This window comes from Pristiophorus japonicus, chromosome 16, assembly GCF_044704955.1.
Source record: "Pristiophorus japonicus isolate sPriJap1 chromosome 16, sPriJap1.hap1, whole genome shotgun sequence".
Lineage (NCBI taxonomy): Eukaryota > Metazoa > Chordata > Chondrichthyes > Pristiophoridae > Pristiophorus > Pristiophorus japonicus.
The window spans coordinates 114,522,645-114,661,855 of NC_091992.1; the positions used below are offsets into that span (position 1 = coordinate 114,522,645).

General features: G+C 43.9%; 1 protein-coding gene and 1 pseudogene across 1 annotated transcript; one reads left to right on the plus strand and one right to left on the minus strand.

Moving 5' to 3' along the window:
* The first annotated feature begins 52,029 nt into the window (after positions 1 to 52,029).
* On the plus strand, positions 52,030 to 121,532 carry card14 (caspase recruitment domain family, member 14). The gene is made up of 20 exons (XM_070858217.1): positions 52,030 to 52,240; positions 55,366 to 55,503; positions 60,858 to 61,183; positions 64,927 to 65,097; positions 65,574 to 65,693; positions 67,757 to 67,882; positions 72,422 to 72,574; positions 74,552 to 74,671; positions 77,286 to 77,416; positions 83,181 to 83,269; positions 86,756 to 86,834; positions 88,890 to 89,079; positions 90,724 to 90,844; positions 94,001 to 94,244; positions 98,692 to 98,755; positions 99,872 to 99,992; positions 110,511 to 110,672; positions 111,571 to 111,695; positions 114,549 to 114,664; positions 121,328 to 121,532. Exons 1-20 carry the CDS (start codon positions 52,030 to 52,032, stop codon positions 121,530 to 121,532), a joined length of 3,012 nt encoding a protein of 1,003 aa, XP_070714318.1.
* A 14,893-nt stretch (positions 121,533 to 136,425) lies between these two features.
* Positions 136,426 to 137,432, minus strand: LOC139227151 (anaphase-promoting complex subunit 11 pseudogene; annotated as a pseudogene).
* Between the last annotated feature and the right edge of the window lie 1,779 nt (positions 137,433 to 139,211).

Here is a 139,211-nt window from a genome sequence, read left to right on the forward strand (position 1 = left end):
AAAAAACAGCATGGTGCTGCATGCTAATGATGCAATTACACTATGTTAAATCATTAATTGTTTCAAACAAATCTCATGCTAACATCTTTGCTTTAGTGTCTTTATCTAATCGTAGGATGGTTCATTGAGATTCTTCTATCTTTGGATTTTGTTTGATTTTAAACATTCCTAGTTGAATGGGACTGAGGATTGGAATTTGCTATTTTTCTCATTACAATTATTTATTCCCCAGTATTGATTTCTAAATTAAAGGAAGATGTTAGCTTTGTACAAAGATCTTGTGAAATTATTACCAAATATAGGTATCCTTAATTCAAGAATGAGCTCTAGTGGTCATGTCTCACCATTCAAGGGCATCAACACAGACTGGGGTGAGCTGTTCAGGAGGGGCGTGGGGTGGAGATGAGAATCATTTTCATTTCTATATTTATTTATGTAGAGCCTTTCATGTCCTCAAGATGTCCCAACATGCTTCAGAATCATTTAATTCCTTTTGAAGAGTAGTCACTTGTTATGTAGGCAGAATTCATCTTCATCAAAAGCACTTCCTCAAGAAACTGGTTGAAGATGAATTGTTTACAGCTCAATTCGAAATACAAAAAATTGATAAATATCATTGTAGTTAGGATGAAACTGACTTAAGCATCTGTTTGGCTGTTGCATTTCAATTCTCTCAATCCCAGGTGTCTTGTGTAAGGGTAGGATAATGAGATGGAGCATATCTTTGATCCATTTACCAAAGAATCACTTTTACTTTTCTCTCTCAAGTCCTTTCTGGTACATAGTTTTTCTATGCAGCCTGTTTACTAAGCCATTGATTTTGTGACATGAAAAGGATATTACTTTCTTTAGAGCTTTGGTTTCATTGTTTACCTCAGCAAACCAGTTATCTTGGCCATCGATCCTTTTTTTTCCGTAGTCCTCCAGTCAGCTGTCTACCATAGTAACCTGTGCACTGATTTTTAGCTATGGTTTGTAGAACAAAAGTGGATTGCACAGTATTAAATATTTCTGATTTAATTGAAACATTCCAGGGAATATACTTGAGAGGCAGAAGACTTCCTTTGTCTTTCCAGTGCTCCTAAAGGCATTGCAATTTATTATCAGTGAGCACTGTAGCACTCTTGATTTAAGCTTTCAGTGAGAAAATGCTGGTAGATGTGGCTGAAAACAGAAATGGATCAGGAACTCAATAATCCTGTTACATACTGTCAGACCCATCAAATGAGTCACCAAAGGGTCCTTTTTTCTTTGCTTCTCGTGAATATCACTGCTGTGAGAGGAAATCTCATCAGTTGGCTTATTTTCATTACAACTATATCCTGTACATCCTGTACAAAACGAGATTTGAATCATGCAAGTAAAAGTTTGGCTTTTTGATTTTTTAAAAACTGAAAGCTTCAGAATAACCTCAACCAGACATTAGTGGGGTTAAAGAGGAAGCTGAAGCAACTTGGGATGTGAATTGAATGTAACTTCACTTTGTGAGACAGTTGCTTGGTAACCATTTAATGCACAGACTTCTAGAGTCTTGTAAATTAAAATCCTCTTTTATATTATTTATAGCGTATTATGACTAGCATAACTGCATAGTTTGTAGTAATTACAAATCTAGAGTGAGCTTTTTGAGGAGAATGTATCTGAAAATGTAAATTAAAATTACCTTTTGTTCCTGGCGTGCCTGTGAGCTTAAATATTTACAAAATCTTTGAAATCACGAATATTATGACTAAATTGAAGTACAAGATAATATTCATAAACTCACTGGTTGAATTTATGGTTGAATTTTCTTTTGGTACAACAATGTTAGCACATCTAATACTCTCATACTAAGGGTGTTTTGTAGTTATGTACAAAGTTTACTTTTCTTTTTGACTGACTGATGTTTACACAGAATGACATAGAATAGGCAGCACAGAAACAGGCCATTCAGCCCAACCAGTCTGTGCTGATGTTTATATTACACACGAGTCAACTCCCATTTCACCCTTTCAGCATTTCTTTCTGTTCCCTTTTCACTTGTGTACTCATCTAGTTTCATTTTGAAAGCATTTAAGCTATGTGCCTCAACCACTTCCCGTGGAAGAGTTGACATTCTAACCCTAACCCTAACTCTCTGAGTAAAGACATTCTCCTTGTTCCCTATTGGATTTATTAGTAGCTTGTATTTAAGTCCCCCCAGTTTTGGATTCTTCCACAAGTGGAAATATTTTCTGAACATCTACCCTACCCAATCTATTCACAAATTTAAAGACCTCGAGTTCTTTATTTGTTGTATACTGTGTGGCCAATAATGCGATATTAGTTACCCTTTGCGCTGCTATGCATTGGAGTCCTGCTCAGCACCTGTTACAAATAGTGCCTAATAATGTGAATTATAATGTATATATTGTGCGCTGGGAATCACAAAGACCCTGGAAAAGGTGCAAATAAAGGCAAATTGCACAACACAGTCAAAAGCCTAGAAATTGGGTCATATAGTGCCCATTTTTTTCAAGCACTACACATCCTCCTAAATCACCAAAATGGCAGAATGGAAGTGCACCTCCCACCATATTGGATATCAAACAATAGACATCCTGCACCTACACCTCAAGCAGGCGTTAAGCCTTTTGCGTATACAAATAAGGGGCCTAACCCTAATGCAACTCCCTGCCACGCCCACCCACCCCCCCCTTGAGGCCATCACTTAGTTGTGCACTAGCAGCGGCTCGAACTTCCTGCATTTACCTGCTTGGGCCTCTTTTCACAGTGCTGTCCGTATGGACATGGTGGCTGAGGTCCAATATACACACCTCACCATTTGTGTGTAGAGTCGGTTCCTTGCATGGGGGGAGCACCCAAGATGGGCCTTTCCAAATTGCGAGACAATTGTGTCTGTACAAGACTGCAGATTTAGTGCCCACATGGAGTGGCTGTTGCATGTGTACGACAGTCACCAGTTGGTCTTTTACTTCTGATTACTGTGTTTCTTTCTGTCAACTCAGCTGCCTTTTTTGATAACCCCATAGCCTCTCCACCACCAAGACTGCCTACTTCCACCTCCGTAACATTGCCCATTTCCATCCCTGCCTCAGCTCATCTGCTGCTGAAGCCCTCATTCATGCTATTATTACCTCCAGACTCAACTATTCCAATGCTCTCGTGGCTGGCCTCTCATCTTCCACTCTCCATAAACTTGAGCTTACCCAAAACTCTGCTGCCCATATCCTAACTCGTGCCAAGTCCCATTCATCTATCATTCCTGTGCTCACTGAACTACATTGGCTCCCGATCTGGCAACACCTCAATCTTAAAATTCTCATCCTTGATTTTAAATCCCTCCATGGCCTTGCCCTCTCCTTAATTCTGAAACCTCCTCCAGCCCTACATATAAAAAATAGCAGCAGTCGGCCATACGGCCCCTCAAGCCTGTTCTACCATTCAATAAGATCATGGCTGAACTTCTACATCAACTCCATTTTCCTGCCCAATCCCTATACCTCTTGATTCTCTTTGTGCCCAAAAATCTATCGATTTCAGTCTTGAATATACTCATCTACTGAGTAACCACAGCCCTCTGGGGTAGAGAATTCCACAGATTCATAATCCTCTGAGTGAAGACATTTCTCCTCATCTCAGTCCTAAATGGCCGACTCCTTATCCTGAGTCTATGCCTCCTAGTTCTAGACTCTCCAGTCAGGGGAAACAACCTCTTAGCATCTACCCTATAAAGCCCTCTAAGAATTTTATACGTTTCAATGAGATCACACCTCATTCTTCTAAATTCCAGAGAACGTAGGCCCATTTTACTCAATCTCTCCTCATACGGCAGCCCTCTCAACCCAGGAATCAATCAAGTGAACCTTTGTTGCACATTTAAAAAGTACTTGGATATGCACTTGAAGTACCGTAACCTACAGGGCTGCAGACCGAGAGCTGGAAAGTGGGATTGGGCTGGATAGCTCTTTGTTGACCAGCATGGATACACAGAAACGTAGACATTTTCAGCACAGGAGGCCATTCCGGCCATTCATGTCCGCGTCGGCCGACAAAGAGCCACATGGCCCTTGGTCAGCAGCCCGTAAGGTTACATGCAAACCTATGAACAATGACGGAAAGGCAAAGAGTACCCAGCCCAACCAATCAGCCTCACCACAATTGCAACATCCCTTAAAACATTCAACACTCCATCCCGGAGCCATGTGATCTCTTGGGAGAGGCAAAAAACAAATAAAAACCCAGGCCAATTTAGGGAGAAAAAATCTGGGAAAATTCCTCTCCGACCCATCGAGGTGATCGAAACTAGTCCAGGAAATCACCCTGGCTGTATTCTATTCCTTGCAGTACTTACCATTATATCTGCTCCGTCCAACAAAAGGTCATCTGGTCTAATCCCAATTACCAGCTCTAGGTCCGTAACCCTGCAGGTTACTGCACTTTAAGTGCCCATCCAACCATGTCTTAAAAGTGGTGAGGGTTTCTGCATCCACCACTCTTCCAGGCAGCGAGTTCCAGATCTTCATAACCCTCTGCGTAAAGAAGCTCCCCACTCAAATCCCCTCTAAGCCTTCCACCAACCACCTTAAAAATATGCCTCTTCATAATAGACCCCTCCACCAATGGAAATAGACCCATACTATCTACTGTGTACATCATCATCATAGGCAGTCCCTCGGAATCAAGGAGGACTTGCTTCCACTCCCAAAGTGAGTTCTTTGATGGCTGAACAGTCCGATATGAGAGCCACAGACCCTGTTACAGGTGGGACAGACATTCGTCGAGGGAAGGGGTTGGTGGGGCTGGATTGCCGCGCGCTCCTTCCACTGCCTGCGCTTGGCCTCTTCATGCTCTTTGCGTTGAGACTCGAAGAGCTCAATGCCCTCCCGGATGGACTTTCTCCACCTCGGGTGGTCTGCGGCCATGGTTCCCAGGTGTCAGTGGTGTACACCTCAATGAGGTCTCCTCTCAACCTCCTCTGTTCCAATGAGAACAAACCCAGCCTATCCAATCTATCCTCATAACTAAAATCCTCCATTCCAGGCAGCACCCTAGTAAATCTCCTCTGCATCCTCTCTAGTGCAATCACGTCCTTCCTATAATACAGCAACCAGAACTGCAAGCAATACTCCAGCTGTGGCCTAACCAAAATATTATACAATTTAAGCATAATCTCCCTGTTCTTATATTCTATGCCTTGGCCAATAAAGGCAAGTATTCCATATGCCTTCTCAACCACCTTATCCACCTGGCCTGCTAATTTCAGGGATCTGTGGATAAGCATTTTATGGTCCCTTTGTTCATCTACACTATTAAGTGGCCTACCACTTAATGTGTATACCCTTTCCTTATTAGCCTTCCCAAAGTGCATCACCTCACACTTCTCTGAATTAAATTCCATTTGCCACTACTCTGCCCACCTGACCAGTAGATTGACATCCTCCTGCAGCCCATGACTTTCCTCTTCATTATCAAAGGCCAAAATGGCCTTCTTTCGTGTCATAAATTTCTATGATTCTATGTTGCAACCCCTCTTGGGTAAGGAAGCTAAAACTGCACATAGTACTCCAGGTGTGATCTCACCAAAATCCTATATAATTGCAGCAAGACTTCCTTACTCTTATAGTCCAACCCTCTTACAATAAAGGCTAACATACTATTTGCCTTCCTAATTGCTGGATGTACCTGAATGTTAACTTTCTATGATTTGTGGAGAAGGACACCCAAATCCCTCTGAATAGCAACATTTACTAGTCTCTCACCTTTTAAAAATATTCTGTTCTTGCATTATTCTTACCAAAGTGAATAATTTCACACTTCCTCACATTATATTCCATCTGCCACCTTCTTTCCCAATCTCTCTGAGATCCCTGCGCTCCTCCAATTCTGGCCTCTTGCACGTCCCCGATTTTCATTCCTCTACCATCGGTGGCCATGCCTTCAGCTGCCTAGGCCCCAAGCTCTGGAATTCCCGCCCTGAACGTCTCCACCTCTCTACCTCCCTCTCCTCATTTAAAAAGCTCCTTAAAACATATCTCTTTGATCAAGCTTTTTGCAACCTGTCCTAATATCTCCCTCAGTGGCGCGTTGTCTATTATTGTTTGATAATTTTCCTGTGAAGCACCGTAGGACGTTTTATTAGGTTAAAGGTGCTATATAAATGCAATTTGTTGTTTCACACGTTTATAGTGATTCTGGCCACTGCTTCAGGCTGAAGCAGACTGTCCTACTTATCTGCAAGCTGAACTTCTAACTCCATATCCTCTCCAACACAGGGATCACCTACTTCCTCTACAAATTGTTACTGTATAGCTCAGGTTAAAAATAACTTAAAGACTATTTTACTCAATAACAAGATAATCTTGTTCAAATACTGCTTATGATAACTGATTAAGAAAATAATCTAATGTTTGCCAAGTCTATTGCCTGAATAAAGTGCATGTTATTCCAGAAGCTCTATGCGGTCTCTGAGGTCTAAGTACAGCAGAATGCCTTCACAATAGTCTGTCAACTTAGCAATAGGGAAATTCCATCCAGTAAAGCCTTGGATTCTTTCACTTAACTTCCCATTTTCAAATATAAAATTGCAGACTCGACTACTGTACCATAGAAACGAAACAAAATACTTCTTAAAGGTTTTTTTTCCATTTCCCATTTTACTCAAGTTCCACCAATTGCACAATAAGAAAGTTAATAAAAAAGTACCTATGCTCTAAGGGATATAAACGCAAATTTAAAGCCAATGGCCTAGAAATTCAGTGGAGTCACGCCCATTTTACTGGCGTAAAATTGGCGCCTAAGTATCCAATATGGCGGTTGGGCATGCACGCTCATCACGCGCTGGAAGTGTGCCATCCGCCACATTGATAAAGGCAGAAAAAAGAGGCAACCCGGGATTGCACCTATGAATGAGCAGATAGGGGGCCTAATGCTTATTTGAGGCCCCCGTTGCAAATTTGGGCAGCCCTGAATGTAGACAATGCTGGGCCAGCTGGGTTCAGGAAAACATGACCTACTTGTAGCCTAACCAGCAGTTGATAAAGGGAGACCACCACCAATAAGATAGGTTTATTTAAAGAATATTTAGCTGAATGTGGAGCTGGGAGGAGCCGGAATGCTCCCCCGGATCACTACAGTGCCGATGTCTGTGACAGGCCCCTGCTCGGTCCCTTTCCGATCACTTTCCTCCTTCTGATTGCCCCCTCCCTTCTTGATTTCTACCCCGTCTTTTCTAAATGCTTCCTATCCTCTCTCAGGACCTACTTGAGGACTGCTGCCAGCAACACGGCAGCATTCCTTCCAGGTGAAAGAGCGATTTACTTGTACTTCTTTCAATTTAGTATACTGTATTCGCTGCTCACGATGTGGTCTCCTATACATTGGGGAGACCAAACACAGATTGGGTGACTGCTTTGCGGAACACCTCCTTTCAGTCCGTAAGCATGACCCTGAGCTTCCGGTTGTCTGTCACTTTAATTCTCCGCTCCACTCCCACTCTGACCTCTCCGTCCTCGGCCTCCTCCACTGTTCCAATGAAGCTCAATACAAGCTCGAGGAACAGCTTTCATTGAGGCACTTCCCAGCCTTTTGGACTCAACATCGAGTTCAACAATTTCAGACCATAACCTCTGCCCATATTTTGTTCCCTTTCCTCCCTTTTTTTTACAAATCACCCTCCCCCTTTTTATTTTTTATTTTTTTTCTGTTTCCAATGGCAGCTGGTAATTATTTTGCCATTCACACACTATCTAGACTCAGCTTGTGTTCCCTGTCTTGTGCCATTACCATGATAATTTGGCCCATCATCCCTTTTGTCTCTCTAATCTCTCCTGCCTTCCACCCTAACACAGACCTTCCCTTTTATCCTTTCCTCCCCTCCCCCTTTCCCTGCCCCTTGCACTTCCTTGAGAATCTGTTACATTTCGAACTTTTGCCAGTTCTGATGAAGCGTCATCGACTTGAAACGTTAACTCTGTTTCTTTCCACAGATGCTATCTGACCCGCTGAGATTTCCAGCGTTTTCTGCTTTTATTTTAGATTCCAGCATCCACAGTGTTTTGCTTTTGTATTGGCCTAAAATTTAAATCCTCTTCACTGGTGGGTTGCTTAGGGATGCACAGCAGGGGTCTTCAGCTCGACAGTCGCATGTAATTGAGTGTGCCTTCACTAAGAACTGAAATTTTGCTGTCTCTTAGTTTGAATAAAGCCAGTGTCGAGGTAATCCTGTCTACAGGTTAGTAAAATGCATTTTTCATTAAACACAAAGTGTTGTTAGATTGAAGTATGATCATTTTAGAAGATGTTTAAAACAAGATAATTCAAGACATTTCCTTTTGTCATCATTGTATAGAACCTTCTTGCTAGAATGGAATTGAATATCAAGTGTGCCTTGGGCCACGAGGCAGGTCAAGCCATGCATTTGGAATGAAAAGAAAGGACTTGCATTTATATAGCACCTTTCACAACCTCAGGACATCCCCAAAGCATTTTACAACCAATTAAGTATTTTTTCTAAAGTGTATTTACTATTGTAGGAAACATGGCGGCTGAGTTGTGCACAGCATGGTCCCACAAACAGCAAGTAAATAAACGAGCAGATCATCTATCAGTTCTGATGAAAAATCATTGATCTGAAACGTTAACTCTGGTTTGCTCCACAGATGCTGTCTGATCTGCTAAGTGTTTCCAGCATTCTGTTTTTATTTCAGATTTCCAGCATCTGTAGTATTTTGCTTTTGTTTTATCTGTATTAAACGTTTTGAGGGATAAATATTGGCCAGAACACCAGAGATAATTCCCCTGCTTTTCTTCAAAATAATGCAGTCGGATCTTTTATGTCCACCTGAAACAGCAGACGGCACCTCGGTTTAAGGTCTCATCCGAAAGACAGCATCTCCGACTGTGCGTCACTCCCTCAGTACCTCCGACTGTGCGTCACTCCCTCAGTACCTCCGACTGTGCGTCACTCCCTCAGTACTGCACTGGTGTGCCAGCCTAGATTATGTGCTGAAGTCTCTGGATTGGGACTTGAATCCATTACTTTCTGACTCACAGGGAAGAGTGCTACTCACTAAGCCATGGCCGACATTCCAGAGAATGTCGTTAAACCCTAAAATCCCCTCAGGAGGTCTTACTCATCCAAACTATCCATACTCATGATGGTAATTGGTGCGTTCAACAGCTGAAAGAAAGAACAGGTAGTCCAGAACCAGGGACACAGTCTAAGGATAAGGGGTAGACCATTTAGGACTGAGATGAGGTGAAACTTCTTCACTCAGAGAGTTGTTAACCTGTGGAATTCCCTGCCGCAGAGAGTTGTTGATGCCAGTTCATTGGATATATTCAAGAGGGAGTTAGATATGGCCCTTACGGCTAAAGGGGTCAAGGGGTATGGAGAGAAAGCAGGAAAGGGGTGCTGAGGGAATGATCAGCCATGATCTTATTGAATGGTGGTGTAGGCTCGAAGGGCCGAATGGTCTACTCCTGCATCTATTTTCTATGTTTCTATGTAGTACCAGAAGATGTATTTGTGTTTCATCTACTAATCTAAACAGTACACATAGCATATCACTCATTGTTGTACTCTTTTCACAATCTGTGTCGTTTTTTTCCCCTTCCTTATTTAGGTTCCTTAAAGCATTCTTGGCAAACCAGTTTATCTACTTTCCATATCTTCTGACTGTGCCTTCCCTAAGAACTGAAATTTTGCTGTCTCTTGGTTTGAAGAAAGCCAGTGTCGATGTAATCCTGTCCACAGGTTAGTAAAATGCATTTTTCATTAAACGCAAAGTGTTGTTAGATTGAACTATGATCATTTTAGAAGATGTTTAAAACAAGCTAATTCGAGACATTTCCTTTTGTCATCATTGTATAGAACCTCCTTGCTAGAATGGAATTAAATCTATTCATTCACTTCAGCAGCTTACTGGTATTTCACCTTTCATGCTGGTCTATTTTCAATAAGCCTCTTCAAAAGCATGTATAAGTTCACAATCATTTTTCTGTAATTGGGGTGTTTGCCAGCATTTCATGTTTGCCTGCTTGAGTTTCTGTCAAGATTAACTTACAATGAATTGGATTTATGCAAGTTGCTTAAAGGGCACAAGTGCCTTATTGATTTACACTTTAAAATTTATGTTCTATGTATTTCCATCACTTCTGAGGATACTATTCAAATTTAATTCAATTTGCTTATGAATAATTGCACCTATAACTCCAACCAGCCTTATTTTTCTCCGCACTGTCTCTGTGTCAAACTCAATGACAGGCAATAGCAGCTTGTCGCTTTTTCTACCAGGTTGATGCAATAAAGACATTGGAATAAACATAGAAAATAATTAGAAATATTTGAAAAGATTGGGAGGATTGGAATTGTCACAAAAGGCAACTGAGGATAGGTAAAGAAAGTATTGTAAAGGCAGAGACAAATCACAAGGGCAGCTATTTTACAGCTGTGTTAATACTAGAAGGAAGATTGGCCTGTTAAAGGTTAAATTGCATAAAAGTATAACATATGATCAATGCGTGGCAAATATATTGATCAGTTCTTCACATCCATTTTCAGAAAGGAGGACTGCAGACAAATTCCATGAATAATAAATAGAATGGAATGATCCGTCACATACAGGTGCAGCGCCTAAAATCCGGAACCAAGGCGGTTCTGGATTCTGGGCTTTTCCGGACTTTCAATTTGCTTTCTGACGTCACAAATCTGGAAACACCCGAGCCCAGGTTTGGGTATTTCCGGATTTTGGAACGTCAGAAAGGGGGGGGCGGGACGGGATTCCCACCGAGGAGCTGCCAAGGTGGCCGTCGGGCGGGCCCCGCTGAGGAGGTTGTCGGGCGGGCCCCGCCGAGGTGTTTGGGTGGGCCAGCGAGTAGGCCCCGAGGTAAGGGCAGCAGCGGCAAGGCCCGAGGTCAGGCAGTGGCGGGGCCTCGAGGTTGGGCAGCGTTTTACAGATTCCGGATTCCAGAACATTCCGGATTCCAGAACTCCGGATTTTCGACGCTGCACCTGTCCATATAAGTTGATAAAGATTGTGTCATGCAGAAGCTATAAGAATTAAATTCTCCTGGGTGAGATGGAATATATCCTAGAATCTTCACAGAAATAAAGGAGGAAAATGGTGATATTTTTCAGTGTTCTATAAATGCTGGAATAGTACCCGAGGACCGGAGGATAGAAATGTAGTTCCAGTATTCAAAACCTGATAATTACAGGCCAGTTAATTTACAATACACTGTAAAAATAAAAGTGTTTGAGGGTATTCTACAGGATGGTCCAGGATATCAAACCCGGCACCAAGCTCATGGTCAATAGAGCAGTAGTGATTCCCGTAAAGTCCTTACTCTGCAGCATGAAACCACACGAGGCACATTCCAGGGACAAGGCCACTCTGTGACCTTAACTCTTTATTACAGGACTCCAGAAGTGATGACCCTGCGGGGAACCTCCCTTTATATACCTGTGTGATCAGGTAAGGAGTGTCTCCCACAAGTTCACCCCCTGTGGTCAAGGTGTGCATCTGAGTTGAGTGTATACAGTAATACAGTGGTGTTACATTGTAGTTACAAACATGACAATTCCATCCCTCCTATATGCCTCAGAGACATGGACTATGTACAGCAGGCGCCTCAAAGCACTGGAGAAGTACCACCAATGCTGCCTCTGCAAGATCCTGCAAATCCATTTTAAGGACAGGTGCACTCAGGCCAACATCCCCAGCCTCGAAGCACTGACCATGCTCGATCAGCTCCGTTGGACGGGCCACGTCGTCCGCATGCCCGACACGAGACTCCCAAAACAAGCGCTCTACATGGAGCTTCGACATGACAAGCGAGCCCCAGATGGGCAGAGGAAACGCTTCCAAGGACACCCTCAAAGCCTCCTTGAAAAAGTGCCATATCCCCACCGACACCTGGGAATCCCCAGCCCAAGACCGCACAAAGTGGAGAAAAACATCTGGGAATGCGCCGAACACCTTGAGTCTCTATGCCGAGAGCAAGCTGAAACCAAACATAAACAGCGGAAGGGGCGCATGTCATCCCAAGCACCCCACCCACCCATTCCTTCAACCACTGTCTGCCCCACTTTTGACAGAGACTGTAGGTCCCGCATCGGACTCATCAGTTACCGGAGAACTCATTTTTAGCGTGGAAGCAAGTCATCCTCGATTCCGAGGAACTGCCCAAGAAGAATAAATAAACATTTAAAGTACATGTATCATCATGTTGTGGAGTATTAAAAATATAACATTCTACACAAAGGTCTGTATATAGAGAAAAGAATTGTTTATTAAAACCTGATTGCATCAGTACCCCTACTGAGTGCTCTAATCGCCGGTCTCGACAGGCTGCGCAATTACATTTTATACAGTCAAAATGGTGAAACTACGCGGGGAAGTGGTTATTTGTCATTTGTTATTGGTTATTTGTCACCAGTCCCCGCCTACCTGCTACTAATACATTGGTTCATACAATTACAGCAATATCATTGATTACCACAGTTACATTAATTTCATTGGTTACAGTAATTTCTAATGATTTCATTGGTACATTCAGTTATGGCCATTGTTGCAAGAGAAAACCCCCCCTATAGGTTATGTGTTACATTTCTGTGAATGTGTTCTCAGGCTAGCTCTCAGACTGTGTCCTTGACAGATCCATCTGGCTATTTCATTTCAAAGGGGCCTTGTTTCTCTTATCTCGTGTGACTGGAACACGAAAGCCTCAAGCTCATTATTTCTGTGAGCTGTCTACATAAATCTTGTGGGTGCTCATAGAAGTGTTACCTCCTCAGAGAATTTCTCTGACCTTAGTCCTAGCCCTTGTGAAACCCGTTGTTCTGTGTATCAGCCTAATTGCTGGAATGTGGGATTCAGCTATTCTACCATGAACGCATTAAACCTTTCTCTCAGCCTTTCTTGTTTTATGTTTTAATTTTACCAAATTACTTTTCCCCTGATTAAGGTTTTCGCTCCTACACATCAAAACAGACATAATTTTAAAAGTAATAGATCATGCCTTAAAAACCTATTTGAATTCTTTGAATAACTAAGCTTGAGTACGAAGGGAATCCAGTAGTTCGAGTTTCAAAAGGAATTTGAACAATGTTCTGCAGGTGAGACTAGGAGGGAAGACAATGGGCCCAAGTTTCGGCCTCAGTTGCTCCTGATTTTTTGGAGCAACTGGTGTAGAACGGAGTATCTTAGAAATTCAAATTCTCGCCATTTAGTTTGCTCCAGTTCTAGTCAGTTAGAACAGTTTCACTTTGGAACAGAATTTTTTTTTCAAAAGGGGGCGTGTCCGGCCACTTACGCCTGTTTTCAAAGTTTCAGCAGTGAAAACTTACTCCAAACTAACTTAGAATGGAGTAAGTGAAGATTTTTGTACGCTCGAAAAAACCTTGTCTACACTTTAGAAAATCAGGCGTAGGTTACAAATCAGGTGTAGGGAATGGGGGGGGGGGGTTTAAAGGGAAGTTTACAAACATTAAACACTTCAGTTTTACAAATAAAGAGCCATCATCAATAATAAATGATAAAAACATCAACAAATCAAAAAAAATTAATAAGAAATATTTTTTTTTTAAATCAATAAATAAAACACTTACTACTTACCGACTGCAGCACCGGGAGCTCTCCAACAGCGTGCTGGGATGCCCCCCCCCCTACCAGTGTGTCTCTGTCAGTGTCTCTATCTCTCTGTCTGTCTGTCTGTGTGTGTCTCTCACTCTCTGTCTGTCAGTGTCTGTGTTTCTGACAGCGAGGGGAGGGGGAGGAGGGGGGTTAGAGGGAGAGAGGGCGGCAGGGGGAGGGGAGGGAGGGATGGGGAGGAGAAGGGGAAGGGGGGAGGAGAAGGGGAAGGGGGGAGGAGAAGGGGAAGGGGGGAGGAGGAGAAGGGGGAGGAGGAGAAGGAGAAGGGGGAAAAGGAGAAGGTGCGGGGGAAAGGAGAAGGGGTGGGGGGGGGAAAGGAGAAGGGGTGGGAGGGAAAGGAAATGAGGGGGGTGGAAAGGAGAAGGGGGGGGGAGGCTGAACGGACCGGGCCCAAGACTTCGGGCAGGGCCCGTCCCCAGCACCAGATTTACAGGTAGATGGCGTTGGGTCGGGTCGGGTCCGGGGTCGGGAGCGCGGGTCGGGTCGGGTCCGGGGGGGGGGGGGGGCAGTCGGGAGCCTGGGTCGGGGGGGTGTAGGAGGGAGGTCGGGTTGGTTCGGGTAGGGGTGGGGAGGGAGCGAGCGCGGGTCGGGTCGGTTCGGTTCGGGTCGGGGGCGGGGGGAGGGAGGTCAGGTTGGGTCCGGGTTGGGGGGGGGGGGGGGTCGGGAGCGCGGGTCGGGTCGGGTCGGGGGGGTGGTGGGAGGGAGGTCGGTTCGCGTCAGGTGGGGGGGGAGGGAGGGAGAGGGAGGTCAGGTCGGGTGGGGGGAGGGGGGGGAGCGCGGGTCGAGTCCAGTCCGGGGGATCGGGTCCGGTCCGGGGGCGGGTGGGGGAAGCGGGAGTCGAGTTGGGTCGGGAGGAAGCAGGAGCTGGGCGTGGGAGGTCTAGCCTTATGCACGCAGCCCCAGTGAGGCCATTCGGCCAGGGCTAGGGGCTGCGTGCTTCGGGCCCCTCCCACACAGTTTTGGGCGCCTGGAGCTACTGCACATGCGCGCCCACTGTAACGTGGGCACGCATGTGCAGTGTTTTCAGCGCAGGGACCTGGCTCCGCCCCCTACAGCTTGTGCTGCGCCACGCCCGACTCCAGAGGACCTGCAGGGAGCCGGAGAATCTGTAAGTTTTTTTTAGGCGCACTTTGTGGCGCGAAAAACGGGCGTCCAGGTCAGGGCTGCGCCGTTCTAGGCGCGGCCCAAAACTTGGGCCCAATGACTCTGATAGATGGTCTTGCTGGATTTATTTGCATTGAAAGAATGTCTGGTCGATTCAGCTGAATATGGGAATCTTGAATCTTGTTTGAAGTAGTTTGTGTATTTTTAGCTGATTACTGGCTGTAATCAATAATCAAAGTTTAAAGCTACAACCAATTTGCTCTACATTGATATTGAAAATATGCAAACTTTTGATTTGGATTGTGACTTGACATTTCATATTCATCATACCCTGTTGTGTGTTGAATAATCTGATCTCGATCAAGATGGCAAAACAATTGGAATCTGTTTTTTCAGGTTAGACAAGTAACACTTCGCCAGGGTTTCTTCTCCTGACCACTGCACATTTATTATCAGGGCTACCCCTCCTCCTTTTCCATTTTACCTATCTCTTCTAAAAAATTAAGTATCCTGGAATATTTACTTCCCAACCTTGGTCACTTTGCAACTACCTCTCCGTAATGGCCATTAGATCAAACCTATTAATTTCTATCTGCATTATTAATTAATCTATTTTGTTGAGAATACATCACACATTCAGATATAGTGTCTTTAGCTTTGACTTTTTTTTATTTTTCCTTGATGTCACCTTAGTCAGTGATGCCCTATTCATCAATCCCCAATCTTCAACAACTTGCATTTATATAGCACCTACAATGTAAATAAAATCTCAGTGATTGACAGATGTGTAATCAAAATAAAATCGCATTATTCAGCAAGACTGTAACCAATGGATGGTTACAATCCTTCATAAGATACAATCTACTTGTATTTCTCTACAGCTGGCTCTCCAAAAGCTGAAAAAGAAAATCCTTAGTTACAGCATTATATTTAAGTTTTAACTGCATACATTGCATTTTCTACCCCAGTTGTATTCAACACCGTGGAAGACGCTGAGTATGATCACTGGTTAATGGAATCATTTGGATTTAATTGTGTGAGCACTTTCAAATAGGGTTGCCCTCCAGTCTCCAGGGATTGAAAATGCATTTCCTGCACACTGATGCAAGCAACCCGGGAGCAAAATCATAGGGATGTTTGGGCTAGATTTTCGGCTTTGTTCATTTCGGGACGGTAATGGCGGTGGGGCGGTAAAGTTTGTGTTGGGAACAATTTGCATCTCAGTCATCAAAATTGGGCAGCTGGGCCCTGAGTGTGGGGCGGAGCGCTAAGGGAGGCGTTACACACCTCTCTTAGGGCGCTAGACCGGCTGAGCATGCGAAAATCCCAAGCTAAACAGCCAGCCCAAGAGCGCTCTAAGAGAGGTCTGGGGAGAAAAAAAACCTGAAAATAAAACACTAAAATCATTCCCAATACATAGCCCACGCCACCACAACATAAATCGCAAAAAAAAAGAAAAAGCAATCACACTTACCCGAGATGGACGTTACTTACCTCTCTGCAGCCGATATAGGTCGGACCGCCCTATTTTTACAGGCTGTCACAGCAGGGCGCGCTGCGGGTCGGGCAGGTGTCAAAAGGTGAGCTGGTGTCGCAACCAGGAGCATTGGCACACTGGCTCGCCTGTTCCAGGCAGTAATGCTCCAAACCCTGTCGAAACCGGCACCGAAAGTCCCGGCGGAGCACTGGAAGCCCGAAAGAGCTCACTGCCGCCATTGCTGCCCCTCAGGGGCGAAAACAGAGGCAGACAGCATCGGAAAATCCAACACATTTATTTTTACATTTCTTTATAAATATTTTTATTTATGAGCTTAAAAAATATAAGAGATGGTAAAAAGGCTGTTTGACCGGGCGGGGCAATTGTAGGCAGGAGGTCATGTGACCAACCCACCCGGAATATGTCCAAGCAGAGTTGGTAACCCTATTTTCAAAAGGATTGCTTTATTTTCAAGATAATGTCTACATGTGAATCCACTTTGCCTGATCAGCCCAGAAGCCATACATCAAGGTTTCCAGTGGTACATGGTTGCATACAGAGTGTGTGTCAGTGAATGAGTCAGCGGGTCACTGAGCTGTGGCAGTAAATTTCGGAAACATTTATAGATGAGTCATTTTCCATTTTCGTCTCTTTATAGGTTAGTCATAGTGATGCTAGAAGCCCAGAAAGCAAATATGCAAATTATCTGCTTCAGTTATAGCTGTCAATTGGTCAGTGTTATTAACTCAGGAATTCCTGAAGCCACTAAATGGGCTTCTTGTATTCGGGAACCTGACAATTGTAAACCGGCTCTATGCATGTTAGTATATTGAAGTTAATAGACTAAGCCAATAAAACTACCCTTATTGGAATATAGTTTGAGGCTAATTTGCAGTTGCCATGTTCAAACAATGGTGCACGGTATTAACAATTAAGTGAGCAATTGAAATCAATGTAAGTAGCAAATAAAGTTATGTGTTTAGCAGGTTTAGGTGTTATCAAGGACAGTGCAAAGGGCATTAGACACTAATAATAAATAGCATTATACAGAAACGTTGATCAATGATTTATCCATTTTATTTCCTTATGGCTGTCCTTAATTTCTGGTAAATAAATAACTTGTTAAAATGCATTTAAAAAAAATAAACCTTCACTAAAAAGTAATTCAATGTGGACTTTATCTAAATAGCACCCTCGTTTCTGAGCCACAAAATTGTGTGTGGGTTCAAGCCACACGGTAGGCTATGAGCACATGAACTAAGTTGGCACTCCGGCGCAGTACTGAAGGAGCGCAGCACTGTTGGAGTTACTGTTGTCAAGGTGAGAGATTAAGCCAGGCACTATTTGGCTGCTCTGATGGATGTTAGAAACACCACAACTGAAGAGTAGGAAGTTCTCTTGGTGCCCTGGCCAACATCCCCCCTCAAACAACAAATGATCCCATTGCTGTTTTATGTGATTATGCCAGTGCAAAATAGCTGCCATGTTTGCCTACAACAATGATTCAACTTCAACAACAATTCACCACGCAAAGTGGTTGAAACATTTCTACCATGTGTTAACGTATTTTATAAATGCAAATATTTCAACATTTAAAAATAATTTAAATGTTTATTTATTAAGGATATTAGCAGGTTTTACAATGATTCTCACCCATTTGAATTCTCCTTTTACATCTGACTAATGTTAAAATCAGGTCACTCCTGAAAAATATCTCGCTTGTCAAAACTAGAATTTTAATTTCTGGTTATTTTTTTATTGTTCATTCACAGGATGTGGGCATCACCAGCATTTATTGCCTGTTCCTAATTGCCCTCGAGAACGTGATGGCAAATGGCCTGCTAGGCCATTTCAGAGGGTAGTTAAGACTGAACCACATTTCTTTGGGTGGCAGATTTACTTCTCTAAAGGGCATTAGTGAACCAGATGAGGTAGTTTCATGGTCACTATTACTGATGCTAGTTTTTTATTCTGAATTTAATTAATTGAATTTAAATTCCTCAGCTGCCATGGTGGGATTTGAACTCATGTCTCCGGATAATGAGTCCAGGCTTCTGAATTATTAGTCCAGTAACATAACCACTATATCACTGTACAAGGATGATACCAGAACTGAGAGGTTATATCTATCAGGAAAGATTGAACAGACTGAGGCTCATTTCTCAAGAAAAGAGAAGGATGAGGGGTGACCCATCAAAGGTCTTTAAAATTATGAAGGGGTTTAATAGGGTAGACGTGGAGAAAATGTTTTCGTTTGTGGGGAATTCCAAAACTAGGAGTCATAAATATAAGATAGTCACTAATGTATCCAGTACAGAATTCAGGAGACACTTCTTTACCCAGAGAGTGGTGAGAATGTGAAGCTTTCTATCACAAGGAGTATTTGAAGCGAATGGCATTGATGCATTTGCAGGGAAGCTAGAAAGGTACATGAGGGAGAAAGGAATATAAGGATATGCTGAAAAGATTTAGATGAAGTAGGGTGGGAGGAAGCTGGTGGAGCATAAACACTGTTATTGACAAGTTGGGCTGAATGGTTTGTTTCTATGCTGTAAATTCTATGTAATTATTACACAAGGCACGACGTTGGCAATTCACAGCAGGTGAGTAAGCATCTAAAAGGGTAAAAGACAGTAACATTTAGGGTGGGACGTTGTATTACAATGCACACTAAATCATTTCCCAAAAGAGAGGGAGGGAAGGGCAATTTATAAATAAAATGAACAAAAATCATGAAATGCGAATACGTCACTAAATGCTACTCAGGAAAAAAATGACTAATAATAAATATGAAAGGTTCCACGATGATCAGGGTTCTATCATTTTTGCAATGGTCGTGAAGATGCTCAGCACCATACAAAAAAAAATCTCCTTCCCGAGTCAGATATATTTGCCACGAGATCCAATGCCCAGGCACTCGGGACGCACCAATATTTATTTTGTGTATCACTTCAAATACCAACAATAGGATTTTCTTTTTTATCAGGTGCTGCACAGGCCAGTGGCAGGTTACTGGAAGCAAAGCATCAAAATATTTTCTGCAATTAACTAGAAAAACAAAGTAATTAGAGATCAACAGACTTCTGTTCCCAACTGGATAGAAGTCCAAAATCCTACATCTCATTTTTTAATGTAATAAAGCAACTTGTGACATTTACATGAGGCCTGGGGGAATCGGGTTTGGCTTCCAAATTACTGGCAATTATTTGCAGCTTTCCTTCCCTTGTGCTACAGGCAAGAGAAAGGTTCTATTTTGATCGTGGCAATGCATAACACTGCTGGAAGTGCTTGTAAGTTGCAGTTCACCTATGCATTCAGAGATGCTTTTGATTGTGAAAATACTTTTTGCACCATGACGTGAGATCACTTCTCGTGTCAGCGCCAACAGTAATTACAGATGTAGAAAATCAGATTCATTATTTTGCATTCACGTCAATGCCTGTTATAGATAATTAAGGTATGTTAAATGCAAGAATACTTTCCCACGAGTCATGTGAGACAGGTTTACGTGGGCGACAGGGCAACAGAATTAACTTTACATTCCTTGCATTCTCATACTTTCAATATTCTCTCCTTCCTCCTCTGGTGCTGAGCCCAGTGAGCCGGAGCAGTTTTTCTCTCACCTGTCTGTTATTTTCATGATGCCACTTATCTCTCTCGCTTTATCCAAAATGTGTCTGACCTTGCAGGACACCAACAGCTCAGATTTGCCCTCGACCTTTTCCCCTCCAAAGGAGGAGCAGCTGCCCGGAATTTGCGGTTAGCAGCGAAGCGAAGGTGTTTGCTGCTGGCCCCGAAGTATAAGAACGTAAGAACATAAGAAATAGGAGCAGGAGTAGGCCATATGGTCCCTCGAGCCTGCTCCGCCATTCAATACGATCATGGCTGATCTGATCATGGACTTAGTTCCACTTCCCTGCCCGCTCCCCATAACCCCTTATCCCCTTATCATTTAAGAAACTGTCTATTTCTGTCTTAAATTTATTTAGTGTCCCAGCTTCCACAGCTCTCTGAGGCAGCGAATTCCACAGATTCACAACCTTCTGAGAGAAGAAATTTCTCATCTCAGTTCTAAATGGGCAGCCCCTTATTCTAAGATCATGCCCTCTAGTTCTAGTCTCCCCTATCAGTGGAAACATCCTCTGCATCCACCTTGTCAAGCCCCCTCATAATCTTACACGTTTCGATAAGATCACCTCTCATTCTTCTGAAGTATGCTTCGCACAAGGATCTCGCAATCCCCATGATGAGAACGTTGGGTTTTCCGACTTTGAATTCAATAGAACTTAATGGGAATCCCCTTGTGCGAACTGCTGTGAGATCAACAGGCTGCCTACGCGGCCAATCAAAAGGAAGAATTCTCTCAGTCAGTGAACAAGGAAATGAGAAAGCCCTTAAAAAGAGCAAAAGAAAGATTGGGGTACTCACATGGGGGAAAAAGCAAACATAGGAATTAAGAGCAGGAGTAGGCCATTCGGTCCCTCTGCCATTCAATAAGATCTTGGCTGATCATCTACTTCAACTCCACTGTCCTGCACTATCCCCATATCCCTTGATTCCTTTAATATCCAAAAATCTATCAATCTCTGTCTTAAATATACTCAAAAACTGAGCCTCCACAGCCCTCTGGGGTAGAGAATTCCAAAGATTGAGTGAAGAAGTTTCTCCTCATCTCAGTCCTAAATGGCCAACCCCTTATTCTGAGACTGTGACCTCTGGTTCTAGATTCCCCAGCCAGAGGAAACATCCTCCCTGCATCTACCCTGTCAAGCCCTGTGTTTCAAAGAGATCGCCTTTCACTCTTCTAAACTCTAGAGAATATAGGCCTAGTCTAATCAAGCTCTCCTCATACGACAATTTCCCTTCCCAGGAATCAGTTTGGTGAACTTTCGTTGCACTCCCTCAATGGCAAGTATATCCTTCCTTAGGTAAGGAGACCAAAACTGTACACAATACTCCAGGTGCGGTCTCACCAGGGTCCTATATAATTGCAGTAAGACATCTTCACTGTTATACTCAAACCTGAAATAAATATGCACAATCTTAAAAAAACAACAAAACATTTTTTTGAAAAGTTTCTTAACATTTTTTATTTCCATTAGAATGGACAAATTTCACACTGCAAAATTAATATTAGTTTTCCAGGCCCTTAACATTTGTTTAGCAGTCAATACTCTGTTAAAACCCCAGTTACGCCTAATCCCTTTGAATCTAACCGTTAGTGATTTTAACAGCGTTTTTACTGCAGAAGAGCCGAAGTTTTCGCCAGTTTCAATGATTTACGAGATTTCACTGATTGCCAGCTCTGGTGATGAGGATGTGGGGTCGGCGGGGCACAAGGCAGCCAGCTTTGGATAGACCGCAGCTTTGGGATTTCCGCACGGGCTTGCGCATGCGCCAAATCCTGAAGTTGCGGTCAGTTTCAAAGGTGGATTGACGGCAAACACAGTCAAGTACCAACAGTTGTCGGTCACTCAGTGGTACAGGAAATGTGAAATCTTAATTCGTTTTTGTCACAATCAAATCTTTTGCTGGAATATCCTATTTTGTCTTTTGCGGAACTGAATGAAATGGTACTGCTTTTATCTGTCCCTTTACCCATTTGCTCAGGTATTACATCTGTGCTCAGTCCCTGCACATTCGCTATGCCTCAAGGTGCAGACTGATTTGTAACTGTCAGGTCCTATTGGCTACTAGATTAATAACCCTTAGGGGTAAATGATAATTGAGCAATAAAAGAAGTGCATGTGTGTTGTTCTACCAAATTCAGGATAGATTGAATGATTATGGTTCATTATATCTACCTTCGAGCCTTTTTCAGAACCTTGGAGACAATTCATACTGTTATTCAGTCACACCAAATAGATTTTTACATGTATTTTCATTCTCCTATCATGTTCCTCAAGGAGAAGTTATTGTAGTGGTGGTCCTAACTACCTGTTTATATCCGATATTGCTAACTGGCTTCACAGGCCAGCACCCAATATTAAAGTGTAGCGGTGGGTACATTAGAGACTTTTTATTTTTTGGAGATCACATTTTGGCAGTGTGAAGTGGAAGATGCTGAATGTATCCTACCCTGTAATAAGTCCCATTTGCCCATCCTGTCCTGACCTTCATTGGTTCCCCATTCCCTAGTGCATCAAATTTAAAATCCTTGTCCTCATCTTTAAATCCCTCCATTGCTTGCATAGTTATCTCTGCAACCTGCTTCAGCTTTGAATTTTCCCTCACCCCAAATACTTTGTTCCTCCAATGCTGGCTTCTTGTGCATATTCCCTCCCTTTGTCTTACCAGGGCAGTGCCTTCAGCCGCCTGGGTCCTATGCTCTGGAATTCCCTGCCAAAACACCTCTGCTTCTCCATCTTTAAGAACCTTCTCAAAGCTTTTAATCGCTCCTCTTAATCTCTATTTTCTTGATCCAGTGTACTTTTCCCATATGCTTATTCCATGGAGCAGCTTAGGACATTGTGAAAGCTGAGTCCAGCTTTGGCCACCAAGAAACAAGGGAAACCGGCAAGAGTTGGAGTCCGTACAAATAAAAGTCACAAGACTGATCCCTAGGGTTAGAGTTATAAGGATAGATTAAAAAGATGGGATTTTCCACCTTGAAAAGAGGCTGAAGGATTATCTTATTGAGGTTTATGAAATAGTGAACAGTATGGAAATCATTAATCTGAATAATTATTTTAAATTAAATTGCAAGACTAGAATAAGGGGCCACATGTTTAAAAGGGAAATTTAAGACTAATATCAGGAGGTTTTTCATACGACGTCTGATCAACACTTGGAATAGACTCCCAGATAGAGCAATGGGAAGACTTTAGTGTCATTCTGGATAGATGAACTAAGATGGGTCGAATGACCTTCCCCATGCATGATTATCTTGTGGTGTTGTGAATTAAGAAATGAGAAATTATGAAAGTTTGTAACAAGAAACATTCTCCTAATAAATATTTTATGGGACAGGAGAATAAAGATCAATCTTCAGGAGTCAAAAGAAATAAGAAAGCCAATTATTATCTGTTGGGATGCTCTATGTCTGCGAGGCTTTCATATCATTAAATAAATTAAGAGCGTCGAAGCACTATTACTGACTTGAACAGGATTTAAAATTTGGGAGCTTGGCCGTATGTAAGTGAAGTTTTGCATGAATAATAATTGTATATTAATTATAAGATTCCTTCGCAAAGCAGCCACCTTGATTGAAGTAATATATTATCTTGTCAAGGGAGATGATCTGAAGGTTATTTTGATTTTGAAACAGTGGAAGTGTTGAAGTAATTCCGGAAAGCTTTAGTTGCTCTGTTATTTTCAACTCATTAGTAGAGTGAATCACCAGTGGATTCATTTTTGATTGCATTTTGCTTCTTTTGCTTGAAGGAAAATGATGCAAATTAATGGTACCCCTCCACATTGTGCTGTAAAGAGGAAGGGGCGGTGGCTTGATGTGCCAGTGAGCTGCCATCTTTAAAGTTAGTGGGGTCTAAATTCAGTATTGTTGCGCCCGTTTTATGAGCTTAGAATGGGCACAGTGATGACATTTAGCAATGGGAATGCGTGCACCCGGGCCACTTCTATAACCAGCTGTGCCTTTTTGTAGGCAGTCACGGAGGCTTTATGAATATTGAAATGAGACGCCTGCTCCCATTTACAAACCCGTGCCCGAAATTTATAAAATGAAGTGAGAGCTTGGATGGCCACCAGCTCCGACTATTTTTTCAAGCTTTACATTCGGCCTGACCAGCAGCCCTTAAAGAGATCGTGAGAGACTGCGCAGGAAGCCTGCAGGTAATTTCTTCTTAATTTGTTTTAATGTGGAGCCAGGAGAAGCAGGAGTGCTGCTGCCAGCCCACGCTTTCCCCTTCCCCTTCCCCTTCCCGATTGTCTTCCTGCCCCCCAACTCAACTGTGTGCCTTGGTCAGCGTTTGTGCCAGCTGAAATTTAAAGGACTCAGATCGGCAAGATGCATCAAGGTGCCTGGGTGCTGCCCGCAGTTCCCCGCAATTATGATGCCGATATGAATGCAGAAATTTCAGGATGTTTCTTGGGCTTCTCTGTCCTTGCACATCTTGGCTGCATGTTGTATGGATCACAGGGGGTTTCTGGCACTAATGAATTTAGGCCCCAATGTCTTTGACACAACGGCCTCACTACTCCTCTCACTCATGATATACGTGCGTTGCACAAGTAATCATTCCAAATTTCTAAACATATGTAAATGACATTCAGGGGAAGATCTTCTGACCCATCTAGCCTGTCCCATATAGTTGTGATGTCCACGGTGCATCATGATACAGACACCTCCAGTGCACTCGGAGTTATGTAATCTCCTGGGATTGGCAGAAAACAGTTTTTAAAAAAACAGGCTCCAATGGATCAAGAATCAAAGTAATTTTGCAATTTTCTTTCCGATTTTCTCCTCTTACTCTTCCTCTCCTGAAGACACGAACTCATGCAGTGGTATAGGTGCCAGCTACCCTCTCTAATTGGCCATTTTTGATGTGTAAACCTACATACTGAGGCTTTAGGCCTTTACCCACCTTGATTAGGTTGCATTCTGGCAGGGCAAGACATCTGGCCATTCTGGAGATAGCTTAATGACCCTGGGCATATTCCCAGCCCTCGGGTCATTCACATGTGTGAGGGAGGCTCCCCAACCTCTTCTGGGGAGTCACGCCAATATGGGGGCATAAATTTGCTGTAGCAGGCCTGCTACAGTGGGAGAAAGCAGTGCCAAGCTGTCTGTTTTTCATTGAACTTATTGCACCAGTGCATTGCTGCACTTTGAGAGTGCTTGCAAAGACCCATTTTTAGTTTTTCTGCCAACTTACTAACGCTTTTTGATTATGTGGGATATCACGGCTAAAACCAACTCTCTTCTCCACCAATATGTACTTTCAGCAGATCCGCTAGATAACAACCAAGGGAGGTAACCTAAGCTGAATCTTCCCTTTTGTAGTTTAAGATTATTGAAGCCAGTTAGAGACACCCTCGCTGCCACTCTTGCTGAGATCAGCTATCTCCGCACTAACCAGGGATTGAATTATAGTTGTCTGGTCTGTATAGGTCAGCACTACATTACACAGTTCCTTTACTTGTAGAGTTAGAGATACCAATTTTCTTTTCGTTTGGAAACATAATTACTCCAAGAAGAAATAGCCACATTCTTTGCATTGCGTTTCTCAATGTAATTCCATTCTCAGTCCAGAATTGTAGTTAGCCTCAGCAGAAGGGTGTGCTGGATGTCCATTCAAATTGCCATCTATTCAGCTCAATTCTACCTATTCAGTGGCATTTGCAGTGTTATTTAGAATAATTCAACCCCAGAAACACCAGTGCACCATTAAGGGGCGTAAGTCACAGTTTTGCACGTGAACACTGTACTTTCTTTGACATCACGGTAATTCCTGCATGACCTGACAATGAAGTTGAATGGCTTCAGTCCGGAAACCTTTACACAGAACCAAAAGTCAAAAGCATCACTTTTGCCTAACGTCTAGGTAGCAGTGGAGCCCATGAAAGGCTTGGAGATAAAGTTCTGCAAAATGCAACAATCAAGTTTCACACCCTAAAAGAAATAGATACATCTTCAAACAGCTGCATTGCTCCAGGCAGCAGAGAAATTGTGAACAGGGTTGTTGCTCATTATGTAAGAATGACTGTACATTAAATACCTCAGTTTAACAAGTTTTGAGACCAGGACACAAATCATTTACAGAGTGCAATCATCTTCAGAAAATCAATTTGTGTTTGTTCGGTCTCCTTTGGGCCAGTTTGGATCATTTAACATGACAAAGTAGGAATTCTATTCATTGTAACTGAAAGAAATGTCAAAGATAATGACTTAGTTACTACCACAGCACATGAAGGTCACGCCTCCTTTTTAATGTGCTTGTCAACTATAAAAACAAACAAACATAGGGCTCAATTTTCCCCAGTGATTCGCGCCATGTTTTTGGCATGCACCACTTTTTTTAGCCTAAATTTAAAAATCCAAGTTTCCTCAATCTTTGTACTCTAGCGTAACTCTGTTAGTTACGATTTTTTTAGGGTAGTTTTTTTTTTGCGTCATAGGAGGCTTAACCTGGTGTCTGCGCCAGTTTTTCACAATTATACAAGTTTGGCCAATTAAAATTTCTCCTAGAACGATGTATGTGACCACTCCCGAAAAACCTTCTGGGCACTTAAGAGAAACCAGCGCACATTAAAAAATCAGGGCAGAAAGACGCCATTGTTTTTATGCAAAGTTTTGGAGGGAGTCAAGAACACATAAATATCCATAATCAACATTAAATTTTTAACGCTTAAAACGTAGGAAATGGAAGTTTAATGGAATTCTTTAAGTTTTCTTTTTTTTTAAACTGACACGCCACCATCGAACGTCTCCAAACCAGGCTCGAGGGTCGGAGTGTCGGCCAGCAGAATCAGTCCTTCGTCTGGACACAGGCTCGGCGAACGGAAGACATGAGAAGCCTACAACATGCATCAAATGAAGCCTGGGGGTGGGGGGGCGGAGGGGGAAGGTTCCCGATCATTGTGCCTGTTCAGACCTGGGTGTAGTCCATACGAGGGCGTCGACCTTGGGGAGAGAGAACAAAGAACCTTGTCCTGCCTGCCGTTTTGAGCTTCTTGCAAATGTAGAATTTAACTATGGAGGCAATACTGTCAATGACATACCTCGTGCAAGCCTTCTGCATGATGATGCTGCGGAAGAGACAATTGATTCAACGTCATCGCATGAGGAACCTCAGAGCACATAGGTTGATGGGCAGGAGGTCTTACTCACATCGGGTATATCGAGACTGGTGTTCATACCTGCACCTGAGTGATGCAGACTAGGTCAGAAGGCGCATTTCCGCAAAGAAGTTGTAACTGAGATCTGTGAGTTAGTAAAAGCAGACCTGCTGCCTAGAAGCGTCAGGAGGACTGCTTTGTCAGTTGAAGTGAATATTACAGCTGCACTTTCATTCTATGCATCTGGATCATTGCAGGCTACAACTGGGGATGTGTGCGCCATTTCTCAACATGCAACACCTATATGCATTCGGCAGGTGACTGCTGCACTATATGCCCGGAGGAATGACTACATAAAGTTCCCCATGACCACCCAGGCAATGCGTGAAAGGGCTGTGGGCTTCTCCAGGATAGCTGGTTTCCTAAAGGTATTGATTGTACCCACATCGCCTTGCAAGCACCTATGGAGGATTTACAGGAACAGAAAAGGCTTCCACTCCGTTAATGTGCAGCTCGTGTGTGACGACATGCATCGCATCATGTCAGTTGATGGAGAGAACAGCTCCGCAGGTCGGGAAGTAAAAGAGCTGGAGCAGCCGCCCCGGAATATCGTGGCTCCCCGACCTGCGAGAGAACAGCTCCGCAGGTCGGCAAGTATAAGAGCTGGAGCAGCGTACCACTTCAACCTCCAGTGCGAGCTGCTCCAAGTGTGCGACAATTTTGAGATGGGCGACTGGGTGACGTCATCAAAACCCTGGTCGTCGTTTTGGAGTGTGGGCAGGAACATCGGGAGGACCCAGGTACAGAGCAGTGGGAAGGTCGAGGCAGATGAGCCGTGAGTGTTCGTGGCGAGATGCGGTGAATGTTTATGGCGGAGGAGTGGCGAGAGATCGTGGCGGAGGTGCGACAGATGAGGGTATGGGGCCCAGAAGAGCCGAGGGCCCAGGGGCAGCACGAGCCAGTCCACACTGCGATATGTGTGCACGCAAGGACCGTGCAGCAGAGCAGGTCTCCAGTCGTCTTGGGTAATCCTTGCCACTGGACCAAGACCTAGCTCTGTCAAGCCCGTGTGGTGACTGCTGTGCAATGGTCAACACACGGTAAAAAAATTCACGCACAGGCATCTTCCACCCCCTCAATTGGAGTTCAGGACTGGAACATCGGGTCCTTCATCGAAACACCTGTGAACTCATGGAAGCACGTCATCCTCTTTCGAGGGACTGTCTATGATGATACCCTGGGAACACCTATGATGCGTTCATCCTACGTGAGAGCATTATATCTGCCATGTTTCAGCAGCAGCCAGAAGGGCAGAGTTGGCTACTGCAAGATGAAGGGTACGCCCTCGCCACCTGGCTCATGATGTCTCTACGCATAACCCGGACGGAGGCTGACCGGGAATACAATATGTCGCACATTGCAACGCGCAGCATAATAGAGAGGACCATTGGCAACTTGAAACAGCATTTCCGCTGCCTGCACCATTCTGGAGGCTACTTGCAATACTCCCTGTGATTGTCGGTCAGTTCACTGTTGTGTGCTGCATGCTGCCATCACGAGGCAGCAACGGCTGGTCGTAGAAGACCCACCTGAGGTGAGGGTGGCTGAAGACGATGATGATGAAGATGCAGATGATGAGGAGGACGAGGACGAGGAAGCCATGCAACTACCTGAACCCAGAGCATGACAGCGGAGGAGGGCGGGCCATTGGGCCCCTTTAACGATTGCTCGAACCTTGCGCCAGCAGCTCATCTGTGAACGCTTTGCTGCCTGAAGGCTCAGCGGCAACTATTCCACATGGACCATGTTTACTGTTTGGACCTGTTCCGTAATGTTGTGTTATGTTAATGGAACAAATAATGGAAATGATTCTTCTTTACTTCAAAACGTTGTGTTAATAATGGAACAAATAATGGAAATGATTCAGTTGTAATGTAAAATATATTTTATTAGAAGTTTAACAAACATTTGTTTGTACTTAACTTAACTTTAATAAAAATATTCTTGTATCAAACTTTAAAGTTTTCAGTTAAGATCACTTACAAACTCTAAGATCACTTACAAACTTTAAGATCACTTACAAACTTGTAAACTTGTAAATTTACATAACCTACAAAAAACTTTTAATTTGGGAACAGTGACAACAGTAACAACAATAATAATAACAACAACAACCCATCTCTCCACCACCTTATTCTAACACCGCCCGCTGCGCTTGGTCTTGGTGACTCCATCCCTGCCCGCAGGCGGTGGCGCAGGGTTTCTTGGGTTGGTACCAAGCTCATTCTTTCGAACATCTCAGGTAATGCGCACTTCTTGAGGGTTGGGGGGGGTGGGGGGAGGGGCAGGCGGTAATGTGGAGGACCCAGCTTAGGCCTCTTCAGAGGCTGGTGTGGGGATTGGAGTGGGAGTGGAAGTTGATTCTATCAATGGACACAGGGTCTGGGCATGTTCCCTTATTGCAGCAGCTAACTCCGACAATCCCTCCCTCATGTGCTCTGACAGTGTGTCAACTACCTGCAACATGCCCTCCCTCATGTTCGCCGACAGGGTCTCAGCTACCTGTGACATGCCCTCCCTCATGTTGAGCAACAATGTGTCAACTATCTGTGACATTCCCTCCCTCATGTTCACTGATGTGCAAATAGATGTTAATAAATATGATGTGATTGGGATTACGGAGACGTGGCTCCAGGATGATCAGGGCTGGGAACTCAACATTCAGGAGTATTCAACATTCAGGAAGGATAGAATAAAAGGAAAAGGAGGTGGGGTAGCATTGTTGGTTAAAGAGGAGATTAATGCAATAGTTAGGAAAGACATTAGCTTGGATGATGTGGAATCTATATGGGTAGAGCTGCAGAACACCAAAGGGCAAAAAACGTTAGTAGGAGTTGTGTACAGACCTCCAAACAGTAATAGGGATGTTGGGGAGGGCATCAAACAGGAAATTAGGGGTGCATGCAATAAAGGTGTAGCAGTTATAATGGGTGACTTTAATATGCACATAGATTGGGCTAGCCAAACTGGAAGCAATACAGTGGAGGAGGATTTCCTGGAGTGCATAAGGGATGGTTTTCTAGACCAATATGTTGAGGAACCAACTAGGGGGGAGGCCATCTTAGACTGGGTGTTGTGTAATGAGAGAGGATTAATTAGCAATCTCATTGTGCGAGGCCCCTTGGGGAAGAGTGACCATAATATGGTGGATTTCTACATTAGGATGGAGAATGAAACAGTAAATTCAGAGACCATGGTCCAGAACTTAAAGAAGGGTAACTTTGAAGGTATGAGGCGTGAATTGGCTAGGATAGATTGGCAAATGATACTTAGGGGGTTGACTGTGGATGGGCAATGGCAGACATTTAGAGACCGCATGGATGAATTACAACAATTGTACATTCCTGTCTGGCGTAAAAATAAAAAAGGGAAGGTGGCTCAACCGTGGCTATCTAGGGAAATCAGGGATAGTATTAAAGCCAAGGAAGTGGCATACAAATTGGCCAGAAATAGCAGCGAACCTGGGGACTGGGAGAAATTTAGAACTCAGCAGAGGAGGACAAAGGGTTTGATTAGGGCAGGGAAAATGGAGTACGAGAAGAAGCTTGCAGGGAACATTAAGGTGGATTGCAAAAGTTTCTATAGGTATGTAAAGAGAAAAAGGTTAGTAAAGACAAACGTAGGTCCCCTGCAGTCAGAATCAGGGGAAGTCATAACGGGGAACAAAGAAATGGCAGACCAATTGAACAAGTACTTTGGTTCGGTATTCACTAAGGAGGTTACAAACAACCTTCCGGATATAAAAGGGGTCAGAGGGTCTAGTAAGGAGGGGGAACTGAGGGAAATCTTTATTAGTCGGGAAATTGTGTTGGGGAAATTGATGGGATTGAAGGCCGATAAATCCCCAGGGCCTGATGGACTGCATCCCAGAGTACTTAAGGAGGTGGCCTTGGAAATAGCGGATGCATTGACAGTCATTTTCCAACATTCCATTGACTCTGGATCAGTTCCTATGGAGTGGAGGGTAGCCAATGTAACCCCACTTTTTAAAAAAGGAGGGAGAGAGAAAACAGGGAATTATAGACCGGTCAATCTGACCTCAGTAGTGGGTAAAATGATGGAATCAATTATTAAGGATGTCATAGCAGTGCATCTGGAAAATGGTGACATGATAGGTCCAAGTCAGCATGGATTTGTGAAAGGGAAATCATGCTTGACAAATCTTCTGGAATTTTTTGAGGATGTTTCCAGTAAAGTGGACAAAGGAGAACCAGTTGATGTGGTATATTTGGACTTTCAGAAGGCTTTCGACAAGGTCCCACACAAGAGATTAATGTGCAAAGTTAAAGCACATGGGATTGGGGGTAGTGTGCTGACGTGGATTGAGTACTGGTTGTCAGACAGGAAGCAAAGAGTAGGAGTAAACGGGTACTTTTCAGAATGGCAGGCAGTGACTAGTGGGGTGCCGCAAGGTTCTGTGCTGGGGCCCCAGCTGTTTACATTGTACATTAATGATTTAGACGAGGGGATTAAATGCAGTATCTCCAAATTTGCGGATGACACTAAGTTGGGTGGCAGTGTGAGCTGCGAGGAGGATGCTATTAGGCTGCAGAGTGACTTGGATAGGTTAGGTGAGTGGGCAAATGCATGGCAGATGAAGTATAATGTGGATAAATGTGAGGTATCCACTTTGGTGGTAAAAACAGAGAGACAGACTATTATCTGAATGGTGACAGATTAGGAAAAGGGAAGGTGCAACGAGACCTGGGTGTCATGGTACATCAGTCATTGAAGGTTAGCATGCAGGTACAGCAGGGGGTTAAGAAAGCAAATGGCATGTTGGCCTTCATAGCGAGGGGATTTGAATACAGGGGCAGGGAGGTGTTGCTACAGTTGTACAGGGCCTTGGTGAGGCCACACCTGGAGTATTGTGTACAGTTTTGGTCTCCTAACTTGAGGAAGGACATTCTTGCTATTGAGGGAGTGCAGCGAAGATTCACCAGACTGATTCCCGGGATGGCGGGACTGACCTATCAAGAAAGACTGGATCAACTGGGCTTGTATTCACTGGAGTTCAGAAGAATGAGATGGGACCTCATAGAAACGTTTAAAATTCTGACGGGTTTAGACAGGTTAGATGCAGGAAGAATGTTCCCAATGTTGGGGAAGTCCAGAACCAGGGGTCACAGTCTGAGGATAAGGGGTAAGCCATTTAGGACCGAGATGAGGAGAAACTTCTTCACCCAGAGAGTGGTGAACCTGTGGAATTCTCTACCACAGAAAGTAGTTGAGGCCAATTCACTAAATATATTCAAAAGGGAGTTAGATGAAGTCCTTACTACTCGGGGGATCAAGGGTTATGGCGAGAAAGCAGGAAGGGGGTACTGAAGTTTCATGTTCAGCCATGAACTCATTGAATGGCGGTGCAGGCTAGAAGGGCTGAATGGCCTGCTCCTGCACCTATTTTCTATGTTTCTATGTTTCTATGACAGCGCATCAGCTACCTGCGACATTCCCTCCCTCATGTGCACCGACATTGTTTCAGCTGACTGAGATACTCCCTCCCATCTTGTTCCCGGACAGTGTCCCCATTTCTCATTAGAGTGTTGTTACTTCTCCTGACAGTCCCGATATCTCATCACCCACCCCACTGATGGTGTCCAGGAGTGGTCGGGTAAGGTCAATGCTCTCCGCACTCATTGCCATCATCTGAACCACATCTGTTAGATCCTGCACCTCAGGAGAGCGCTGTCGAGCTCTCCTTCCCCTCCTCACCCTAGGTGTGGCTCACTGCATCCCAGTGGGACCCGCAGCCTCGAACGGTGGGGCCCTGGGTATGCCTTGCTGCACCCCACTGGAATCCTCAGCCTCGGACAGTGGGAAACCATGGAATGTCCTACCAACATGCAAACCACTCGGAAGGGGCTGTCAACTCAATGGGCGGCACCTGCACCTCCTCCAGAGTGAATACAACAATGGGGAATTCATCACTTCCCCCTCCCCCTCAGCCCCATGCTCTTGGTCTGGAAGTTGGGATTGAAAGATGTTCTCCTCTTCAGGCTCGTCCACGTCTAAATCTTCTGCATCGTCGGGGTTAGCCTCAAGTTCTGCAAAATATAACAGAACAGACAAATGGTTTGCAGCAGAGGAGGGGGCAGGGTGGGTGGCATGAGTAGGCTCACAGTGCAGGCAGCAGGCTGATTTGAAGGACTATGATGAATGATAGCACATTGCATCAACCGAAGCGTAGCTGACGGAGATATCCCCATGAACTGAAGCATGGCTAGCCCACGCATTTAGCAAAGCCAGACTGTGCAATTTGCAGGACTTACCCTCTCCCTCGGGTGTGGGCCCAGCTTGTGCAGTGCTGGTTGCTTTCCTCCAGGCAGGACCCATCAAAGCAGTGACCCTCTCTTGCAATGATGTCAGTGGGTGCAGATTTGTCGGGCCTCCTCCTATTCGAAATTCTTTCTCATTTGTTGTGTGCCACTTTCCTCTGTAAAGATGAAAACATAACTTTTTAGAGAGGGTGGCTTTCTGCTGGGTGCGACATATACAGCTGGTCATATTTACAATTGCAATTTAATTGAATGAATGAAAATTTTACTTACACTAACTACTTGACCAAGGTCCTGCCACTTTTTGCACTGGCCTCCAGGCCTCGGGGTGGTCACCATTGCACAGTAATCTTCTGCAAGTTGGTTCCAGCGTTTCTTCATTTCTTTTGGTGAAACTTTTATGTGACCTCTGCTGGTGTCCAGCTCGTGCCATCTGCCCTCAATCTTGTATTGCAGCTCCGATTTTTCCAATGAGAATTAAAGTTCTCACACACAACTGGCTCTTTAAAAATGGCCGAATGCAGACCAGGAGCTGTACTGGGCATGCGCGCCCATAGGAATCACGTCAAAAACTTCCTTTTTTTCCTGCGCGTGCACAGAAGGGGCGGCACCGTTTTTTTCGGTGCAGACATTTGGCTCCACCCCCCGAGGCTACATAACAGGCTGCGCGGCACCAATTTCAATAAATAGAACAGGGAAACTTGCTACTTTTTTTTTGAATAAAACAGGCGTAACTCTGGCAATACGGCAAAAAATAGGATTGGGGAAAATTGAACCCATAGAAACTACAGCATAGGATGAGGCCATTTGACAGCACATCTGTACCAGTGCTACCTTTTAACTGGGGCTCTGTACTCTACTAGAATATATCTGCTCTTTCCCCATATCTACAGATCAAAGAACATAATGCTATAGTATTTTAAGATTTGTGCATTTTGAAAGGCAAAAATAAGCAGCAGTAAATGTGAAAATAAGAAAATAACTTTTGCAATTTAAGATACGTTATCTCCAGAGTCATGTCTTACTTCTTGATTACAGAAGATAAACTTCTGTGTTTGGGAATCTCTTGCGAATATTGGCACACTCCCAGGGATCCCATGACTGTACCTCTGAAAGACAGTGCCAGCTACCCAAAGAAAGCCAACGTTATCATAATTTTTACTTGTATTATTTGGTTCAAATATGGGTCATTAATAGACTTTGAGCAACAGAAATGAGGTGCCTGTAAGCAAACAAATACAGGAAAATATAGCCTCAGAAAACGGATGGCCTTGCAAGCCTCCTGGGACCCACAGATCTTAATTTGAGAACCTTTGCTGTTGAAGAACAGGATCAAGTTCCAGTAAACAGACATGAAATTGTTGGCTTATAAAATTGAGTTGTTACCGTGGACAGCAAATCATACTCGACTTACTGTCATTAACAGTTTGCTTTTCAATCCAAGCCTTCAAACGCTGCCAAACAATAGTGAAAAAAACACCTTTTGGCTGGTTGTTACTTTAATTATTAACTTGTGTTTATCCCCACCATTTTCAACATGGTGTCAGTACTCTGACGTAATGTTAGCTTACGGTTCAATAATGAGATTGAGGCATTAATGATCTGCAATTGAGACAAAGATACTCTAAAGATTGCAAAAACTGGCATAAAGATCTTATTAATTTACTGGAAAATTTTATTTTATTTAAATTAAAACTCAACCATTCCATTTCTCTGACACTGGCCTCTTGTGCAGCCCCCCCCCCCCCCCCCAACCTCATCCCACCTTTGACAACCTGTCTTGGCCCCATACTATAGACTTATGCTAAAGATCTCCACCTCCTTTTTCTCCTTTAAGGCCGACCTTAAAACCTGGCTCTTTTACCAAGCTTTTAGTCATCTCTCCTAATATGTCCTTCTTTGTCTCACTAGCCATTATTGTGTGATAGTGCCTTTGTGAAGTGCTTTGGGATGTTTTATCCATATTAAAGCTGCTATATTAATGCAAGTTATTGTTATTTCAAATATACCTGCTCATATGAAAGGATTGCCCACACAAGTAAAACTCATATCCCAATATCAATCATAACTTCTAGGAAAGAGCAGATTTGCTGAACCAAATCTCATGAGGCTCTCAAAAGCTGCTAGTTTCAGGAAATTCCATGAGTTACAAGTTAGTAAAAATCAGTAAAACCTGATTAGTAATGATTTTTTAAATCTAGGGGAAAGAAGCTCTGTGGGTATTCTCCTTATCTGCCCTAACCTTGGCGGAAGGGGACACCCTTAAGCAACGTCTGATTACCCCATTTCTTTGAAAAGTTATGGCGGGAGAGTGGGAAAATCCCCAAGAATTCTATTCCCTGGTATTTAATGGGGGGAAAATCAATAGAATCAAAAATGAAAATACTGATAGACACTATTTTTGGATACAGATGGCATGTGATTACATTTCAGTGGCAAGAAAAAATAATTTTATAAATGTATCTATTTCAAGCAGAATGAGACAAATCATTGTGATTTTCTTTCCGTTTAAAAATACATTATTTCACCCATTTGCCCCGCAGCTCTGCATTAAAAGGTGACTAAAAGTTCAGCCAATATAGGCAATCTCGAGCAAGATCTGACCCACCATATAATTATAGGAGCTGCACTGAAACGCAACAGATAGACTGACAGCACTGTGTGGCTGCTGCAGTTTCTCAACAGGGTTTACAGCAGGGCTTTGAATTTGGGCATTATTCTGCACGATTAGCTTTGGTAAGGAGGATTATTATTTAAAAGATAAAAATCAGATGTATCTTTGTGTATCCGTACGTGCAAATGGTTTGAATTAAGACAGATATGAAAATACTTGGGTTTTGAAAAATGTCTTAAAAATGAAATGTATTGTTTTGGCTGCACCGTGTTGTTTTTCCTCTGCGATTTGTCACAGAGGAGAATGTTGTGGTGTTGTAAGAGGATTTAGCAGGGCTTTGGTTCCTGGTGTTAGTCATTTGTGCAAGATCTTGTTTTGTTCCGGTAGGATTTAAAAAAAAATTATCACTATAAAATTGAAGTAGATGTATGTATGTGTCTCCGTGTGCGTGGTAAGTATTCTGTATATGTGTACCTTCCATGTGGTAGAATCAATGTGTGAACATGTGTGCATGTATCTGTGTGCGAGTTTGGTATTAAAAAAAAGTCATGTGAATGCATATATAATGCATACATACTGATGCCATATTTCAAACTGTAGTGGCAATGTGAAATTGATTGATACACACGGTATGCATAAATGATTGAAATACTTGACTGAAGGGAAATACTAGACCGAAGGGAGGTACAAGAATGTTAAGAGGTTTTCAGAATTGAATGTATTATTCCGCTCGTGCACTGTTTTTTCCCACAATGATTTTAAACTATAAAAGTAGTCAGTGGACATTGCATGATTAGGATCAAAAGTCATGGAATCAATTATCGCACCCAATAACAACGCCACTCACTGGTCAATAAGTCAGTAACTTAAATTATTAAGCATAAGGGGAGAGGTTAGGAGTGTTGTTTTATGAAGACAGTTGTTAGGATTTGGAATGCCCTCCCTGAAACAGTGGTGGAAGTAGTGGTTAGCTTTTAAAAGGGAAGTGGATAAATATTTGAAAATGAAAAACTTAAGGTGCTGTGTATCTGTAAAGCATGCACTCCCATGTTCCGCCACCAGGGAGTGCATCCCCCAAAGTCCCAAGGGATCCCAGCATCCCTTGGGAGCACTGTATATAAGTCGGCCCCTAAGGCCTGTTCCCGACTCTGGAATGTCTTAATAAAGACTGAGGTCACTGTTACTTCAACCTCCCTGTGTGCAGTCTCATCTGTGTTAGGAACACAGTATAAGGGATATGAGAAAAGGGCTGGGGAATGGCTCTGTGGATAGCTTTCAGGCTCTGATGTCATTTTAACGAGTTTTCGGTGCAGTTGGTGCCTGGTGCCAGCCTCACCAGGGAAACCCAGTGCCAAGAAGCAGAAGACGAGTGAACAGGTGAGGTTATTTATTTTGTTTTCTTTGTGGCTTGCTCCTCTGGGCCCCAGAAGGAAACGATAGGCTACCCATGCCTGGGTTTCCCACTCCCCCAACTGCAATCGCTTCTGTTTCTCCTTCCCCCACCCCTAACCCCAGATCCACTTACATTGATACCGACTGTTCGCACATGTCCGAGAGCGACTTCCTGCCGTGCTCACCCTGCCATGTCAGCAACTGTGAAACACAGAGTATATTCTCTTTGTTTGTGGATCTGACTCCTCAAATCCATATCCTTGTTTCACAGTTCTCTTTTTGATCCTGTTCTATCCGGTTAACTTCGGAGGTATTTTATTATTGATCATATTATTGATAGTGGGTACAAGCGGGAGTCGGACTTGGTGTATTGAAACGAGTTCCAGGAGTTAAAATGACCAGGACCTCACGTTAGTGAGTCAAGGCAAGCCTGATACATGGCCTGCCATCCCCATGCTTGTTCCTTACCTCCAGTTAAAATCGGGACTTATAATTCTAACTATAGTAATTTTGGCTGTAAAGCGCTTTGAGACGTCCAGTGGTTGTGAAAGCCGCTATATAAATGCAAGTCTTTCTAACTGCAAAATGTCTGCTTCATCCTAATCTCCTGCTTAATGAACTATTTCATAGTTTAACTGGGAAAGCAATTGCAGGATTTTAACCACACTAATTTTGCATCATTTGTAATATACCATTTCTCAGTCTTAATATTTAAAATTTTTTCTAATACATTACAAAAACAAAAAAACCCATCAATTTCCACAACATTCAATAGGAACTAATTACCTGCTTTGAAAAGCAAAGGAAAAGCAAGTATGTCGAAAGTCTCTTTATAGTGTAGGCTCTTGAAGAGTTAATGTAAATCGGATCACTGGTTTTCTTTTATTTCCTGAAGACATTTACTTCCTTGTTTCCTTCTCACTCTGTCTCTGCAGCGGTGTTCTGCAATCTGTGCCTCTTGTCTCAGTAAAGTAGTTGAAAACATTTGCCCTGCAGTAGAATACCTTACCAGGAATATTCAAACAGTGTGAAGGTCCTTTTACAGTAAGTGGAACGCTTTGTGCGAATTTTAGAAAAAAATGAGCAAGGTAGTTAAGTAAGTAATCAGTGATTCTACAAAACATGAAGGTTTTATAAAGCAGATTTGATATTCTTAGCTTGGGTGATACTCAAAGTTCGCAGACACCTAGAGTACTGTATTTGATGCTCATCTGCTTAACCACTAAGCACCTATGTTTGCAATCAACACCTGCTCCTATCAAAAAAGACAATGGTTTACATAAGAGACTGTGTTATTCTATTGAGCTACTCAATTATTAAAATTGTAACTTCAGTGGTAAGCAATATTGGTACACCAACGTACTGTGCCGTGAGTGGCAGAATGCGGGTTTACACCTGTAATTCGTCGCAAGACGATTTCCTAACCTCAGCTTCGGGGTCATCGGGGCTTGGTGCAGAGTGACAGTTTGCTGCTCCCCAAGGGAAAAACAAAGGGAAGGTTCCTTGCCCCAGCTGAATTCTTGTGTACGCTGTCGGTTATGGGGAGGAATTAACAGGATGTCAAGGAGATGGTTGGTCAGTTACACACTCTCTCAACTGAGGAAATGTGGGTGGTGCCGGGAAACGGTTAAAACCTGGTTTAGAGAGTTGCTGTATTTAGAAAATGATTTTCAGAATGGAGATTTTTTACGTGTCAATCAGACAAAATATCCGCAATATTATTGTACTAACCAGTTGTTAGTGGTTGATGCAGTTGAATGAAATGGAACATTAGTTCACCCCAATCACATCAGTTTTTGATAAGAAATCTGATAACCATTCTAATGTGCTAATACTGTATTTATTCATCTGTGGTACACAGTTATCTGACAGATAACATGTCATGTATTGGGATTTGCTTTGTTGTTCAATTGGTAAATTACACTTTGTAATGAATACTCATTACTGCTCAGGATAACACATTGGGGCCGAAATTGGTCGTCCATCCATTTCTCGGCGGTATGCCGGTGGTATGTCATTTCATAACGCCGGGTATCGCTGGGGCAGAGTGTGCGCAATTTTCATCAATTTTTCTCCGCTGGTAAGCCGAGCGGAGTGTAGCCGGCGTGTGCGGGCGATGAGTCCTTTTCACTCGGGAATCTTCGGGTCCCGAGTTCTGTGCAGGCGCATGCTGCTGCAAAGCTCCAACCCCCAACAGACACAGACCAGAATCGACAGAGACTACCAGCCTGAGAGCGCTGTGCAGATATGTGGGGTGGGGGGGTGGGGAAGGGGAGATTGCTTTTTGGGGAGGGGGGGGAGAGATTGCTTTTTGGGGAGGTGGGGGGAGATTGCTACTGGGCGGGGGGGAGAGATTTCTACTTGCAGAGGGGGGGGGGAAATTGCTATTTGTGGGGGGGGAGAGATTGCTACTTGCGGGGTCTGGGGGAGAGATTGCTACTTGGGGAGGGAGATTGCTACTTGGGGGGGATCGTTACTTGGGGGGGAGATTGCTGCTTGTAGGGGTGGGGGCGATTGCTACTTGGGGGGGCAGAGATTGCTACTTGTAGGGGTGGGGGAGATTGCTACTTGGGACGGGCGGGAGATTGCTACTTGTGGGGGGAGATTGCTACTTGAGGGGGAGATCGCTGTGGGGATTAACAGATCGCTGTGGGGGGGTGGGGGAGGGGGTGAAGAGACTGTGGGATGGAAGTAACTGGGGGTTGACAGATAAAAAAAGATTTCACAGGTGAAGATGCATACCGCCGACTGAAGATCAACTTAAAACCATCTTTTCCAGGGCGGTCTGCAGGGTCAGCGGTAAGTCGGTGGTAAGTCATCAATTTGGCAATTTTGAGCGGTATGTCGGTGGTAAGTCATCGATTTGGCAATTTTGGGCGGTATGTCGGTGGTGTGCAGGGGCCGACGGTATGCATACTGCCCGGCGGTATGTCGCTCATGAATTTTCCGCCGGGAGGTATGTTGGTATTTTTCAATCAATTTTGTGATTTTGAGCAGTATGTCCATCAATTCTGGGCCCATTGATGTCTACTGAAAACAAAGTATTCCAAGGGCTGGGGCAAGGTCGGCCAGATACAATGCAATATTGCACACCTAAAAATTATACTACTCAACCCCTACAGAGTGGTTTCTGTCTATCATGATCTGTGTCCTTGTAGCCTTTTAGAGTAAGACTGCAGGACTATATTTGGAAAGTGTAGAGCACCATTACACAACTTTTAAAATAATGATTACCTTAAGCTTAGTAAAATAAGAATCACAATAAACCGAACTGTGAAACACTGTCAATGATAAATGGTAAATGATTGTTCTGCTGTTGAAAGGAAAAACAATAAAACAAACCAGCCGTACGAAATAACTCACAACTTGGCCACTGCTGTCGGAGTAAGTTGATGAGATTGATCAGTCTGCTGCTTCCCTCTTACCCTCACGGGAGACATTGACTGACTAAGGATACGTTCTATTGCAATATTGCAAACTCCACAGTTTAGTTTTGAAAATCTGATGAAGGAAGAACTACATTTATATAGTAGTTCTTAAAAAGTATTGAATTTATTATGTAACAATCAGTTCATATCTACAGTCTGCTTGCTTTGCCACCATTCTGTGCATTCCTGCCCTCAAATAAGTCATTTTTACCCTGAGCAAATGCCAGATGCTTGGTTGTCCTTCCATCATTTGTACTGACAAATTAGAATGGAACTCCAACATCATTGCCAACCCAGACTGTCATGGGTTTTGGAAGCTGCCATCAGATTGGACACCTACTGGCACACAGACGTGCATATTGATACAAGTATTAAAACCTTGGACATGTTATCTTATTTAACGATTGAGGAATTACCCCAAAGAATCATCTCAACATAGAAACCAGACGCTATTTAGAAAATATTATTTTAAAGGCAAATTTGAATGTTTGAAATGTTTTCGTGACATCAGACTGAATCCTCAAGTCCTCCTTGGCAAAGCAGAGGCCCACGTGGAAAAAAATCTCCTCCATCGGGCGTTGATTTGAAGCGGCAGCACCGGCTTAGAAAGAAAGAGCTTGCATTTCTAACTGAGTTCGATGGGGAGCAGCACAGAGGGCACAGGTATTGGTTTGGGTATTGTTCTACCAGGACCCCAACTTAATTGTAGCAGTGTCAACAGTCTACTATTAAATATACGTTGCTTCATTCAAATTACCTGAGAAGTCCATTTTGGTAAGTACCAAGTTCTCACTTTACCATGTTATTTATGTTGCTTACTTCAAATTATTGGATCATTCACATTTTTTGGACAAAAAGTGACTTCAAATTATCAGGAGTCGATTGGACAGCTTGGAGCTGATTTTTTTCCAGTGTTCAGTTACATTTGCAAAATAAACATTGCATAATCATTATCCTATAACTAAAGACCGTAGGGCTAGAATTTCCAAACAATCCGCCAGCGCCCGATTGCCGCCCAAAAGGCCGCTAAGATTCCCAAGATTATCGCCGGCGAAAAATTTCTCCGAAAGAAGAAAATAATCCACCCAGCGGAAAAAATGGGCGTTGCACCCCGATTCTCGGCGAAAGAGTGGAGTTTTGGGCCGATTGGGCGGTTCTTAAAGAAAATAGACCATCATTAATAAATTTACTAAACATTTATACCAAGGCTGCGGGTTGGGCCTGGGAGGAGAAAAACACAAAAAATATTTTTTCAAAAAATATAAAATAAAAAAAAAATCATCATAGCACTCTCAGGACCCTTTTCACTTAAATCACCACGAGAATTTAAAAATAATTAGTAAAAAATCAATTACTTACCTTTTTCTTGCAGGGCTAATTACCTACCGCCCAGCTCCACTGATTCTCGTGGGCGTTTTTTTTATACTTACCTACGAGTTAACTGCTGAGCCAAAAATCACGCCAGGGCGATCTGTGGACAGTGCACGCCAGCGGTCCGTCCCCAGCAGTACTTCGAAAGCTCCGGTGGAACTCAAGCTGGGCAATTTCTTGCCGACCCGGTTCTCGCACAAAACGGCCAATACCACCGAGAAACCACTGGAAATTCTAGCCCTATTTTAAAGTAACCTTTATCTAGTATATATTTATGTCTGCATTACAGGGCATAAAAAGTAACCATTACTATGCATCTGATACATTGATACATTGACCCTGAATTTGCGGTCGGAGGCTTCCCTCAGATCCGCAAATAAAATGCCCGAGTATCTGGTGGTCCGGGAGGTAGGGAGATTCGCGGTCCTGGGTCTCTCCAGGTACCCGCAGGTGGAGGCCCTTGTACCCTGGGACGCTCGAGGTTCGCGAGCGTCCCTGGAATCACGTGTGTCGGCCCAACGAATGATAGAAGGGGGTCCCTGTTCATGCTTATGGGGGTTCCGTAAATTACCTCTACACTTCAAATAAATTTAAAAAACAATGTATATTTAAAATTAATTAAAATGGCATTTAATTAAATATGTAAAACAAAAATTTAATATTTTGAAAAATAAATGTTCATGTTTAAAGGGGCTAAAAATAAACTTACCTTATTTTACAGGTTTTTAAATGTATAAATTATTGATAAAATTTTATTTTTCTGTTTTTTAAAACTCTTACGTTAGCTAGAGCAGGCCTTACGCCTGCTTTTACCAGGGTAAGGATTTCACGGGCATTCGCTTGGCAGACATTGGGAAAATAGCCCAACTCTGCGCCAGTGAATGCCCTTTTCTAGTGGATGCGTTGGATCTGTCAAGGGAATTCTTGACAGATCATAAGTTCCGGGTTTTCACGTATGCGCAGCGCATGCCTAAACCCAGAACTTGCACCGCAAATTACAGCCCATTAACTGTAAAATGTTGATGACACCTTAGCCAGTAACCTGTACAGAGTGTACCAAAGGTCAGTGTCATTAATAAATATCAAACAAGCTAGCAGATAGAGATACTAATGAAAAGACAACTAGCGCTGGCAGCTGCTTCTATTTACCAGTTACGGCTTTGATTGTTGGAGCCTTGGCAGGCAGGGGGGTGGGTGGACCTGCCTCTTGAAATGGTTTTTTATCTCCTGAGGCAGCCAGAGAACTCTGGACCTGAGCCCATTACTTCTACCACCTTTTTTTCTCTTTTACCCTCTTGGGTCCTTCAGTCCTGTCTCCTCCCCTTTCTGTTACCCAGTCATGCCCCCTTTCATTTCTCCCCTTTCAGGTAATTTGCCCCCCCCGCACAAATCCCTACCCCAACACTTCCTATTCCCCTGCTGCCGTCCGAGGTTTGACTCCCTCGGATAAGCCCACAGCTTGCCTATGTGCCTCTCTCAGCATTCTAATGAGCAGCAACTCCAACTGTCCAATCCTCCTCTCTCGCCAGCTTTCCCACCCAGCATATCCTGGAGGCAGCATGGGCCAGCCCACACTGCGATATGTGTGCGCATTAGGTCCATGCAGCAGAGCTGATCTTCAGTTGTCTTGGGTAATCCTTGCCAGTGGACCAAGACCGAGCTCTGTTAAGCCGTGTGATTGCTGGTGTGCAACGGCCACCACACGTTAAAAAAATCCACGCACAGGCATCTTCCATCGTTCGGGTCCTTCATTGAAACACTTGTGAACTCATCCATTTTTGGCGTGGAAGCAAGTCATCCTTGTTTTGAGGGACCGCCTATGATGATGATCCGCTAAGGGCTGGTCTTGCTAACCTCTTTTCCATCTGGATCACCCACTCCCACCGCTGACCCCGGAGACTCTACTAGCAGATTAACAATCAACGCCCTTATCCATATCTCTCTCCAGAATGTCCGTTCACTTTCGAACTAAGCCCTTGCCTCCCTGCATGGTTATACCTTCCACCATTTGCCTCGCCCAAAACCTCCGGTGGTGATGTGACCCTTATCACCAAATCTTACCTTAATGCGTCCCTTTGCTTCTCTGGCACCTTCTCCCCCATGGAGCACCTCCCCTTGCTTCACCCTTCTCCCTTAAAATCCTTGTTCTCGACTGACCACCCAAGCACCACCTGAGTTTCTCACTGAGATACGGTCACTCCTTTTCATCCTCAGCCTCTGCATTTAGCAACAGTTTACCCTCTGTCCTCTGAGTCCACTACCCTCCAATTCTCCTTTAACCCCTCCCTCCACATAAACTGTCCTCTGCCAAAACTGCTCACTACTCCAGGATTATTCCAAAATTTAAAGATAACCCCGGCTTCTTTTCTCCTCCACCAAATGTCTCCTTCAACCCATCTCCCCTCCATCCTCACCTCCAAAAATAAATGCAAGGAGCTTATGGACTTATCCATCACTAAGATTGAGACCATCCATTCCGCTGCCTCTGCCGTATCCCTCCTTTGCCCTTGTCCTTCTCGCATCTTCTCTAGTTTCCTATCTCTCCTCATGCCCTCTCCAAGCTCACCTGGGCCATGAGACCCCACCTCCTGCTCTCTCGACCCTATTCCCACTAAACAGCTGACAACCCAATGTCCTTTTCTGACCCCCATGTTAGCTGATATTGTAAATGGTTCCCTTTCCTCAGGTACTGCCTCGCTCCCTTTCAAATCTGCTGTCATCACCCCTTCTACAAAAGATCCAGCCTTGACCTTTCTGCCACCCTAGACCCTTCTGTCTTTGCAAACCAGTGACCTACCTCCTACCTCGCTTTCCTCTCCAGAAGCTTTGAACATGTCGTCGCCTCCCAAATCCATGTCCATCTTTCCTGAAAGCTATGTTTGAACTTCTCCTATCAGGTTTCCATCCATGAAACAGCTCTGAAATGGCCCTAATCAAAGTCATAAATTATATCCTTTGTAACTTTGACGGTGGTGCACTATGCCTCATCATCCTTCTCGACCGCTATATAGTCTTTGACACAGTTGACCACACAATCCTTCTCCAACGTCTCTCCTCTGTTGTCCAATTGAGTGGCACTCATCTGGTTCCATTCCTATCAATCCAGTCATAGCTAGAGAACCTCGAGCAATGGTTTGCCTTCTCTTTCTGCACCGTTACCTCTGGAGTCCCCCAAGGATCTATCCTTGGCCCGCTCCTATTTCTCATCCACATGCTGCCCCTCAGCAACATCATCTGAAGATGTGATGTCAGGTTTCACATATGCACTGATGATTGAAGCAGTCCATGCCCGCATGCAGCAAGATCTGGACGACATTCAGGCTTAGGCTGATAAGTGGAAAGAAACATTCGCGCTACGCAAGTGCCAGGCAATGACCACCCCAACAAGCGAGAGTCAAACCATCTCCCCTTGATATTCAATAGCATTACCATCGCCGAATCCCCCACCATCAACATCCTGGGCGTCACCATTGGCCAGAAACTTAACTGGACCAGTCACATAACTACTGTGGCAACAAGAGCGGGTCAGAGGCTGGGTATTCTGTGGTGAGTGTCTCACCTCCTGACTCCCCAAAGCCTTCCCACCATCTACAAGGCACAAGTCAGGAGTGTGATGGAATAGAAAGATAGAAAATAGGTGCAGGAGTAGGCCATTTGGCCCTTCAAGCACCACCATTCAATATGATCATGACTGATCATGCAACTTCAGTACCCCATTCCTGCTTTCTCTCCATACCTCTTGATCCCTTTAGCTGTAAGGGCCACATCTAACTCCCTTTTGAATATAGCTAACGAACTGGCCTCAACAACTTTCTGTGGTAGAGAATTCCACAGGTTTACAATTCTCTGAGTGAAGAAGTTTCTCCTCATCTCGGTCCTAAATGGCTTACCCCTTATCCTTAGACTGTGACCCCTGGTTCTGGACTTCCCCAACATCGGGAACATTCTTCCTGCATCTAACCTGTCTAATCCCGCCAGAATTTTATATGTTTCTATGAGATCCCCTCTCATTCTTCTAAATTCCATTGAATATAAGCCTAGTCGATCCAATCTTTCTTCATATGTCAGTCCTGCCGTCCCGGGAATCAGTCTGGTGAATCTTCGCTGCACTCCCTCAATAGCAAGAATGTCCTTCCTCAGATTAGGAGACCAAAACTGCACACAATACTCAAGATGTGGTCTCACCAAGGCCCTGTACAACTGCTGTAAGACCTCCCTGCTCCGATACTCAAATCCCCATGCTATGAAGGCCAGCATGCCATTTGCTTTCTTTACTGCCTGCTGTACCTGCATGCCTACCTTTAATGACTGATGCACCATGACACCCATGTCTTGTTGCACCTCCCCTTTTACTAATCTGTCACCATTCAGATAATAATATGCCTTCCTGTTTTTGCCACCAAAGTGGATAACCTCACACTTATCCACATTATACTGCATCTGCCCTGCATTTGCCCATTCACCTAACCTGTCCAAGTCCCCCTGAAGCCTCCTAGCATCCTCCTCGCAGCTCGCACTGCCACCTAGCTTAGTGTCATCTGCAAACTTGGAGATATTACACAGAAATCCTTCATCTAAATCATTAATGTATATTGTAAATAGCTGGTGCCCCAGCACTGAACCCTGCGGTATCCCACTAATCACTGCCTGCCATTCTGAAAAGGACCTGTTTATTCCCACTCTTTGCTTCCTGTCTGCCAACCAGTTCTCTATCCATGTTAATACATTACCCCCAATACCATGTGCCTTAATTTTGCACACCAATCTCTTGTGTGGGACCTTGTCAAAAGCCTTTTGAAAGTCCAAATGCACCACATCCACTGGTTCTCCCTTGGCCACTCTACTAGTTACATCCTCAAAAAACTCAAGAAGATTTGTCAAGCATGATTTCCCTTTCATAAATCCATGCTGACTTGGACCGATCCTGTTACTGCTTTCCAAATGCGTTGCTATTACATCTTTAATAATTGATTCCAGCATTTTCCCCACCACCGATGTCAGGCTCCTTTTTAAAAAAGTGGTGTTACAGTAGCGACCCTCCAATCCACAGGAACTGAACCAGAGTCCATGGAATGTTGGAAAATGACTACCAATGCATCTACTATTTCTAGGGCCACTTCCTTAAGTACTCTGGGATGCAGACTATCAGGCCCTGGGGATTTATCGGCCTTCAGTCCCTTCAATTTCCCTCACACCATTTCCTGACTAATAAGGATTTCCCTCAATTCCCCCTTCTCGCTAGACCCTCGGTCCCCTGGTATTTTCGGGAGGTTATTCGTGTCTTCCTTAGTGAAGACAGAACCAAAGTATTTGTTCAATTGGTCTGCCAATGGTATCTTGGCCTTTATTGAAAAGGGGATGGAGTATAAAAGCAGGTGAGTCTTGCTACAGCTATATAAGATATTGGTGAGGCCACAACTGGAATACTGCATGCAGTTTTGGGTTCCATATTTACGAAAGGATATACTTGCTTTGGAGGCAGGTCAGAGAAGGTTCACTAGGTTGATTCCAGCAATGAGGGGGTTGACTTATGAGGAAAGGTTGAGTAGGTTGGGCCTCTACTCATTGGAATTCAGAAGAATGAGAGGTGATCTTAATCGAAATGTATAAGATTACGAGGGGGCTTGACAGGGTGGATGCAGAGAGGATGTTTCCACTGATGGGGGAGTTTAGAACTAGAGGGCATGATCTTAGAATAAGGGGCAGCCCATTTAAAACAGAGATGAAAAGAAATTTCTTCTCTAAGAGGGTTGTAAATCTATGAAATTCGCTGCCTCAGAGAGCTGTGGAAGCTGGGACATTGAATAAATTTAAGACAGAAATAGACAGTTTCTTAAACGATAAGGGGATAAGGGGTTATGGGGAGCCGGCGGGGAAGTGGAGCTGAGTCCATGATCAGATCAGTCATGATCTTATTGAATGGCGAAGCAGGCTCGAGGGGCCGTATGGCATACTCCTGTTCCTATTTATTATGTTCTTATGCAACACTCAAGAAACTCGACACCATCTAGGACAAAGCAGCACGCTTGATTGGCACCCCTACCACCACCTTCAACATTCACTCCCTCCACCACTGGCACACTGTGGCTGCAGTGTGTACCATCTATAAGATGCACTGCAGCAACTCACCACAGCTTCTTCGGCAGCACTTCCCAAATCCGCAACTTTTACCATCTAGAAGGATAAGGGCAGCAGGCACATGGCAGCACAATCACCTGCAAGTTCCCCTCCAAGTTACACACCATCCTAACTTGGAAATATATCGTGGTTCCTTCATCTTCACTGGGTCAAAATCCTGGAATTCCCTCCCTAACAGCACTGTGGGAGTACCATCACCACAAGGACTGCAGCAGTTCAAGAAGGTGGCTCACCACCACTTTCTCAAGGACAATTAGGGATAGGCAATAAATGCTGGCCTTCCCGGCGAAGCCCACATCCCGAACGAATTTTAAAAAATACCTAGCACGATAACACCACTACTTCTCTCGACCTCCCCCACTGTCTTTGTGTTATCAGACTGCTTGTTCGACATCCAATTCTGGATGAGCCTCAATTTCCTCCAGTTAAACATTGGAAAGATTGAAGTTATTGTCTTTGGCCTTCACTACAAACTCTGTTCCCTCGCTATCGATTCCATCGGCACCATCACCCTCCCTGGCCACTGTTCACAACCCCAGCATCCTATTTGACCGAGAGCTGAGCTGCTGACCCCATATCCTCCTCATCACAAAAATACCTATTTCCAACTCTGTCGCATTGTCTCCACCCCTTCCTCAGCCCATTTGCTGCTGAATCCTCACCCATGCTTTTGTTGCCTCCAGATTCAAATAATCCAAAGCTCTCCTGGCAGGCCTCCCAACCACCACCTTGATAAATTTGAGCTCATCCAAAACTGTGCTGCCCGTATCCTAACCCACACCCGCTCACCCATCACCTTTGTGCTCGCTGATCTACATTGGCTCCTGGTCCACCAAAGCCTTGACTTTACTGTGATTTACTCACATCCTGCCACTACCCCACATTAGAATTTCAGAGCACTGTGCCACAACAGCATTTAATGGCTTTCTATCAGTGTTCTTGTTATAGGAATAACTCCTTGATGTAACACGCCCTTTAGGCAGCAGCTCTCGTGGTGAGCACATTGCAGGAAATTGCAGGTGTGAAGTTTAGGATTTTCCATCCATAATAGATGCAAAATCACTCATTCCTGTGATGCACACCCTATAAGCACTGTTCCTTGCTGGAATGCCAGATCAGTGAGAAGCAGTACCGTAATCCCCTAATACTTCCTGTAAGACCCAATGCAGTGGCCTCTGCCCCAATTACATTGCGTAGGTTCCACTGCACCAGAACAAGCGCAAACAACCGTGCACATGCAAACTTCGAATCCTGAATTGCTCTTCAAGTGGCATTATCAGTGAAAGAATATTTGGGAAATGTGTGTGAGGTAAAGTGGGATAGAGAGGAAAACGAAAGAATTCAGTCTTCGTTTCACCATGGCAAACCCAAGCCTTTCCACCATCTACAAAGCACAAGTCAGGAGTGTGATGGAATACTCTCCACTTGCCTGGATGAGTGCAGCTCCGACAACACTCAAGAAGCTCGACACCATCCAGGACAAAGCAGCCTGCTTGATTGGCATCCCATCCATCACCTTAAATATTGACTCCCTCCACCACCGGCGCACCGTGGTTACAGTGTGTACAACCTATAAGATGCACTGCAGCAACTTGCCAAGGCTTCTTCGACAGCACCTCCCAAACCCAAGACCTCTACCACCTAGAAGGACAAGGGCAGCCGGCACAAGTAAACACCATTACCTCCAAGATCCCCTCCAAATTACACGCCATCCTGACTTGGAAATATATTGCCGTTCCTTCATCATCGCTGGGTCAAAATCCAGAAACTCCCTCCCTAACAGTACTGTGGAAGTACCTTCACCACACGGACTGCAACGGTTCAAAAAGACGGCTGCTGATGTGAAATAACAGCGCAATGACTCTCATCCAAACTGATGACTAATCAGAAACCACAGCAATATGGCATTCAGAGTAATTGGTCAGAAACACCTACACTGAAATCTTTTTCTGTTTGTCAGACATGCTGACAGTCTTTTATATTATCACACATAATTAGCTGATGCCCATGGCATTGTCATGGTGAGTTAGCGCTTTTATAACAACGGGATATTATGCCAAGTCGTATTTCCAGGGAAACTGATTAACGGTGTTTCGACTCTGCCCCTATGCACATAACGGCTCAAACCTCTTTGTGTCAGCAAACACTCCCTTGTTTTATCAGCAATGGGGATGGTTCTCTCATCTGGCAGCAACCAAGAAAGAGCCTGTGGTCTGTCAGAACTAGCAGAGGGATCTCAGGATCCAAACGGTAATTTGAGGGGCGACGAACAGCGAGGCTCCCGGGACATTTTATGCAGATCCCAGGATCTAGAGTTACTGAGCCAGAATAAGAATCAGATGTTTGCATAAGTTCAGTAGTTTTTCATTGGCAGGTTTCTGGCTGCTTTCTTTGCTTGTGATCTGTATGTCCCCTGCCTCTTCAGTTCTGATTTACTGCTTTTTAACTTTGAGCCAATCAACAAAGTATTATCCTGAAAGAGTGATGGAGAAAGGGAGTCTACAGGAAATTCTAGACATAACACCTAATATCATCAGAAGAGATACTGTTCCCTTTGTTAAGCACCTTGCACACAACAATTACCTCCCCATCTAACAGGCAACTGATAACTGAATCACTGCAAGCAGACATAGTTGAGAGGGAGAATGGGACCGGCATGATTCCCTAGGGATTCCTGCATAAAAGATGAACTTCCTTTTATTGTGACCCAATGTTAGCAATCTCAGAGGAAATTATGTATCCAGTTCAGCAATTCATCAAACGACCCACAAAAGGCTAGGTGCTTAAAGGGACTGCCTGTTAGGCTGCAACCAATAAAGTAAGTTTTTAATATATAACAACATAAGAACATAAGAAATCGGAGCAGGAGTAGGCCATACGGTCTCTCGAGCCTGCTCCGCCATTCAATAAGATCATGACTGATCTGATCATGGATTCAGCTCCACTTCCCTGCCCGCTCCCCATAACCCTTTACTCCCTGAACTTACCCGAACGTAAGTTTGTTACGACCGCACATTTAAGGAACGTGGGCTCTGCTGGATACCGATCGCCACCAGTACCCCCGAATCCCAGCCACACTTCCTCAATCGCCACTGCTCCTCCCTCCAGCCACTGCTACCTTCCCACAAAATCGCCCCTTTTCCCGGTCGGCCCCGTTCGTCAGTTACCTGCAGGATTGCAACCACACCAGCCACAGCCCGATCTTCGATTGTGCTTCGCCAGCGGCTATTGATCTCTGCAGCTCACCAGCTCGACGGAAATGAGGCCCATGGCCCAATATCAGGCCCCTTAGGCCTCAACATTCAGGCTCAGGGATTGATCAGCACGCCCAGTGATGGGTGCGCCTGAATTTCTAGGCCAAACCTTTGGCGGAGGATGAAAGCTTCAAGTAAAAAATTTGACAAAGGCAATTAAAGACATAAAAGACAATGGATAGATGTAATCATGTCATTGTGAAATATGTCATTGTTGATTTTTTTTGTTTTGTTTAAATTCTTATTTTAGCTATTAGAAATTCCAGTTACTGAGAAACAATTCCAACTGAAAAAAAAATTCAGAAAGCATTTTGAGAAATTTGTGGGAACCCAGTGGCCAGATTGCACAATTTCAGAATAATGTATTCTATCTCTAAAATAGCAGCTGTTGTGTGTCACACAGTGCGACACCTTGAATATTGAAAATACTTATCACACTACTACCTACAAGAATAACCGATTATTATCATGGGTTTTCAATGAAGCACGTGTGTATTTATGTATGTAATCTTCGATTGTTCCTTTTCTAGTCTTGATCCATCATGGCTGCAGTTGTCTCAAGTGACAAGGAAATAAAGAATCTGGATGAGGAATCAATATGGGATCTGATTGAATGCCAGCGCCACATAATCACCAACAAGGTTCGGCCCTGCCATATCACACCCTTTCTGCGTCAGTGCCATGTTATTGGGGAGACAGATGAGGAAGAAATTCTTTTTGCCCCTCACCTTAAACACCGATGTATGAGAACTGGTAAGTGTGTATTTAAAAACATTGTACTGCTGTTTTTTTTTTAAAGATATTTTAGTTGTGTTTGTTTGGAAGCGGAACACTTTCCATTTCACCAAGCACTTCGAGGTCAGATGCAGCATAGTTAGATAGATTGGTGAGACACATTTCATGTCCGTCATCCTTCAGCTTCTCTGAGTAAAACTGGCAATTTGGCACCAAATTACAGCCAGTTATGTGCTGTTTTGAGACTGCCAAAAAGTTAATTCAGAGACCATGGTCCAGAACTTAAAGAAGGGTAACTTTGAAGGTATGAGGCGTGAATTGGCTAGGATAGATTGGCGAATGATACTGAAGGGGTTGACTGTGGATGGGCAATGGCAGACATTTAGAGACCGCATGGATGAACTACAACAATTGTACATTCCTGTCTGTCGTAAAAATAAAAAAGGGAAGGTGGCTCAACCGTGGCTATCAAGGGAAATCAGGGATAGCATTAAAGCCAAGGAAGTGGCATACAAATTGGCCAGAAATAGCAGAGAACCCGGGGACTGGGAGAAATTTAGAACTCAGCAGAGGAGGACAAAGGGTTTGATTAGGGCAGGGAAAATGGAGTACGAGAAGAAGCTTGCAGGGAACATTAAGACGGATTGCAAAAGTTTCTATAGATATGTAAAGAGAAAAAGGTTAGTAAAGACAAACGTAGGTCCCCTGCAGTCAGAATCAGGGGAAGTCATAACGGGGAACAAAGAAATGGCGGACCAATTGAACAAGTACTTTGGTTCGGTATTCACTGAGGAGGACACAAACAACCTTCCGGATATAAAAGGGGTCGGAGGGTCTAGTAAGGAGGAGGAACTGAGGGAAATCCTTATTAGTCGGGAAATTGTGTTGGGGAAATTGATGGGATTGAAGGCCGATAAATCCCCAGGGCCTGATGGACTGCATCCCAGAGTACTTAAGGAGGTGGCCTTGGAAATAGTGGATGCATTGACAGTCATTTTCCAACATTCCATTGACTCTGGATCAGTTCCTATGGAGTGGAGGGTAGCCAATGTAACCCCACTTTTTAAAAAAGGAGGGAGAGAGAAAACAGGGAATTACAGACCGGTCAGCCTGACATCGGTAGTGGGTAAAATGATGGAATCAATTATTAAGGATGTCATCGCAGTGCATTTGGAAAGAGGTAATATGATAGGTCCAAGTCAGCATGGATTTGTGAAAGGGAAATCATGCTTGACAAATCTTCTGGAATTTTTTGAGGATGTTTCCAGTAGAGTGGACAAGGGAGAACCAGTTGATGTGGTATATTTGGACTTTCAGAAGGCTTTCGACAAGGTCCCACACAAGAGATTAATGTGCAAAGTTAAAGCACATGGGATTGGGGGTAGTGTGCTGACATGGATTGAGAACTGGTTGTCAGACAGGAAGCAAAGAGTAGGAGTAAATGGGTACTTTTCAGAATGGCAGGCAGTGACTAGTGGGGTACCGCAAGGTTCTGTGCTGGGGCCTCAGCTGTTTACACTGTACATTAATGATTTAGACGAGGGGATTAAATGTAGTATCTCCAAATTTGCGGATGACACTAAGTTGGGTGGCAGTGTGAGCTGCAAGGAGGATTCTATGAGGCTGCAGAGCGACTTGGATAGGTTAGGTGAGTGGGCAAATGCATGGCAGGTGAAGTATAATGTGGATAAATGTGAGGTTATCCACTTTGGTGGTAAAAACAGAGAGACAGACTATTATCTGAATGGTGACAGATTAGGAAAAGGGCAGGTGCAAAGAGACCTGGGTGTCATGGTACATCAGTCATTGAAGGTTGGCATGCAGGTACAGCAGGCGGTTAAGAAAGCAAATGGCATGTTGGCCTTCATAGCGAGGGGATTTGAGTACAAGGGCAGGGAGGTGTTGCTACAATTGTACAGGGCCTTGGTGAGGCCACACCTGGAGTATTGTGTACAGTTTTGGTCTCCTAACCTGAGGAAGGACATTCTTGCTATTGAGGGAGTGCAGCGAAGGTTCACCAGACTGATTCCCGGGATGGCGGGACTGACCTATCAAGAAAGACTGGATCAACTGGGCTTGTATTCACTGGAGTTCAGAAGAATGAGAGGGGACCTCATAGAAACGTTTAAAATTCTGACGGGGTTAGACAGGTTAGATGCAGGAAGAATGTTCCCAATGTTGGGGAAGTCCAGAACCAGGGGACACAGTCTAAGGATAAGGGGGAAGCCATTTAGGACCGAGATGAGGAGGAATTTCTTCACCCAGAGAGTGGTGAACCTGTGGAATTCTCTACCACAGAAAGTTGTTGAGGCCAATTCACTAAATATATTCAAAAAGGAGTTAGATGAAGTCCTTACTACTAGGGGAATCAAGAGGTATGGTGAGAAAGCAGGAATGGGGTACTGAAGTTGCATGTTCAGCCATGAACTCATTGAATGGCGGTGCAGGCTAGAAGGGCCGAATGGCCTACTCCTGCACCTATTTTCTATGTTTCTATGTTTCTATGTTTCATTCCACATAGGAATCTTGCAGATAATAGACCGTCTGGGCTGGATTTGAATGTAGGTCCCAGACATGGAAGGCCAGTGTCTAACCCATTGCACCGTCTGGTCCCCTTGTTGCTAGCTCATAGAAGAAATTCTTATTTGTTACCTTCTCCTGTGCCAGCACTGCGTTCTGGTGCTGATGAGATAACTGAGGCCTGCATGTACTCTGTGGCTTTGCTGCATGTTCTGCAGAATTTTGGTTATCAAACCGACATTTCACATGATAGGAAGGCTGAATGGTCTTTTTCTCATTCCAGGCTCTATGTTCTAAATTCACACAATACCCCAGCGGGCTTCACTGGATAGCGGTCAGGAATGGACCAGCCATTTTCCCCTCCCTAAACCGAGAACAATTATAGTGCCCTTCTCCTTGGCCTGTGTGAGATCAGCTAACACAGCTAACTGACTGGATAAAAACTCATTGATCTATGGGGGGAGCGGCCAACCCAGTTGTAAATATAGTATGCGAACAATTTAATTTTTAGGTTTATTATTTTTATTATTATCTAATATTGGTCCTTAAAATAGTCACTAGCTCGAAAATTACTTAATTGGCACAGTCAATCAAGATTATTAATATGCTATTTTTATCTCCAGGGTATATGCTCGATCTCTTAAGAACTCGTGGAAAGAAAGGAGGTGTAGCCTTCCTGGAGTCTTTAGGGTTTTATAATCCTGAAATTTATACATTAATAACCGGGAAGGAACCTACCAGAGATTGTAGCAGCATACTCGGTAAGATTTATTTTTGTAAGCTAATTCATTTTTATTGTTGCCCCCCCACTCCCTCCCCCCCCAAAAAAAAAACAGGCCATGCACTACCTGTGAGAGGGAGTGAGGACCTTCTCTCAGATTTCCATTGACATTTTTCTGAACCAACCTCTATGTGGTACATAAGAATGTAGAATGTCTCTGTCTCGCAATCTCTGCATCTCTTGCTCTCGCTCTCTCTCTCTCCTTATTTCTCTCTTTCTCTTATCTGACTTGTGGAAGCACCATGTTTCTGTATGGCATTTTCACACGGTGACTTGTTTGAGATTGGGAACTCTACATGTGAACCCATCAATATCCTGCACTCAGTAAGGTCAAAATTTTCTGGATTACTGTTAGTTTAACATCTAAAAGCTTCATTATTTGCTTTATTTATAAAATACAAGCCCATAATCACACAATGTTATGAAACAAAATAAATGCTTTAATAACAGTAATGAAATAGGCCAGCATTGAGTATTATTTCATGTTGTCGTTTGAAAATATGGCATTACTAAATTCTATTCAAGTAAGCAAGTGGTCTGAGGGGAAAGTTCTAACATTCAATGTAAGTGGAAACAATCCATCACGCTCACCTTATCCATTTTTAATGAAAAACTTTCAAAACATAGAAAGAAAGACTTGCATTTATATAGCGCCTTTCACGACCACCAAACGTCTCAAAGTGCTTTACAGCCAATGAAATACTTTTGGAGTGTAGTCACTGTTGTAATGTGGGAAACATGGCAGCCAACTTGCACACAGCAAACTCCCACAGCAATGTGATAATGACCAGATAATCTATTTTTGTTATGTTGATTGAGGGATAAATATTGGCCAGGACAATTGCTCCCCTGCTCTTCTTCAAATAGTTTTACATCCACCTAAGAGGGCAGACGGGGCCTCGGTTTAATGTCTCATCCAAAAGACGGCAACTCTGATAGTGCAGCACTCCCTCAGCACTGCACCAGATTGTCAGCCTAGATTCATGTGCTCAAGTTCCTGGGGCTCAAATTTCCCCAAGAGTTGCCCCGCTTTTTTTGGAGCAAGTAGCTTTTTTTGGAGTAACTTAAAAATCGCAAATGTCCCCATTTAACTTGCTCCAGTGTAAATCAGTTAGTTAGGTTTTTTTTTAGTTTCGTTTTTTTTCTCCAAAAGGGGGCGTGACCGGCCACTTATGCCTGTTTTGGCCATGGAAGCAAATTTGGCCAGCTAAAAGTTACTCTAAACTAACTTAGGCCAGTGTATGTGGCCACTTTTGTAGGCACGGAAAAACCTTACCTACATTTAAGAAATCAGCATCGGTAGCCAAAGATGCGGGGTGGGGGGAAAGTGAGTTAGAGGATTCTAAAGCACTAAACACCTTCACAGCATCAGCACAACATCAAAACAACTTCAGCACAACATCTTCACGACATCATCAAAAATAAATGAAAGATAAATCAGCTACTGAAGATAGAGCAAACCTGCCTTGCCGACTGCAGAACGCACCGGCTAGCCCTTCGGCCAGGGCTGGGGCAGCAGGCACGCATGACTGTAGGGGTGAGGGATGTTTTTTTTTACAGTTGTTCCTAAATGTTGTATGGTGATAATGGAACATGATTCCGTTTTAATGCAAAAAATCTTTTATTGGAAAGTTTACAATGCACTTCAACAACAACAACAACAGCAAAGAAAGGCTGCACCCATCTCTCACCCACATATCGGGGAATGTGCACTTCCTCATAGGGGCGGTGATGGTGGTGGGGGGGGGTGGCTGGGGGCCCCGCTTGAGTCTCAGCAGAGGCTGGTGTGGGGATTGCAGTGGGACTGGCATTTGATTGTCAGGCCTGTGTGCCCTTATTGCAGCAGCCAGCCCCCTCATGGCCTCTGCCATCGTTTGCACTCCCTTTGACATGCCCGCCCTCAGTTCCCGTCTTAGTGCTGATATTTCTCCCGACAGTGTCACAACCTCATCACGCAACCCACTGATGGCGGCCACGAGTGATCTTGTAAGGGCATTGGTCTCCTCACCCAATGACATAACCTGATGTACATCTGATGAAGGCTGCATCTCAGGAGAGACTGGTCAGCTTCTCCTTCCCCTCGCCGTGGGTCTGCATAGCGGCACCCCTCCAGTGCGAGGCACAGGCTGGGACGGTTGGGCTCTGGGTGTTACAATCTGCATTCCACCACTGCCACTGGGACCCGCAAGCTCAGAAGGTGTGAAACCAGGGAATGTTGTGGCAGAGGTGTCTGGCAAAGTGATGCCCTGTACCATGGACTGATCCATATCACGATCAGCATTCTCCCGTGAACACAGATCCATGGACCCCTCCTTCCCCCACCCGCCTTCGTCTGGAGCAGACGCATCTGGATCTTTTTGTTGATCTTCAGGATGTTCAGGATTATCTTCTTGTTCTACAAAATACTTCAGATCAGTCAAATGGTTAGCAGGAAAGGAGGGGGCAGTGTGGGTGGAATTAGTAGTCTCACGCGTAGCAGGCCAGTCAGCAGGTTGATTTGAAGGGCGACGATGCATTTTCATGATTGACCCTCACCCTCGCGTGTTGGCCCAGCTTGTGCAGAGCTGATTCTTTCTCTGCTGGTGTGACTCAGCAAGGCAGCAACCCTCTGTTCCAGGGGTGATAGTTGGTGCAGATTTGGCAGCCCTCCTCCTGTTCTAGTGTTCTCCCTTTTGCTGTGGGCCAATTTCTTCTGCAAAGATGAAAATATTAATTTTTGCCACATGGTGAGCTTCTGATGGATGGGACATATACAGATGCAATTCCATTTAAAACTCAAAGATACTATTTACACTCACTACTTGACCAATGTTGTGCCATTTCTTTTTACACTGGCTTCCAGTTCTTGCGGTCTTCACCCCTGCGGAGCATTCTTCTGCAACTAGGTGCCAGTGTCTCCTCATTTCTTTGGGTGGAACTTTTGTGGGACCACTCTTACTGATATCCAGCTCCTGCCATCAATGACCGTGACTAGTTTCTCCACCTCCTCATGCAAGAAGCTCTTCGTCCTTGTTGCACGCTCTTGTGTCATTGGTGTATTGGATTTACACTCAGGTAATCTTGAAAACACACAGTTCTCACCTTTCATGCATCAATCCTTTCCACTCCCTCAGCCACCCAAAAATCACAATTCACATCTTACATTCTAATATGGCCCACTGTCAATGCTGCTATCCGATTGCCAAGGTTCCTGGCCCCATTGCGCATGCACTTTAATGCACAAACGGTCATGCATCCCCCTCCGGCACTCGACACACAAGGCCCAAGCCCCACCCCACCCCCGGCAGCTGTGCTGAACAAACACAGCCCAAACTCCACCGCCCGCAAGTTTCTCAGCACCACGCCACGGGACCACAGGGATCCAGGAACGACCAAATTATCCCAGTAAGTTTTCGGCGCATTTTTTCCCCCACGAAGTCAGCGCACCACATCTAACTACGCCACTCTAAGCGCCTGGGGAAATTTGGGGCTCTGGAGTGGGACTTGAACCCACAACCTTCTGACTCAGAGGCGAGTGTGCTATCCACTGAGCCATAGCTGACATGTTCAGCGGGGAAATTTTGCGGGGAGCAGTGTCAGGTTTTATCTTCCAACAATTGAGCCGAACTCCTTTTGCTGATTGATAGACAGCTGGTTATGTTCTGTGCTACAGGTAATGCTGTTGCAGCACCTGCTCTAGTACGACCGACAGAGCTTCTTACACAAGCTCATACTGCCATCTGCAGATACCTTGTGTTACTCCAGTATTTTAGAAAACATGCTTGCTCATGAAAATCTCTCACTAGAGTTGAATCTCTTTTCACAATAAACGCTGGTCCATTACACACTGTTTACAAATGTCCTGCCTGCTGGTTGGCGAAAATCTCGCAGCCTGTAGATGAGGGTGCACTACCGATGGGCCAGCTGAGCAAGCTGTTTATAAAACTGCACCAACAACTTCTCTGCAGCCTCTGTCTTGTACTTCTTTATAATAGTTGTCCCACTTTAGAAAATGAAAAGACTCAGTTTGGGATATTTGATAGTCACATTTGTTTTGACAATCTTCTCCCCTTTCCTCTGCTCCCTCTCCTGAAGGCATTGGCTCTGGCTGAGGTGAGGCTCCAAGTGACCATTCTTCATGTGCCAGCCTAAACAGTGAGAGTCGGCAGGCTATTTGACTGCTTGGGGCATTATTACTGAGCCAAATCCTGCTCTCAGCCAGCATACACACACACACATCCACTTCTTAGCAGAAGCCACTGAATAGTAATCAGTGGTAACTCCCAGCAGATTCAGCCTCCAAAGAGACCAATTATAGCGTTCTCACTGCTGCCCTGGCTAAACTCAGCTAAACTCAGCTAAACTAGGGAGAGAATAATAATACCAGTTTCTTAATCTTAATTGCTCGGGGATGGAAGAAAATTGGCAGGAAAAAGGAAGGGAAAACATCCAATTTTATGGGATCTTTAAGCATCTGTTGTAAAGATCATACTTCAACAAGAAAACTCAAATTTTGATAATCTCTAGGCAATCTCTTTCACTTATATTTGCATGTTTAAAACAAACACCAGTATATCCTTCCTCTCCTTTTTCCACACTGCATGAATATATTCCCCTCATTACTGCTTGATTTCTTGTATTTAATTGATCTGTCACAAAGCTAATTTATAATCAGCTTTTCACAAGTGTGCTCCTATTTACATCCCATCTTGACGCAGTTGCAAAGCTTTATCTAGGTTACCTATAAGCACCTGAAGGCAACTTGCCCCTGCAGGGCAAGATTAAAATTATATTATGTTGGCTCACCTGTAAAATAGTGATTATTTCCTATCAATACAGCTGTTTTCCTCGGATATGTATAGGCTGGGGATTAAATACCGTTTTGCAGGTAATACAAGGAGGCTTTAATTTTTACAGTCAGTCCTCAGCCATCATGTGTGCATTTTTATAAGAACTACATTAACAAGTGCTGTAAGCAACACAAAATGGCACAATATTGCAGTTGTCATACAAGTTGTAGACATCATAGCAAATGGTAAAGAGGAAATGTAAGGTTGATTAAGAGATCCTCAGGTGATAATTGTCATATTTCCAACTGCATTTGAGAAATCTAAAAGTGTTGGCATCATTTGATTTGAGGTCTGCAAAAATCTTATTTCTTTGTCTTCAGTAGGACCTGAGAATCAATTCTTTGAACCCATCCAGATAGATATTCTGGCCAAAGGGGTGCCATTAGTGTTACAATATATTGGTGAGAGGCACACAGCTCAGTCATGTACCAGTGTGAGGGGCTCTGACAGTAAGCATTAAAAAAAGAACAATCAAAATAACTCTGTTTACTTTCTTTTGTTGTAGTTGAAAAAGGAAATTTGGGTTTGATTCAGTTTCTAATGAATGAAGTGATGAAGTCTCAGAAATTGTTAGGAGAAGAGAAATCTCACAAACATCGGCTGCATGAGAAAGTTCAAAGCTTGGAAGAGCAAAACCAACAATTCAAGACTGAGCTCAAGAGTTTGAAAGCAGCTGAGGTTAACTTAAGTAGGATTAAGATGGACTGGAACCGTCACCATGATGAAATGATTCGTCTGAAGGAGGAGAATTATCAGATATTAATGCGGTATACAAACACTCTGCAGGAGAAAGAAATGTCTGTGTCACGGAGCAGAGAGTTACAACAACAGGTATTGCTTTAGTGTTCAATCATTCATTTCTGTGACGTATAACCCATCTTCAGCTGTGAATGGAGACCATGTTCAGACCATGATTCCAAGCCTTTGACCTCTGACAGCGAATGGGCGGGGGGAAATAGTTGCCAGTTTGTTTTCTTGATACAGTTGGCCAGTCATGTATAACATAGGAAGCCTGAGATTGAAGTGATCCCGCCAGACATTTTGAAACAATTAACCTGACCTGGTTTGTTTCAGTAATGAGCCACATTACTAGCCTTGGATGGGGAAGTTTCAGTAGCATACTGCACTGTAGGCAAAGAAGCCCACTTTAGGGACATGATTTCAGGAATAATCGCAAGTCAGCGTGTGAATGCAGAAAAAATGGAGAGAAGAGAGAGGTAGAGAGTCAAGACAAGAGAACTAATTTAAATAATAGAAGAAAAGAGTAGCAATTTGTTGGTATTCTACTATGATAGGAAATAGATTTACACCCATGATTACACATGTTGGAGATTTACGGTATTGGCTGCGCTATGCAAGGAGCTGCCAGGCAGAATTTTGCTGCTTTCCTGCAGGCAGTGAGAGAAATCAATGCCATGTACTTTGCTCTTTGGAAACCATGTGACGGTGTTTTCGTACATCAAAGGATCAGGGTACTACCCATCATCATGTTATGCAACAGGAAAGCTCCGTTATGTAGGAATCTTTTTGCCAACGTGCAACCAGAAGATAATCTAACCTCTGTTATATCTATTTATTAGCATTGGACATCATTAGGAGTATGTGAGTGCAGTCTGTAGTGCTTATAATTATAGGCCAGTACAAATAAATAGTCAAGGTACAAAACTCGGCAGCACAATTCACTGCAAGCAATTATAGCAGACACAGCACTGGACTAAAATTCAGTAGAAGCTTGGTTCGATCCTGATCCACTAGAGAAAATAATTTAAATAAGTAGTGTTGTTTAGTCTTTTCATAATTCATATCAGAAATAAGTAGCTATTACGTTTCTCTAATGTTTAAAATGAGTAACCAGAGTCAATCAAAGGCATAGACTTAGAAATCTATATTAGAATAGATGCGCTTAAGTAAAGCAATTTTTCTCTCCAATCTTTAGAATATATTATTATAGGATGTTGAAGCAATTGCTTTTGAAGAAATTTCATTTGACTTGAAAGATTGTACAGCTGTCATGAAACAACATATAACTACTCTGTCCAGATCATGTGTGTAATGCTGAAAGGCTTTCTGCAATTATGCAATTGTATAAATAATTAGATATGAACAAAGAGACATGCAGCATAAAAGCAGTGTGGTCATGTTGCCCTCGCCTCCTCCCAGATTTAATAAACTTTACTAAAGGCTGTCGGTCATGAATTAGCCTCTTCCCTCAATGTCACGTTTCTGTCATCGTATGATCAGGTTGATGGCACTAAAATCAGTTGATTCAAATAAGGTGAAATATTGCAATTGTGGACAAATGGGTAGTACAAACTCCTTAATTTATGCTTGCATATTTCTCAATGGAAAGACAAAGAAAGACTTGTATTTATATAGCGCCTTTCACGACCACCAGACCTCTCAAAGCGCTTTACAGCCAGTGAAGTACTTTTGAAGTGTAGTCACAGTTGTAATGTGGGAAACACGGCAGCCAACTTGCACACAGCAAACTCCACAAATAATAATGTGAGAATGACCAGATAATCTGTTTTTGTTATGTTGATTGAGTGATAAATATTGGTCAGGACACCGGGAATAACTCCCCTGCTCTTTTTCGAAATAGTGCCATGGCATCTAATGGTCTGGATTTTCGAGGGGTATGCGACTGGGTTTTCGCCACGTTTTGACCCTCCACAGCGAAAACCTGGTCGCAAAGCCCGGGCGGGATCCTCGGTTAACTGTTTGCGGCGGCAATGGGAAATACCACCGGGGAGAGCTGCGCCGGACGTGTAATGACATAGATTGCATTACCATCCGAGCTTCGACACACTCCCAACCCGGACGTCGCGCCCAGAACAGCAACAGATAAAATCTGTCGGTATAGCACTGCTAGCAGCGGTAAGTTAGAAAACCTGCAAAAAAGCTAAGTTAATGTTGTTATTTTTTAATTTCTTTGCAGCGATTAGTTAGTTAAGGTTCTTGTTAATGATTTTGGAATGCTTTTTCCCCTCCCAAGGCCTCTCTTGCAGCGCTCCTGGCCCCGCACTAAAGTTGGCGAGGATCGCGTTTTTGCGCCGCAAACACTTGTACAACGTCTCCCTTTGCGACGCGCCTCTGGTGCAGACGCAAAGGCTAAAAGTTAGGCCTTAAATTTTTAGCGCAGGAAAAACATAAATTTTCATGTATCGCTTACGTTTTTACCCAAAAACCCTAAAATCTAGCCCTTTTAATCCTTAGTTTAACATCTCATCCGAAAGATGGCACCTCCAACAGTGCAGCACTCCCTCAGCAGTGCACTGGAGTGTCAGCCTAGATTTTTCTGCTCAAGTTTCTGGGGTGGGGCTTGAACCCATAAACTTCCAACTCAGAGGCGAGTGTGCTACTCACTGAGCCACAGCTGACACACAATGACACAGCTAAGGCCAGATGTTATGTTTTGTTAGTGTTTTTGATCATTTGTAATATTGATATCTTGCTGCACGCAGTTTAGAAACGAGCAACATTTGTCTACATTTTGTCATTACAAATGGTCAATGCTTTGTCCTTGTTGTCTGCCCTTCCTGTCATTTTTTAATATTTAATTGAGAAATGTTAAGGTTTAATTTTAACTATTAAATTTGACGGCTTTTCTCTGCAAAAGTGATTTTAATAAATGTACATTGTCAGGACCAGGTTGGCCGCATTTCTAACCCACTGACTTATTGGACTGTAGACCTTAAGTCCTGCCTGCAGTAACCTGGGCCCAAAGCAGTTCCCACATTCATAGTACCGAGCCTATCTGTAACAGAAACTAGACTGTGGGTCACCAGTGAACAAGAATCTAAATGAAACCTAAAGAGAATTTCCATTAATCACCATCTCGTGGTTAATTAAAAGTGCAGCTTCTAAAATAGTAAACAAATCGCTACAGTTATAACAACTGTATCACGAAGACAGGTATGTCATCTTATTCTTGTTTTCAGGATTTAATCATAAACTGCATTTGACAATAAGTCACTTTTAAAGACAAATACAGAAAGCTAGATTGGTGGTGCACGTTTTAGAAATTGATGATTTATCACTCATTTTTCTTGCACTTTGAAAGAAATTGTAGATTGAAACATACTTCTAGATATGAAAATCCCCCCCTCCTTTATATACACTGCAATCTCAGTTCTGTTTTTGTTTAGAATTTGTTGTAAAGTTCTTCATAATCTGAGATTAAATGAAAAAGAAAACCTTTATTCAGGTTTTAAGATTACATACAGAAACATTTGGTAAATCAGACTCTACTAATGGAACTCTATCTTCAATGCTCTGCTGAAACAGTCTACTTTGAACCACTTGTCTAATTGATATATTGCCAGATACTCATTGTTACGGCAATGTGTCAAAATGGCATACTCAAACTGATAAGAAACTGAGACTTACTGAATTAAAGAGACTCTATAAGTTTTCATACCATATCATTAGAAGTCACTCATGCAGTATTTAGCTGAAACCTAATCAAAAATGAAAAGTGCGCTACCTGTAAGACCTAGAAATTCTATATTTTTAATTCTTGGCGATCTTGTTGCTGGGCTAAAAATGGTGATCCTGTCTGACTTACTTTAAAGATGGACAGCCTAATAATGAAGAACAAGAAACTAAAAGTGGAGTTTGATGTTGAGCGAAGAACGTCCTCTAAGCTGCGAGAAGAATTTAAGCCGAAACAAGATGAACTTTTATATTTAAAAGAAGAAATTGATAAACTGAGATTCAGGATTCAAGAATTGCAAATGAACCCAGTAAGTGCAGTGCATTGTGAATATGTATCTATCTATCTATCATTATCTTTCTCTCATGCTCTCTCTTTGAACTTTTCTAACTTTCAAGTTGCCACACTGTTATCATTACCTTTTATCGAGTACAGTTAATTTCTGATTTTCCTACCAATTAGAATATAAAGGATTGATTTCTGTAACCGAGAGCTCAGATAACCAATATTTAGATCACGCCGAGGACAGGAAAGCGCTTATGAAAGAAAAAATAAAAAATTTGCATTTACATAGCATAGCACCTTTCACGACCTCTGGAAATCCTAATATACTTCACAGCCGTTGAAGTACCTTTGAAGTGTAGTCACTGTTCATCCTTCATATTACTAAAAAAGCTTGACTTTCAGAAGAAATATCACTATGTAAGAAATGCTTGTTATACAAAACATTTAATTAATGCTTTTTGCACAAAGATTGTGAAGATGTTCAATTTTTCTTTTAAACAGGTGACAATAGATATCTTGGAACAGGACCGTGTCGAAGCTCTGGAGGACAGGCAGGATCTGATGAAAGAAATGAACTCACTGCGGTTGCAGCTAGATCAGGCCGAGCGTCTGAGGAATGAGGTGAGCAACCTAACATTAGGCTTTGTAGATGGGTTTGAAGGAGACATTACAAAACTGGAAAACGGCATTGAGAAACGAACACTTCCAATATTTCATCACCGTAACCATTCCTTTCCCATTGGGGGCCAACCTAAATCCCTATTTTGAGATCAATAATGAAACACACAAGCCTCGATTTTAACCCCCGTCACCCATCGAGAAAGGTGTGTGGGAGGGATTAAGATTTGCTGTTCCCGTCTGGCGACATCTCAAATTCGCCGACTTTGAAGTTGGCCAAGGCTCCGGCTGCAGGCAAGCGAGGCCTAATTTAAACTTAAAGGTCATTTGAATAATCCAGGACTGGCGGGCAGGAACGGAAATCGGGTCAGGAGCCTTAGGATGTCGGGGATCCAAGGGAATGGTCCTCGGCATAAAGCTAGCGCTGGGCAAGGGCTTTGGTACCCACTCTCTTGCCGAGAGGGAGAAGCAAGGCCAGGGTTGGGCAGGCCCAAGGACTCCTTGCGTCCTAGGCTCCTGACCCAATTTCCACCCCTGCCCACCAGCCCTGAGTGCCCTGGATTATTTAAGTGAAAGATGGGAGTTAAAATGGCCTGGGCCTCACACTGAGATCCCCATGAGGGTTTCAACTCCCCCCGGTCCACACCCTCGCCCTTCCCAACACAGCCCCCCACTTAAAATCGAGGCCATAGAATTTGACTCCATAAGCTACAATCTACTTTTAGGACACTTATGGAGAATGAACCTAACAGCTTTGGAAGTGTAGAGCCTGCACAATCATACCCTATGACTTGACTGGGAGCTTTTCTTGCCTGCAGACATCCGTGGCTCACACCTTCTATAACAATTTCAAAAAGGATGAAACAGTCAGCAGAATGAAAACTTAACATTTAAAAACAAATGGAAAGTTTGTATCTGTCACCAGCAGCAAAGGCTGAATACATCAAAGTGTGAGAGTAAATGTCAGAGCTGAGATGAAAAAAAAAATTGATCGGTTTGAAAAAAAACTTAAAGGGCAAAAGTTCAGAAGAAGCCAATGTTTCTAACTAAACGGGGAGGGCGAGTGGTGGCTGATAAAAGAAAAAAAACTACAAATGATGAACATCAAACAAAATCAGAAATGTGGGAAATATATAGCAGATCCATCAGCATCTGAAAACAGGATAGACAGGTTAACCTTTGAGGTGCCTTCTCTCTTTTCAATTGCTGGCAGACTGAGGGTAGGAATACGTCTCGGCAGTGGCGCAAAATGGGGGGGTATCTGATCAGATTGGATCAGATCAGAGTGACCCCCCGTTATGTGCAGCGCCTGATAGTCCTGAGTAGCAGCCGCTCGTCTAGCGGGCAACCGATCTGATAGCGCCCGTTTTTGCGCCATCGCAGGAGACGAATTTCTGCCCCCTATTGTGCATTTGCACCATTTTCCATTCTTATTTCAGGGTGATGAATTGTCCTGTTTGCTATGTATAGTAAGACTGTAAATTAGTTCATGAAGATTTCCTCTGGTCAACATTTCTAATAACATTGCAAACAAATGCTTTATGAAGCATGAAGAAATCTTCATAACCGCATTTATAATTTAGCTGCAGATGAGGACCAGAACAATTCATTCTCCCAGATTTGAAAATTGAGCCAGTTTTTACTGCAGGCTGGGTTAGAAAATGGGACTGGGATCATTACATGACCAGAATTCCAATTTCAGATCAGAAGCAATGATACTGAACAATGGCAAAAAACAAAATGCAGTAAGGGAACTGGTTAATCCATACAAACAGTAAATTTACCACAACTTGTATTTATATAATACCTGGAATGTAGAAAAATGTCCCAAGCTGTTTCACAGAGTTGTAAGCTTTCACTATGCCTACATAATTGTTGCCCACAGCATGATCTTTTTCTATAGACCTTAATACAGAACTAATCTACCAATGTTTTATCAACCTGATAGTCTTAAATTTCATCTGATCTTGATTTCTCCAGACCTAGCCTTTGTCTTTCTCTTCTCTCTGAACTGAGGTTCCCATGAGTTCAAAAACATTCAAACTGTTTTACTTCCTTCCTGCCAGTACCTGGATGAAAAGGAGAATATGCTGATGGAATGTGCCACTCTGAAGATTGACTGTGATATGTACAAAGATAAAATTACCTCACTCCAGACACAAGTCCTAGAACTACAAAAGGAACGTGATGAGGTAAATAAAATAATACTTTACCTTCCCATTACTGAAGACAGTAACTCCTGCAGGAGTACTGGTGCCAGCAGCCCTTCAATACCTCACCCAAATGGTCATACTTCATACATGAGGCTCATCAGGGAGTATCAGCAAGTTCTTCACAGTTTGGGCAATCATGGCCAAACGTAATCCTGTCTTCACTCATGCACTTCCAGCAAGAATCAGTGGAAGGTGATTGGGAGCAAGAACACTGGCTCCTATTTCTTTTTCCCGCCCCATTCCCTGGAATATTGGGGCCAATTTTTTACATTGCCGATTTTTGGCGCAGTTGTAAAGGTACGTCAGGTTTTTTTAATGGCCAACTGCGGCCATTAAAGTTGCAAGTTTCGGCGTAATAAATTTTGAATTTGATGCGGCACAGATTATTCTTAAACTCTGTGGGTGGAGTTTAAGGTCTGCGGCAAAAAACTGAGGTTGTCAGGGTAACAAGGGACACGCTGAAGGGCTGAGGCTGGAAAGTGAAACATACACAAGACATAAGCAATTGTAGAGCCCCGGTGTCATTCCTATCCCGGGCCGAAAGGCCCCCACCCCCGGTGCCAGTGCTACTCCTATCCTGGGCTGGGAAGGCCCCCGCCCCTGGTGCCGGTGCTACTCCTATCCCAGGCTGGGAAGGCCCCTGCCCCCGGTGCCGATGCTACTCCTATCCCGGGTTGGGAAGGCCCCCGCCCCTGGTGCCGGTGCTACTCCTAACCCAGGCCGAAAGGCCCCCACCCCCGGTGCCGCTCCTGTCCTGGAGCGAAATGCCCCCCAGTGCCGGTGCTGCTCCTATCCCAGGCCGAAAGGCCCCTGCCCACGGTGGCGTTCCATTACAGCAAGAAGAAACAGACACAACTGCTGTTAGTTGTTTCAATTGAGCTCTGTGTGTAACTTGAAGGAACTGCTTTCCATCGTCCTTGACTGCCTCTGGGTAGCTCATTGTATAAATAACAACAGCAATTTGCACACGCACCTTTCTGTTTTTGCCCCAAGCCTCTTCACATTAAGAGGTGCTGCTCCTATCCTGGATTGAAAAGCCCCCTGCCCCCGGTGCTGCTCCTGTCCCGGGCCGAAAGGCCCCCTGCCCCCGGTGTCTGTGCCGCTCCTATTCCGGGCTTCTTGAAGCCGAGCGCCGAGCTCCTGTGTCCGGCCGAGGGAGCGATCCTGCCGGCTGGCGCTCCGACCCTGTGTACCTCGAGCCCGGTGAGCAGAGATTCGGTGATGGGGTGGAACTTCAAGTCACAATTCCCATTTACAACTTGAATAAATTTAGTTTCTCTTTTCCTTCTGCAAAAAGAAACATGTATCATGCAGTTGTGTATGAAATGAATGTCTTCTTCCCTCCCTCTGAAACCTAACTCAGCTCCATTAAAACAATGGCGCCTTCTCTGCGCCGATTTTCTTACATTCACCTAAGGTTTATCAGAACGGTGCACTGCGCCATTTAAAAAAAAAATCGTAGACGGCCAAACTCGCTAAAATGGCCAAAAATGGCGCAGCCGGCAGGTTCCTCCCCCAGCGACATCAAAAAATTGGGAACTAAACAAATTGTCGGTAACTAGTTTACGATGGCGCAGAAACTTTGGCGAAACTTGCAAATTTTAGTTTGCTCAAAAAAAACAGCGGACTCCGAAAAAACAGCGCAGCATGGTGGTGAAAACTAAGCCCTATATAGAAGCTATTTTGAACATTCCCACTGCTGGCCTGGCTGAGATCACCTAACTCAGCAGTGACGAGAGATAATCATGGGACCTTCCTGATCCGAATGGCTCATTACTGATCCGAATGTCACCATATGTGGTGCACATACACAATGAGCTGTAAAAATCCCCGAATTCATGACCTTTAAGAGAATCTTTATTTCATTGTACTGAGCTGCCTGTTACATAATTTAACAAAATATGTACAAGATCTTTTTTTTCAATACACTTCCACCTTCCTGAGTACTTATTGTTGACAGATGGAAGATAATTGTACTGACTAAAGAAGAAACCATTTGATTAATTAGGGAAATCGTACAGAGCATTGTATGTTTAGATATTCACTGCTGGAACGATTAACAGTAGAAAAGGTGTGGGTTGTGTATATATTCAAGCAGTTCGTGTTGGAGCTGGCAACACTGGTAGATATTGTGCAGTCACTGCTAGAGTAGGTAAGACAAAGGAATGTCACAGATGATGTCGTTAGTCTATATATTCAGGAAGTTATTGCTTTAAAACATTATTAATGTTGCTATTGGTGCAGTGGTACTGCTTGAGCTGCTGTGAAAAACAGGTAACATTTACAAAGATAGATTTGCCGAAGGCATTTTGTTCTCTACCTGAGAAGAATCCAGAAACTAAGAACCAAGATTCAATTTCCAATTGAAAGCACTTGCAAAACAATGGCCTAGAAATTGGCCTCCTTAGCGCCTCTTGTTAGCGCCTCCTGTTATCGCCTCCGGTGGAGTGGGGGGGTGGTGGGGGTGGGGGTGGGGGGAAGATAACGGGACGCTAATGATTTAACGACCGGGCGCGGTGAGATGAACGACTGCTGTTAACTTGGCCGAGAGGTTTGCCGCAGCGGTAACACTTTGCGCCCAGCTCTCATACCCCAGTGGCGCCCCGGACCCAAACTTCAGTTCCGACAGCTGCAGCATCGCCAGGCAACAACACCGACAGCTGCAGGAGGCGTTGTTCAGTAGGCCGGAAGCTCCGGAGGCACAAGTAAAAGGGGATGTTGGCGCGGTTAGGAGAAAAATTTTAGCAATGCATAAAGTGTTTTTATTCGATTGCTCCTAGGCCGCGATCAATCAGCCCGGGACTCTGCTGGAGTGCATGGGGCCAATCGGGCCAATCACGGCTGTCTTCAGGGACCAGCTAACTGGTCCCAATGCAGAGCCTGCAGAGATGGCCCTTCCCTTTAAAGGAGGGAAGGAGCCTCGGATCGTGGCAGCGCTGCATGGGACATTGTGCAGCGCTGCACCACTACCGGCGCGCCTCCTTCTCCTGTTAGTTGTTTATTGGTCCACCACCATTCACGACTGGATATGGCATGACTGCAGAGCTTTGGTCTGATCCGTTGATTGTGGGATCACTTAGCTCTGTGAATAGCATGCTGCTTCTGCTGGTTAGCATGCATGCAGTCCTGTGTAATCGGAGTGGTCCCGGCCTGCAAGACCATCAGCAGGCCGGGGCCATTAGAGGGAGCAACGTGCGGCGGCATACCACTGCAGGGAGCAGCGCGTGCTGCTGCAGGAGGGTGACAGCTGACTGCAGTGCGGGCAGGTACAGCAGGAGCGGTGAGGTCGGGGCGAAGGAGCGGCAAGAGTTCGTAGAGGGATGTGATCGGGGCCCAGGAGAGACGAGAGTTTGGGGCCCAGAAGAGGCAAGGGCCTAGGGGCAGCATGGGCCAGCCCACACTGCAATATGTGTGCGCACTAGGTCCGTGCAGCAGAGCTGGTCTCCAGTCGTCTTGGTTAATCCTTGCCACTGGACCAAGACCTAGCTCTGTCAAGCCCGTGTGGTGGCTGGTGTGCAACGGGCAGCACACGTTAAAAAAATCCACACACAGGCATCTTCCATCCTTCAAGATGTAGTTCGGGATCCGGAATATTAGGTTCTTCATTGAAACACCTGTGAACTCATCCCTTTTCGGCGTGGGAGCAAGTCATCCTCGTTTCGAGGGACTGCCTGTGATGATGAGTCCTGTGTTGCAACTTCCCCAGGTTGCCACCTCATTTTTAGGTATGCCTGGTGCTGCTCCTGGCATGCTCTTCTACACTAATCATTGAACCAGGGTTGGTCCCCTGGCTTGATGGTAATGGTAGAGTAAGGGATATGTCAGGGCATGAGGTTACAGATTGTGGTGGGATACAATTCTGCTGCTGCTGATGGCCCACAGCGCCTCATGGGTGACCAGTTTTGCGTGGCTAGATCTGTTCTCAATCTAACCCATTTAGCATGTTGATCCAGTAAAATTATTTAAACGTGGACATTTGCGATAAATTATTGAACATAGAAATACATAAAAGTTACAACATGGAAACGGGCCATTCAGCCCAACCTGCCCTTGTCAACATCTACCTTCCACACAAGGAAATAGTCCAAATCACATTTACCCAGTTCCCAAATCCCTTCATCTCCTTCTCCTTCAACCATTATTGTTCTGCAGAAAAAGATTACCTCTATTCTTTTTTGAGGCTTTCTTTCCATCTAATTTTTCATTTTAGATAGCAGATATAAAATAATGCCCTTGCAGTTATATGTTTGGTGCCTTTCTAAAAGTACATTCGGCCTTTAATTATTGAAATCCCAGACCTTTAGACAACAGGAAGGTTCATTATTGCAGCAATGCAGTGTATGTATGAGCGATATCACAATGCCAATATCACAGTGCAGTGAAAAAGATGATGTAACTATACAGCTCCCTGAATAACATGAATTTTGGAACAACCATGAACACCTCTGATCATGGCAGGCGAATGATGAGAGCAATGTTGCGATGTGTGGTAAATACGTTTTTCTTATTTTTCTACAGGCATATGGGGCCAGGGATGAGGCCCAGTTGCACATTAGTAAAATGATCATAGACAAGGATTTATGTCGCCGGCAAGTTATTGAACTACAGGACATGTGCCGTGAGCTGAATAAGGAAATGCTGCAGTTAAGGTCGAACAGGGCCAGGCAGGAGGTAAGGGCAATTTTTCAGTTATTATTCAGAAACAACAGGTTGGGATTTTCATTGTCACCTGAAGTAAGGTGGACAGAGATCGTGTCTGATGTCTAAAACAACATGATCTTCTAAAAATATAAGGACTGATTTTCCTGACCCGTGTCCCCAGGTATTACATAGTTTCTCAGGCGCAAAGGTCAGCAAAAAGGGATGGAGAGCTGGGCAACCACCTCTTTCATGTTGCCGTGGGATATCCAGGGTTTTGCAGTGGGTACAGAGACTGGCCTGCAGCTGCAATAGGTGCAAGTCTGTCTGAGCCATTTAAATGCGGTTGCACTTCCTGTTGCAATGGCTGGTTTGGGACTTCAGTACAGCGGTTCCATGGTCTACCCTGAAGCCCTTGCCAACCAAAGGAACCACGGAGGTACCAGAGCAGGCCACAACTTGAAATAGGCCTTATCTTTGGTTTTAAAAGCTTTACTTGATCAGCAGCCATATGGACCCGGCAGCATTTGTGCCTCATTTTCCTATCCATTTTTGTTAGCCTGCTGGTGGCATATTAGAGTGAAGACACCTAGCCAGAGGATGTGGGATGCACAGCTCCTTGGCTGAAGAGCCTGGGAATATGGATCTCAAGGACCAAGAACAGAAAATTGCTGGTAACACTTACTCAGTCAGTTTCTGTAGAGAGAATAGACAAGTTAAAGTTTCAAGTGTGGATCCTTCATCAGAACGAGGTTCACGGAAGCTCAACCCCTGAATCAGTAACTTGTCTGTTTTCTCCACAAACGCTGCCTGACTTGCTGAGTTTTTCCAGCATCTGACTTTCATCATGTGGGATGAATGGGAGCTGTGTGAGTTGTTGTGCACAGAGAAAGTGGTGTAGATGATTTAATCTTTATAGAGGGAAGAGGGAAGGCATCGAGACAACAGTTAAGGCCAGATGTTGTGTAGAATTACATAGAAATTACAACACAGAAACAGGCCGTTTGGCAGAACCAGTCTCTGTTGTTCTTCATTCTCCCCAAGAGCTTTAGTCCTAATTCCATGAGCCTGCCCTGTTTCCAGGTGTGAAAAAAAGAAAGAGGAACTTGTATTTATATAGTGCCTTTCACAACAGCAGGACATCCCCATGTGCTTTACAGACCATGGAGTACTTTTGAAGTGTAGTCACTGTTGTAATATAGGAAACGCGGCAACCAATTTGCTCACAGCAAGGTCCTACAAACAACCATGAAGTAAATGTCCAGATCATTTGTTTTTAGATGTTGATTGAGGGATAAATGTTGGCCAGCGTCCTGAGAGAACTCCCCTGCTCTTCTTGGAGTACTGCCGTGGTATATTTTACCTCCACTTGAGCGAGCAGACGGGGCTTCAGTTTGACATCACAGCCAAAAGATGGCACCTCCAGCAGTGCAGCACTCCCTCAGTACCACACTGAATTATGATCCTAGATTGTGTGCTTAGTCCTCTGGAGTGGGGCTTGATTGACCTCCTGACTCGAGTGAGACTGCTGTCACTGAGCCAAGCCTGACCAATAATAGAAGGTCTCCTATATGAGAATGCACAAATGTCTATTTACAGCTGGCAACATATTGTCCTCCACATTATCTTCATGCTGCTGGTGATGACCTTTGCTATCCATGTAGGCCTTCATTTTCTGAGGCCTTGAAAGTGAGGTCACTTTGTAAGGCATTGTTTTGCAGCTCACAGCAAACAACAATGATCCTAGAAACCCAGTAGGACAATATTGCAGGGTGCCCCCAGGTCAGTCCAGGCACCCAAAGCATACCTTCAGCATACCAATGGTGTGCTCAATTATTATTGTGGTTGATGAACAAACCTCATTCTAAACAAAGGACACTCAGGATGAAACTCAGGATTTCGGCTAAGTTTGCTATTTACTTTATTGTAGACTGGAAAAATCCAGATAATGGAAAAGAAGAACATATGGATTAAATTAGCTTCAGTTTTCCTTTCTTTATTCCCTGACAGAAAATGATAACGGGTAATAAAACCCCAGTACGTGAAAAACCCAAACTGAAGCGTCTGCAAGCAGTGAATCCCAGGACCATCAGCTGCGAGAGTGATGACAGCAGCAGCAGCCACAGTGATGTAAGGGAGCAAACTTTTCAAATAATGCACACTTAAAAACAACAGTAGAAAGAGAGAAACGGTGATGTGCTACATTACCACTCCCAGAGGTGCTGTGCACTATCCTGAATATTACTCGCTTCTACAGTGAAAATAAGTCAGACTGAGATTGAATTTAAAAAGACTTTGGATCCAAACTTCCTTGTAACAAAAAGAGTGGGATAAATTCATGGAATTACAGAGAATTTACAACACAAAGACAGGCCATTAAGCCCAACTAGTCCATGCTGGTGTTTATGCACCACCTATAATCATAGAATGTTTGCAGCATAAAAGGAGTCCATTCGGCCCATTGAGCCCGTACTGTCTCTCCATAAGAGCACTTCATGAGCCACATGAGCCTCCTCCCACCCTACTTCATCTAACCCTATCAGTATATCCTATTCCTTTCTCCCTCGTGTACTTATCTAGTGCCTATATTTTCCCCATAATGAACAACCCACGAATGAAACTGTGGGAATTCTGAGAATGCTCTGGTGGGCCATCCATTACAAAAAACTGATTTCTTCTAATTTTTATCTTAATTTTATTTTAGCTTTTCAAAATATTGTTGCGTGTACAAAATTTGATTCAAATATAGATAGATAGATATAGAGACATATATACATACACACATATATCTATCTATATCTATATCTATATAGATAGATATATATACATATCTTATTTCTTGCTTTTTAATTTTTCCAAGTGAATCTTTGTACTTGTTCATCATTTATTTTCTTTTGCGCAATTTAAATTAAAAACCTTTATTTAATTGCGGTTTGAAGCCCTGTAAGTCTATGAGGGAGGTTATTGTGAGGAGACTATGTAAAACTCCCACAGCCCACAGGAACAGCAGTAGGCCATTCAACCCCTCAAGCCTGTTCCTCGATTCACTCCAATCATGGTTGATCTGTACCTCAACTCCATTTACCCAACTTTCACCCATATCTCTTGCTAACCTTACCTAGCAAAAATCTATTGATTTCAGTCTTGAAAATTTCAATTGACCCCAGATCCACAGACTTTTTGGAGGGAGGGAGAAAGTTCCAGATTTCCACTTCCCTTTGAGTGGAAAAAGCATCGTCTGGTTTTCGCCTTTGTGACTGTGACAAAGGTAAACTATCCCTGTCTGCAGCCTCTCCACCAACGTCCAGCTGGGTGGGACTGCATTCGCCTGGTTCCATTCTTATCTATCTAATCGTAGCCAGAAAATCTCCTGCAATGGCTTCTCTTCCCACTCCCACATCGTTACCTCTGGTGTCCCCCAAGGATCTGTCCTTGGTCCCCTCTTATTTCTCATCTGTTATGTTTAGAATAACTCCACAAGACTGAGTACTGTAGGCTTAAACTGATGTGACTTTAGTCTCTTTAATAAAACTCCAGAGTGCTAAAGCAGCATGGCAGACAACCTTTTATACTCGCTTGCATGAGGTGTGCAGGTGACCCTTGGGCCTCCAACAGGTGCGCCCTCTGGTGGCAAGTTTTACACAGTTATAATGTTTACATACATAACATCATCTATATGCTGCCCCTTGGCGATATCATCCGAAAATATGGAGTCAGTTTCCACATGTACGCAGACGACACCCAGCTCTACCTCACCACCACTTATGTGGGCCCCTGCTTGGTATTTAAATTGTCAGATTGCTTGTCTGACGTCCAGTACTGGATGAGCAGAATTTTTCTCCAATTAAATATTGGGAAGACTGAAGCCATTATCTTTGGTCCCCGCCACAAACTGTGTTCCCTAACCACTGACTCCATCCCTCTCCCTAGCATCAATCTGAGGGTGAACCAGACTGTTAGCAACCTAGGTGTCATATTTGACCCTGAATTGAGTTTCCAACCACATAGCCACGACATAATTAAAACCGCTCTTTTCCACCTCCATAACATTGCCCGTCTCCACCCCTCAACTCACTCCTAGCTGGCCTTCTACATTCCAAACTATGTAAACTTGAAGTCATCCAAAACTCAGCAGCCTGTGTACTAACCCACACCAAGTCAAAATCACCGATCATTCCTGTGCTTTCTGACTTGCATTGGCTCCCAGTTAAACAATGCCTTGATTTCAAAATTCTCATCCTTGTTCATAAATCACTCCATGGCCTTGCCCCTCCCTATCTCTGGAATCTTTTTCAGCCTCACAACCCCACACGATGTCTGCGCTCCTCCAATTCTGGCCTCTTGAACAGCCCTCATTATAATTGCTCAACCATCGGTGGCCGTGCCTTCAGCTGTTTAGGCCCCAAGCTCTGGAACTCCCTCCCTAAACCTCCCCGCCTCTCTACCTCGCTTTCCTTCTTTAAGACGCTCCTTAAAACCTACCTCTTTTACCAAGCTTTTGGTCATCTGCCTTAATTTCTTCTTCTGTGGCTCGGTGTCAAATTTATTTGTTTGTCTTGTAACACTATTGTACAACGCCTTGGGACATTTTACTACATTAAAGGCGCTTTATAAATTAAAGTTATTATTATTCGCTGCTAAATGGCCTCGCTCTAATTTTAAGATTATGTCCCCTTGTTCTGGATTATGTGTGTCCCACAGCTGTGTATTTCATTACCACTGCACCAGTTTGTTTCATTTATAGTTTTATGCAACTCTAAAGAAAACAGAAAGCACTGACTCACTGAGCAGCGTCAATTCTTCCTTTGTTGAGCCACCCAGCAAGGAATCTATCTACAGACGCAAAACTGAAGATGCCATGGAAGAACCATTCAGGTGAGAGAGACAACGCGCATACACCTTTTCAGTGGCGGAAGCTTGTGTCAAAAATCATTACCACTGTGCTTTAAACAACTTTCTTTCTGTAAGCCTATGTTCCACCATCCAGTCATGAGGATGGGTGGATGATTTGTATTTATTCATTCTTGGGATGTGTGGGTGTCACTGGCCAGGCTGGCATTTATCGCCCGTCCCTGGTTGCCCTGAGAAGGTGGTTGTAGGCCTTCTTCCTGAGCTGCAATTTGACATAACTGAGTAACCTGGTGGGCCACTTCAGAGGGCAGTTAGAAGTCAACTGGAGTCACAAAGAGACCAGATTGGAGAATAGCACAAGTTTCCTTCTCTAAAGGACATCAGTGAACCAGTTGGGTTTTTAATGACAGTCTGACAACTTCATGGTCATTTTTAGTAAAGACTAAAATGGTGTTGAGTAAGGAAGAAGAAAGAAAGACTTGCATTTATATAGCGCCTTTCACGACCACCGGACGTCTCAAAGCGCGTTACAGCCAATTAAGTACTTTTGGAGTGCAGTCACTGTTGTAATGTGGGAAACGCGGCAGCCAATTTGCGCACAGAAAGCTCCCACAAACAGGAATGTGATAATGACCAGATAAACTGTTTTTATGATGATTGAGGGATAAATATTGGCCCAGGACACCGGAGATAACTCTCCTGCCCTTCTTCAAAATAGTGCCATGGGATCTTTTACATCCGCTTGAGAGGGCAGACGGGGCCTCGGTTTAACGTCTCATCCAAGTAAGCTGAACTCCGAACAGGGGTGTCATGTATTCAACTGTCATTGTAATCCATGTATAAACTGACCTAAGTTGTACACCGTGAGAACACTGGTGAACTTGTGGGAGACACTCCTAACCTGAACTTTCAGGTATAAAAAGGGAAGCTCCACCCATCTTCTCCACTTCAGTGCTGGCTAATAAAGGTTACTGGTCACAGAGTGACCGTCTCTCTAGTATGGGCCTCGTGTGCATTTGTACTGTGTAGTAAGGACATATTATTGGCGACGAGTAACTGGGATTTAAACCATGCGAGCATGGGCACTAGTAGCACAGACGAGAGGTACTGTGTTGGTGATGATTGGGACAATTTTATTGAGAGACTACAGCAAAGTTTTGTCACTAAGGAATGGCTGGGACAGGATTCAGCCGACAAATGCAGGGCTCATCTCCTGACGGTTTGTGGATCCAGGACGTACTCCCTGATGAAGGACCTTCTAGCGCCAGAGAAGCCGGCGGACAAGACGTTCGAAGAGCTCAGTAAGTTGATCGGGGAACACCTTAAACTGGCGAGCAGCAAGCACATGGCAAGACACCGGTTTTACACGCACCGGCGGTGAGAAGGGCAAAGCGTTCTAGACTTCATGGCAGATCTCCGGCGACTGGCGAGCCTATGTAAGTTCCCAGATGCATGCAGAGCGGAGATGCTGCGAGACTTTTTTATTGAGGGTATCGGGCATCGGGCAAGCTGGGGTTTTCAGGAAACTGATTGAGACCAAAGACTTGACCCTGGAAATGGCGGCTTTGATGGCCCAGACATTTATCTCAGGGGAGGAAGAGATCAGAATGATGTTTGACAAAAATCTTGGTTTAAATGCAGCAAATGGACAGTGAGTCCACATTGTTAACGCGGCACACAGTTCTCCAGGCAGACAGGGGCAATCGGACATGCCCGAGCATGTAGTCGAACCCAAAGGGGGAATTCAACAGAGACAATGGCTAGCTGAACGGCGATTCATGCCATCGCAAGGGACAATGCGGCCAGTAATGGGACCATCAATACCTGTCAATGGTGCGTTTAAGGACAGTTACAGAGACAGTCAGAAATGATCGACTGGTAATGGACCTTTTGTTTCCAACAATGGCTCATGTTGGAGGTGTGGAGGCAAACACATAGCCAGAGCTTGCAGGTATCAGCAATATACCTGCAGAAATTGCAACGTCAGCGGTCACTTGGCGCGTATGTGCAGGAAGCCTGCAGCCAGGTTGATGTACGAGGAGGACGGGCCCGATGCAAGCCCTACAAGGCCAAATGGATACTGGGGGAAATTGCTGGAAGCTGAAGTTCAGCAAGTTCATGTGGAGCACATATACAGTTCATATACCAGGATGCCACCGATAATGATGAAAGTGCTCCTCAGTGGCATCCCAGTATCAATGGACCTAGACACGGGGGCCAGCCAGTCCCTGATAAGTATCAAATAGTTCGCCAAGTTGTGGGTGTCCAAGGCCAGGAGGCCAAAATTATTGCCGATTGATGCACAGCTACGGACATATACAAAGGAGATCATTCCGATGCTGGGCAGCGCCACAGTAGTCGTGACCCACAAAGATTCGGAGAACAGGTTGCCACTCTGGATTGTCCTGGGGGACGGTCCCGCACTGCTGGGGAGGAGTTGGATTGCTGTCATGAACTGGAAATGGGGCGATGTCAATGCAATTTCTTCTGTGGAGCGAATATCATGCTCATAGGTCCTGGACAAATTTGACTCACTATTTCAATCCGGCATTGGCACTTTCATGGGGACCAAGGTAGTGATTCACATAAACCCGGACGCCAGGCCAGTACACCACAAGGCCGTACGTGATGCGGGAAAAGCTAGATGGTGAATTGGACCGCCTGCTGAGGGAAGGCATCATCTCGCCAGTCGAATTCAGTGACTGGGCGAGCCCGATTGTGCCGGTGCTCAAGGCGGATGTGTCGGTCAGGATATGTGGTGATTACAAGGCCACCATCAATCGGGTGTCACTCCAAGACCAGTACCCGCTACCGAGAGCGGAGGATCTCTTTGCGACGCTATCCGGTGGCAAACTTTTTTCAAAATTGGACTTGATCTCATCTTACATGACCCAGGAGCTGGTGAGTGAGTCGAAGAAGCTGATCACCATCACGACACACAAGGGGTAATTTGAGTACAACAGATGTCTGTTTTGGATTCGCTCGGCCGCCGCAATCTTTCAACGAAACATGGAAAGTCTCTTCAAGCCGATTCCAAGGACAGTGGTTTTTCAAGACGACATCCTCATCACGGGTTGCGACATGGAGAACACCTCCACAACCTGGAGGAGATGCTACGCAGACTGCACTGGATAGGGCTGCGACTGAAAAAGGCGAAGTGCGTCTTCCTGGCTCCAGAGGTAGAATTCCTGGGGACGAGGGTAGCAGCAGACGGGATCAGACCTACTGTGTCCAAAACGGAAGCGATCCAGAGAGCACCCAGACCCCGTAATACGACGAGTTGCGTTCATTCCTGGAGCTCCTGAACTATTTTGGTAACTTTCTTCCCAAATTGAGCACACTGTTAGAGCCGCTACACATACTCCTATGCAAAGGTCGCGAATGGGTCTGGGGGAACAGCCAGGAAAGGGCTTTTGATAGAGCACGCAATTTGTTATGCTCCAACAATCTGTTAACGCTATATGACCCATGTAAGAAACTTGTTTTAACGTGTGATGCGTCGTCCTATGGGGTCGGGTGTGTGTTGCAGCATGTTAATGCCAAGGGTCAGTTACAGCCGGTAGCTTATGCCTCCAGAAGTCTGTCCCAGGCAGAAAGGGGCTACGGGATGGTAGAAAAGGAAGCGCTTGCATGTGTATATGCAGTAAAAAAAATGCACCAGTACCTGTTTGGCAGGAAATTTGAGCTGGAGACAGATCACAAACCCCTAACGTCCTTTTTGTCCGACAACAAGGCCATAAATGCAAATGCGTCAGCCCGCATACAGAGGTGGGCACTCACGTTAGCCGCCTATGACTATACAATTCGGCATAGGCCGGGCACTGAAAACTGCGCCGATGCACTCAGCAGGCTCCCATTAGCCACCACTGAGGGGGGCAACCGAGCATGCTGCTGAGATAGTCATGGCTGTTGAAGCTTTTGAAAGCGAAGGCTCACCCGTGACAGCCCGTCAGATCAAAGTCTGGACAAATAGAGACCCGCTATTGTCTTTAAGTCAAGAAATGTGTCCTGAATGGGGACTGGGCAGCCACGTACGGGACATGTCCTGAGGAATTTAAACCATTTCACAGGCGCAAGGATGAACTCTCAATTCAGGCCGATTGCCTACTATGGGGAAACCGAGTAGTCATGCCCCAGATGGGCAGAGAGGCATTCATCCGAGAACTCCACAATCAGCACCCGGGCATTGTCATGATGAAGGCAATTGCCAGGTCACACGCTTGGTGGCCAGGGATAGATGCAGACCTGGAACTTTGTGTTCGCAGGTGCAACACGTGTGCCCAGCTGGACAATGCGCCCAGGGAAGCCCCCCTTAGCCCCTGGTCCTGGCCCGCCAAGCCATGGTGGACTACGCAGGTCCTTTCATGGGAAAAATGTTTTTGGTTGTAGTAGACGCCTACTCCAAATGGATCGAGTGTGACATTCTCAATTCAAGCACATCCTCTGCCACGGTAGAAAGTCTACGGGCAATGTTCGCCGCCCATGGTCTACCGGACGTCTTGGTCAGCGACAATGGCCCGTGCTTTACAAGCATTGAATTCCAGGACTTCATGGCAGGAAATGGTAACAACCATGTCAGAACGGCACCGTTCAAGCCGGCCTCAAACGGCCAGGCAGAACGAGCAGTGCAGATAATCAAACAGGGGATGCTCAGAATCCAAGGGGGTTCCCTACAAAGCCGCTTATCACGCCTCCTGTTGGCCAATAGATCCTGATCACACTCGCTCACAGGGATTCCACCCGCAGAGCTGCTAATGAAAAGGATGCTCAAAACCCAGTTATCCCTTATACACCCCACCATGAAAGAAATTGTTGAGCGCAGGTGCCAGCCACAATGTGACTACCATGACGGGAATGCGAGGGCTTGATGTATTGATGTCAATGACCCTGCCTTTGTCCTCAACTACGCTGCAGGGCCCAAATGGCTCGCAGGCACTGTGATTGACATAGAGGGGAATAGAATTCTGGTAGTTAAACTTACCAATGGACAAATCTGCCACAAACACATGGATCAAACAAAAAGGAGGTTTAGCAGCCCCATAGTAGAAGCAGAGGAAGAACACGATGTAGAGTTCACTCCACCACAGGTGACCGAACACCAGAACCAAGTGGAGAAGAGCCCAGTCACTGTGGGCAGTCCAGACAGGCCTGAGGCACCGCAAACAGCAGACACTCAGGCCAGCGCCCAACAACTGGAGCCCCAACTCAGGTGCTCAGGGAACGTAAACCACCAGAGAGACTTAACCTGTGATCCCAATAAGACTTTGGAGGGGAGGTGATGTCATGTATTCAACTGTCATTGTAATCCATTTATAAACTGACCTAAGTTGTACACGTGAGAACACTGACCACTAGGTGGTGAACTTGTGGGAGACACTCCTAACCTGGACTTTCAGGAATAAAAAGGGAAGCTCCACCCATCTTCTCCACTTCAGTGCAGGCTAATAAAGGTTACTGGTCACAGAGTGACCTTCTCTCTAGTGTGGGCCTCGTGTGCATTTGTACTGTGTAGTAAGGACATATTAAGGGGGCACTATAGTTAGCCTCAATACTCCTCCGTTATGGAGGCGACAGTCAGCCAGGGATTCCATTTTTAGTACTGCCCACGTCAGCTGTGATGCTTTGTCAATAGCCTACCAACGCTCATTGTCTCGGCTCAAACATGAGGTTTGGCCATTTGGGTAAAGGTAATGGCCGCCATGGAACACTGCTCCTAAAAAGAGTCAACTTCTTCAGCAGAGAAAAGGCAGGAAACTGGGGTAACTTTTCTCTTTTTGTGTTTTTACAGCAACAGACATTATATTGAGGATGATGCTTTTACATCAGTTGATGATTTATCTGATACTGACAGTTGCAATGAAAATATTCCGGATGTCAGTGAGTTTTCATTTTCTCATTCGTGATCTGGGTATAGCACAAAAATAGGACAGAAATCTCGGCAACCTGACTCACCATGTAATAAACTTGATCAGCAACTTGTGACAATAAGAGACAGCAAGAACCTTTCAGTAGCTCTACTTAAACGGTTCATCCAATCCCGACAAGTTATTTACCGGTTTGCCCTTTTAGTCTGCTGGTTAACTTCTGGGTGTGGTTTTTTTGTGGTTATTCTCTGTCTTCTGCCACAGATTTGTGATTTCTGCCAACAAATTTGTGCTGGTGCTGGACTGTTTGTCCGCCTTCAAAACAGTGTTATTGCAGTGGATGGTCTGGAATGTCTAAATCTGGGCTGGAGGATGAGGGGGGCAGCAAAGAAGACAGGAGAGAACCAGGTATGTGGGGGAAGAGGGAGGAGGAGGGCACTATGCAGGAGACCGCAGTGGATCTTCAGAAAGCATTTCTCCTATGTTAACTTCACTGAGGAGCAATGTGTCTTCGCTTCACCAAGGAGGCTATCACCTGCTGTAGTGTCAAGTGGAGCCCCATACCAGGGCAAGGACAGCACTGACTGTGGCTGTCAAGGTGACCGTGACTCTACACTTTTATACCACGGGTTCATTCCACGCTGAAGCAAGTGACAGTAGAGACACCTACCAGTTTGCTGCTCCTCGTTCTATCAAGGAGGAACAGCTACATTACTTTCTCAATGAATAGAGTGAAGCGAGATGAGAGAGCACAGCTTCCTCAGCATCTAAAGTGCCATGGTCTGCAGCCACATTGCCTTGCGTGCACACCTTCACCATCCTGGCATCTTTCTGAATAGCTTGTTTGCAGTCACAGGTTATGTATCATGCAGGTCTGTTTTTCTGGCAGCAATCATGACTCATTCATCCTGCACCAGTCCTCTTTGCCGCCTTTATTCCGACCAGGTCATCAGGTCAGAGGCTGACTACATGTTGGCAAGGGGATTCCCCTTCAGATATGGCTCATGATTCCTGTCAGAGACCCAGGCACAGCTGAAGATCTGCTGTACAATGAGAACCATGTCACTCACCAGAAATATCGTCAAGCAGACCCTCCACATGCTGAAGTAACGCTTCCGCTGCCTGGACCGTTCTGGAGCAGATTTGCAGTACAGCCCTAAGCAGGTATCCAGATTCGTGGTTGTCTGCTGTATAACTACTGTGAGGGACCAGCCCTTACTACCACCTGGGCTGCAAGAAGTGGAGCAGGAGGAGAAGGAGCAGCATGAAGAGCAAGGAGACCGGGGGCAGCAACGACTAGTAGTGCCTGTAGCTGCCAACGTTCTCATACAGCAGCTCGTCCAGGAGTGCTTCATGTTAACAATCCCTCCCATTCTAATACAGAAACAGTTCCAAGATCCTTACCACTACCATCTAAACTACCACCATTGCCTTCCTTCAGTCCAGCCTTATGGGGCTTGCCCTCATTTCACTATCAATATAAACAGCAACACCAAATCCAGGACAAACAAAAACATCCAACAACTCAATTCCATAAATAATTGAGAATCATCCTTGTGCAACCCCTTAGTGTCTGTCTTCTGTGCTCATTTACCTATCTGAGTGCTTTAATGAAGTGCATCCCCAGTGGCTAAAGCTTGGAAGGTGGAAGGCCGCTGTGCTTCCATTGAGGACATTTCAGATGGTCCAAGTGGGCGACTTCAAACAGCTCTGGGCCCTAATGGCCTGGCTGCAAACTGTAGCATCTCGCCATGGACTGGGGCAGTCTGACCCAGCTGACTATGTGGCACTAACATGAGCACTGGAGTGGGTGGCGAGAGAGCTGGCATGCTGTCCCCCATAGAGTCAAGGCCACTCTCCTGGGACTGCGCCTCAGCGCTCCTAAAGCTCTGCGTGAGAACAGCAGGAGTGATGTGATGCGGTGGATGTGTGAACAGGCAGTAAGAGAGATAAGAGTTAAGATTCTGACTTTGACTGGCCTGGTGAGGTCATTAACTTTTGCTGCATTGCAGCCATGTCCTTGGAGCTAAGCTCCTGTCATTAAGCTCCTCTGCAACCTCTTCCTACTGGGACCATGTGAACAGGCGATTGTAGTGCTCACCACCAACCATGCCCATTTTCAGGCACGACTGAATTTCTAGGCCCTCATCTTGAATGATTCCAGAATGTTTACTTCCACTATCCTATTTGGAAGTCTATTTCAGGTACTGTTTCTTGTTGCATGATGGTGCTTCCTGACATCTGTCCTGAACTTAACATTGACTAGTTTATGACTATGTTCCCTTGTCTTGCAGTCAAGATTTATCTTTTTTTTTAAAGTTCCAAATTTAACTTTTTTATTTTGTTTAATATATTAAGGTTGATCTGATTCAGCGCCTTTCTGTTAGCTTCATTCATTGCTGCTCCACAATAATTGGGCGTGCTCATTCTTGAGTCCACCATTACTCCCAAGTTCACCGAGTTCAGCGATATCCATTAAGTGGGTTGCGCTTTCTTTCTTTCACCATGCACTTATCCACATTGATTTTCATCTGCCATTGTTCTGTCCACTTGCAAATTTTCTCCAGTAACTTTTGTAGTTCCTTGGCTCCCTCACCAGACTCATCTGCCTCTCCCAGCCCTCCTGCTGCCCACGTAACAAAGAATGACTGCTCTTCAAAGCAATTAATTGTAATATGAAGCAATGTGTGAGAGATAAGATTAGGTGCTCCATAAATATAAACTCTTCTTTTCTTTCTTTATTTGTATTATCTGTCAATTTTACCAAATTGCATTTAGTTTCTGAATCGATTTATGTAGATTAGGTACAGCATGGGCCTTAGCATCAATTGCTCAGGTATTCCACTCAGTACATCTCACCACCCAGATTAATTCCTGTCCCTAGATGCCTTTCTTACAGCCGGTTCCTAATCTATATTCAGGTTTTACCTTGGATGCCTACTGACTTAAGGTTGTGTAGCAGCTTTTCGAGTGGAAACTTAAAGATCATGTGAGGAACCGTGAGCATAAACCCACATCCTTTCATGTCACAATGCATCTCTGCACTATCACCGCTCTGCCCATATAGTGATATATATTTAACAGTTCCAGATAACTTGCGTAACCGTGGTTGTGAGATGAAGCTCCAGTTTCAGAGATATTTTTGGGCCATGCTCTGCAACATTTAAACTGAAAATTTCAATCAATAACAACTAATTGTGATTATATCAGAGTAGTGTGGGGAATGTTAGTAAATGCCAGTAATATTAGAGCCAGGTGTATGTAATGCAACAGTCTGGCCAAAAGTTGTAAAGAAAGCATTCACCATATTGTGGGTGTACATACTTTGTTACAATTCAACTTAAAGCTAATTGAAATTATGAACATTTAAATTAGTAAAGATAAAGATACTTTTTAAGTTGCAATTCACCTTCTACATTAGAGAAACTGCACTAAGGCTACAATGTAGCATTTCAGCATCAGCATAAATCATATCTAAATTGTGTCAAATTCATTTCAGTACCATTCAAAACGCCTGAGCCATCCACTCAAACATTACTATCTATGGCTGGAGCCATTCCACTACCTGAACAAGACCGGTAAACAATACATTTTCATTTGTTCAATGTATTTTTCAAATTTCTTTTTATGTATCGCTGAGGAGAGGCAAAGGCGATTTTGCTTTAAACAGAGTACAGGTTGGACCTCCCTTACCCAGGACTCCCTTATCCGGCACCACCCCTCGTCCGGCATCATTCCCAGTTGGGGGGGTTGCATGCGCAGAACGCGTTGTGTTCTTCACAAAAAATAACCAAAGTGCACAGTGACGAAACCATTTAATTATACGGGGTAGACACATCCTCATTATAACTAGCTTTCCTCTTCTGAAACCCAGAATGAACTAAATTGTAAGACGGACAAGATCGCAAATGAAATTTACAGTTGACCGATCCCCCTTTCTATCCTTCACTGCACATCTTGATTTTGATATTCAGAACAGATAAACACCTACAAACAAAAACACCGCACACAATGTTAATCACAACTTCGGAATCACGACCCGACTCTCACGTCTTAAACACCAACACGCAGTTAAACACGAAGAGGATACGACACCAAGTTCCCAAGAGTGCCAAATCACTCACTTGGCTTCACAAAAGCTTTTAAATGCACAAACGATATTTTAAAAAGGAGCCTTCCAGAACATACATTAAAAAAAAAAATTCGTACAAGGTAGTCACCAATATAATCTTTTTCCTCAATGTCGGGGTTATCGGATGCCTCCTCCTCGTCACCCTGCTGGAACTCCTGCAGCCACAGTCCTCGGGCCGAACACTCCTCCCCACAGCGCTCCCTCCGGGGGGTGGGGGGAGGGGGAGGGCCCACTCTGGCCACGCTGATTCTTCAGGGCCCGCTGACACTTCGGGTCCGCTGGGCCTGCTCGGCCGCCAACCTTCTCCCCCCCCCACCCCCACGACCTCGGGCCACCTCCACCAGCCCCCCCCCCACCCCGGACCTCGGGCCGCTGACCTCCCCTCATCCGGCAAAATCCCTTATTCAGCACAGGCCAGATCCCGAGGGTGCCAGACAAGGGAGGTTCAAGCTGTAATAGGAATAAGCATTCAATAAGTATAGGTCTCATAACTCCCTCCCCCAACCCCAATCTCCCCCATCACTGTTTGTATAAAACGCTTTAATCCCCAATCTCAGAGAAATATTCTGCACCGTCTCTTCATCCTTACAGCTACTTAACCAAGGTGGTGGTATAGTTGTATCATATATGCTTTTATATCATGGACTTGTCTACAGACTGCCCAAATGTATTTATTCTATGTCCATCACCAATCATATCATATCCTCTGTGTATGGCCTGTGCTCTACTGTGATCCATCTCTCAGTCCTCTAGAGCAAGCGTGTCAAACCTGTGGTAACTTCCATAGCAATAAATGCTATGCCACAGTGCTGATATAACTGTGGGATAACATTGTTACTGGTAATGTGTCAGCTTGGTTGAGTTGATAGCATTCTCATCTTTGAGTTAGAAGGTCCACTGGGATTTGAGCACACAATCTAGCCTTCAATATGGAGGAAAGCAGGACTTGCCAGGAATGAACATCTCCCAGATTCTCTCTTTCTTTCAAGTCTTGTTTGGTCACATAATTTGACTTTGGAAATTACACCATGATTTATAGATCATATCTTCAGTAAACATTATATTCAAAAAAATAATCTTTTGTAACCAGCTTTCTGCCAATTGGGCAGGGAGTTGGAGGAGAGAGACTGCCAAATGGAAAGGAGATCAACCGGAACATCTCCAAATATATCTGGGCCAACCATTACCCCAACCATGCTGTCCAATTTGAACAAAGATAATCCCAAGTGTTGCCTAGTTACGTCGTTGACTTTATCTGGTACCACAACATCTCACATGATGTAAGTAATTTTGGTTCCCTTAGAAGAGGCCTTACCCTCATTGTGAGAAACTGAAAATATCTGACAACAGTACTGTTTATATATTTGTTTATATCTTGGGGGGGTAGGGGGGGGTTATTTAATCATGCAATATAAGTGAAGGGGAAATTAAAGGAACAAATGTGGAAACTTCTCAAATCAAATCTAATTTCTGAATTTCTTGTGTTTTTTTTTTGCCACAGGCCTTTCCCACCAGGGCCTCCGCAAATGAAGTTAATGAGCAGAATATCATTATTTGAATTGAATGGAGACGGCATCCTGGATCAGATTGAAATAATTGGCGGGAATGCAACTGGAACATTCATTCACAAAATCAAACCTGCATCTCCAGCGAGTAACTGTGGCCTTGAGCCAGGGTTTCAGATCATGATGGTAGGGGTTCAGACATGCTGCAAAACTACTTTGTAATTGAAACAAAATGAAAACTTGGAGCGGCAGGGTTAGACAGAGGTCAAATTAATAGTGAGGGAGACATGCAGTGCATCCTTAACCCCTGTGAAAAATGAAATAACTCACAAGTGTCATCCTTATGATGGTCTTTCACAAAAGTTAATCAAAGACTTGGGGGGGTGGGGGTGAGGAAATTATGTGCCTTTGCGCCTCCCGTTAGTGCCCTAGGGGTGGGGGGGGGGGCGCGCTGCGTTGACGGGGCGCACATGGCTTTGTGATTGGGCACGACGCTAACATCGACTCCTGCCATATTTGGAGGTCGTGATGATGTCGCCGTGCGCATCGCCCCGGAGCCGAAATTGCATTCTGGCCCCTGCAGCAGCGCCGGGCGAAAACACGGCAGCTGCAGAAGGCGTGGATCAGGTAGCCGCCCGCTTCAGGGCGATGCTTAAAGGCGAGGTGGCCAAGGTAAGTAAAAAAAAAAAAACAAAAAAAAAACCGTTTTTCTTCCAGTTTTTTCCCCCCCGAGTTCCTGCCTGCAATTGATCAGCTATGCTCGAGTGCCGGGCTGATCGTGCGGGATCATGGTGGTCCAGGTAGGTACTTTTTATTTTGCAGATCCTGCAGTGATGGCCCTTCCCTTTAAGGGAGGGAAGGAACCTCTGAATGCGGCAGCGTGCGCTGCCCAGTGTGCCAACGAAAATACAGCCTAGCGCCTCTAGAGTTAGGCAATATCAAAGGCCAGGAGTCCAGCTCTATTCTATACAATGCAATTGTAATTGAATGCATTTGTGGATGGATGCTGGATGAGAACAGGCTCAGTCAGAAAGTTGTTCAAGATGATAGATGAATAATGGCTACATGGGCGAGGTATCAGAGTGCAACCATCACCCATGGAACCTCCATGGAGTGAGTCAGTGCCTTCAGGAGAGGAGGATGAAAAAAAATTAAACTATTACTACATTCTAATGGCAGCAGTAGAAATTCATTCCTTTTCCCTGCCTCTCATTTTAATACATGCCAGAATGCACATACATGTTCTCACTTGGTTTCTGAAATGCTGAGATTGACCACATCTTACTGTAATTCATTTGTGATAATACATCAATGAAATGAAGTGACAAAGCCATCGGGATGTTGTACACACTTGAGTGACTTTTCTCTTTTGTTGCACCATTATCATCATCATCATAGGCAGTCCCTCGGAATCGAAGAAGACTTGCTTCCAACTCTTAAAATGAACAATAATTTGTTGCACCATTCTCTCAGAGGATGCCAAATGTTTCCATACCATTGTTTACATTTTATAAAAAAATGCTTATTCAGTAAATATCCGACCTTGGTGAGAACATGTCCCACTGATTCTGGCTGTGTCCCAATATCCAGCCTTGGTTATAATATGTCCCTCAGATTCTGGCTAGGTTCCAAACACCACATTATAATGGACTCTATTATACTGCAATCCCTACTTTGTACTATTTTCAGATCCACTCCAAGACATCCATTCAAGTCTTTTTATTCAAAAGCAGTTGTATAAATGTGCATATGTTATGTTGAAAAATATATTGTTTAGCTGTAAAGAACTGAAATCTTTCCAGAAGACTAATTATATTGATGAACCCGCAGGTGGAAAATAATGGCAGAGAGAAAAAGACCATACTGGAGGATGCCAGTTTAGAGGAGGCTGTTTGGACCTTGAAGCAAATTAAAGGGATGTGCTGTTTGACCATAAGGCGCAAGGGAGAGGGTGAGTTCCACAAGAAATGGAATAAATACTGTGCTCTTAATCCAACAGTCACTCAGGATATGAAGCAAACTGTGCGGAATGTGTTCCACACATAATCAAGTGCACCATCCGTGATTTCAAAAAAGATTAAATTAAATTTTACAACCGTTAAGAACAAAGCGTTAGAGGGTGTTGCTGGGCCCTTTTAAAACTTCAGTTATAAAGCTTACCAATTAATGTTATTTATTTTGTACTGTCATTGTGATTAGGGTTGCAAGTTAATTGAGTTACTGGAGCAGTGTAAGAAAGCAGAATTATTGTCAGTTAATCCACACTGCTCAGTAACTTTTCCAAACCACAGTTTCCAGTGATGTTGTCAGCAGGTTAAATGAAAAAATTCACAAAATTGACAGAATGAAAGAAACACTTGCATTCAAATAGTGCTTTTCACAACCATCAGACATCTCAAAACGCTTCCCAGCCAATGAAGTCCTTTTGAAGTGGAGTCACTGTTGCAATGTGGGAAACATGGCAGCCAACTTGGGCACAGCAAACTCCCACAAACAGCAATGTGATAATGACCAGGTAATAGGAACATAAGAACAAAAGAAATAGGAGCAGGAGTAGGCCATTTGACCCCTCGAATCTGCTCCGCCATTTAATAAGATCATGGCTGATCTGATCATGGACTCAGCTCCGCTTCCCTGCCCGCTCCCCATAACCCTTTATTCCCTTATCGCTCAAAAATCTGTCTTTCTCCGCCTTAAATATATTCAATGACCCAGCCTCCACAGCTCTATGGGGCAGAGAATTTACAACCTCTGAAAGAAGAAATTCTTCCTCATCTCAGTTTTATATGGGCGACCCCTTAATCTGAGACTATGCCCCCTAGTTTTAGATTCCCCTATGAGTGGAAATATCCTCTCTGCATCCACCTTGTCAAACCCCCTCATTATCTTACATGCTTCGATAAGATCACCTCTCATTCTTCTGAACTTCAATGAGTATAGACCCAAACTACTCAACCTATCTTCAGAAGTCAACCCCCCTCATCTCTGGAATCAACCTAGTGAACCTTCTCTGAAAAGCCTCCAATGCAAGTATATCCTTCCTTAAATACGGAGACCAAAACTGTACGCAGTACTCCAAGTACGGCCTCACCAACACCCTGTACAGTTGTAGCAGGACTTCTCTGTTTTTATACTCTATCCCCCTTGCAATAAAGACCAACATTCCATTTGCCTTCCTGATTACTTGCTGTACCTGCACACTAACCTTTTGTGTTTCATGCACAAGGACCCCCAGGACTACAGCACTTTGCAATTGTTCTCCATTTAAATAATAACTTGCTTTTCTATTTTTTCTGCCTAAGTGGATAACCTCACATTTTCCCACATTGTACTCCATTTGCCAAATTTTTGCCCACCCACTTAGCCTGTCTATATCTCTTTGCAGATTTTTTTGTGTCCTCCTCACAATTTGCTTTCATATCCATTTTTGAATCATCAGCAAACTTGGCTACATTACACTCAGTCCCTTCATCCAAGTCATTAATTAAGATTGTTACTAGTTGAGGCCCCAGCTGGGATCTTCCCAGAATCCCAGGAATTTTGGTAGATTACAACTAATCTGTTTTTGTTATGTTAATTGAGGGTTAAATATTGGCCAGGACACACCAGGGATAACTCCCTTGCTCCTCTTTGAATTAGTGTCATGGGATTATAGTGCAGGCAGGGGCTCAGTTTAACGTTCATCAGAAAGATGGCATCTCTGACAGTGCTGCACTCCCTCAGCACGGCACTGGAGTGTCAGCCTAGAATTATGCGCTCAAGTTCCTGGAGTGGGACTTGAACCCACAACCTTCTGACTTAGAGATGAATGTGCTACCCACTGAGCCACAGCTGAATACATGAATCAAAAGAGTGTTTGAATTACGTACAGTTCTCCATAACATTGATTGTATAAGAAAATCCAGATTGTAGGACGCTTTAAAAGTATGAATTGCAATTACTTTTTTTGTTTCCAGTAAATTATCACATTGCTGGACTGTGGAATTATAACAGAATAAATTCATAAAATAAACTGCCCACATATTTAATTTGGTGTTTAAAAATAATGTTTTGAATTTTGATGTGACAGTGAAGGTGCTATTTGGTTGGGGAAAAGGAACTAATACTCATCAATCATTTCTATTTGGAATGTCTTTTGGCTGTCTGTGGAACAAGGTTGGTGCCAGTCTTGGAGATAGCATTTGCAGCCTTGATTACAGAAGTTTGTCAGCTAAAAGAGGCTAGTTGGAGGGGAATGGCAGTATAAAAGCTGGAAAAAGAAACTTAATGACTATGTTGGAAAAATAAGACCTGCAGTGTTTGTGTATTTTTCAATAAAAATTACTTGTCCAGATTGCTGAAATTTAAATCTGTACCACAGCAACATAAAAGCAGAGATGGATTGAGAAGAAAGAAAATCCCAAGTTTAAATCTTAGATTTGACTGGCATTGTATGTTAGTTCCATGCATTTCAAAATGGCCACAATCCTCCCTGAATCATTTTCATAGTTTTTATTTAATCCCAGTCATTAAACTATTTCTTCCAACACCAGCCACATCAAACTTGTTTTTGCTCGTTGAATTTACAAGCTATGGGGAATTAACATGGGGACAAATGGAGGTTTTCACCATATTTATGGGACCATATAGTTCAAATGAGTGATTTGTTGAGGCAAGTGAATTGTTTCCACTCGGAAATCATCATTTTCATGGCGGTCTTGACATTTTAAGCAAAATTCCAGCACTTGGGCAATAAATCACATGACATGTGGCAAGATGCAAATTCACAGGATTTTTCCACACCAAATTATTTGCTCTAATTATGTTTTTTTCTGCAGACAGAAAAAATTACAAATATATGATAGTGAACCAGGAATATATAAACGTTAGTCCTGCATGTTCTGGTACATGTTGAAGACCGTGTTGCTTAAATTTCATACTATATTTGATCTGAAATTTTTTTTCTTCGAATATAATCTTGCTTGAAGTATCGCAATTAACTTTAGTTTTAAATTTTAAACCTCTTGTGATTTTGTATCTTCAGTTAAATATCTTTATTGAAGTTCGGCTGTGATCTAAGAAGGCAAGTTAAACCATAATATATGTTGTGGGTGTTTTGTTTAATCAGCTTATCAAACATTGGTGGAAAATATTGAGAAGAAGATTGTTACCTCTGGTGATTCATTCTACATCCGAGTCAATGTAACATTTGATAAGGAAAGTGGAGCGGTGGGTGGATTTACTGTCCAGTGCAATGAAATCCTGCATGTCACTGACACGGTGCACAGAGGCAATAGTGAGTGGAAAACATTCAGAGTGAATCCCAACACAATGGTTGACATGGATGGCGGTACTATTCCTAATAACTACCGGTAAGCATTTAACACTAATGGTGCTCTCAGTCCTGGCAAATCAGTCTTTGCAATCTGAACCACAGTAAATGTGTTTTATTTAGAACATTGCAGCATTTGAGGCAAAATAAAGAAATGCTGAAAATCATTCTTGTATGTAAATTTTGTTGTCTTAACTAGCTGGTTGCTGGGAGTTGTGCAACTGTGGTCTGTGATAACTATACATCTAGTTTTTGCCTCCTCTGATGAAGCGATGTTGACCCAAGGTCAGACATCCCCTGCTACCTACCCACTCTGTGCACACAGCAATAGACCTATGACAGCATCTCAATATAGAAAAATCAAGTCTGTGCTCCCGCATGCAGTGACACTGTATTAATGTCCTAAAGTGTTGCCTTCATTTGGATGATTAATATGTTTTTCCTCTGATTATCTCTGATATGTTTTTCTGTTGGGTATAGTTCTATGCAGGAAAGGCAAAAGCAAAACGTTCCCCCTTATATTTATTTTTATTCCATTTTTTCTTAGTAATTATTTCCCCTTTATCTCATATATTAGGGATGGGCAATAAAAGCTGGCCTTGCCAGCGATGCCCACATCCCAGGAACTAACAACATAGTACATTGGCATCCCATAAGAGATCACATATGCTAATTTTGTAATCGGCTGTTAGGAGGTGCATTACTCAGGTTGACTCGTGTACAAAGTCTTCTTATTCTCTGTGAAGAATGGTGCTGTGAATCTGGGTCCCATTACTCTGAAATAGTGCTGTAAGACTATCATCCTTGACTTATAGGGGGGAATTTTCCAAGGGTCAGTGGGTGCGATCGGTGGCAGGTCAGGTGGGAAAGTGCTTTTTTCCCCAGTGGGTCAGCACCCTGTCGCTGCGCACCTTTACCAAATGTCGGGTCTGCCAGCGCCAAGTGTTGAAAATAAAGGACACTAACAGAAACTTTACATGAACATTGGCTAAAGCACCCAAGTGCCTACCCTTGTGTGTTGTTAGTTGGTATGATTGCATTAGGATGAGGGTGAGTGTGAGGGGTGGCTAGTGAGATGGGGATGTGATATTGTAGATAGAGAGAGAGGGATGAGTGGCGGTGCAAGGTAAGTTGGTGTGAGTAAGGATGCGTAGGAGTAGGTTAGGGTAGGGAAGGCAGACAGATGGGGATGTGATGAGAGGCACAGCAGGATAAAGGTGAGTGTGGCTTTGTACTCGCGCTTCCTGATCTAATGAGACAATTGAAAGGTTTGCGCCACTGCACCCTAGTCATCCTGATGACATCCCTGCTTGTGACCTCCTCTGCAATGTGCAACCAGGCTGCGTTGGTTTCCTGGGGAGGTCTCTTCCACCCATTGGAAGGGTAGAGAACCCGTGCTGTGAATCCCTCCATAAGCATAGCGATGGAATCACTATGGGGGAGCCTTAGTGCAGCCCTGCACCTTTGTGCAGTGCTTCTCAGTGTTTGCAGCACCTGAATGCAGTAGAACCAGTACAAATGTCAAAGTAAATTTGCGCATGGTCCCTTTAAGGAAACCACCTGATGACCCGTTATCAAATGACGTTATCAGACCTGCTTCCTTCAATTGGCCGGCAAGCGCACTGGGCAGACTGAACAAGCCCAATCAGGGAAAATTCATTCTACACAGAGAGCTGGAGCCAGCAGCGAGGCCGGGACCCGCCACCAATGTCACCCATCACAGACTGGCCGTGGTTCGTAAAATCCAGCCCACAGTTTCCAAATTTACTGATGGGATTATATCATATACTGCATGGCCTGGGGACATTTAAAACTTAAACTTGACCTAGTCTATAAGCCATCCAACCTGTTTCTACACTCTAGCACCCAACTACATTGGTCAGGTGCCAAAGCTATAAACGTATTAAATAAAGTTTACCCAATGGTTCACTTGGTAAAACCAACATATAACTGAGCCAAAGAGACCAAAAGGTTCCATGTTTAATTATTACTCTGTACTGAGTTAATAACTTTCTTCCAGGTGGCACTTGCAGCATTACAATTAGCCTCAGTAATAATAAGAACATAAGAAATAGGAACAGGAATAGGCCATACAGCCCTCGAGCCTGCTCCGCCATTCAATAAGATCATGGCTGAGCTGATCATGGACTCAGCTCCACTTCCCCGCCCACTCCCCATAACCCCTTAGCCCCTTATTGTTTAAGAAACTGTCTATTTCTGTCTAAAATTTATTCAATGTCCCAGCTTTCACAGCTCTCTGAGACAGCGAATTCCACAGATTTACAACCCTCTGAAAGAAGAAATTTCTCCTCATCTCAGTTTTAAATGGGCGGCCCCTTATTCTAAGATCATGTCCTCTAGTTCTAGTCTCCCCCATCAGTGGAAACATCCTCTCTGTATCCACCTTGTCAAGCCCCCTCATAATCTTAAACGTTTCAATAAGATCACTTCTCATTCTTCTGAATTCCAATGAGTAGAGGCCCAACCTACACAACCTTTCCTCATAAGTCAACCCCCTCATCTCTGGAATCAACCTTGTGAATCTTCTCTGAATTGCCTCCAAAGCAAGTATATCCTTTCGTAAACATGGAAACCAAAACTGCACGCAGTATACCAGGTGTGGCCTCACCAATAACCTGTATAGCTGTAGCAAGACTTCCTTGCTTTTATACTCCATCCCTGTTGCAATAAAGGCCAAGATTCCATTGGTCTTCCTGATCACTTGCTGTACCTGCATACTATCCTTTTGTGTTTCATGCACAAGTACCCCCAGGTCCCGCTGTACTGCGGCACTTTGCAATCTTTCTCCATTTAAATAATAACTTGCTCTTTGATTTTTTTCTGCCAAAGTGCATGACCTCAGACTTTCCGACATTATACTCCATCTGCCAAATGTTTAGCCACTCACTTAGTCTATCTATGTCATTTTGCAGATGTTTGATGCCCTCCTCACACATTGTTTTTCCTCCCATCTTTGTATCTTCAGCAAACTTGACTACGTTACACTCAGTCCTTTCTTCCAAGTCGTTCATATAGATTGTAAATAGTTGGGGTCCCAGCACTGATCCCTGCGGCACCCGACTAGTTACTGGTTGCCAACCAGAGAATGAACCATTTATCCCGACTCTCTGTTTTCTGATAGTTAGCCAATCCTCTATTCATGCTAATATATTACCTCCAACCCCGTGAACTTTTATCTTGTCCAGTAACCTTTTGTATGGCACCTTGTCAAATGCCTTCTGGAAGTCCAAATACACCACATCCACTGGTTCCCCTTTATCCACCCTGTTCGTTACATCCTCAAAGAACTCCAGCAAATTTGTCAAACATGACTTCCCCTTCATAAATCCATGCTGACTCTGCCTGACCGAATTTTGCTTTTCCAAATGTCCCGCTACTGCTTCTTTAATAATGGACTCCAACATTTTCCCAACCACAGATGTTAGGCTAACTGGTCTATTGTTTCCTGCTTTTTGTCTGCCTCCTTTTTTAAATAGGGGCATTACATTTGCAATTTTCTAATCTGCTGGGTCCTCCCCAGAACCCAGGGAATTTTGGTAAATTACAACTAATGCATCCACAATCCCTGCCACTACTTCTCTTAAGACCCTGGATGCAAGCCATCAGGTCCAGGGGATTTATCTGTCTTTAGTCCCATTATCTTACTGAGTACCACCTCCTTAGTGATTGTGATTGTGTTAAGTTCCTCCCCCCAATAGCCACTTGACTATCCACTGTTGGAATACTGTTAGTCCTTTACCATAAAGACTGATACAAAATATTTGTTCAGAGTTTCTGCCATCTCCATGTTCCCCATTACTAATTCCCCAGTCTCGTCCTCTAAGGGACCAACATTTATTTTCGCCACTGTTTTCCTTTTTATATACCTATAGAAATTCTTGCTATGTGTTTTTATATTTTGTGCTAGTTTACTTTCATAGTCTATCTTCCCTTTTTGAATCATTTTTTTAGTCATTATTTACTGGCTTTTAAAAGCTTCCCAGTCTGCTGTCCTCCCACTAGTTTTGGCCAATTTGTATGCCCTTGTTTTTAATTGGATACCGTCCTTTATTTTTTTAGTTCGCCACGGATGGCTCTCTTTTCTCTTACACCCTTTCCTCCTCACTGGAATTTCTTGAGAGTTGTGAAATATCTCCTTAAATGTAATCTTTGGCTTATTAATTTAAATACTGAAGTCAATGTGTTGTGGGAAAACTAGAATGACTTTGTTTGGACTACATAATTTTAAAAATGATGCACCCAATCTAAACCACCTTTGCAGTATTGATTACCCCAATGCTGTTCGGAACCACACAGACTGAAGAGTCCCGGGTTCAATTCCTGATTTCTGCTGAGTTAGTTAATTTCAGTCAGGAGTCCTGCAATTGGCCTCAGCTAAGGAGGGGGAAATCCTGCGTCTGAAGAAACTTATTTATCAATATTCTGTTAGCTAAGGATGTAAGTGTGTATGTGTTGTTTCTATTTAGGGCTCAGCAGCTATTGATTGAGATGATTCAGAACATGGCTCGACAGATTCCGTCAATTAAAAAGGTGAAATGTAATATACTAATCAAACATATTTTAAATGGGCTGTCACCAGTACAATGGTGAGATTTTATCAGCAAATAGAGCAAGATTGATTGTAAACCCATTAATAATTTACACAACAATAAAACAGTTCCTATTTTTATGCAGTCCAGTTTGTATGTTATATTCTTGAAACTGAGACCCAGCTCCAGAATCTGTGCCCAGTGTATGGATTGGATGGAGTTGCCTGTGGTACAGTGTTGAATTTCAGCAGGGCAGTTCCACAACTGTACTTAGAAGTGCTACATCACACAATGCATGTGCACACTAATATATTTTTTCCTATATGGTGAGAAAAATGGATGAGCATTTGGTACAAGGGGAGATGTGATATAGAGTATATGTGATTGAATCAACCTTCTCCTGAGCTAGGTCTTTTAAAAAAAAATAGCACCTATGATGCATGTACAATCATATTTGATTCAACTTCCAAATGTCTGAATTACAAGCTATAGGTCTCAGTGTAAAAAGCATATTAATTATATGAACTCGGATAATTATGCTGCACTGCACCACTGTAGCTGGAATACTCGAAGCTGAGGTTGAGAGAAGCTGTACTGGTGACTGAGGACTAGTGTTTGTCTCATGTCTCTTGGTGGCATACATGTTCCATATACATGTGTATGTACATAACTTTGTGCAGTGTAAGTGAGGCAGATGCCTCTTAATAGATATCTTACAAGTCTCCAGTTGTCTTGGTTAACCCTCGCCACTGGACCAAGACTTAGCTCTGTCAAGCCCGTGTGGTGGCTGGTGTGCAACGACCACCACACGTTAAAAAAAATCCAAGCAAAGGCATCTTCCACCCTTGAGGATGTAGTTCAGGTTCTTCATTCGAAACACCTGTGAACTCATCCTTTTTTTTGGCCTGGAAGCAAGTCATCCTCGTTTCGAGGGACTGCCTGTGATGATGATGACCTTACTGGTTTAACTGTTTACTTAAATAATTTCATCCATTTAAAGTATCCATTAATTCATCACATGAACTCATTGAAAATGTAGATAAATTACTTGCTGTGTTTCAGGTCAGGCGTCATCCCTACTCTTTCCTTATACTCTGTCCTGTGCTTGTTTTACCAGCGAGATCGGAAAACTTCAAGTCAAAATAAACTTGTGCGAATAGTCAGCACTGATAAAAGTCAGAGAAATCCACTCTGGTTATCATTTGACTGTGGCACTATCAATCCCGACAAAGAACAAGGTAAGATTCAGGTGTCACAGCGAGAGTAGATCGATTATGACAACAGTTGTGACCATTTAATTTATAATGGCCCATAATTTTCAGTCAGCGGCAAAGCAAAGGCATTGCCACTGGCCCCAAAGTAAGTATCCAACAAAGATCTCGCGATCTCTGTTGTGAGAAGTTCGGCTTTTCCGACACGTAATCGAAATCAACGCAAGTTAATGGGGAATCCCTGACGCGAGCTGCTGTGATGTCAACAAGCTGTCCAAGCAGCCAATCACAATGCAGAATTCTCACAGCTAGGAAACCAGGAAGTGGGTAAGCTCCTATAATTCTAACTTTTTTTTTAGTTAGAGAGAGCAAAGGGCTCTTATATGGGGAAAGAGCAAACCTGAAATAAAGATGAACAAACTTTTTTAAAGTTTCTTAAAAAATAAATTTTCTATAAAAATGGATAAATTTGACACTGCACAAAATCAAATTAGTTTTTCAGGGCCATAACAGGACTGTTTTGCAGTCAATACACTGTTAAAACCCCAGTTACATCTAATCCAAAAAGGGCTAACTTTTAATGGGGTATTTAACAGCAGTATTACCCCAGAAGAGCCAAAGCTTTCATCAGATTCACCGATTTGAGAGTTTACAAAAGCAAAATACTCCAGATGCTGGAAATCTGAAATATAAACAAAAAATGCCAGAAATGCTTTTGTCAGACAAAAGGTCGTCGACCTGGAACGTTAACTCTGTTTCTCTCTCCACAGATGCTGCCTGACCTATTGAGTATTTCTAACATTTTCTGTTTTTATTAGACAGATTACACTGATTGTTGGCTGTGTGTGGGGTGTGGGGGGTGGGGGGGTGGTTGGCGGGGTGATGGGGGGGGGGTTGCCCAGCGCAGCCAGTGTTGGAGCAGTGAATGACCGACCGCAACTTCAGGATTTCTGCATTAAGCTGCGCATGCGCTACATCCTGAAGTTGCGGTCAGTTTCAAAGGCGAAATGTCATCAGGACTGCAAGTTCCGGGCCTGAATCTTTCAGTTATCATCATTCAAATTGTGATTTGGCCATGCAGTAAAACTCTTCCAATATAAGTTGGCTAAGATCAAATTTGAGCACAAGATTGCCACTTCTATTAAAATCCCGAGCATTTTGCAGTAGAATGCAACCAACTGTAAATGTGCAGTTTTTCCTCTATTGGCTGCAATTCATTCTGTAAAGAACCTGACATTCCAGGAACCGATGGCATGAACATGGCATTTTGGGTTGGATTTTCGGGTTTGGGAATTTTTAGGCAAAAATGTAAGTGATATGTGAAAATTACCGTGTTCGCTGCGTTACCGATTTTAGGCCAAACTTTCAGCCTTTGTGGTCTGCGCCCAAAGGGAGGTGTTGCACAATCTTTCACGCCGCAAAGCGCAATCATCGCCAACTTTAGTGTGAGGCCGGGAATGCTGCGAGAGAGGCCTTGGGAGGATGGGGCGGTTGGGGGGGGGATGCGGGGGGTGGGGGAAATCAAAAAACATTACCAAGATCCTTATCTAATAAATCACTGCAAAAAACCTTTAAAACTTTAACTTACCTTTTTTGAAGGTTTTCTAACGTACCCCTGCAGCAGGGCTGCACCGACATCCTCCTCACAACTTACATTCCAACCTAGCTTTGTATCATCAGCAAATTTAGATATATTAGAAACATAGAAACATAGAAAATGGGTGCAGGAGTCGGCCATTCGGCCCTTCGAGCCTGCACCACCATTCAATATGATCATGGCTGATCATGCAACTTCAGTACCCCATTCCTGCTTCCTCTCCATTCCCCTTGATCCCTTTAGCCGTAACTCCCTTTTGAATGTATCTACCGAACTGGCCTCAACAACTTTCTGCGGTAGAGAATTCCACAGGTTCACAATTCTCTGAGTGAAGAAGTTTCTCCTCATCTTGGTCCTAAATGGCTTATCCCTTATCCTTAGACTGTGACCCCTGGTTCTGGACTTCCCCAACATCGGGAACAATCTTCCTGCGTCTAATCTGTCCAATCCCGTCAGAATTTTTTATGTTTCCATGAGATCCCCACTCATTCTTCTAAATTCCAGTGAATATAATCCAAGTCGATCCAGTCTTTCTTCATATGTCAGTCCTACCATCCCAGGAATCAGTCTGGTGAACTTTCGCTCCATTCCCTCAATAGCAAGAATGTACTTCCTCAGATTAGGAGACCAAGACTGAACACAATATTCAAGGTGTGGTCTCACAAAGGCCCTGTACAACTTCAGTAAGACCTCCTTGCTCCGATATGCAAATCCTCTCGCTATGAAGGCAAACATGCCATTTGCCTTTTTCACCGCCTGCTGTACCTGCATGCCAACTTTCAATGAGCGATAGTGATAGGGGATTCAATTGTAAGGGGAATAGATAGGCATTTCTGCGGCCGCAACCGAGACTCCAGGATGGTATGTTGTCTCCCTGGTGCAAGGGTCAAGGATGTCTCGGAGCGGTTGCAGGCATTCTGAAAAGGGAGGGTGAATAGTCAGTTGTCGTGGTGCACATTGGCACCAACGATATAGGTAAAAACGTGATGAGGTCCTACGAAACGAATTTAAGGAGCTAGGAGCTAAATTAAAAAGTAGGACCTCAAAACTAGTAATCTCGGGATTGCTACCAGTGCCACGTGCTAGTCAGAGTAGGAATCGCAGGATAGCTCAGATGAATACGTGGCTTGAGCAGTGGTGCAGCAGGGAGGGATTCAAATTCCTGGGGCATTGGAACCAGTTCTGGGGGAGGTGGGACCAGTACAAACCGGACGGTCTGCACCTAGGCAGGACCGGAACCAATGTCCTCGTGCTGTTGGGGAGGTGTTAAACTAATATGGCAGGAGGATGGGAACCAATGCAGGGAGACAGAGGGAAACAAAATGGAGACAGAAGCAAAAGACAGAAAGGAGATGAGTAAAAGTGGAGGGCAGAGAAACCCAAGACAAAAAACAAAAAGGGCCGCTTTACAGCAAAATTCTAAAGGGTCAAAGTGTGTTACAAAGGCAAGGCTGAAGGCTCTGTGCCTCAATGCGAGGAGTATTCGGAATAAGGTGGACGAATTAACTATGCAGATAGCAGTTAACGGATACAATGTGGTTGGCATCACAGAGACATGGCTCCAGGGTGACCAAGGCTGGGAACTCAACATCCAAGGGTATTCAACATTTAGGAAGGATAAACAGAAAGGAAAAGGAGATGGGGTGGCATTGCTGGTTAAAGAGTAAATTAATGCAATTGTAAGGAAAGACATTAGCTTGGATGATGTGGAATCGGTATGGGTGGAGCTACGGAATACCAAAGGGCAGAAAACGCTAGTGGAAGTTACAGACCTCCAAACAGTAGTAGTGATGTTGGGGAGGGCATCAAACAAGAAATTAGGGGTGCATGCAATAAAGGTGCAGCAGTTATCATGGGTGACTTTAATATGCATATAGATTGGGCTAACCAAATCTGGAGGGCATAAGGGATGGTTTTCTAGACCAATATGTCGAGGAACCAACTAGAGGGGAGGCCATCTTAGACTAGGGTGTTGTGTAATGAGAGAGGATTAATTAGCAATCTTGTTGTGCGAGGCCCCTTGGGGAAGAGTGACCATAATATGGTGGAATTCTACATTAGGATGGAGAATGAAACAGTTAATTCAGAGACCATGGTCCAGAACTTAAAGAACGGTAACTTTGAAGATATGAGGCGTGAATTGGCTAGGATAGATTGGCAAATGATACTTAAGGGGTTGACAGTGGATGGACAATGGCAGACATTTAGAGACCGCATGGATGAACTACAACAATTGTACATCCTGTCTGCCGTAAAAATAAAAAAGGGAAGGTGGCTCAATCGTGGCTATCAAGGGAAGTCAGGGATAGTATTAAAGCCAAGGAAGTGGCATAGAAATTGGCCAGAAATAGCAGCGAACCCAGGGACTGGGAGAAATTTAGAACTCAGCAGAGGAGGACAAAGGGTTTGATTAGGGTAGGGAAAATAGAGTACGAGATGAAGCTGGCAGGGAACATTAAAATGGATTGCAAAAGCTTCTATAGATATGTAAAGAAAAAAAGATTAGTAAAGGCAAACGTAGGTCCCCTGCAGTCAGAATCAGGGGAAGTCATAACTGGGAACAAAGAAATGGCTGACCAATTGAACAAGTACTTTGGTTCGGTATTCACTAAGGAGGACACAAACAACCTTCCGGATATAAAAGGAGTCAGAGGGTCTAGTAAGAAGGAGGAACTGAGGGAAATCCTTATCAGTCGGGAAATTGTGTTGGGGAAATTGATGGGATTGAAGGCCGATAAATCTCCAGGGCCTGATGGTCTGCATCCCAGAGTACTTAAGGAGGTAGCCTTGGAAATAGCGGATGCATTGACAGTCATTTTCCAACATTCCATAGATTCTGGATCAGTTCCTATGGAGCGGAGGGTAGCCAATGTAACCCCACTTTTTAAAAAAGGAGGAAGAGAAAAAACAGGGAATTATAGACCGGTCAGCCTGACATCGGTAGTGGGTAAAATGATGGAATCAATTATTAAGGATGTCATAGCAGCGCATTTGGAAAGAGGTGACATGATAGGTCCAAGTCAGCATGGATTTGTGAAAGGGAAATCATGCTTGACAAATCTTCTGGAATTTTTTGAGGGTGTTTCCAGTAGAGTGGACAAGGGGGAACCAGTTGATGTGGTGTATTTGGACTTTCAGAAGGCTTTCGACAAGGTTCCACACAAGAGATTAATGTGCAAAGTTAAAGCACATGGGATTGGGGGTAGTGTGCTGACATGGATTGAGAACTGGTTGTCAGACAGGAAGCAAAGAGTAGGAGTAAATGGGTACTTTTCAGAATGGCAGGCAATGACTAGTGGGGTGCCGCAAGGTTCTGTGCTGGGGCCCCAGCTGTTTACATTGTACATTAATGATTTAGACGAGTCGATTAAATGTAGTATCTCCAGATTTGTGGATGACACTAAGTTGGGTGGCAGTGTAAGCTGCGAGGAGAATGCTATGAGGCTGCAGAGTGACTTGGATAGGTTAGGTGAGTGGGCAAATGCATGGCAGATGAAGTATAATGTGGATAAATGTGAGGTTATCCACTTTGGTGGTAAAAACAGGGAGACAGACTATCATCTGAATGGTGACAGATTAGGAAAAGGGGAGGTGCAACGAGACCTGGGTGTCATGGTACATCAGTCATTGAAGGTTGGCATGCAGGTACAGCAGGCGGTTAAGAAAGCAAATGGCATGTTGGCCTTCATAGCAAGGGAATTTGAGTACAGGGGCAGGGAGGTGTTACTACAGTTGTACAGGGCCTTTGTGAGGCCACACCTGGCGTATTGTGTACAGTTTTGGTCTCCTAGCTTGAGGAAGGACATTCTTGCTATTGAGGGAGTGCAGCGAAGGTTCACCAGACTGATTCCCGGGATGGCGGGACTGACATATCAAGAAAGATTGGATCAACTGGGCTTGTATTCACTGGAGTTCAGAAGAATGAGAGGGGATCTCATAGAAACGTTTAAAATTCTGACGGGTTTAGACAGGTTAGATGCAGGAAGAATGTTCCTAATGTTGGGGAAGTCCAGAACCAGGGGTCACAGTCTAAGGATAAGGTGTAAGCCATTTAGGACCGAGATGAGGAGGAATTTCTTCACCCAGAGAGTGGTGAACCTGTGGAATTCTCTACCACAGAAAGTTGTTGAGGCCAATTCACTAAATATATTCAAAAAGGAGTTAGATGAAGTCCTTACTACTAGGGGGATCAAGGGGTATGGTGAGAAAGCAGGAATGGGGTACTGAAGTTGCATGTTCAGCCATTAACTCATTGAATGGTGGTGCAGGCTAGAAGGGCCGAATGGCCTACTCCTGCACCTATTTTCTATGTTTCTATGTTTCTATGACTAATGTACCATGATATCCAGGTCTCGTTGCACCTCTGCTTTTCCTAATCTGTCACCATTCAGATAATATTCTGCCTCCCTGTTTTTGCCACCAAAGTGGATAACCTCACATTTATCGACATTATACTGCATCTGCCATGCATTTTCCCACTCACCTAACCTGTCCAAGTCACCCTGCAGCCTCATAGCATTGGGGGTAATGTACTGATGTGGATAGAGAACTGATTGGCAGACAGGTAGCAGAGAGTCGGGATAAACGATTCCTTTTCAGAATGGCAGGCAGTTATTAGTGGGGTGCCGCAGGGCTCAGTGCTGGGACCCCAACTCTTTACAATATACATTAACGATTTGGATGAAGGAATAGAGTGTAATATCTCCAAGTTTGAGGATGACAATAAACTGGGTGGCAGTGTGAGCTGTGAGGAGGACGCTAAGAGGTTGCAGGGTGACTTGGACAGATTAGGTGAGTGGGCAAATACATGGCAGATGCAGTATAATGTAGATAAATGTGAGGTTATCCATTTTGGGGGCAAAAACACGAAGGCAGGATATTATCTGAATGGCGGCAGACTAGAAAAAGGGGAGGTGCAACGAGACCTGGGTGTCATGGTTCATCAGTCACTGAAAGTGGGCACGCAGGAACAGCAGGCGGTAAAGAAGGCAAATGGTATGTTGGACTTCATAGCTAGGGGATTTGAATATAGGAGCAGGGAGGTCTTACTGCAGTTGTACAGGGCCTTAGTGAGGCCTCACCTGGAATATTGTGTTCAGTTTTGGTCTCCTAGTCTGAGGGAGGACGTTCTTGCTATTGAGGGAAGTGCAGTGAAGGTTCACCAGACTGATTCCAGGGATGGCTGGGCTGTCATATGAGGAGAGATTGGATCAACTGGGCCTTTATTCACTGGCGTTTAGAAGGATGAGAGGGGATCTCATAGAAACATATAAGATTCTGACGGGACTGGACAGGTTAGATGCGGGAAGAATGTTCTCGATGTTGGGGAAGTCCAGAACCAGGGGACATAGTCTTAGAATAGGGGGTAGGCCATTTAGGACTGAGATGAGGAGAAACTTCTTCACTCAGAGAGTTGTTGACCTGTGGAATTCCCTGCCGCAGAGAGTTGTTGATGCCAGTTCATTGAATATATTCAAGAGGGAGTTAGATATGGCCCTTACGGTTAAGGGGATCAAGGGGTGTATAGAGAAAGCAGGAAAGGGGTATTGAAGGAATGATCAGCCATGATCTTATTGAATGGCGATGCAGGCTCGAAGGGCCGAATGGCCTACTCCTGCACCTATTTTCTATGTTTCTATTTTTCCTCACAGTTCACACTGCCACCCAGCTTAGTGTCATCTGCAAACTTGGAGATATTACATTCAATTCCTTTGTCTAAATCATTAATGTATATTGTAAATAGCTGTAGCTGGGGGGCGAGCACTAAACCTTGCGGTACTCCACTAGTCACTGCCTGCCATTCTGAAAAGGACCCCTTTATTCCTACTCTTTGCTTCCTGTCTGCCAACCAGTTCTCTATCTATGTCAATACATTACCCCAATCCCATGTGCCTTAATTTTGCACACTAATCTCTTATGTGGGACCTTGTCAAAAGCCTTTTGAAAGTCCAAATACACCACATCCACTGGTTCTCCCTTGTCCACTCTACTAGTTACATCCTCAAAAAATTCTAGAAGATTTGTCAAGCATGATTTCCCTTTCATAAATCCATGCTGACTTGGACCGATCCTGTCACTGCTTTCCAAATGCACTGCTATTACGTCTTTAATAATTGATTCCAACATTTTCCCCACTACCGATGACAGGCTAACTGGTCTCTAATTTCCTGTTTTCTCTCTCCCTCCTTTTTTAAAAAGTGGGGTTACATTAGCTACCCTCCAATCCATAGGAACTGATCCAGAATCTATAGAATGTTGGAAAATGATCACCAATGCATGCACTATTTCTCGGGCCACTTCCTTAAGTACTCTGGGATGCAGACTAGAAGGCCCTGGGGATTTATCAGTCTTCAATCCCATTAATTTCCCGAACACAATTTCCTGAATCATAAGGATTTCCTTCAGTTCCTCCTTCTCGCTAGACCCTAGGTCCCCTAGTATTTCCGGAAGGTTATTTGTGTCTTCCATAGTGAAGACAGAATCAAAGTATTTGTTCAATTGTTCTGCCATTTCTTTGTTCCTCGTTATAAATTCATTTGATTCTGACTGCGAGGGACCTACATTTGTCTTCACTAATCTTTTTCTCTTCACATATCTATAGAAGCTTTTGCAGTCAGTTTTTATGTTCCCTGCAAGCTTACTCTCATACTCTATTTTCCCCCTCCTAATTAAACCCTTTGTCCTCCTCTGCTGAATTCTAAATTTCTCCCAGTCCTCAGGTTTGCTGCTTTTTCTGGCCAATTTATATGCCTCTTCCTTGGATTTAACACGATCCCTAATTTCAGTTGTTAGCTACGGTTGAGCCACCTTCCCCGTTTTATTTTTACGCCAGACAGGGATGTACAATTGTTGAAGTTCTTCCATGTGATCTTTAAATGTCTGCCATTGCCTATCCACCGTCAACCTTTTAAGTATCATTCGCCTGTCTATCCTAGCCAATTCACGTCTCATACCATCAAAGTTACCTTTCTTTACGTTCAGGACCCTAGTCTCTGAATTAACTGTGTCGCTCTCCATCTTAAAGAAGAATTCTACCATATTATGGTCACTCTTTTCCAAGGGTCCTCGCACAACAAGATTGCCAATTAATCCTCTCTCATAACACAATACGCAGTCTAGGATGGCCTGCACTCTAGTTGGTTCCTCGACATATTGGTCTAGAAACCATCCCTTATACACGCCAAGAAATCCTCCTCCACCGTATTGCTACCAGTTTGGTTAGCCCAATCTATATGTCGATTAAAGTCACCCATGATAACTGCTGTACCTTTAGTGCACGCATCCCTAATTTCCTGTTTGATGCCATCTCCAACCTCACTACCACTGTTTGGTGGTCTGTACACAACTCCCACTTGTGTTTTATGCCCTTTGGTTTTCCGTAGCTCTACCCATACAGATTCCACATCATCCAAGCTAATTTCCTCCCTTACTATTGCGTTACTTTCCTCTTTAATTAGCAACACTACCCCACCTCCTTTTCCTTTCTGTCTATCCTTCCTGAATATTGAATACCCCTGAATGTTGAGTTCCCAGCCTTGGTCACCCTGAAGCCATGTCTCCATCATCCCAATTACATCATATACCTTAACAGCTACCTGTGCAGTTAATTCATCCACCTTATTACAAATGCTCTTCGCATTGAGACACAGAGCCTTCAGGCTTGTTTTTTTTAACACTTTGTCCTTTTAGAATTATGTTGTAATGTGACCCTTTTTGATTTGTGCCTTTGATTTCTCTGCCCTCCACCTTTCCTTATCTCCTTTCTACCTTTTGCTTCTGCCCCCATTTTACTTCCATCTGTCTCCCTGCATAGATTCCCATTCCCCTGCCATATTATTTTAAACCCTCCCCAACAGCACTAGGAAACACTCCCCCTAGTACATTGGTTCCAGTCCTGCCCAGGTGTAGACCATCCGGTTTGTACTGGTCCCACCTCCCCCAGAACCAGTTCCAATGTCCCAGGAATTTAAATCCCTCCCTCTTGCACCATTCCTCAAGCCACGTATTCATCTTAACTATCCTGCTATTTCTACTCTGACTAGCATGTGGCACTGGTAGCAATCCTGAGATTACAGTTGGTCCCCTCATCCAAACATTGATATAGATTGTAAATAGCTGAGGCCCAATCACTAATCCTTGTGGTACCCCACTAGTTACAGCCTGCCAACTCAAAAATGACCCGTTTATGCCATTATCTGTTATCTGTCCATTAGCCAATGCTAGTATATTACCCCCAATCCCATGAGCCCCAATTTTGTTTAATAACCTCTTGTTTGGCACTTTATTGAATGCCTTCTGAAAATCAAAACACACCACATCCACTGGTTCCCCCTTATCTATTCTGCTCGTTACAACCTTAAAAAATTCTGACAGATTCATCAAACATGATTTCCCTTTTATAAATCCGTGTTGACTCTGCCCAATCCTATTATTACTTTCTAAGTCTCCTGTTACCATGTCCTTAATAATAGCTTTCAGCATTTTCTCTACTACTGATGTCAGGCTAACTGATCTTTAGTTCCCCATTTTCTCTCTCCCTCCTTTCTTAAATAGTGGGGTTACATTAGGTTTATTATTTATATTTTGTTCTAATTCTGCCCTCTTGAGCACCCTGATTATAATCGCTCAACCATTGATGGCTGTGCCTCTGTTGCCTAGGCCCTAAACTCTGGAATTTCATGCCTAAACCTCTCCACCTCTTTACACTCTCTTTCCTCCTTCAAGATGCTCCTTAAAGCTTACCTCTTTGACCAAGCCCTGTCCAAATTTCTACTTATGCGGCTCGGTGTCAATTTTTAAATCTCATGACACTCCTGTTGAAGTGCCTTGGGATGTTTCACTACGTTAAAGGTGTTATATAGATATAAGTTGTTGTTGCATTTGAATTCGGAAAGTACACATTACAATTATTGTTTCTATTTCTAACGTTTTATCATAATTTATTCTAGATGACCAGCCTGCTGGCAATTGCTTTACTTTAATGCCCTACTCACTGGTCAGACCCTGCCACCCACCATCTCTGCGGCCAGTGATCATAGCACCCACGCGAATTGGAAAAATTGTGCTCGAGAAGCTGAAAGACCTAACAGAGTATGAAAAGTGTAAATCTGGTAAGCATCACAAAAATATTACAATTTGTTGAAGAAAAGAAACAGAACTGATGATATGTTTTATATTTCAGTGAAGCGTTCTTTGAGACAGAGGCAGTTATACTTCTAGGCTTTATTTTTAATTTCCATCAATGCTGGAAATTAAGGGAGGAAATTTTACTCTTGACCTGACTTGTGCTATACCTAATCTGAGAGTACATGGCCCAGACAATGTGTGGAAATGTGTTTTGTTTCACTGATATTTGCATCTTGATAAGCACAAGAATTTCACAGTAAACTCAAATCATCATCATAGGCAGTCCCTTGAAATCGAGGAAGACTTGCTTCCACTCTAAAAATGAGGTGGCTGTACAATCCAATACAGGAATTACAGTCTCTGTCACAGGTGGGACAGACAGTGGTTGAAGGAAAGGGTGGGTGGGGAGTCTGGTTTGCCGCACGCGCCTTCCACTGCCTGCGCTAGTTTTCTGCATGCTCTCGGCGACAAGACTCGAGGTGCTCAGCGCCCTCCCGGATGCTCTTCCTCCACTTAGGGCGGTCTTGGGCCAGGGATTCCCAGATGTCGGTGGGGATGTTGCACTTTAACAAGGAGGCTTTGAGGGTGTCCTTGAAACGTTTCCTCTGCCCACCTGGGGCTCACTTGCTGTGTAGGAGTTCTGAATAGAGCTCTTGTGAACACAGTGCAAAACTCAAACGGATATGCATGGAGTACCCATTCTGAAAGAAACTATATATTGCAGCTGCAGATTCCAAGACAGCATCAAAGATATTTGAATATTTGTCTATAAAATATAGATATAGATGGTAGAGGCTCCTTTAATTTGTAATTTCATGTACTTGCTCATAATATTCCATATATACTCAATGAGAACTTATAATCTTTATTTTGTTTTTAAAGAGTGCTTGAACAATACTGAGTATGCTGAGAAAAACAGAAAAGGGGATATTCTGGGTGTGACAGAAGTACAGAACTCACTTCGCTCCTGTTACACACGGAAGGCAGTAGAGACTGTAGTTGCTAAGGTAATATTGGTGCTTTCATGCATGCTATTGTCACTAATTTGGGTTTTGGTGTTCTTTCTTTCCTGGCTTTTTGGTTGCATGTTTTGCCCTCCCATTGTTGCCCTTCCCATTATATCTCTTCTTTATCTCTGGTTTCTCTTCATCTACTTCATGGCCAGTCGATGGGGAAGAGTGCTTCTGTAAATTTAGCAATTTAGCACTGCCACTTTTTACTCTTCCCACTGCCCTTGTGTTTCCTATTGCCCTCGTGTTTTTCATCTAGTGAGCGAGTCAAATAATTGGCAAAGCTTACTGAATTGTGGAAGATAAATATGAGTGTCACAAGAAGATGAGATTGAACTTGTGAGCTTCTAAATCAGGTCAATACTCTCCCACAGAAACTATCAAAGTTTGTTTAGTTACCTACTAGATACTCTACATTACTACATTGGTGTGTTTTATCTATCCACGATTGTTTTAAGGACAAAAGAACCACAGGATAAGTCATCATCATCATCATCATCATCATCATAGTCAGTCCCTCGAAATCGAGGAAGACTTTCTTCCATTCTAAAAATGTGTTCTTATGTGACTGAACAATCCAATATGGGAATTACAGTCTCTGTTACAGGTGGGAGAGATAGTCGTTGAGGAAAGGGGTGGATGGGACTGGTTTGCCGCACGCTCCTTCCGCTGCCTGCGCTTGGTTTCTCCATGCTCTCGGCGATGAGACGCGAGGTGCACTTCCTCCACTTAGGGCGATCTTTGGCCAGGGACTCCCAAGTGTCGGTGGGGATGTTGCATTTTATCAAGGAGGCTTTGAGGGTGTCCTTGAAACATTTCCTCTGCCCACCTTGGGTTTATTTGCCGTGTAGGAGTTCCGAGTAGAGCGCTTGCTTTGGGAGTCTTGTGTCAGGCATGCGAACAATGTGGCCCGCCCAATGGAGCTGGTCGAGTGTGGTCAGTGCTTCAATGCTGGGGATGTTGGCCTGGTCGAGGATGCTAATGTTGGTGCATCTGTCCTCCCAGGGGATTTGCAGGATCTTGCGGATCTTGGTGGTATTTCTCCAGCAATTTGAGGTGTCTACTGTATATGGTCCTGAGCCATACAGGAGGGCAGATATCATTACAGCCCTGTAGACCATGAGCTTGGTGGCAGATTTGCGGGCCTGATCTTCGAACACTTTTTTCCTCAGGCGGCCTATCAGGATAAGTTACAGGATAAGTAACACCTATCTATCCCATCCAGCCCCCAGCTTCCATAGATAATATACATCTAACCCAACATGAATTCCACCCCACCCATTTAATCTTCCGAGGAGGAAAAACATGTCAATCAGGTTAATTTTATTTAACTTCAAGCCAATACCCCAGAAGGTGAAAAGATAGAGGAAGGATTACTGGATAATTAATTGGAGTGGAAAACATATCTGATGTTTCCCTTCCCAGCCTAGTGACACTGATATCAATTGAAACACTCCGCAGCTGAGATTAACTAACTCTGGAATAACCAAAGATAACAACTGAGACCTTCCTAGTTCATAATGCTCAGTAAAACAGTAGGCAGCGTGTTTACCATGGAGTTAATGGGGAAAGCTTTGTGATGCATTTCTAATATCATTTTCGTTCACATAATCTTTCATTTTCGTTTATGATTTTTTTTTGTTCTTTTTCCACCTTCCTTGACCCTTTCTCTCCTGAAGGTAATTTCTCTTCCTTCTTGGGATACAGTTTCATAGGTATTGAACATCCTCCAATACATCACCCAAGTGGTCATTTTTTCATTTATGAGCCGCGACAGTGAATGTCAGCAGGCTTTTTGACCTTGGGGAGCATCACAGCCAAGCTTAATTCTGTTTTCAACTGACATCAACAAACGCACATTTCCAGCTGGAGTCACTGGATAGTGTTCAGGAATGGAAATGCTGGCCGGGTTTATTACCCTGAGCCAGTAGAGTTGAGGCTAATTGCAAAGTTCCTACAACTGCCTCCAATGAGATCAGTTAACTCAGCTCAGACCAGAGATCTTACCTGGGATCTCCCACGTCAATATGGCTCTGCTACTCACTGCCTTAACTAGCTGAGCTATTGGGAGCTCCCTCCTAAATTCTAATCGACATTTGCTGTTGGTCTGGCTGTGATTTGTATTTATTTGTTTTCAATCTGAAACAACAGTTTTAATATAAATTTGGATTAAGCACATTCTACATAAACCCATTGCTACTTTTCCATCGCTGAAAAAGTTGATTGAATGAAAAAACTGAAAATAAATTGCTTTGGTTTCTATGGAAATTTGGTGATTTTGCGACCAGGTTTTTGATGCTATTTCACCTTTTTTGGCGAACACCCGGTCGGCGGAAAATTTGGTGAAGTTTTGCGGCGGCGCTTTTCATATACCGCTGGAGAGAGGAGCGCCACCGTGCAAGACTCGAAATATCGCTTTCGCCAAAAATTTGGCTCTGTATTTAAGACGAAAAAAACGCCAAGGAAAAAGCTGCGTTGCAGCCCTTGGATCAGCGGTGAGTATGAAGACCTGCAAAAAAGGTAAGTTAAAGTTTTTATTTTTTAATTCTTTTGCAGCGATTTGCTAGATAAGTGTCTTGGAAATGTTTTGAGAATTTTTTCCCCCCTTTTTTCCAATTTATTATTTGGTGTTTTTCCGCCCTCCCTCGACCCAACTCGGCCTTGGACTGAAATTGCCGAGGATCGCGGTTTGCGCTGCGAATCCTCGTGTAATGCCGATTTTTACTGCTGCGCAAATTAAACCTTGAATTTACGGCCTCATAGCGATAGTGTTGCGATAATGATAATTTGCACGAAAAAATACAATTATCGCTGAGAACCGAATTTCTAGCTCTTTATGTTTAATTACAGAATGTCCACTGCCTACTGGAACTTGGTCTGGACTGTGTGAGGCGGTTACATGATGTGGAGATCTATCCCATTGTCATTATCGTCCGTCTCTGTGAAAAGAACATTAAGAAAATTAAGTAAGTCAAGCTGTATTGCATGGACTAATGGGAAAACGGAGTTCATTCTCAAATTCTAGTACAAATATTAGCATTGATCGCAATTTGCAAATGTATTTGTCTTCCAAATGTTAGCCTATTGAGTGCAGAAACTGAGCTGTTGTAAGTGCCTGAATTGCAAAATTGATTGCACATTTATGTTTAGTTTACTTTCAATTATTTTTTCAAAGTTGGCAACAAACTGAATATGAACAAAGTGGCTCTGCTGTTGGGGACAGATAACATGTACCGAACAGGTGATTGCAACCTGGCCTTAGAAATGCAAAGTGAATTGCTCTCAGAGGTGGAAGTAGTCATATTCACTGGGAAAAGTAACAGCTTCAGTAGTCGTAGGGCCAGAATTTGGCTGGGATAACGCACGTTTTAACGCTTTTTTTTGCGTTAAAAGTATGTTTTTGTCATTAAAAAAATGTAACTCCATTTTGTTAATTTGGCCAGTGGTAAAACACCACCGTTAAAAAAATAACGACCACCTTTTTTCAAAACCGTTTTTGTGACATCACTCGGCGTCAGTAATAACAATATCGCCGTTTTTGTGAATTTGGCCAATTATGACATTTTTAAGGACCATGATAAATACCGCACAAAAAAACTTATCTACCTGGTCGAGTTGGATCGAAATCGTCGATAACAGCGCTATCTTGGAAAATGGAGCTACAGTTCAGTGAATTAAAGCTTTTGGAGGGAAGGCTGAGTTTGACAGATTTAGTTTTTTGTGAGTTTTTACTTAGTTTTTAAGGACATTTAAGAACATTTAAGGACATTGCGAATGAGACACTGCTTAAGTTTGGTTTAGTTGAAAAAATAATTTGAGATTTATTAAATATTTGTACACTTGTACTTAAAAGCAACTTTCTTAACTTTAATAAAAAATTGTAGTATTATATTAAACTTTTAAATTAACGTCACTTAAATAATAATAAAGCAAACAACCAATCACAACAACAACAACAACAACAGAAGAAGAACAGCAAAACAACAACCACAGCAGCAAACAAACTTTGGCTGCAGCCATCTCTTTCCCCCCAGCAACCCCCCCACCTAATTTAAACCCCCCCGCCCCCTCTTGCCCTACCATTAGTCTTGCCCGTAACCGCAGGCTTACCCCTAGTCCTGGTGACTCCAAGCTGTTTTTTATTAGTATTGCGGGAAGGGTGCTGTGCTTGTTGGGGGACAGACAAAGGAGACTGCAATGGAAGCCCTTGAGAAGGAGGGAGAGAGAAAACAGGGAATTATAGACCGGTCAGCCTGACATCGGTAGTGGGTAAAATGATGGAATCAATTATTAAGGATGTCATAGCAGTGCATTTGGAAAGAGGTGACATGATAGGTCCAAGTCAGCATGGATTTGTGAAAGGGAAATCATGCTTGACAAATCTTCTGGAATTTTTTGAGGATGTTTCCAGTAGAGTGGATAAGGGAGAACCAGTTGATGTGGTATATTTGGACTTTCAGAAGGCGTTCGACAAGGTCCCACACAAGAGATTGATGTGCAAAGTTAGAGCACATGGGATTGGGGGTAGTGTACTGACATGGATTGAGAACTGGTTGTCAGACAGGAAGCAAAGAGTAGGAGTAAATGGGTACTTTTCAGAATAGCAGGCAGTGACTAGTGGGGTACCGCAAGGTTCTGTGCTGGGGCCCCAGCTGTTTACACTGTACATTAATGATTTAGATGAGGGGATTAAATGTAGTATCTCCAAATTTGCGGATGACACTAAGTTGGGTGGCAGTGTGAGCTGCGAGGAGGATGCTGTGAGGCTGCAGAGCGACTTGGATAGGTTAGGTGAGTGGGCAAATGCATGGCAGATGAAGTATAATGTGGATAAATGTGAGGTTATCCACTTTGGTGGTAAAAACAGAGAGACAGACTATTATCTGAATGGTGACAGATTAGGAAAAGGGGAGGTGCAAAGAGACCTGGGTGTCATGGTACATCAGTCATTGAAGGTTGGCATGCAGGTGCAGCAGGCGGTTAAGAAAGCAAATGGCATGTTGGCCTTCATAGCAAGGGGATTTGAGTACAGGGGCAGGGAGGTGTTGCTACAGTTGTACTGGGCATTGGTGAGGCCACACCTGGAGTATTGTGTACAGTTTTGGTCTCCTAACCTGAGGAAGGACATTCTTGCTATTGAGGGAGTGCAGCGAAGGTTCACCAGACTGATTCCCGGGATGGCGGGACTGACCTATCAAGAAAGACTGGATCAACTGGGCTTGTATTCACTGGAGTTCAGAAGAATGAGAGGGGACCTCATAGAAACATATAAAATTCTGACGGGGTTAGACAGGTTAGATGCAGTAAGAATGTTCCCAATGTTGGGGAAGTCCAGAACCAGGGGTCACAGTCTAAGGATAAGGGGTAAGCCATTTAGGACCGAGATGCGGAGGAACTTCTTCACCCAGAGAGTGGTGAACCTGTGGAATTCTCTACCACAGAAAGTTGTTGAGGCCAATTCACTAAATATATTCAAAAAGGAGTTAGATGAGGTCCTTACTGCTAGGGGGATCAAGGGGTATGGCGAGAAAGCAGGAATGGGGTACTGAAGTTGAATGTTCAGCCATGAACTCATTGAATGGCGGTGCAGGCTAGAAGGGCCGAATGGCCTACTCCTGCACCTATTTTCTATGTTTCTATGTTTCTAAGTCCCGGCTTTGGAGTCTTCATCTAGTTGCTCAGCCTGAACACTGACTGGTAAGGTTGGTTTGGGGATTGGAGTGGCATCAATCGAGACCGTCAATTGCCACTGGGCAATGACAGCCTCAGTGTTGTCGCGTGTTGCAGTTACTGTCTTCTTTGCAATCTGGCCCCATCTCCTCTCTATAGCGCCTACCAGGACCTCATTTGCGCCCTTCTTCCTTTCCAAATCATCCTGCATTTTTGTTCTTGCAGTACCTGTGTTGAAGTATGGAGCACTCTCCTGGAACTTAAATCTCCTTTAAAAATGGCTGATTCAGACCTGGAAGTGTACTGCGCATGCAGGCCTCACTCGTCACGTGAAAAACGGGCAAAAAAAAATCCATGTATGCGCAGAACGGGTGGGTTATTTTATCTCAGAAAAGTTCATTTTTGTGTTAAAAATAGGACGTTTTGTAACGCTTCGCCAAACATTTGGTGAATTTTAGGCCTTTATTTTTTGGCGTTATTTCGGCGGGGGAAAAAAATTGATGATCACGAATAACGTCAAAAAATAGTGATATCGTTATTTGGGGAAATTCTAGCCCCCTGGGTCTCGGACTTTACATCAACAATGCACACACAAGTTTGTTCAAATACTGTTATATTAAAAGAGATATAGGAACTGCAGCATTCAGAAATTCCACATATGGTCAACCAAACCGTATGTAACTTAGATGTATGCAAATTTATATTTTAGGAAAGTTTTCATCATATCCCATTCATTTACATTTGGCTCAATGCAAAATAGAGTATTTGTGTGCATATGTATATACGAAAGATCTAAGGCACTTTCACATTAATGTTTGTTCAATTCAGATCACGAGAGCAGCATCAGTGCACAGGTTCCCTGTTTTTGCACTGCTAAAGCTGACTCCCTTATTGTCACAGGGGAACGTTGGGTCTACAGTTTTGCTGCCAGGTTGCAGAAGTTGGTTTTGGCAATATAAATGGGAGAACACTGCTCTCCTGCAATCGAAACTAGACAAAAGCTAATGCAAGAACATCTATATTCACACTTGCTCAACACTTTCACATGTAATTAAATATATCCTTTAACACCTCATTCATTAGCAATGTGGTATATCTTACACATTGTCACCTTTAAAAATGCTAATCATTTATAAATCTATTCAATAATATATGGTCAGGACCAATACTTGACTCTTTATATAATATCATGCCCATATAATAACCAAAAGACTATGGGGCCGGAGGGGAGCAATTTCAGCCCCTTTATCCCCAAAGGGACATAGGATTTCTTTTTCGAAAGAGAACCATTAAACCTAAAACTTTTTTTTTTGTTTCAGTCGGCATGTTAGTCAGTACTTGGGTGAATCAGATCACCCTTGACTGTAACAGAACTTAGCCGAGAAGCACTTTTACATTAGTGTTTAGATCACAAAAAAGCAGCATTAAATCAGAGAGCCTCCTTGTGCCAGTCTCTCCAGTTTGTTTTGTGAACCATTGGTCTTGCTGTGAGCTTGTCGGAAGTCATTGCCTAAGGCAATTGTAGCAACATCATGATGTACTAGATTAAAGGCTGCTGGGAGTCGCATACTTATAAGGTTGCATGTCTTCCTTTAATCATTATCGGCTCCACAACTGTACAAAGTATGCAAGTGCTATAGTGTATGCACACGTGTCATTTCCTTTGTCTGCACAACAGTTACTGCAACTTTCTGCATGCAGATTTTTGTTTGGTTTGTTTGAAATGGCACAGAGAGCAAATATATGGATGGAATAGATATGAATTTTTATTCATTATTTCTTCTTGATAATTTGCAACTTCTCTTGCATGCTTTTTGCTAAATTCCTAACTTTTCCCATTCATCATCTGCTTTAAATAATTTAACACGGGTGCTGTAAATAACAAGAGCAGAATTTGTGTAGGCAAGCTTATTTGCATATGTGCAGTTTATGTGCAAATCATTTGTTTTCGACAACTTGATGTTGCAACAAAAATGTTTTGAATGCGCATGGTTTCACAGCTCAGAATCACCTCCAGTTGAGGGGGAAGCACCTGTCAGAATGTTCTTAATAGCATTGTAATTCCATGGTGCTAAATTAATGTTAGTGGCATTTAATGAACTTACTCTAACATTAAAATCACTCCTGGTCATTAATTACACTGCTAGTTGGTCAGGTTCATCGATGATGAAGGGAGAGTTGGGAGAGGTGTCTGAAAGCTAGGTCAAAAAGATGGGATTTGGGATGGATTTTAAAGATTGAGAGAAATAGAGAGGCAGTGGGAGATAGGGAGGGTTCCATAGAGTAGAGCTGAGGCGGCTGAAGGCTATGGTACAATGTTGGGATGAGGGGAGAGTGGGATGCACAAATGGCTAGCACTGGAGGACTGAAAGATGCAGGATGGAATATTAGACTGGAGAAGGTTGCATAGAGAAGGCAAAATAAGGCAGTGGAAAGATTTGAAAAGGAGGTCTAGTATTTTTAATTCAATGAATTGAGAGGATGGGGAGCCAATGTAGATGATTGAGGATAGAGATGGTGGGGAAATGGGTCTTAGTGAGTGATAAGATATGGGCAGCTGAGTTTTGGACAAGTTGCATTTTTTGGAGGATGGGAGGCCAGCAAATAGCATGTTGCCTTACAGAGGCTGTAATAGAGCAATGCCAATTTCTCCAAGCTGACCTGCAGGTGACTTCAAGATCTGGCTAATTCTTCTTTAGCTGCAAAAGTCACCACTGTATTAAGCTTCTATGCTCCAGGATATTTCCAGCTCACCACATGGGACATCTGCCAAATCAACTTGTACGCTGTCCATAGATGCAAAAACTAAGTAGCAGATGCCACTTTTGCCTGGGAAAACATCTTTATAACTTTCCATGTGGAAAGAATATTATAGCTGGGGAGGGCATAGAACGTTTTCCATGTGGCAGGTTTCCCAAAATTCCAGAGCATTATAGATGGCACCCATGTGGCCAGTCTACATTCCTCCTTGTATGAGGACATTGCAATGCTGTTACTGGTTCAGTGCATGACTTTGATCAGTTATGTTTCAGTGGCATGCTCACCAGAAGTGCCCTACACCTTTTTGTGCAATAACGAATGATAAGCAGAACAGCTTATCATAAATGACTCCTTCCACAAGTTTGTTATTGATTGGGTGATAATTAGCTGAGTTGGATTTTTACGGACTTTTTTTGTGGATAGGACAGACCTAAGTAATGTCCACATTGTCGGGTGTATGTCAAGTGTCATAGCTGCACTGGAATAGTTTGATTAAGGGAGCGGTTGGTATTCAAGTCTTTAATGCTACAGTCGGGATGTTGTGAGGGCTCGCAGCCTTCACTGTGTCCAGTGCACTCAGCGGCTTCTTAATGTTATATGAAATGAACTGAATTGGTTGGATATTGATGTCTATGATGGTGGGGACCTTCGGAGGAGGCCGAGTAGGTTCATCCACTCCATAAACTCCAACTTGTCCAAAATTCAGCTACTCGAATCCTGTCCTGTACCGAGTCTCATTCATCCCTGACACCTGTCCTCGCTAACCTAAATTGGCACCACTTCTCTCTCCGCCATTACAAATCTGCTCAACACCTATGCTAATCTCACCCCCCTGCTCCCATGGTTCGGCATTTGTTCCTCATCTATTTCCATCACAAAGTGTCTTGGGATTCTTTTTACATTAAAGGCATTACATTAATGCATGAATAGTCTCCAAATTGGCTTCCCGCTGAGTGCCAGTACTATTCAGTGGATGCTCTCCAAGGGAACCCTCTTTATCTATGTTATCCCATCCTTTGAAAGGTGTGAACCCATGATTCCACTGAGACCTTTAACTAGCATTATCACAATGATTGTCTGGGGAGGAAAAACATTTTGCTGGTGTAACTAAAGTTTTTGGCTTTTCTACGCTTTACTCTCTTTCAAGATTCTGTACTCTTGTGGCAGAAGACACATTAATGTATTCTTGATTTGTTTAGAAAAATCTTGCAGAAATACGGAGTGACGGAGGATTTGCTTTTGGAGTGCTCTCGAAGGGAGGAGACTTTCTTGGACACAATGCCATGCCTATACAACAGTATTCCCGACAGTTGGAGTGATCTTGATTCACTCATCAACTTAGTAAAAGCAGCAATAAAGGATGAGCAAAAGAAAATAGTCTGGATTGAACAAGCACCACTCTAATGTATTTGTCTAAGGATTATATGCAAGGAAATCTGAAGAGTTTAATAATCAGTGGGTGAATTTTTCCCCTCGCTCTTAATACATGGGGCAATGGAAATTCCAACCGTTATCTTTTCATGCATACCTGTGGAAATCCAATTTATGTTTTTATTGTATGTAAAATGCCAATAGTCTATTGTATAATTTCAGATGCATTCCAGCACTTGCCTCTCCATCCGCTCTTCCAGTTGTCATAATTATAGCTTGTGAGGAGAGAGATATAGAGAGAAGGGAATACTCTTATTGGATACAGATCAAAAGTAAAAACTCCTTCTGCACTGGTGCTAAAGGGGAAACTATTTCCCTTGAGCTCTTTGACTGTGAGTAGTCTCCTTAAATTAATTCAATATTTGTATAAAAACAGGCAAATTAGGGTGGGGAAATATTTTCAATGAATGTCTATGACGATGATTAAAGTTATAGAAAGATATCTTTTGCAAAAAGTTGCATAGGATCTTAAATAGTTCCACTATTTTTCCCTACTTTGTAAAGCACTTGGTGATAACTTTTTGTATGTGAGGTAGACTATAGAAATGTAAGTTGTAAATGTGATACAATGATAAACGAGTTCACACCTGTCAATGCATGCATGTTTACCAGGTAGCAGTGAGGTTATGTATCTTGTCCTTTTATAGTAGCAAAACAAGTGAGTGGCACCATAGCATTTGTCTTCATGCTATAACTTTTGCCAGATACCTATGATGCCACCTGTTGTTTAATTATTATCTAGAACTTGTTGTATTTATATATGTATAAGATATATTGAAAGTATTTGCTGTTTTCCTGCAATCACTGCATGCTAAAAACACTACATGAACTAAAAACACTACATGAGTCCATTTTCTTTTGTATGAAACAGCCATTAAAGGCTGTAAATGCTTGAGATGTTTTAAGTGGTACCTGACATATCAGATTTGCATGAACCATCAGTGCTTTGTGATCAATACTTATTGAAGCACTTATTGAAGTGTTAGGTCTGAGTGAACTGTAACCTAAGCTGCACCATTATAATCATTGCCTGGTCACCTCCAGGAGAATAAATATTTAATGTCTTGAAATTGTTTCAAATATACAAATTGAATAGTGTACGTCTCTAAAAATAGTACTGAATATTTGTGTGTCTCAGAGTTGCATTATCCAATTTCTATCAATTAAAAAAAAGATTTGTCCCCATTAGGTACAAACAAAGCTTCATTTTAGTTCAGTTCATTCATTCATTCATAGGCAGTCACTCAGAATTGAGGAAGACTTGCTTCCACTACTAAAGTAAGTTCTTTGGTGGCTGAACAGTCCAACACAAGAGCCACAGACCCTGTCACAGGTGGGACAGACATTCGTCGGGGGAAGGGTGGGGTGGGACTGATTTGCCGCACGCTCCTTTCGTTGCCTGCACCTGACCTCTTCTTGCTCGAGATTCGAAGAGCTCAACGCCCTCCCGGATGCACTTTCTCCACCTCGGGCGGTCTTCAGCCAGGGTCTCCCAGATTCAGTGGTGATGTCGCACTTCACCAGGGAGGCTTTGAGGGTGTCCTTGTAACGTTTCCACTGCCCACCTTTGGCTCGTTTGCCATGAAGGAGCTCCGCGTAGAGCAATTGTTTAGGGAGTCTCGTGTCTGGCATACGAACTAAGTGGCCTGCCCAGCGAAGCTGATCGAGTGTGGTTAGTGCTTCAATGCTGGAAATGTTAGCCTGGGCGAGGACTCTGATGTTGGTGTGTCTGTCCTCCCAGGGGATTTGCAGGATCTTGTGGAGTTATCATTGGCGATATATCTCCAGCGGCTTGATGTGTCTTCTGTACATCGTCCATGCCTCTGATCCATACAGGAGGGTGGGTATTATTACAGCCCTGTAGACCATGAGCTTGGTGATAGGTTTGAGGGCCTGGTCTCTGAACATTCGAACCGAAGGCTGCACTGGCACACTGGAGGCGATGTTGAATCTCCGCATCATTGACTGCCTTTGTTAACAAGAGGCTCCTGAGGTATGGGAAGTGGTCCACGTTTTCGAGGGCCGCGCCGTGAATCTTGATGACTGGGGGGCAGTGCTGTGCGGTGAGGACAGGCTGGTGGAGGACCTTTGTCTTACGGATGTTAAGCGTAAGGCCCAAGCTTTCATATGCCTCGGTGAATACATCGACTATATCCTGGAGTTCAGCCTCAGAATGTGCTTAAATGCAGGCGTCGTCCATGTACTGCAGTTCAACGACAGAGGTTTGGGTGATCTTGGACCTGGCCTGATGGCGGCGTAGGTTAAACAGCTTCCCACTGGTTCTGTAGTTTAGTTCCACTCCAGCAGGGAGCTTGTCAACAGTGAGGTGGAGCATGGCAGCAAGGAAGATTGAGAAGAGGGTTGGAGCAATGACGCAGCCATGTTTGACCCCGGTCCGGACGTGAAATGTGTCTGTAATGGATCTGCTGGTAAGGATCATGGTCTGCATGTCGTCGTGGAGCAGGTGAAGGATGTTGACAAACTTTTGGGGGGCATCCAAAACGGAGGAGGACGTTCCATAAACCCTCACGGTCGACAGTGTCAAAGGCCTTTAGTAAAATAGTAAAAGTGGAGGGCAGAGAAACCCAAGGCAAAAATCAAAAAGGGCCACATTACAGCAAAATTCTAAAGGGATAAAGAGTGTTAAAAAGACAAGCCTGAAGGCTATGTGCCTCAATGCGAGGAGTGTTCGTAATAAGGTGGATGAATTAACTGCGCAGGCAGCTATTAACGATTATGATATAATTGGGATTACGGAGACATGGCTCCAGGGTGACCAAGGCTGGGAACTCAACATCCAGGGATATTCAACATTCAGGAAGGATAGACAGAAAGGAAAAGGAGGTGGGGTAGCGTTACTGGTTAAAGAGGAAATTAACACAATAGTAAGAAAGGACGTTAGCTTGGATGATATGGAAGCTGTATGGGTAGAGCTGCAGAATACCAAAGGGCAGAAACCGCTTGTGGGAGTTGTGTACAGACCACCAAACAGTAGTAGTGAGGTTGGGGATGGCATCAAACAAGAAATTAGGGATGCGTGCAATAAAGGTACAGCAGTTATCATGGGTGACTTTAATAGACATATAGATTGGGCTAACCAAACTGGTAGAAATGCGTTGGAGGAGGATTTCCTGGAGTGTATTAGGGATGGCTTTCTAGACCAATATGTTGAGGAACCAACTAGAGAGCTAGCCATCCTAGACTGGGTGTTGTGTAATGAGAGAGGACTAATTAGCAATCTTGTTGTGCGAGATACCTTGGGGAAGAATGACCATAATATGGTAGAATTCTTTATTAAGATGGAGAGTGACACAGTTAATTCAGAAACTAGGGTCCTGAACTTAAGGAAAGGCAACTTTGATGGTATGAGACGTGAATTGGCTAGGATAGACTGGAAAATGATATTTAAAGGGTTGATAGTGGATAGGCAATGGCAGACATTTATAGTTTACATGGATGAACTTCAACAATTGTACATCCCTGTCTGGAGTAAAAATAAAACGGGGAAGGTAGCTCAACCGTGGCTAACAAGGGAAATTAGGGATAGTGTTAAATCCAAGAAAGAGGCATATAAATTGGCCAGAAAAAGCAGCAAACCTGAGGACTGGGAGAAACTTGGAATTCAGCAGAGGAGGACAAAGGGTCTAATTAGGAGGGGGGAAATAGAGTATGAGAGGAAGCTTGCAGGAAACATAAAAACTGACTGCAAAAGTTTCTATAGATATGTGAACAGAAAAAGATTAGTGAAGACCAACATAGGTCCTTTGCAGTCAGAATCATGTGACTATATAAAGGGGAACAAAGAAATGGCAGACCAAGTGAACAAATACTTTGGATCTGTCTTCACTAAGGAAGACACAAATAACCTTCCAGAAATACTAGGGGTTCGAGGGTTTAGCGAAAAGGAGGAACTGAAGGAAATCCTCATTAGTCAGGAAATTGTGTTAGGGAAATTGATGGGACTGAAGACTGATAAATCCCCAGGGCCTGATAGGCTGCATCCCAGAGTACGTAAGGAAGTGGCCCTAGAAATAGTGGATGCATTGGTGATCATTTTCCAACATTCTATTGTCTCTGCATCAGTTCCTATGGACTGGAAGGTAGCTAATGTAACACCACTTTTAAAAAAAGAAGGGCGAGAGAAAACAGCGAATTATAGACCGTTTAGTGGTGGGGAAAATGTTGGAATCAATCATTAAAGATGAAATAGCAGTGCATTTGGAAAGCAGTGACAGGATCGGTCCATGAAAGCATGGATTTATGAAAGGGAAATCATGCTTGACAAATCTTCTAGAATTTTTTGAGGATGTAACTAGTAGAGTGGACAAGGGAGAACCAGTGGATGTGGTGTATTTAGACTTTCAAAAGGCTTTTGACAAGGTCCCACACAAGAGATTAGTGTGCAAAATTAAAGCACAATGTATTGGGGGTAATGTATTGATGTGGATAGAGAACTGGTTGGCAGATAGGAAGCAGAGAGTCGGAATAAACGGGTCCTTTTCGGAATGGCAGGCAGTGGCCAGTGGGGTGCCGCAGGGTTCAGTGCTGGGACCCCAGCTATTTACAATATATATCAATGATTTAGATGAAAGAATTGAATGTAATATCTCCAAATTTTCAGATGACACTAAGCTGGATGGCGGTGTGAGCTGTGAGGAGGATGCTAAGAAGCTGCAGGGAGACTTGGACAGGTTAGGTGAATGGGCAAATGCATGGCAGATGCAGTATAATGTGGATAAATATGAGGTTATCCACTTTGGTGGCAAAAACAGGAAGACAGAATATTATCTGAATGGTGACAGATTAGGAAAAGGGGAGGTACAACGAGATCTGGGTGTCATGGTACATCAGTCATTGAAGGTAGGCATGCAGGTAAAGCAGGCAGTAAAGAAAGCAAATGGCATGTTGGCCTTCAGCGCGAAAGGATTTGAGTACAGGAGCAGGGAGGTCTTGCTGCAGTTGTACAGGGCCTTGGTGAGACCACACCTTGAGTATTGTGTGCAGTTTTGGTCTGCTAATCTGAGGAAGGACGTTCTTGCTATTGAGGGAGTGCAGCAAAGGTTTACCAGACTGATTCCCGGAATGGCAGGACTGACATATGAGGAAAGACTGGATCGGCTAGGCTCATACTCACTGGAATTTAGAAGAATGAGAGGTTTCTCATAGAAACTTATAAAATTCTGACGGGACTGAACAGGTTAGATGCAGGAAGAATGTTCCTGATGTTGGGGAAGTCCAGAACCAAGGGTCACAGTCTAAAGATAAGGGGTAAGCCATATAGGACCAAGATGAGGAGAAACTTTTTCACCCAGAGAGTTGTGAATCTGTGGAATTTTCTGCCACAGAAAGTTGTTGAGTCCAGTTCTTTGGACATATTCAAAAGGGAGTTAGATGTGGCCCTCATGGCTAAAGGGATCAAGGGGTATGGAGAGAAGGCGGGAAAGGGGTACTGAGGTTGAATGATCAGCCATGATCTTATTGAATGGCGGTGCAGGCTCGAAGGGCCAAATGGTCTGCTCCTGCACCTAATTTCTATGTTTCTATCTTGATCCTAAAAAGGAGGCCAAGTACTCCACAAGGAAGGGAAAGAAGACAAAGTGGTAATCTCATGCACATTCTTCCACCCTACATGAATTTAAGTTTGTCCAAAACTTTACCACCTGCATCCTATCTCACTTACTCATCCACTCTGTCCTCAACAAATACGACTTGCTCCCATTTGCCAATGTACTAAACCCATCCTCATTTCCAAATGCTTCCAGACTTGTCCTACCCTGCCTGCTCCATGCTAAATCTGAGCCTATGCACACCAATCTTTTGATGCTGATCCCCTGTATTTCCCTCTGCTCCACCAGTGACTGAGCTTTCAGCTGTCAAGGCCTGACTCTGCAGCTCTCGCTAACCTCCTCTGCTATGCTAACATGCTCTCTCCCCATAAAAGATATCTCTTTAATCCTGTGTTGGATCACCTACTGCAACCCTTCTATTAATTGCTGCGTATTTGTTCGCTGATGCTCCTGCACCATTCACCAAATTAAAAGGTGCTATATCAATGTGGCAATCATTAGACTGGATAATGGAAGCCTGCATAATATTCACTCAAAAGTCAAAAATTCCATATATATAATATATTTATAAGTATTTCAAAAACAAATAAACGGTGTTATAGAGTTTTCTACATGCTGCACTTGTTATATAGAAACATAGAAAATAGGTGCAGGAGTAGGCCATTCGGCCCTTCGAGCCTACACCACCATTCAATAAGATCATGGCTGATCATTCCCTCAGTACCCCTTTCCCGCGTTCTCTCTATACCCCTTGATCCCTTTAGCCGTAAGGACCATATCTAACTCCTTCTTGAATACATCCAATGAACTGGCATCAACAACTCTCTGCGGCAGGGAATTCCACAGGTTAACAACTCTCTGAGTGAAGAAGTTTCTCCTCATCTCAGCCCTAAATGGCCTACCCCTTATCCTAAGACTGTGTCCCCTGGTTCTGGACTTCCCCAACATCGGGAACATTCTTCCTGCATCTAACCTGTCCAGTCTCGTCAGAATCTTATACGTTTCTATGAGGTTCCCTCTCATTCTTCTAAACTCCAGTGTATAAAGGCCCAGTTGATCCAGTCTCTCCTCATATGTCAGTCCAGCCATCCCTGGAATCAGTCTGGTGAACCTTCGCTGCACTCCCTCAATAGCAAGAACATCCTTCCTCAGATTAGGAGACCAAAACTGAGCACAATATTCTAGGTGAGGTCTCACCAAGGCCCTGTACAACTGCAGTAAGACCTCCCTGCTCCTATACTCAAATCCCCTAGCTATGAAGGCCAACATACCATTTGCCTTCTTCACCACCTGCTGTGCCAACTTTCAATGACTGATGAACCATGACAACCAGGTCTCGTTGCACCTCTCCTTTTCCTAATCTGCCACCATTCAGATAATATTCTGCCTCCCTGTTTTTGCCACCAAAGTGGATAACCTCACATTTATCCACATTATACTGCATCTGCCATGCATTTGTCCACTCACCTAACCTGTCCAAGTCACCCTGCAGCCTCTTAGCGTCCTCCTCACAGCTCACACCGCCACCCAGTTTAGTGTCATCTGAAAACTTGGGAGACACTCAATTCCTTCATCTAAATCATTAATGTATATTGTAAAGAGCTGGGGTCCCAGCACTGAGCCCTGCGGCACTCCACTAGTCACTGCCTGCCATTCTGAAAAGGACCCGTTTATCCCGACTCTCTGCCAACCAGTTCTCTATCCACGTCAGTACATTACCCCCACTACCATGTGCTTTGATTTTGCACACCGATCTCTTCTGTGGGACCTTGTCAAAAGCCTTTTGAAAGTCGAAATACACCACATCCACTGGTTCTCCCTTGTCCACTCTGCTAGTTACATCCTCAAAAAACTCCAGAAGATTTGTCAAGCATGATTTCCCTTTCACAAATCCATGCTGACTTGGACCAATCCTGTCACTGCTTTCCAAATGCGCTGCTATTTCATCCTCAATGATTGATTCCAACATTTTCCCCACTACTGATGTCAGGCTAACCGGTCTATAATTACCCGTTTTCTCTCTCCCTCCTTTTTTAAAAAGTGGTGTTACATTAGCTATCCTCCAGTCCATAGGAACTGATCCAGAGTCGATAGACTGTTGGAAAATGATCACCAATGCATCCACTATTTCTAGGGCCACTTCCTTAAGTATTCTGGGATGCAGACTATCAGGCCCTCGGGATTTATCGGCCTTCAATCCCATCAATTTCCCTAACACAATTTCCTGCCTAATAAGAATATCCTTCAGTTCCTCCTTCTCACTAGACCCTCAATCCCCTAGTACCTCTGGAAGGTTATTTGTGTATTGCTTCATGAAGACAGATCCAAAGTATTTGTTCAATTGGTCTGCCATTTCTTTGTTCCCCATTATAAATTCATCTGAATCCTACTGCAAGGGACCTACGTTTGTCTTCACTAATCTTTTTCTGTTCACATATCTATAGAAGCTTTTGCAGTCAGTTTTTATGTTCCCTGCAAGCTTCCTCTCATACTCTATTTCCCCCCCTCCTTTGTCCTCCTCTGCTGCATTCTAAGTTTCTCCCAGTCCTCAGGTTTGCTGCTTTTTCTGGCCAATTTATATGCCTCTTTCTTGGATTTAACACTGTCCCTAATTTCCCTTGTTAGCCACGGTTGAGCTACCTTCCCCGTTTTATTTTTACTCCAGATAGGAATGTACAATTGTTGATGTTCATCCATGTAAACTATAAATGTCTGCCATTGCCTATCCACTGTCAACCCTTTAAATATCATTTTCCAGTCTATCCTAGTCAATTCACGTCTCATACCATCAAAGTTGCCTTTCCTTAAGTTCAGGACCCTAGTTTCTGAATTAACTGTGTCACTCTCCATCTTAATAAAGAATTCTACCATATTATGGTCATTCTTCCCCAAGGTATCTCGCACAACAAGATTATTAATTAGTCCCTTCTCATTACACATCACCCAGTCTAGAATAGGCAGTTCTCTAGTTGATTACTCGATATATTGGTCTGGAAAGCATCCCTAATATACTCCAGGAAATCCTCCTCCATCGCAGTGCTACCAGTTTGGTTAGCCCAATCAATATGTAGATTAAAGTCGCCCATGATAACTGCTGTACCTTTATTGCACACATCCCTTATTTCTTGTTTGATACTGTCCCCAACCTCACTACTACTGTTTGGTGGTCTGTACACAACTCCCACTAGCGTTTTCTGCCCTTTGGTATTCCGCAGCTCCACCCATACAGATTCCACATCATCCAAGCTAATGTCCCTCCTTACTATTGCATTAATTTCCTCTTTAACCAGCAACGCCACCCCGCCTCCTTTTCCTTTCTGTCTATCCTTCCTAAATGCTGAATACCCTTGGATGTTGAGTTCTCAGCCTTGGTCACCCTGGAGCCATGTCTCCGTGATGCCAATTACATCATATCCGTTAACTGCTATCTGCGCAGTTAATTCATCCACCTTATTCCGAATACTCCTCGCATTGAGGCACAAAGCCTTCAGGCTTGTCTTTTTAACATACTTTGCCCCTTTAGAATTTTGCTGTAATGTGGCCCTTTTTGATTTTTGCCTTGGGTTTCTCTGCCCTCCATTTTTACTATTCTCCTTTCTATCTTTTGCTTCTGCCTCCATTTTATTTCCCTCTGTCTCCCTGCATAGGTTCCCATCCCCCTGCCATATTAGTTTAACTCCTCCCCAACAGCACTGGCAAACACTTCCTCTGGGACATTGGTTCTGGTCCTGCCCAGGTGCAGACCGTCCTGTTTGTACTGGTTCCACCTCCCCCAGAACCAGTTCCAATGTCCCAGGAATTTGAATCCCTCCGTTCTGCACCACTCCTCAAGCCACGTATTCATCTGAGCTATCCTGCAATTCCTACTCTGACTAGCATGTGGCACTGGTAGCAATCCTGAGATTACTACTTTTGAGGTCCTACTTGTTAATTTAGCTCCTAGCTCCCTAAATTCGTCTCATAGGACTCATCTCGTTTTTTTTTTACCTATATCGTTGGTACCTATATGTACCACGACAACTGGCTGTCCACCCTCCCTTTTCAGAATGTCCTGCACCCGCTCCGAGACATCCTTGACCCTTGCACTAGGGAGGCAACATACCACCCTGGAGTCTCGGTTGCGGCCGCAGAAACGCCCATCTATTCCCCTTACAATAGAATCTCCTGTTACTATAGCTCTCCCACTCTTTTTCCTGCCCTCCTGTGCAGCAGAGCCACCCATGGTGCCATGAACTTGGCTGCTGCTGCTCTCCCCTGATGAGTCATCCCCCTCAACAGTACCCAAAGCGGTGTATCTGTTTTGCAGGGGGATGACCGCAGGGGACCCCTGCACTACCTTCCTTGCACTGCTCTTCCTGTTGGTCACCCATTCCCTATCTGGCTGTGTACCCTTTACCTGCAGTAAGACCAACTCGCTAAACATGCTATTTACGTCTTCCTCAGCATCGTGGATGCTCCAGAGTAAATCCACCTGCAGCTCCAGTGCCGCAATGCGGTCTGTCAGGTGGTGCAGGCTGATGCACTTCCTGCAAATGTAGTCGTCAGGAACACTAGAAGTGTCCCTGACTTCCCACATATTACCGGAGGAGCATAACATGTGTCCGAGCTCTCCTGCCATGACTTAACACCTGGATTAACTTAATTGGCAACAACAATGCTAAAATATTACTTACTGATAAAGGAAAAGAAAAAGAAAAACTACTTACCAATCACCAGCCAATCACTTACCCCCTTGGCTGTGACATCACCATTCGATTTCTTTCTACTTCTTTTTTGCCTTCTGCCCCTGCTGTAGCTGCACCGGCTGGCCTCCTCTCCGACGAACTCCTGCTGGGCCTTTTATAGGCCTCCCCACGCTGCCTCCGACGAGGCTGCTCGAACTCCCCGCTCGCCTACTCTTCCACTTACCCCTATTCCTTCAAATCCAAAATAAAACAATAAAAAAGTAAAGCTTATGAAAATGCATCAATGCAAACTTCCATCAATAAACATTCCCAGGTGTTTGTGAGCGTTTAGCACCTGCACATTTGGCATGTTTTAACTCTGTTTAGTTAACATCTTGTAGTATCTTAAAATGTCAATGTATTCAGTTTCTTAATTTCAACAGGAAATAATTCCTTGTCATAATTTTCACCCTTGAAAGTTTAATATCCATACAGACAGAATGCAAAGGCCTTAACTATCAGGCAGAGATTTCATAATCGCAAACATATACATTAACAAACTGTGGAGGAAACCGGTCTCATGCAACAGTAAATGCCTCAACTGTGCACAGAAACCATTTAGTGCCTCAAATTTCAGATCTTCTAATATTGCTGCTTAATTAGAGTAAGGATTTGTTAAGCAACATTGAACTGGAGTTAAACTGTACAAGTTTCAAAATGTTGGCAGAAAATGCTGATGACTTTGTTTCCCCCAAGGATAAGCAAAATTCTTGAGGGGAGCGGGGTGCATGGGAATCGGAACCTGTTTAGAGAATGTATTGATGCTACCAGTTTTTACACTGGGTTTTACGTAACCAGATTTTACCAGACAATTGCGTGGTCTGCTATATATTGTGGAAGGGTATAACCCAAAAAGGGGGCGGAGGGACACTCACACTCAGCAGACGCAAAAATCCCGTTGAATGTCAGCCCTGAATTTAGATCCGGAGTTCCAGCCTCCACTCACTGGGACTGTCTGGAGTGGGAAACAAACCCTACACCTACTGACTCAAGAGGTAGGAATGCTAAAACACCTGTACATGACTGGATTCTAAATATGTCCTTAAATTTGATGCAAGTCAATATTACATGCTCTTTTACATAGAGATTGTTGGGAGTAATGAGAAAATTGGTGTTTCTTTTTAAAAGATTACAGCTGTAAACTATACCCACAAGCAGCAAATCCAGGGTCCAGATTGTCACTTTAAAGCTAGTAAAAATGTTTACCTATTTTCCTTTGAATCGAAAACAATTCACAAGGTAGTTCAAATGAAATGGGATAAAAACAAATAAGATCAACACCTTAAGAGGAAATATAAAAACACATACTAAGGTCAAACCTAGTGGCAAATAATGCATTTGAAAGAAGTGAGAGATTTACTATCCTGCTGTGAGATAAATACATTTTGTGTTCAACTGTTCTGAACATCATCCCACCCAATCAGTTGAAGTGTTTGCTATAAACACATTCTCATCATACTTAATGAAAACTCTTCAGTTCTTTCACATCATAATCAGACTTGGTTTGGCACAAATTAGTGTCAGAGACATTGCTGTAAAGCTAGGAAGATCGGCGATGGCATAATTTCACAAAATTCTTATCTTTCCAGTTTTCATTGCTTTGTACATCTTTCAACTGCATACAGTTTGAGTCTGAAGGCCACCGGAAATTATTGTCTTTGATCAGCTTAGCTTGCTGGCAGAGGGCACCATTCAAAGTAAGGAAATAAAGACCAGAATTTCCTCAAATCACCAAAGACCTTAGGTCCAAGTTTCCGGTTCTGGCGAAAACGGCGCACCTCCATGACTTACATGACCTGCCTGGGCTCGAAGGTGCGCTGGAATCTTCTTGAGCAATTCTCCGGTCCTCCTGGATGGTGGCGTGGCACAGCGTAGTCTCCCTGAAGCGGAGCAAGCCAATCGCAGCCTGCAGGGGGGCGGGGCTAGGGATCAGCCTTCAAGTCAGTGCCGGCAGCGTTGCGCAGGCGTGTTGGAGCATGCGTGCCTGCGCAATGGCTCAGCAGGGCGTTTTCCCCCCAGTCTATGTTTGAATTGTGTGGGTACCGGGGAGGGATGGAGGAACGTGGGAGGGGGGCACTGGGGAGGTGATCAGTGGGGGAGGAGTGTGGCAAGGGAAGGGGAGCGTGGCAAGGGAAGGAGAGGGAGCGTGGCAAGGGATGGAGGAGTGTGGGTTGGGGGGGCACTCGAAATGATCAAAGTGCTGGAGGAGAGAGCCGGAGTGCCTCCTTCCAGCCTCTCCCCCCCCACCCCACCCCACACACACCCTCCCACACCCCTCCCCTCCACTGTCAGATAGAGAGATACTGACAGACACCTTCCCTTCACATAAAGGTAGGACTTCTATTTTTTATTGATTGCTTATTACTTTTTGTGCTTCGTTTAGTGTTTGGTGCTTTAAATGTACTGCTTTGTTTAGTGCTTTAAATGTACTTTGCTTCTTTAATGTTGTTGTGACCAACTTCCCCCCCATCCGTTGTGATGTTGATGTGTCCTTTGTGTTTAATGCTTGCCACCTGCCATCTCTGGCTGCGCCTTCACTAAACTTAACTCTAGGTAAGGTTTTTCAGAACTTACAAAAGTGGAAACTTACTCCATTCTAAGTTAGTTTGAAGTAAGTTTTCACTGCCGAAACTTGCAAAACAGGCCGAAGTGGCTGGACACACCCCCTTTTGAAAAAAAATACCTGAACTAAAATGAACCTAAACTAACTCACTAGAACTGGAGCAAACTAAGTGCCGAGAATTGCGATTTCTGAGATACTCCAAACTAAACTAAGAAAATTGGAGCAACTCCACCCGAAACTTGGGCCCTTTGTTTCTGAAATGTTCTAATTAAGTGAGAAAGCACTGCCAATTGAACCAAATAAAGCTGACTAACCAGAAATGCCATGGCCAGTACTGAACTTTTTGGTATTCAACTTAATGTCCATCAACTAACGACAATGCCATTGAATGTCACTGGAATGGGTCTTGTTCCTTTCACAAGAGTTTGCATGGCAGGCATGCAGGAGACTGCTTTTTGACTAGGAAAATTAATCTTCTATCACATATTCCTTTCCAGGTTGTGGGTTATAATTCCACTCCAGGGACTTGAGCACATAAATCTAGGCAGACAGTGCAGTGCTCAGAGAGCGCTGCACTGTCGGAGGTGCTGTCTTTTGGAAGAGATGTTAAACCAAGGCCCCATCTGCCCTCTCAAGTGGACGTAAAAGATCCCATGCACTATATTGTAGGTGTCCTGGCCAATATTTATCCCTCAATCAACATAACAAAAACAGTTTATCTGGTCATTATCACATTGCTGTTTGTGGGAGTTGTTTATGCACACATTGGCTGCCATGTTTTCCACATTACAAGTGACTACATTGTACATTCATTGCCTGCAAAGCGCTTCGAGGCGTCTGGTGGTCGTGAAAGGTGCTATATAAATGCAAGTCTTTCTTTTCCAATATTTCAAAGAAAGTACTATCCTCCCTCCAGTGTCTTTTTAAATTTATACTTCCTGCTCTACGTGTGTTCAGATACATAACTTTGCTTTAGAACTTTTCCCCTTTGTATTTTATACTCTTAAAATTTGCAGTAATTCTTTTAACAGGTGACAGCAGAAAAAGCTGTAACAAAAAACAATAGAATCCTAGGCTTGTAAATAGGGGAATAGACTACAAAAGCAAGTAGTTAATGTTAAACCTTAGCAAATCACTGGTTAGTTCACAATCAGTATCTTGCATCCAGTTTTATGTATCGTACTTTGGGAGTGGGTCCAGAAGAGACAGAGTAAGACTTTACCAGGGATGAGACACTAGAAAAACTATAGCTCTTTTCATTAGAACAGACATGGGCAAGAGATCTGATACAGATGTTCACACAGGGGTTGTGATGTGGTAAATAGGGAAAGACAGTTTACATTGGTTGGCAAGTCAGTAACGAGATGGCATAAGTTTAAGACCATTACCAAAATAACAAAAGAAGTTTGGAGACATTTTATTTACATAGAAATATAGAAAATAGGTGCAGGAGTAGGCCATTCGGCCCTTCGCGCCTGCACCGCCATTCAATAAGATCATGGCTGATCATTCACCTCAGTACCTCTTTCCTGCTTTCTCTCCATACCCCTTGATCCCTTTAGCCCTAAGGGCCATATCTAACTCCCTCTTGAATATATCCAACGAACTGGCATCAACAACAACTCTCTGCGGTAGAATTCCACAGAGAGCTTTTAAGTCGTGGAATGTACTACCAGAAAGAGAATCCGTATTCATTTTTGAAAGGGAAGAAAAACTTGGTGATTTTGAGAAAGGCAGAGGAATGGGGCTAAGTGGAAAGCGCTTTCAGAGAGCAGCACAGGCATGGCAGTCTGAATGGCCTTGCGCAGTGCTGTAAAATTCAGTGACAATTCAGTAACTTTACAGCTTTTAGAAGAGGTCAGTCCTTTATTTTAGCATTTAACATATCCCACAAAAATTTTGAATTTCGCTCTCCCCACAACATTTAGCCAAAGTTGTACTGTAAGTTTTCTTCCTTTCTAGCAGGAACACATAGGAACTGAATAAATTCAAAATTATAGCCACAGACCTCCTTTTGTTGAAGTGCATCAGTCTCTTTAATGGTTTGAGAATAAAAAATACATAATGTTTATGAAAAAGTTTTAATTTACCAATTGCCCATGAAGTCAAAGATGTCACATTGGTCTTGTTTTATGTTCAGCATCTGGCTGCTCACTTGACATTGCAACTATTTTATGGAGATAGCTTTACACCACTTTTTATGTAATATTTACAAAAACAATACATTAGACCAGCCTTAATCTCCTTGATAACATGCATAAGATTTTGTTCTTTTGTTGCACTATTGTTGAGAAACCAAAGAAAAAGTCTGTACAAAGTCTGATTCGGAGCCTGCAGGATTCCTCGCTCAATTTCTCCAGTTGCTCATCACTCCTTGAACTTCCACTCCTGTCGACACATGGGACAATGCTGCTGTACCTGCTGGGAATTCAGCCACTTCAGGATACAGTGCATGTGGAAACAATGAGAGCACTGACCCCACACCAATGGACAGTCATCTCCTGGCACTTTACCTGAAACACAAACATCTCTAAGGGATTCTGTGAAACTTTTCCCAGCTGCAGATTGCCTCATGCTACTTTTTTTTTCCCCCCGCACAAAATTTAATTATCTGTACACATCAGAAAACCAGCATTTAGATCAAACGGTGTAATAAGCTTTTCAGTTTGGCTTCTTCAACCGAAAAAGTCTATTAAAAAAAGTTTTATACTTAAGTTAAAATAGGTGCCACGCAGAGACTACTTTCTAGTCAGAGTCCAACTTCAGTATTTCAAGAAAATATGTGAAATAAACTGAAATCTGCTTTCATATTACTGAATTGGAGGTTATTATTGGATTTTAATGAATTTAAGTATCTCCTCTTGAATGGTGTAGGAAGAAATCCCAGCAATTTTATGTTCTCCTTTACTATGCAGGTGTAGCTCATCCTTGTACCAGCATTCAAAGCGTTTTGTATTTAAGTTTAAATTGTGCACTGTTCAAATTACAATCTTGCAAGTTTTAGGAAAGGTGGTGAACGATGAGCACAAGAAACATTTACAACAACTTGTATTTATATAGCACCTTTAACGTAGTGAAACGTCCCAAGGTGCTTCACAGGTGTATTGAGAATTTGGGGTCTTAACAGCTGTAGGCACGGCTAACCAATAGTGGCGCGATTATAATCAGGGATGCTCAAGAGGTCAGAATTGGAAGAGCGCAGACGTCTTGGGCGGGGGTTGCAGGCCTGGAGGAGATTAGAGAGATGGGGAGGAGCAAGGCCACGGAGGGATTTGAAAACAAGGATGAGAATTTTAAAATCAAGGTGTTGCTTAGCCGAGATGCTTCCTGCGTGACTGGGCGTGGCACTAGCATCAGTGGAGAGGTTAGTGTTGAGCCACCCAAGCCCTTGCGGTCTGCGCCACAGGCTGGTAACAATGGTGGTATCCACAGACTTCCCACTTGCAGTGCAATGTTAATGCTCTGCTTCCCTTCCCCATCATGCCCATCTCCTCCTCACATCTTCCTCCCCATCTCCCTTACTCACAACCCCAACCCCCCTCTACCCTCCCACAAAAAATAGGAGCAAGAGTAGGCCAGTTGACCCTTTAAGCCTGTTCCGTCATTTAATATCATGGCTGAGCTGAGCATTGACCACCACGGACTCACCACCTCTCTGGACTCACACCCCCCGACCCCCACCCCCTCTCCGGACTCACACCTCTCTCCCTCCTCCCCCCCCCCCCCCCCCTCTCCAGACTCACTCCCCCCCAACACCCTCTCCAGACTCACCCACCCCCCCCCCCAAAACACCCTCTCCAGACTCACCCACCCCCCCAACCCCCTCTCCAGACTCACCCACCCCCCCAAACCCCTCTCCAGACTCACCCAGTCCCCCAACCCCCTCTCCAGACACTCCCCCCCCCCCTCCCAACCCCCTCTCCAGACACTCTTCCCCCCCCCTCCCCAGACACTCCCCCCCCCCCCCTCTCCAGACACTCTCCCCCCCTCTCCAGACTCACCCACCCCCCCCAAAGACCCTCTCCAGACTCACCCCCCCCAAAACACCCTCTCCAGACTCACCCACCCCCCCCAAAACTCCCTCTCCACTCACCCACCCCCCCAAAACACCCTCTCCAGACTCACCCACCCCCCCAAAACACCCTCTCCAGACTCACCCACCCCCCCAAAACACCCTCTCCAGACTCACCCACCCCCCCAAAACACCCTCTCCAGACTCATCCCCCCCCCCAAAACACCCTCTCCAGACACAACCCCCCCCACCCCCTCTCCAGACACCACCCCCCCACCCCCTCTCCAGACTCCCCCACCCAACTCCACACCCCCCCACACCCCCTCTCCAGACTCCACCCTCCCCACACCCTCTCCAGACTCCACTCTCCCCACACCCCCTCTCCAGACTCTTCCCCCACCCTCCCCACACTTTCCCACGGCCCCCACCACACCCTCTCTCCAGGCTCACCCACCCCCACACCCTCCCCAGACTCACCTCCCCCCCACACCCTCCCCAGACTCACCGCCCCTCCACACCCTCCCCAGACTCACCCTCCCCCCCCCACACCCTCTCCAGACTCACCCACCCCACCCACTCTCCGGACTCAACCCCCCCACCCCCTCTCCGGACTCACGCACCCCCCTCCCACACGCCCTCTCCAGATTCACATCCCCTCCTCCCCCTATACTCCCACCCCCCCCCGCCCCCTGCACTCACACCTCCTCACCTCTCCCCTGTACTCTCGATATACACCTCCTCTCCCCTCCCCTCCCCCCCCCCCCATACTCACACCTCCTCTCTCCC

What these genes read in the sequence shown, in the direction of transcription:
- card14 (XM_070858217.1), top strand. Translation starts at nt 52,030, where the DNA reads ATGGCTGCAGTTGTCTCAAGTGACAAGGAAATAAAGAATCTGGATGAG. An exon ending in TGAAAATATTCCGGATGTCA is followed by an intron (nt 83,270 to 86,755) that starts GTGAGTTTTCAT and finishes AATTCATTTCAG; the next exon opens with TACCATTCAAAACGCCTGAG. An exon ending in GTATGAAAAGTGTAAATCTG is followed by an intron (nt 110,673 to 111,570) that starts GTAAGCATCACA and finishes TTGTTTTTAAAG; the next exon opens with AGTGCTTGAACAATACTGAG.